The 143,271-nt window shown below is 45.6% G+C and overlaps 1 protein-coding gene and 1 long non-coding RNA gene across 7 annotated transcripts; both read left to right on the forward strand.

Annotated features, from left to right (window-relative positions):
• Positions 1-1,126: 1,126 nt before the first annotated feature.
• IGSF11 (immunoglobulin superfamily member 11) lies at positions 1,127-104,844 on the forward strand. 6 transcript variants are annotated; one of them, XM_088052024.1, is made up of 7 exons: positions 1,127-1,245; positions 97,387-97,550; positions 98,744-98,951; positions 99,745-99,900; positions 100,913-101,035; positions 101,270-101,420; positions 102,108-104,844. In XM_088052024.1, exons 1-7 carry the CDS (start codon positions 1,173-1,175, stop codon positions 102,556-102,558), a joined length of 1,326 nt encoding a protein of 441 aa, XP_087908150.1. In that variant the 5' UTR covers positions 1,127-1,172; the 3' UTR covers positions 102,559-104,844. The 6 variants fall into 6 exon arrangements, with proteins under 6 accessions (XP_087908150.1, XP_087908152.1, XP_087908154.1 ...); XM_088052025.1 differs by lacking the exon at positions 1,127-1,245 and adding an exon at positions 10,736-10,755; XM_088052027.1 differs by lacking the exon at positions 1,127-1,245 and adding an exon at positions 17,593-17,726.
• On the forward strand, positions 27,436-29,202 carry LOC148184914 (uncharacterized). The gene is made up of 3 exons (XR_015771996.1): positions 27,436-27,714; positions 27,982-28,156; positions 28,232-29,202. It is a non-coding gene; the product is annotated as an uncharacterized LOC148184914 (long non-coding RNA).
• Positions 104,845-143,271: the final 38,427 nt, after the last annotated feature.

Below are 143,271 nucleotides of genomic sequence, written 5' to 3' on the forward strand. Positions count from 1 at the left end.
AGAGGGTAGTCAGGGCAGGGGGATGCTCCCAGGGACTGTGATTGGGAAGGAGGAAGGGAGAAGCATGACAGTGTGGATTCGCTGCCTGCAGGATGCAAAGGCTTCATAGCTGTGCTTTGGTGGGGAGGAAACTTTGGGTGGGAGAATGAAGCAACTGGACATTTGACAGAATTGTTAGAGCATTTTCCTTGTCAAACTGCTTATTTTCACAATGCAAAACCACCATGATCTTGGACTTGGACAGGGAGCTGGCTGTGCATGAGGAGTCTGTCTGTGTAAGCTTTCTGCTTTGGTCCTTTCCCCAGATGATCACCCCAAATTCATAAAGGGCCCCTTTCCTCCTTTCCTACCCTCTACATACACACTTGATGTGTGCTGATTTTCAACTGACCACTTTTTCTGTGCAGCCTTAAGAGCTGCACTGACTTAAGCTTGTGACACAACTTGTTGGCGATTCCTGTGCTGCACGGTATTGCAGTTCCCCAACTCCAAGAACTGCCTCACATCCTTTAGAGCTACCTTGGTCGGTTTTATAGGAGCGCGGAATGCTCGTGTTTCCCAGGCTCCTGAATGGCGGAGTTAGGGTGGTTCATACCTTTGCAGTGTTTATACTGTGCGCTGCAGCAGTGACCAGTCCCGTGCAGACCATCCCAAATATTTTGCTGTGTGCTGCCGCTGTCGTCTTCAATGCAGCTGTAGGCAGGCTCCGGAAAGAAGAAGCCCCCACGCTGCCGCGATGATCCGGAGGAGCGGTGGGGGTGCAATCTCCAACCCTGCGCTGGACCGCACCTCCTCACCCCGGCCCGCGTAGCATCCCTACGGATGCGACGGTGCCGGCTTGGCGGGGAAGGGGAGGAGGGGGGAACCCCCAATTTGTGCGGAGAGAGGAGGAGGGTGGTGGGACGTGCCGCTGCGCGCCGGGACGGTGCCGTGCGGGGGGTGACAGCCGCAGCCCGGCGGGTTGCGGGGGCGGCTCGGGGCCGCCAGGCTGCGCTCTCGGTCCGGCCGCCGCGCCTGCCGCCCTCCCCGGGCGACCGGGGCTTGGGGCACGGCGGAGCCTCGCCGCGAGCGGGCGGTCCCGGGACGGCGGCGGCACCACCGGCGGCGGCACCTGCGGCGGCGGGGAAAGGCAGGGCTCGGCGGCCCGCTCCGCGCCCCTCGCCCGGCCCGGCATGACGCGGCGGCGCCCCGGCGACGGCGGGAGGTGGGTGCCGGCAGCCCTGGCCGCGCTCCTGGCCCTGAGAGGTGAGTGCTGCACGGGCGGAGCGGGGCGCGGCAGCCGGGCACGGGGCATCGCCCTGCGGCCGCGGGGTCGCCGCCGCCGGTGGCGCGGCGGTGCCCCGCGCGTGGGGAAGTTTTGGTCGCGGTCCCGCCGGTGATGCTCGGGAATGCGGCGGCGGGAGAGTGCTTTTGCAGGCAGGCGTGGGGAAGGAGCGCTGCTCTGCTCGGCTCCTTCCGCTGCCTCCGCTGCACCATCCTTCCTACTATTCTTATATATACGTATTTTATTTATGTTTTTTTTTTATTTATGATTTTTTTTTACGGTGCTGTAAAACTTGCTTTAAACTGGGATTCACGTTAAGCTCAGTTGTCTGGGCCTAGCCCTTTGCTAAGCTCACCTGTGTGGAAAACTCTGGTCCATCCCTCAGGCCCCGAGGCAGCAGGGAACTTTCCGCAGAGATGGTGACAGGCTGCTCGGAGCCCCCTGTGTCCCCCCCATCCTTTCCTCTGCCTCCTCCTTCCAGGCACACGGCGCACCGCTCCAGCTCTAAGATACGTGCCGGCCCCCGGGGACGTGGAGACTCCACCACCTCCCGCCCCCTATAGCCCTTCCAAAATAAGGTGTGTTCCCTGGTCTCTGTGCGGAGAGGAAACAAATTACATATGACAGATGCTACTCACATCACTTAGTGCTTCGCCGGGGAGCACCGGGCGGTGCTGCATTAAGGGCAGCAGAAGAAACTACCAAGTGCAAAATGTTCAGACTCATCTGTTGATCAGGTGGCAATGCCTCCTTCCAAGTAATGCTAAACTTTAGAGCAGCCTGCTCAGTTATGGTTTACAGAGGTCCACATGGCAATTTTCTTAAGGTCCGCCCTTTAATGCAGATACTCGCTAAGCAGTTTCACAGAGCTCTGCTCAGCAGTGAGCAGCCCACAGCTTCGAGACAGTTGGGCCACCTTCACTGCTGGGAAATTGGGAAACCTGCTGCAAGAGGTCCCTGAGACAGCAGGAGGACAGTAAGAAATGACAGGATCTCCCATGAGAAAACCAGAGATGTCTCAGCAAGGTCTAGATGAAACCTCCTCACAGTCGGCATCTGGGTGGAGTCTGCTGCTTGGCTAGCTGTGCCTAGCTGTCACTGCCCTGCGAGGCACAGCAGGCTTTCCCCTCTACCCAGGACCTGTTTAGAAACAAGTCTTGTGACGGATAAATGAACTTTTTACAAATGCCTCAGCTTCAAATGCACCCTGCGTTCCTGTCCTCAGAAAATGTTTGGGAGTCTGAGTCTCATGCATTAGCTGGAAATTGCACCTGCTGACTTCAAAGATATGAATTATGGAAAAAAGATAAAGTTTACTAGCATTAAGTTGAAAGAAACAATCTCAGCTTTCATGCTTCACACTATTGATTTGCTTTTTGTCCTTTTCCCAATTTGGAAAGCAAGTTCAATTATTTTCAGGTTCTCAGTGCTACTTTTTTTTTTTATCTGCAGACATTGCAGAGGTGTAAATGTCTATAGAGTTACTTGGTTTGCTCCAGTTCCAGGCATAAAAGTGGCAAAGTGCTTCTGTTGATGTGATATCACTGAAAAAACATACACCAATAATCAGATATGAGGTTAAAATTAAAGGGGTATTTAATTATCCTTTTAAGCAGAAAGATTGACTAAATATTTACTTTTCTTTTTTTGGTTGAGGGCACACGAGGACAATGACACTGGAGACAACTAGGTGTGGACACCTTTTCCAGGAAATATTTATCTGAAATAATGTAATGGCTTTTTTTGCACTTTCCTTTAAGACTTCACAATTACCTGAATGAAACCCCTGTGTCTCAAGCTTGACTTTTTAAATTTTGTCTTAGGAAAAGTCTTTAGAAGATGGTGGTAGATGAAAATAGCTGTGGTACACAGTTATTTCTGTGGTACACGGCATCGCCATATTTTCAGTGGTTCTTGAATTTGAAAAGAAAACACTGTAAGGGACAAGGAACAGACATACACCCAGGAAAGCTGATATTAAATCGGGAGGTTTTTTTCTAAACAACATTTGCAGAAGATTAGTAAGTGTGTTTCTGCTCTGGGCTGCCAAGTATGGTTAGGAAGGGTGATTTTTAATTTTTTTTCCCCTTTTTGAGATTTTAGACTGGCTTAGGAGATAGAAGAAAAATAAGGGATCATATGCAAAGTGATACCTAAATTAAAAGTAAGATCTGAAACTGTAAGAGTGTATAATCAGGCAAAACACTTAATGCCAAAAAAAAAGAAAGTTGGAAAAAAAAGAGGGGAAAAAAGACCTTGGAGGTCATTTCATCATTCTCACACTTTATACCTACAATAAAATGAAATTTGACTTCATAGTGACATTTAAGTCAATTATTATAGTGCCATTTTTTTATGTTGTTTTGCAATTTGTAGAATAACAATGATTCTTTGTAACTGGTGCTAGTTGTCCATTTTCTGGGCCTATTATGCCATGTTTAATGGTCTTGGGCCAAGGGCAGCATCTATGTTATCCCTCTAATACATTATAAGTGCAATAATTTCTTGTGGAAATATTTTCCCAGGAGAGATTTAGGGAAAGATAGGAGGGAATTCTCTTTAGAGCTTTGAAACCAAACCTGGGATTGCTAATCAATCCTCCTGTGTCTCCAGAAATAGCATCCTGCAAATTGTCAAATGTGGTAGAAATCACACATCGGGTACAGCCAGAGTGCAGAACTGACGTGTTTTTTAACTGCATGGCGTTTGGATCCTGTGACACAGAAATGCAACAGGTGAGATTTCAGTGTGTTACAGTCCACTGCAGATGGATCTTGCAAGACCAGGGGGTGAGTGCCTGGCTGTAGTGGATTAATGCAACAGCAGGTCTACAACTCCTCACATGACTTTTTGGATTTGCCCTCCTGTCAGTCTGAGGTTCTTACAGCTGAATCTCTTCTGGCCTTGCAGCACTCTTGTCCTACCCACCCGTGCTGCCCAGCCCTGCTCCAGGTCCTCAGCCCTAGAAAAGGAGTACTGTGTCAGTCGCTTGCCCTTCCATGCTTCTGCAGGTTTTTTTGGAACAGATTGCCATTTGTGTCAAGCTGTGTGGTTTTGTGACGTGTAGATAAATCATTTTGCTCGCGACCTGACCTTGGTCCCCAGCGGTAGGCACAGATGCATTAACTACTTCTTTCTGAAATGGGCATCATTCCCTTATTTTGGAAACCGATTCTTTATCTCTGTTTCTTCAGTATTGCCTAAACTGCAATCTTCTTTTTATAAGATTCTGTTCTCAAGGGATCTCAGAGCGCCTCAGGAGCAGCTATATTTAGTTGCTCAGTAGTAATCTGGATATACAAAGTATGGTATAAACAACTCTTTAACTTAGGAAACTTAGGAATTATTTTTCCTGCCTTCATGGGGGAGTTGTGTTTGTATTCTTGTACCAATACTACAGATGGAGAAAGCAAGACTCAGAGAAACCTTGTGACCCACTGAAGGTCAGTGGATGCTGGTAGTAGTCTTGAGTGTCTTGGAACAAACTGTAACCACAGGAGGATGCTTAAATTTATGCAGCAGGTTAAGCAATAATGTAATGGTCCTCTTTAGGGATGTTCACTACTAAATTGTGGTGAGTCATCTATATTTAGCAGGATGCTACTATCATCATGCTTTTTAAGTAAAGTGCTTTTAACACAGTTTATTTCAAGGAGAAGTGCATGCACTGAAAATCTGTTCTTTGTAGTTTCCTCCTTGAGGAGCATTAATGCTGCCTTCCCTTTTGTAAGTGTTCAGAAGAAAATTTAGCTCCTGGTTGTTTAACAGACAGTAGTGTAACAAAGACAGTTCTCTGGTTATTACTACCTCATGTTTGCACAGTTATTTTTGAACATTGCCTAATTGAGAGTCTCCAAACTTACTTTGTGCGGGTAGTCAGTTTGATTTATAGAATGGAAAACTGATGTGTGCAGAGATGAAATTATTTTCTTGCTGTCAGGTAGGACATTTGCCCAGCTTCTCCTTTAGAGCAGTCACAATTACAGGGCTTCTGGTCATATGCCTTCCTACTTTATACTCACAACTGTTTCATGTCTTGTGCACCAAGGAGAAAGCACAACATTTTTAATTGTGCGCAGTGAACTTTTAATTATTTTTTTTTTATTTGTTTTCTTACAAGTTTTCATCTCTTTGGTTTTGGAGGTCACTTGTGTCCTGGCTTCTGCCTTTTTATTTTTTTTTTTTTTTCACTGTTTGAGCTGGGCTGCTCTGTTTCATCTGGATTGAGGAATTTGGTTTCATTCTAAACGGAAGTAGAATTCAAATGCTTTGATAGTTTAGAAAGAAAATTTTTGAGAGAGATTCCATCTTAGGACACTGATATTTTGTCTCCTTGTGGAGTTATATTGTTACAATACAAGGAAGTACCCTAAGCAAAAAGACATTTTGATGTGAAAAGTCAAATTTTTTCATCCCAAAGATGCTTAAGTTGGATGTTTCTGTATTTTTGACTTTTTTCCTCCCTGTTTTTCTTTTGAAACACAGTTACAATTTTATAAAACATCCCATGTTCCCATGTTTGATAAGTTTTGGTTTAGCTTCAGTAGAACTTTAGTGGTTGCTGCTTTTCATTTCTACAGGGCATTTAAAAAGAACAATGATAAAAACCAACTTGCAGCAATTGGTGGTACCTGTGCACACTCTGCCCATTATTTTTGCCATCTTGACACATGTATGCAAACACCATGTACACACATACGTGGCACTGCCCTTGTCCTTTCCTTATTCATTGTGCTGTAGAGCACTGTGCTGAAAGACAATGTTTCTAATTAAGAAATACAGCAAATATTTGTTAATATTTATTTTCCCTCCTGGAACAGTCACTGGAGAAATCAGAACAGGACTAGCAGGTTGAGCTTAGTCCTTTATTATTCGTGCATGTGCAGAGCCACAGCTCTCCTCCTGGCAGCATAGCAGTACTTGTACATTTGCATCTCTGCATGAAGCTAATTTTAAGGGTAATTTTGGTATTAGGCTGATCAGATCGCTTACTTAGGGACAAAAATTTGTGCATTTATTTTCCCATACTCTCATGAGCCAGCCTAGCTATGAGAACATGAGCTGATGGTTCACAAGCATTGGCAGGAGAAAGGCAATGTCTGAACTCCACTCCTCTGGGCTTAGATTTTACCAGGAATGCTGAAGCCAGGAATGGTGTTTGTGGGGAGGCAACGAAAGCCTGTTTATAATCTGTTGTGCATTTCTGCATCAGCCTAACTAAGAAGTCCTGGGCCAGGTTAGCCCACTGGTCTCTGCTGCCATGGCCAAACCTGGATGCTCCAACGGCAGGTGCCAAAACCTCCTCAGTGAGAAACTGGTTCCAAACATTTAGCAAAGAGGAGTCTGTTGTCACGTCTGTGCTACTCCTAGGCTGCCCTAGGAATAGTCTGGTGTGTGTATTGCTCTGGACTTCAATGCCTACACAACCCAATTTTCTTTTAATTTTAGGGGTATGTCCACACTCCACTTCCTTGCCATAAAATTAGTTAAGTCATAGTGTTCTACCACTGCAGAGTGAATAAAGCATCTGTCTCCTCCCCTTCCTCAGGCAAGTCCCCCCACTTGCAAAGCTGCAGAAGTAAAACTTCCCCCTTGCCAGGGGCCAGGTTGAGCTGGGCTAACCGAGCCCCCTGGTGCTGTGTCCTCAGCTGGTGTCCAGCAAGGTGGGTGTGCAGTGGACACCAACACCTCAGCCTCCCGGGCGGAGAGGCTGCTGGTGGGCTGCAGGCTCAGCTCTCCCTCTGCCCGCCACATTAACAGCCAGGAGCAAGTGGGTTGGAACACCCTCTCTGCAGGCCCACTGGGGGGATTACTTCCTAATCCCCACTAATTAGAAGTTGGCTAACACCTGGAAGCATGAGGGTATAGTGATGTTATGCTATTTTTCATTCAATTTTTTGGGTTTTTTCTTTGTTCTACCTGATGAATCTGTGGATGTTCCCAGTATCCTTATAAATGCATGGGCCTCTGCAATTTCTGCTGAGCTCTTGACTTAACTATAACATGGGCTAATCATTCCTGGTAGTTAATTATTGGCTGTGTTTAGAAGCAGAAAAAGTAAAAACAGAAAAGGAAAATGGCAATATTTTCTTTACGTGTGGTAATTTCTGTTCAGTTATGCTGAACAACCTTTCTTTTTTTCTCTTGAAAAACAAACAAACACACACAAAAAGCAAACAAAATCCACAGAGAAGTACCTGTTTCACTTCTTCATTCCCATTTGATAATTTATTTCTATTTAACTCATCTCCAAGTTAAATTGTCCCAATTTTAACAGTGCTTGACCAGTAAGTGTTTTTGTCTGGTGAATATCAAAACCTTTCTTTGCCTTCTGCATTTTCAAATGTGCTGTGCAGAAGTAACCACAGCAATTCCAGCTGAGGGTGCACTTTCAGTGTTCATGGTGGCATTAGAATACTTCCAGCATCCTTCTTTTCAGCCTCTGCCTGTAGACACCCTGACAGCTTGCTTACTTCTTTGACCACCGCTGTATGTTGAACAGATGTTTTCATTGAGCCGTTCACAGCGATACCAAGATATTTTTCTCAAGCGATTACATTTGAATTAGAGCCCCATGGTACATGAGTAGTTCAGATTATTCTCTCAAGTTCTTATTACTGTCCGTTTGGTAATGTTGAATTTCATCCTGCATTATGCTGCCCACTTGCTGAGCTTTGTCAGATCCCTTGGAAGTCTCTCTCAATCTTCTTTTGTCTCAGCCAGCCCAAATCACTTTGCCAGCTTCCTGTCTCTCTTCCAGATATTAAGGAATAGATTAAACCACCCCAGAACGGGTTAGAAACCTGGGCTAATCCCTTGTAATCAGGGCCAGAGCGATGACAGGGGGAGAGGGGCTCCCATGCCTCTGAGCCTGGGCACTGAAGAGTGGGGCAGCAGCTCCGGACTCAGTCTGACCTCAGCTGGCCTGAACCCCACTGGGGGCAGGGCAAGGGGGGGAGTTCCCACTCCAGGCCAGCAGGGGACAGGTCTGGCACTGAACTGGCATCCTGCCCAGAACAGTTTAGCAGGTGCACTTTGAAGTGACAGAAAATTAATTACTTAGTCCTATCCTTTTCCTTCCAAAATTAGAGTGGATTGCAGGGCCACAAATTCCCCTGAGCAGAGATCGAGCTAGTTTGTCTCCTATTGTGTACTTTTAGGGGCTTAGGGTATTGGGCTGGTTTAACCAAGCCCTGCTGCCACTTCCAGGTTAGCCTCTCTTATGGAAAGCATGCTAACTTCAAGAACCACCTGACCTACCAAGGGCTTGCTTGTCTTTGATAGCAGTTACAGCCACTTGAGAAATTTCTTTCTTCAGCTGCTCTCATTTCTGGACTCGTCCCTTAAATGTACTGAAATGATTGGGTTTTGGCTTTCGCGGTTGGCCTTCAGTTTTGTTCTCAGTTGTAGTTACCATTTTATGAAGCAACTGTTTAGACCTAATCACTTCTTGTTCCTTTTGTTTGGCTGTACAATGTGCTCTCTTGCTTCTCAGCATTTTTTTGTTTAGGGCACCGAGTACCTTTTCAGTGATGATGCTAAGATTGCTTCAGTGCACCACAGTACACTGTAACAACTTTAGTTCCCCTGCTTTTGGAGTTAGGCTGTTTGGACCGTTTATGCTTTTAATTGTTCTTTCTCTAACATGCAAGAGGCACAATGCAAAGTTTTGTTTCCATTTTTCTCACAGGGATGTTAAATTTGAGTATGTAGCAGTCCCCATTACTTTGTATCTTTGTATCAATTGAGTTATTGTCGCTTCTAAGTGTGCTGGGACAGGTTGTTCCAAGTCCTACCTACGCTCTTTTAGACACTGCAGAATTGTAACCTGCTGTGACTTTTAGCTAATTCCTGCACATGTTGCTGAAGTCACTATTTTTTTTCTGTTTTCTTTGACTTTGTTCCTTTGCTCTCTCTCCACACTGTGCAGTAGATATTCCTTACCTGATCAGGAGGCCATAGGGAAATACAGGTTGCTTCAGTGAGATTTTTTTTTTTTTGTTAACTTTTTTCCCTCTTCAGCCTTGGCTATCTAGATGAGATTTGTGTATCACCCATCTTGCAGTTTGATGTCTCTGCCTCTTTACCCACACTGTATTTCCAGGCAGGGCATGAGTCTGTGATGAATTCTGCAGCTGTGGGCACACAGACTGCAAGGCATGTTGGACACTGTGCTGGTTGGTATGGCTGTATAAAGAGGTTGTTGCATCATGTTGTAGGGGCTGGTTCACTGCATCAAACCTGAAGTGCTTCTTGGAATTTTTTGCTCCAGCTCTACACCACCTGCTCTGACCTGTGCTCCCTTGTGGTATATCAGCATTAGCTGCACTCTGAAATGTTGAGTTTAGAGGTGATATCTCAGCAAATACAGCTCTTCTTCTTGGTTAAAAGGTCCCTGGGAGCTCCTGCAAGGAATGCATCACTCACTCTGCTGCCTCTCACTGCCTGTGCCAGTGAAAGGGGCCTGGAGCTCCCCACAAGCCTTGCTTGGGGAAGGAGACAGGCGTGGGTGGAAGATTGCTTTAGTGAACCAAAAGGTGATGGAGGGCTTCTGCAGGGCACTGCTGAGCTTGTGTGATTTCTGGGCTGCTTGCAGAACTAACTGTGTGGTTGATCTCCACTGTTTGATGGGGTTTGTTGTCTGAACATCTCCATTGGTTGTGGAGCTGCTCGTGTGCAGACCTGCTTGGCTTTCTGGCTGCGTGAGCTAGTGACTCGGAGAGGTTAGGAGGACCTTGGCTACTTGGCAGAGGGACAGAATGGCCTCAGTCTGTCTGCAGAATCGTCATGTCCTTGGCTTGTCAAGGGCAGCTCTTCCTTTTGCCCCTGAAACAGCTGGTGAGCCCTAGGCCCTTATTACGGGACTCATCCGCAATCAGCGCCTCCCTCTCCTGTGCTGGAAATGCATCGCACACGGAGGACAGGCTTGTGTTTCTCAGCTGCACGGAGTAGCAGCAAGGCTGCGCTTTGCTTGTTCTTTGGGGAATGCTCTGTGCTAGCTCTACAGTAGCTTTTTTGCATAGTTTCATCTGTTCTCGCTGCTCTCGCCCTTATTTCCAGTCGCTGTTTTGCCTTTTTTTTTTTCCTTTTGCAAGACTGCATTTCAGCTGCCACATTGGCAGCAGTTGTGTGTTTATGCACAGAATAGGTACAGCGCAGGCAGGCTTCTCCCACCCCCTTGGTCCCCATCCTCCAGCCCTCCTGCACTACGTGCCCTGTCCCCCACAGCTTCACCCTCGCTGGGAGCTCCAGCCCTGAGCCAGAGGGCTCACAGCGAGGGGACCGCTGCAGGTGAAGGGGGGAGCTGAGCCATCCCACCGCCGCCGGCTTGTGTTGCATCCTAATTGCAAATAGCCCTTCCGGCGTCAGCAGTTTGTGGCAATAATTGACAGGAGGTGCCGGCGAGGTGCTGAGTCAGAGCGAGGTGTGCTTGCCAAGTCACTGCAGCAGAAGGAGTCCGATCGCCTCGTGTGGAGGGAAGCCAATGGACGGTGGGTTTCCTAGCTGCCTTTTGGGCCTCTTGCTTTCCTTTCTCTCAGGCTGCATTTCAGCAGCAGTGATGCTATGCATGTAAGGGAAGAAGCAGGGGATCGGGGGAGCTCTGTATTTTTTTCTTTTTTCCTTTTAGGTTGTATTTTTTGGTTTGTTTTTTTCTTTTTTTGGCTGTGAGCACTGGGATTAGGGGATGCGGGCTCCATTCCCACCTGCTGCCAGCACTGGGTTTCTGTGCTGTCATTTCTGTGCTCTGAGCAAGCAGAAGGGGTAGAAAACACATGTTGGGGGGTAGTGTGGAGAGAGTGGCCCTAGTGACAGATTGATGTCTCCTGGGAGAGGAAAAGCAGCATGTGACATCCTCAGCTGGGCAAGGGGGATAGCTATGCAAGCTGAAAAAGCTGCAAAATAAAATTACTGAAAAGGTGTTCTGTCCTGTCCTTCCTGAGGGTTGTTTCTGCTGCAATGTCCTATCATTTATTTAGGGGTTTGAAATTGCTCGTTTGACATGCAGGAAGATGAGTGCTTGTCCTGTATACATCTAGCACCTGATGGACCTCCAGGTCAGGCTCATGAGAGCTTTGTCATTTATCTCTGACCTTCTTGCATATGGCTAACATCAGTGTTTATACCACAGCTGAATATGTCCCAGAGGTCTGGATTCTTTCCTTTTCCTTGCTTCAGGGTGACTTCAGTTGTCTTTGTCTTTCTCCCTCTCTGTAGCACAGGGTACCTTTTTCCTACCTTGGACAGAAGTCAGTATTTGTTTCACACAGTGATCTAAATATATGCGTCTACTGTGTGCTGCCTTTGTAGGGAGAGCGTACTATTTTTGCTTTTAGTAACCACTTTGTGGAAAGAGATGAGGAGCATGAAGACAGAGGCCCATGTATTTTTCAGAGCCCTTCATATCCATGCCGTGTTCTGCCCACACACTTTTTAATGCTAATCCTTGTATAATCTTTCTCTTCACCGACTCAGGTAACAGCCATGTTATGTAGATCACCATGCAGCTGATGGATAAAACTGAGGCCCAGAGATGGGAAGTGCCTTTGACATGGTCATGCAGGATTCCCATGGCCAGCCTGGGGTTGGAGCCTGCATCTCCTGACTGCCAGCCCATGTCTTCCCCACTGGACAATGCTGCCTGTCCACTCATTTAATCAGTGGCCTGCTGAATACTTTTCATCCTGAGTTTTCGTGCCAGTGGCTCATGGGTAGTTATAGATTCTGAGTCTTCAGAGAAAATCTGCAGTGACTAAATCAAATGTGGCTCTTCTTCCCACATCCTTGTCTTAACCACCTTTATGATGAATATTTTGCATGGGACCCCCCAGAGGGGTGGCCCTGGGGTCACTGGTGAGGGGACTGTGTGTGCAAGGTATCTGTCCTACTCACCTCCAGTTAGCTGCCTGGTCACCTGCTGGGTGCAGTCTGTGACACTGGTGGCAATCTTAAAATTGATCTGTGCCTTGAGGATGCTTTGGAGGAAATCCTTCCTGACTGGGTTCTGCTGCAACATCAGTCAGGGCTGGTTTGGGAGGCCCAGAATGGTCTGCTGCATGAGTGGCCTGCCTTCAAGTTGTGTTTCTGTGTGAGTGTTGCCCAGTGTGGTGGAGATGCGCTAGCCAGGGTGCTCCTATAGAGAAGAGTGAGTCTGGTCCTCAGGCACTGTGAAGTATTTTCTTCATTGCTTAAGGGAACCCTAGTCTCCATCTGGTCTAATGAAGCTCTTCTTCCTTATCCACTCTACACTTGTGGTGTCGCTTCACCCTGAAAATAGAAAAAAAATAAAGCATGTTCTCTTACAGTTGGGATTTTATAAGATACCTATGGGAATTAAGCACACAATTCCCTCAGGTTCTTTTTAAACATCCTAGCTGATGTGAATTTATGTTGGCAATAAGCAAGAGTGGAAGCAGTCCTGTCAGCAGAGCCACAGCTATTCTCCCTTTGATGTAGAAACTGCTGCGGTAGAGCTTATTTAACTTTGAGGTCTGTGTGTCAGGACCTGGGACTGGAGGAGCCTCCACAGACTGGATGACCTCTTCAAGAGGTCTCTGATGTGAGTGGACCCCATGCTCTTGCTTCCTCTGGGTGTCTTTTCATGAACTCAAAAGTTCTGTGGAAGTACCAGTGTGTAATAACACTGGTGTAGGGCCTCTCTGGTGTGCTAGGCTTGACAAACACACCTGACATCACTGGGCCAAGGACTGAGTCTGCTATGAGTCAGTCCAGGATGATGAAACTCTGCCAAACCAACTCTTCTTTCCTTTCCAAAGGGTAAAAATGTGCATGGATGGTGAAGAGTAGCATTTAATTGCAACTCGCTGCAATAGAATTTGCTTTGGAGATAGCTGAGAGATTCTTCTGACAACAGCAAGAATCCTTTTTTATTCTCTTTCTCCATAACCAAAGAATGACAACTTGTATCAGTTTTCCACAGATGGAGAAATTCAGTGACAATCATCATACTTATAATTAAAAGTAAACAGTTATGATATAAAATAATAAAACAACTGCTGGAGACCAAACAAGTAGTGGAATATAGCTGCCACTTAAAACAAATCAGGACACAAACAAGAATAAAAAGCTGCCTTCATCCTTGGTTATGAGTGACAACCCTTCCTGAGATTTTGTTTTCATGGCTAAAATGTATTTTAGGTTTCTTTTCAGAATTTGTTCCTCTGGCCATATAGCCAGGGCACAGCTGGCAGCTTCTCTTGAAGCTGCAGGAGGGAAAAAGCGATTCAGGTGGGGATGCTGCTGACCCTGTGATCCAGTGCAGAGCCAGTGGGTCCCAGAAGGCCACTGTTGTCTCCTGCCAGTGATCTTCCAGCTTCTCCTCACCCCTTTCACCTTTATGGAAAGGTTCACCGTGTGGCTTGATAGACACAAAGGGACATCCAACTCTCATTGTGAATTTATGTGAAATGGGCCCAAGTTGTGGAAATCTCATTAAATTAGCAAACTGTGTAAGGCTTTCATTCATTTTGGCTTTGCTCAGAGTACAGCTTGGATTATTCTCTCAGATTTGAAGAGTTATTCAGCCTTGGAGCTCAAAATCAACTTACAGGCTAAAATCAGACCAGGTCTCCTTAGCTTAGCTTTAAAAACAGAAATGTACTACACTCAAAGTCCATTAAAGCCAAAAGGCTGTCTTAATGCATGTGCATATATATAATATATAATAATGCACATTTAACTGTACAGTCAAAATAAAGCAGCACTGGGAAATGCATAAGTTAATGATGCCTTGTTATGTATCCTGTATCATTTATGGCACGAATCCTGTATCTTTTATGGCATGAATTTTATAGTCTAAGTGGTAGTAAGATTAGAGGTAGGTGAATAATTTATAACAAATAATTTATTTAATGAATTCCTCTTCCATTTCTATTTGAAAATTGTTTGTGAACATCCTGCGGTTTCTTTGCATTTTACTTATTTGAAGTTACTTACTGAATAGCTTCTACAAATAATATTTGACATGCCACATGCTCATAAGATGATTTGTTGTTTTGGTTTTTTTAAACTGTTTCCTAGGAAGGGGAGCAGCATTTCAGCTGCAGATTTGGTTGGTCAGCATTGATACAGGGAAAAATTTCATGCCATACAATTTCACTATCCTGACAGCTCAAAGTAATTGCTAGAATTAAGCAGTTTCTGAAAGGTATCAAGAATTAGCTGTTGCTTTTTAATAATTATTCAGACTGTTTGTGTGGATAGGCAAGTTCAAAACTCACTTTTGCCAGTGAGTGCTAAAATTGCTCAAAATGTGTTACTTCCTTGTACATTTACGTCACTAAATTAGAACAGCTTCAGAAATGAACAGAATGCTCTGAGGTCCACAGTCAGCAGTGTGCTGTGCATATGCCTGACTTCAGGCATATTCCTGAGTAGATGCATAAGTGGTTGAGTGGCAAATTATGAACTTCAGCATATGTTTAAGTGATTTTCTGAATTAGGGACCAAAATAGAGAACAAAGCAAATTTATCTTTCATGAAAGTGAACATACAAGAGAATTCTGTTTTCTCATTTGCAGTTACACTGCGTCTTTCAGATGGGGAGTGTGGGGGAGTGATGATATAAATGTTGAATTAAGTTGCAGTATTTCTGATTTCATCAAATACAAGGCAGTTTATCTGAAGTTTCTCATACATGTAACTCTGTGCTTTTTTCCCCCTTAAATATTGGAGGAAATAGCATGAAGAATTGAAAAACAAATAAACAAAACCTCAGCTATTAGTTTCAGGTTTTATTTATAACTTCATCTTTTAGGACTTCTCAGATTTCAGAATATTTTCCATGTACTTTTATTGGCTTATCATCCCTGTAAAGAAAAGTTAATTTGGAAATATTAAATAATGCTTGACAAAAGTAATGAAAATAATGCATCACAGAAAGAAGAATTTTCTCTGTGTCTGCAAGGAATAGGTGTGAGTTATTTTAGCACCTTAAAGAACAGTTGCAACAATGTCAGCTGCTGAAGGTGTACATTTTCATGTGCAACTTTTGTGCACATTGTGGAAAGCAGCTTCTGAAGCTGTGTGAGACACTCTTCAGCTCTGTAACACAGGTGACACTGAAGGCAGAGTTAAATAGCTCTTAAAAAAAAAATAAATGTTTTTTCGGGTCTGTGAACTAGTGAGACCTCATATTCTTCTCATTCTTGCCTTCAGGCTGATCTGTGTGGGGTCTCTTACATGAAGTAGAGGGTGGAGCATGGCACTGGGCACCTCACCTGTGCCTGTCCATCTAATGTTGTGAACCTTATGAAAAGAAACTGAACGTGTTTAAGGCCTTTGCTCTTCCTTGTGTTCCAAGGAAACAAATGCTTCTGGGCCACAGGGCCTGTGGACCCATTGAGCTGAAGTAGCTAACAGAAGACCACAGACAGTTCAGGAGAGGGTGGTCTGGGAAGCTAGGAAAAGCCATCTCTGTGTCATGGACGATGTGTGGGATGCAACTGCAGAAAAAGGCAGTCAGTTTTGGGTGAGGAAGAACGATTGTCCCTGTTGACTTGCAAGAGCTTAAATGACCTCCTTGGAGCAGAGAATCAAAGGAGTGAAGTGTTGTTCCTCATGCCAATGATCAGAAATGCACCCAAGCCATGCTGTGCACCAAAACCCCAGACCAGACATATCATGAAGACAGGCCTGCCAAATGTGGTCATCAATGTCCATCTGTGTTTGTACGCAAGGGACTTGCACCCTTGAGAGGAGGGCTGCTTCCAAAGAGAAGGTTTCTGGAGCTCTGTACACATTTATTGCCCTTTATGTGATGATCTAGATCCCAGTCTTGTACACATGGAAATGAGTGGGGGAGTTCCAGCTTCATGTGGTAGGGAAGGTGAGGGAACATTTGTCAGGCAGGAGAAAGGAGGCCTGGATCTGGACCAGGAGTGTATGCTGCAGGGAGGACTGGGCAGTGCCTGGACCATGCATTCCCCAGTCTATAGTCCTATTTATTGATCCATGCCCCTCACCCACCTCTCCTCCTCCATGTACTGTACTGTGATTCCAGCCTCAGGGCTGGAGAGGATCCTGTAGGAAAAGCTGGCAGTAGAATTCTTAATATTGCACTGACAGTCTTCTCTCCTCTTTCTAAGTGTTTCAGAACACTAATCACATGAAATATATCCAGGCTTATTGCTCATCCCTGGCACCTTTTATGACCTCAGTGATGAATATTAAAACACTGAAACATTGAAATTAAAAAGTGATAACCGGTACCAAATCAGGTAAACAGCCAGTGGCCCCAAATGTTTTCCATGTGTCTGAACACACTGCAGGGATGCCTTTAGCAATAAAAGAAGTAGCACTGCATTATGTTTACAAGGGCAGTGATGCTATACCCCACAAGGGCTGTGGCACTCATGTCTATGACAAGAACGGCATCAAGAGACTTCTTGAAGTAACTGCATCCTCATTATTTTGGGACCAGAGCCTGGTCAGTTCAGGAAGGTAGGAGATCAAAGGCCACTTCTGAATTTAGCTCACTTTCATAGAGCCTTGGGACAAAAATGGCAGCTGGGTTGGTTTGAGAAGAAATGTGGCTATGTCTCCATCCAGTGGCTAGTGCCAATGATGATGAGTTGGCATCCCACAGAAATTCAGTTTTATTTGGGGTGATCTCCCAAAAGAATGATGTGGCAGCTGGGAGGCTGCCTTCTTAAAGCTGACTTTTACAGAGGTCTAAGATGTGTCTTGTCTTGTGCCTTTCTGTCTTGTTCTGTCTTCAGTGTTATAAACATAGATTTATTAATAGTATCAATAAAATATGATATAGCAACAACAACAATAATAATAATATCAACAACAATAATGATCATTATTATTTACTATTTTACACTCCTGTGGGAAAGACCCTGGTTATGCCAAGTGGTTCTGCTGTGACTCCAATGGGATGGTGCACAGTTGCAGACCTCAATGGCTATGGCCATACATCATGCTCTCTGTGTCTCTCTCACAGCCAGCCAGGACAAGTCGAAAAAGGCAAAAGGAAAGAAAATAGACAAATTTCCGCATCCATAGCAGCTGGAGTGAACGCCAAACAGATGGGCTCTTCCACCCCGATTATCCTAACCTCCTAAATATAGAAATACAGGCTTTTTTTTTCCCCTTCTTTTCTATTTTTTTATAAATTTAAATTACCCGAGGGGGTGGTGTTAGCTCACGCTAGGGCAGTGCTAACGAGTGCAAATAGAAGTCATCTGCTGACAGAGTCAGATCGCGGCTTCTGCTCATGACTATCCCCCCACCCTGCCCACACACATTTTTTTGATTGGAAGTGTGGAGAAATGATAGGGGCTGAAGCCATCCTCTCTATGGGCTGGGGTATGAATGTGTGCATGAAGAGGCTTTTATTTCAAATTCTGTCAGTACTTATGCAAATATACAGAGTAAATAAACACCAAAGAATATGGTTAAGAACTCCACGTCCTTGCCTCCTCCTGCAGACGGTTGGGTGAGTAGATGGGGTAGCAGTACTTCAAGTCACTGGAGGAGTTCACAGCTATTTTGGTTATTTATCATTGCACAAGCACAATGATAGATATAGGGTAGAAAGGTGCAGGGTCTGCTTTTTATCATGTCCCAGTTCGTGTTTTTTTGCAGCATACAGAGACATTGGAGGGATGTCTTCTGGCAGCAGGCTGGTTGTGCCTGAACAGCCTCATCCTTTTTGTTCTGCAGTAGTTGACATCAGCAAAGCAGCAGCAGGGTTGTGCTTTGTGTGTGATTTTTTGGACTTCTTTTGCTGTACTGAGGACTTGAATAGGAAAATTCTGATTTTTTTTTTTCCAGTGGGGAAGTATACTACCTCACCAATGCTGTGTTTTGCATTCATTACTTTAAGATTACCTTTGCTCTTTCTAGCCCCGGGGGCTGCATTTTATACCTGTTATCAGTCTTGACCAGTCTTGGAGAGCAGGTGGCAGGAGGAGGTGCTGCCTGCACAACATAGCAGAGGAGTGTGGGGCTGTGTCTGATCCCTGCCCTGTTCTACACTTGCACAGTGAAGAGTGCATGCACCTGGGTCTTGCTTTCCCCACCTCTAGGAAGGGAATGAATGACAAGGGCTTGTTTCTGGATGTTTCAGAATGCTGTCAGGAAAAAACATTATGTTGGTGCTGTATCGCTGTTATCACTGTAACCACAAACTAAGATATATAATGAGGATAAAGCTTAGGAGCAAAACTGCCCTGACTTGGGGCCCAGCCAAGCAGAACTACAATGTTTTCCCCTTGTCATTATGTACAAGGGTGTGTTGTGCTCTGTGGATGTATCTGTGCTACCATCAGTGCGGATATACAAATAGACCCTGTGTAAGACTTCAGAGACTGTGAAGAGGTTCTTTATCTTATGGGCTGCTCTCCATGTAAGGCTAGCATTTAGTTTATTAAAGCTCCCAGGGCTTATTTTGCTTGTGTGCTCATGCTCTCCTGCAGAAACTCAAATAGCTGCAACCTTAACCACAGGTGCCAGAGTGCCATATATACCTTTGGGTTCTGTAGGATCTGCATCTTCCTTGGAGGTCTCCCATGTGCAGGAGAGGTCAAGAGCTTTTGGAGGAGGCTGGCTGGGGAAGGCACGGCGTTTGCACTGTTGAAGAAAGCCTCTAAGAATAAGTTCATCCAGCGGCTGGCAGGGTGACAGAACTGCAGGAGATCCTTACTTATGGCAGAGGGATGAAGCTGGTGATTTCCTGAGGTTGCAGTGCAGAGGATTGTTATTCTATGTCTTCTCAGGATAGGGTGATTCTCTTGTTTCATTGAGGTCATGCAGAGTGGCTTGTCTGGACTGTGAAGCACACAGATGCTATAGATACTGGGTAGTGAGGCAAAAGCAAATAAATACATCTGGAAGCTTCCCCTGGAAACAGTTTGTTTTTTTACATGGTGGGGGTCATTCCACTGATAATCAGCCCAGCTGGGGCTGTGCTCAGTATTTGCACTGTGTCCCCTAGAGCCTGGGTGGCTGTGCTCAGTATTTGCACTGTGTCCCCTAGAGCCTGGGTCAGGAAAGGGCTTTGCAGCTTGGATGCAGTGGCAGACCTGTGCTAGCTTCCACGCATTTGCTTAGGACTCAGGATAAGCTCTCACAGATACTGCATATAAGGGATCACAGTCAGAGGCACCTAATTGGCTTTGCAGGAGAGGAGCTTTGGCACGGTTTCTTCACTCTGATTCACTAGTGGCTGTATCAAACCTGGCTGGCACAGCGCAGGGTCACTCGAGCATCTCCGTGCTGTGCACTTGAGTACTCCTGGCCACAGCAGCTCAGGGGTGCAGGCACACCCGTGCTGGCTCTGCACACTGCCTGCTTGGCAGAGCTGCCTCGCTCAGGCTTCCAGCTGCTGCGTGCTGGGTCTGTCCCTCGCAGTGGCTGTGCCCTGTTCGTGCTGCTGGACCCAGGGCTCTTTGGGCTGTGCCACCACTGCATTTCTGCACCCAGGGCATGGCTAATCCACAGCCGGTTTGGATTGTCTCTAGGGACACAGACAGCATTTTTAGGATTTAAAAAATAATGGTACCACAATCAGAGGCTTGTGTTTAAGGTTGCCTGGTTATTTTTAGTTATGCTTTTCACCTTTTCTTGCTTCAGTTTCAGTCTTGATAAATGTTGTTAAAAGTCCCCCTGGTTACAGTTGTTGCCCCCTGATTAGATGTGATTTTTGTGATTGTTGTCCGTCTTTGCTTTGAGTCACTTTACTATCTTGCCAGGATTGAAAGAGATTGTCTGGAACTTTCCTGTCCCTGGATTCTAGCTCAGACTGACTTTGCATGGAAAATTTTACCCTCCTTTCTCCTATTTTTCAGAATAAGTTGGGGGGGTGGGAAAGGGCTCCTGCATATAGGAAAAGGGAAATGCTTTCTTTTGCACAGTGCCTTTCCACCATGTGATGCAGCAAGGCCTGGAAATGCAGCAGAAGGGTGATCTGCGTGCTTTTTGTCACCTTTGAGGCAATCTACTTGAATTAGGCTAGATAAAGAGACTCTGAAAAATCAAATATGATTATCCATGTGCTCAGCAGAGACAACACAAAATTCATTGAGGAAAAAGCCCCAGAGTTTTTACCCCTTGCAGCTTCTTTGTGTGGCTGGAACAAACCCAGAGCTCCCCTGCATATGCCATAAGCTGTCAGCGGGAGCAGGGAATGGGTCCATGTGTCCCTTACCTGCTTGGGAGACTTTCTTTGTCATACTTGGAGGGGGTGGAGAAGAAAGCCACCTTCCTCACATTCAAGGAGAGAGGGAGCTGATCAGGAAGGTGACCAGGGCAGGGAAGCCTTCAGACTAAGGAGCATGGTGAGAATGGGAATGTATTGAAGGATGGGGGGAAGAAGGGAGGAAGTGGATCCATATGGGACTGAATGGAGAAGGACTCACTGGGAGTGAGTCACATTAATGGGTTGCCCCCCAAGCCTTTTCTGCTTCAGGCTGCACCAGCTCTCCCAGCTTCTCCTGGGGGAGACAGAAAACAGTCACCCAGAGGGATTGAAATTGGGAGTGTTTATGATGGATCCTTTGGCCTGATGAGGCTCAGGAGAGAGAGTGGCAGGATGAGTCTGGGCCTGGCTGTGTCACATCCCAGAGGAACTGAAAAACTAGAAGAACTGAGCACCCTGAAAACTTCCCCAGGGGCTCAGCAATTCTGAGCTGGGAATTGAAGGTATACCACAAATATAACCTACAGTCACACATTTATTGTAAAGCCAGTAAACCAGAGGAATAATTATAGGGTCAGTTTCTGTCTATCTTGAAGGTCGAAAGAAACAGGAAGAAACAAAAGTCCGTGATTAATTTATTTGTTTGTTTTAGTACTTAATCAGCTATATTTTAGCAGTGCCAGTGGATATGGCATCTGTTGCTGTTGCTTTCCTGGCAGCATCTGGGCTGAATACCTGAGCTGTGTTGATACTTGAGTGATTAGACAGTTTGTTTATAAACTACCTTGATGAAGCCTGGTGCTTGCCCCACAGAGGTTAAACAGGAGGTGAATTAACATAATAAGAAGGTAATAATGATTAATCATTGCTGCATTAGTAACAAGAAGCAGAAATGCATTTTTAAAATTGGGATAGTTTAAATTTCTGTGAAGTAGATTGCCACTTTCATCCTTTCCCTCCAGGTATATTACATTTCTGAAATGTCTCCTGTCCCTTCTGTGTGAGACACTGATTACCTTGGCAGAGGTCAAAAGATGATTTTGGGGCAATAGTGATTTTCTATGCTTTTGTTTTTGTTCAAAAGAGTGGAAGTTGAGGGCAAAACGATGTCTTGTCTGGATGTGATGTGTATTTTGTAGCAGCTGTTTAACCCAACCTTTTGCACTGAAATGACTCACACTAACTGAACTTGGGCCCTAAAGTAACTCAGCAGACTTTTGCTCAGAATCCATAATTCACAGACAAGATAGATGGTGTATTTCAGGGATTGGGCAGAGAGCCACCTGTACAGCATGAGGGAAAGTGAAATTCCCAAAGCACCTTCCTCCTGTCTCACACTACCTGGGGCTGCAGCAGGTGGATTGGAGGTGAGAGGTGAGGCTAATCAAACACAGTTCTAATAGCAGTGTGATGGCAAGGCATTATCCCTCTCTTCCCACTCGTGCTTCTCCATTGTGGAGAAAAGGCACTAAGGCCTGTGAAACATATGCTGAGATCACCATGCTTTGTCAGCTCCAGTGAACTGGATCTTGCTGCTCAGTGGGGTCTGTAAATACTCTTTACTGTGCAAGGAAGCTGTGGTGTCTGGCTGTCCTTGTCTGCTTGCTCCTAAGTCTTCCTATAGGCAGGTTCAGTTGCATAAGTGTTTGGGAGATGTCTATTTGCTGCATGGTGTTCCTGGGAGCAAGGAGGAAAATTTTCTATTTAGCTTTTCTGGTTACTTGCTGTCAGATTGTGACAGGACTCAGCACCCTGTGGTCAAGGTTACTGACCACTTTGAGAGCTGGTGCAGGCAGACTAACTCTCTTAAATGGGAAGGGTTTTTTCCTTTAAATCATTCACCAAGTGATTGTGAATCGAGTAAATTATTTTCAAATGTATCATGAATTGAGAGTAAATAATTTTTAAATGGTGTGTTGTGAAGCAATCACAGGTAGTAAAAGGGCTAGAATGGGCAGGCATTGCCTGGAGATAACTGAACTGCTTTCTCCTACAAGAATCAATGACAGTAAGAGATCCTTCTCTCCTTTCCTGTCCTCTGACCTCCAGGTGCTTTACTTACATGTAAGTAGCTATTGAATATGTGGCTCTTAATTCCTTGGGGAATACACAGCTGGAGAGACAGTGTTCATTTCTCTGCAGAACACATTAGTCTCTCCCAGTGTGGAAGCTTAGCTTTTTAACCAAAGCAACCTTCCTCCCACCTCAGTGAGCCTTTTGTTCTGTCCATGGCACTTTTTACTTTATTTTAATGGCTTGGATAAAGACTTTCTTACCTACTGGTGGAGTTGGAGAATGGCAGACTTCTGGGAAAATGAGGCTTCCCTGTGTTTGTCCAAAGTTCTATTTCCAAGTATGTTCCTGTTGTCCATTAGATAGCTAAGAAACAGAGTGAATGAGAAACACAGTGAGCAATTACTGACTAAAGTGAATGGATAAGGTGGGCAGGACATATGTGTTTTATTTGTTTCTTCAATCCTTTCTTTTTACACTTCCATTTTGAATATCTGCCCCTTGGATGACATAGGCAGTTCCTGGCGAGCCAAATTAAAAACCAGAGTTCTGTGTATAATTTCTTTTTTCTTGTGGCCTGTGATCTTATCCTGTGATAACTGAACTTTGGAGTAAGTCCCAGTGAATTACTCTGATACTACAACACCGAAGACAAAAACCAATACCAAACCCCAACTTTTTGTTTTTGCTCATGACTAAGATAGGAATATGCCAACTAAAGGTTATTTTTAGTTTGTCTTTTTCCAGTGCCCTGGCTAAACAAACCATGCATGGGAAAGGGATGCCATCAAGACTGGAAGAGGAGATATTTCCCTTCCTGGTCAAGCCTGATTGAAGATGGAGACTGGGATGAGGAGAGAGAAGATGATCTCCTTTGCTGGGCTCTGTAGGACAGCTATTAACTCCCAGGCTCTTGTTGGAGTTGTTAACCCTGGAGAAGAAAAGGCTCTAGGGGGACTTTAGAGCACCTTCTGGTACCTGGAGGGGGCTACAAGAGAACCAGGGAAGGATTTTTACAAAGGTATATTGTGATACAGTAATGCCTATAATTCAATTGAAAGCATTTGAATGCCTTCAAACTGAAAGAGAGTAGGTTGAGATTAGATATTAGGAAGCAATTCTGTACTGTGAGGGCATGAGGCACTGACAGAGATTGCCCAGAGCTGTGGATGCCCCATCCCTGGGAATATTTGAGGCCAGGCTGGATGGGGCTTTGAGCAACCTTGTCTAGTGGAATGTGTCCCTGCCCTTGGCAGGGGGACTGGAACTAGATGGTGTTTAATATGCATTCCAAACCAAACCATTCTGTGATTCTACCTAGAATGAATTTTGACTGATAGCACCGCAGAGTAGCACAAGCACAGCTGTGAAAATAAAGCCACAGGTTGGCTCGTAGAATTTCCTGTGATTGAAGTCATAATGTCTCCTCTTAATTAATTTAATTCTGGTTTAATTTATTGAGGGTTTGCTTTGATTTACTCCATTGCTGAATTGCTCACTCAGATGGCTTTTGTGAAGAGCTGCTGCATTTCCTTGCAGACTGGAAAGTTGTGCTATAATGTAATAATCCAACACAAGTTCCTGATGATACTACCCACCTCCTCTCACCTTGTTCCACTCCTCCACCAGGGGAAAAAAAATGAAAAGGAAGGGATGGATCCACAGGTTCTAATGCTTAAAGAGAAGCAAGACATTTTTTGGAACTTGATAACCATTTTTGCATTGAGTTATCAGCACGTCTCTGCGCCAGACCTGCTACAAGATCATGGGCACAAGGCCTTATTCCTTGGAGCTGCTATTCCTCAGTGTGTAATGTGGCTCATTTGTGTTTGGGACGCGCTTTTGGGATCATGGGTGTGTTAGAGGCCCAGCCTTCCTGCATTTGCTTCCCACAAGGCAAGTTACACCGGGGGCTCCTGTGCCTTCACAGGCAAAGGGTTTTCTCCCCCTTCCAGCATCCTCTTGTGCCATGTACGTGCCGGAGAGCGTCTCCCCCCTCCTGCATCCCCGTGCCCCCGTATCCTTTTCCCGAAACAAAGTCTCCCAGCGATCTTCTAGTTGTTTGTGAGGAGCCAGCAATCCTCCTCCTCCTCCTCCCGGCTGGGTGCAAGGCCCTGATTTCCATTTGAATAGCAGGCTTTCTGCTGAGGCTTCCCCAGCGGCCCGGAGAGCGAACAAGGAGCCCACTGTTCCCGGACGGGATGTTCAGCCAGCCCTGACGTCCCCGCTGTCCTCAATGCAGCTTTTCAGCCCCTCCGCTGAAGCCCGGGGCGCCGGGCTGCTGGGGGACAGGCTCCCGGCCCTGGGCAGCATGCCACTCATTCTAAGCAGTCCCAGCCTGCTCCCACTTCTGCCTTTATGGTCTAGCAGAGGCCTGTTTGAGTTGCAGCTGGTTTTCGTGCGGCACCGAGGCAGTAAAAAAGGGAGGGATAAGTCAGACTAGAGTGGGAGCAGGGGATAGGATGAGATAGGCTCCTTTGCCAAAGGCTTGAAGGATGAGCGGGTGCGAGCCTGTATCCCGGCCAGGGCTTCTGTCTCCTTAGCTCGTGCTGACATCTCAGGTCAAAGCCGACCTGTGCCTTGCTCCTAAAGTTCCCATTTAAAAACCACATCCTGCCATGCAGCAAGCTCTCTGGATTGGCGTTTGTTTCCAGACATGCAGGTGCGCCTCCCCATCTCCAAGGTGTCAGGGTAAAGGCAAGACAGAGGAGCGACATCTGAGCTGCCCTGGGACTGCTGAGAGTGTGCAAAGCCTCCTGTCCCATCCCACCACTCGGAGACTTTGTCAGGGATCTCTCCACACTGAACTGGTTGGGCTTGAAGCACCAGAGTCCTGTTACTACAGTCAGATGTGGATGAGAGCTGACAGCCCTCTGCTAATTTTTTTTTAGTTTTTCCTCCAGATGATGGTGGTGCAGGTGTCATGACGGATTGGTCTCCACCCTCCACCAGGGGGAAGCTCCACTTCCCAGAGAGGTGTGGAATAACTTGCCTACTTCTCCTGCTGTTTTTAGCATCCAGGAGCCCTTGGTGGCATGAGAAATCCCAACTGGCAAGCCATGAAGAAGCTCCAGACACTGCTATGTCCCAGGCTGACTGTGGGTGCTGCTTTTGTGAATCAATTTTTGGTTTTTGGTTGGCTTTTTTCCTCTGTGGGCAGAGGTAAGGGATTCCAGGTTTGTTTGTTTTCTTCCCCAAACAGTGTCACACTGATGACATTTAAATTCAGTGGAGCAGCCACAGAAGGGGCAGCAACAGAGCAGGCTTCCCTCTCTGCTGTAGGAAGAGCCAGCTGGAGCGTGGGGACAGTGATGAGGCCAAGCAGACCTCTGCCAAGGCTGGCAGCAAACAAAGCCCACTAAAACTGGTTACAATGTGTTAAATCGCTAGTTCACAGTAGACATGAAGGAGAAACCTTCCTCTTCCTTGTGTATGGGTAAATTGCTCAGAAGCAAAGGTAATCATTACTTCTGGAAACAAATTTTAATGTAGCTGCACCTCTTTTTAGCTTTCTTGGTTCTTCTATTGAGTACTGTTCATTTGTTGCTTGGGTGCTGAGTTCCTGCAGTTTTGATTTCCTTTTTCTGAAGAAGATCTTAATTCAAGTGAGCTACACCCTTCTGCAGCACACAAATGAGGGAGCATATGCAGGGGTCTGGAGATCTTGCCTTCACCCCCTCAGCTTCCATCCCATCCTGGCAGCCCAATAGGACTGGTGGTGCAGGGGTGGCACTGAATTCTGTGATTCTGTGAATCCTGAAAGCAGTGTGGGGCTCATTCAGGTTGGTGGTGGAGACTTGGAGCAGATCAGAGACTGTTCCTCTGCTGCCAGCAGAAGCACTGGAAACACAGGATTCCCTGTTCCCTGGGCTCTGGGTGTTGGTGCCCAGAGTGGTGGTGTGAAGGATGGTGCCTTTATTTTGAACTTTTGGGAGGAGTTATTTGTGATATAAAAGGATGGAAATGACTGTGGAAAGTCAGTCACAACTTCTTTATCAGAAGAGCACTTCTTGCTCTTTGCCACAAAGAAGAAAAAAGGGATAGAAAACAAACTGATTAAAAAGTGTTCCTAAATTTGTGTTAGGGGCAGCACACTCTGAGGCAGCTCAGCACTTGGTGCAGTTTGAGGCTATAGGGGCTGGAGTGCTCTTATGCTCAGCACTTCAGCTGGCAGCCTCCATGGGTTTCCCTAGGGAGCACCACGGATGCTCAGAGTTCAGCAGGATCAGACCTTATATTAATATTACCAAATGATGAAGAGCAAAGTGCCCAGAGAAAAATAAGTTTGAGTCCCACTGGAATTCTTGGACTCCTATGACAATTTTCAATATGGAAACTTCAGGCAAGTTTTAACACAGCCAACAAATTGTTGAAATCTTTGTATTTCTGGGGTGTATAAATTTTGCATGAGGGGGCCTTCTTACCAGATAGCTTTTGAATGCTGCACTCCCTCTTATGTAGTTTACACTGGTGCAGCTTCTGGAACTTGTTCAGAGTGAGCAGCTCTGGTTATGTGTAAGAGGTAATATGTAACTGAGCTGATCTTTCTTCTTTTCATCTTTTTTTTTTTTTTTTTTTTTTTTACACAGTGCGGTTGGGAACTCGAGAAGAGAAGAATACAGATGCTTGTGTTACAGTAATATAAATGTCACAGATGAATAGGTTTCTAAATTGTGACATTTAGGAAATTATATCTTGTCTTTTTTGTACTTGGAGCAGACTATAATTTTAGTGTGAATATTTCTTTGTGTTTTTGTTTTTTAAATTTATTTTTAGAAGACTGTTTTTCTGGGTATTGAGCACATAAAACTCTGAGATGATGTTGCTATGAGAACCTTCAGCATTTCATTTCCAGATTTGGAGACTTTGGCTATGAGACTGTGCTGATAGTTCAGCTCAGCTTATTGCATTTTAGTTTTATGAATGAATCTACACAGGGTTATCAACTGGGTGACTTGAGTGACTCTCAATTAAGTAAAAGGAAATGCAGAAGTCACCCCCCAAGAAAACCCAAACCGAGCAGTTTCTCTAAATATAAGCCCCTCTAAATTCAGCTATAAATATGTCCTGGAAACAGCTCAGTGTTTTCTCTTGACAGCTGCATTCTGAATTCTTAGAACTTTGAATTTACACTTCCTCTACTGGGAAGGGAGCAACTCTTCACTCTCATCTCTGCGCAATTCAGCAGGACACATTCACTAAGAAAAGAAATCCTTCCCAAGATGAGCCGACTCTTCAGCTGCATGGTGATACTTGGGTACTTTGACTCAAGGTTATTTACTTTTCCTCCCTTTTAATTTTTTAAAATTATTATTTTTGTGACATTGGTATCCAGTTTGCTCCATTGCCTGGGGTTTTGGCTTTTTTTGTCTTTCACATCCATAAAGAAGCAGACCTCTGGGAGCTGTTTGTTGTCCCTCTTTTACTTTATTGCATGACTTGCAGTGACTACCATAGAGAGTAGGCGGTAAGGGGAGAAAAAACACCTTATGCCTGTTAGGGTTTCTTGATTTTGATAACAGTGTGCTGCTTCTTTTAGATCCAAGAATGTTTGAACAGCCAGGAAAGGAGAGGTGGTTCCCACTGGCACAGCAGGTGTATTTCTCCAGCACACCCAGGACCCTGGCAGCAGACACTGCAGGCTGGCTACCAGCTCACTCTGCCTGCCATGCTGGAGGGGGGACTGGGAAGCTCCACTGGACTGGCACTTCTAAGTATGCATCAGCAAAGTCGATTTTTCCAGTAGAAGCTGTTTTCTTCCCCACAGCACCTTCCTGTCTCTTTTGCAGGGAGGATGCTGTGGCAGCAGCCACTACTGCATCTCGGCAAGTCTGTGCAGACAACTCGCAGCAAGTCACAAAGAAAATGCCTCCTTTCCGCAGGGGTTTAATTAGGCTGTGAATTTCATCAGCAGAGAGGGCATTCTTACCATGCCATACGGTGGGCATCACTCAAGCTGGGTGTGAACGGGCAGGAGCTGCAGGGTGTGCAGCGAGACCGAGCTCCTTGAGACTTGCAAAGACAGAATAAAGCACAGCACTTGTAGTGGTGCACCTCGACCTGTGAGCGAGGGCACAGGCTGCACCCCCAGAACTGTGCTGGACCTCCAGAGATGTGTGTGTGCTCCGGCAGCGATTCCCCACGGAGCCGGGTGTTGTGTGGGCAGTGTGTGTGTGCTGATGCGTGTGCTTGTGTTGTGTTCCTGCTGCCCTACGAGGTCAGGCTGTGTTTTAACTGTGTGTGGGGAAATGTGGTTTGAAAGGTTGCTTTGAAGCTCTGAGTGGGCTTCTTGTTGCCCTGTGAGCCTGTGCTGGAAGACTGATAAATGTTGTGTCATCTGTCCTTGAAATTGCCTCACGAGCAAGGCAATGGGGATACTGCTGGGCAGGAAGGGGGGACATTGGCTGAGCTGTGTTTCAGGAGGTATTTTCCTGCTCTTTCCTTTGTCATTCCTCACAAAGAGTCAAAATTGGATAACAAAATAGGAAAATTTTGTTTTGGGAAAATCCCCCAAAAATGTCATCCTCAAAACCTCAGTAGCAATCAGAAGGGAGCGTGCAGAAAAGTGCCTGGTCTGGTTTATTCTGTGCCTGAAGGCTGAGCAAGCAGCTGTGAGTGAAATCATATACAAGTGCCCCCATGTGTGTGCACACTCACAAACACAGGGCTCTGCATTTGCCAGTAAAACTGCAATAACATGCACTCTGCATACAAAAGATCATGTCTGTGCTAAAGGTCCATCATCTGGGGGGGTTGTGCTGTCAGGGACTACAAAGGAGAGAATCATCGATATATACATTGCTGGAAAACCTGAAAGGTTGCAGAAGCAGAACTAACTGTGCTGTTTAGGCTTCTTTTTTACATTTTTATTTATTAAAATGCTCTAGATGCAGAGTAGCTCTTCTCATTATTTATAACTGTTGCTGCTGCCTTGAAATGAAACTGCAGGCACTTTGATAAATGTGGTGAAAGCTTGTCTGGTGTCCCTGCCACTTCTCTAAAGTGCCTCCTGTGTCCTCTGCTGAATTGCTGTTTCATCAGTTTGGACAGCAGTGTTCCTCAGCAAATTGCAGTAAAAGTCTAGTTGCATCATCCCATGCTAATGGAAATGGAGCAGGAGGGAGTGAGCAATGTGCCATGAGCATCCTGTAAGTGTAGTGCCCTGTAAGCAGGGCAGGGACAGGAGGAAGAAGACAGCCCTGCTGAACCCCACTCACCTCTCCATCCTGGTGAGTTTGGTGGGATAAAGGCTCCTATTCAGGGTTGCTGTAAGCCTTGTGCTGACAGCTAGGATGCCATTCCTGTTTAAATTGCCTGTGCCAGAGGGCAAAAATTAAGTTGTTCCAGCCTCAGCCCCTCCTTCCCATAATCTCAATGGCCATGGTATCGGGACAGTCAAGTGATGGGCTGTACTGGGGTTGTCCTGACAGCTGAGCAGGGAGTTTTTAAAAAGCTTGAAGAATGCAAATTTCCTGAGATCCGAGAAGGCTAAAATGTTGACATTGAAAAATCTAGTGACCAAAACAAAGGGAGAAAGTTTGTTTAAAACAATCAACCAACAAACAACCAATCATCAACAACAAAGAAGCCTCTGAAAACCTTGGCTTCTCCTTTCAGCAGAGGGACTTGCTCTTAGATCATCCTGCTAAGCAGAAGCTGCACTTGTGCTGAAGCAAGCCTGTCAGGATGATGAGGCAATGGAAAGCTTGTCCTACAAGGGGAGATTAGAAGAGCTTGGATTGTTTAGCCTGAGGAAAATGGTAGGGGGAGTATGAGAGTGCTCTGTAAATATGTTAGCAGGTAAACAGTGTGAAAAGGGAAGAGTTTTGAAGGCTAAAGGAAGGTGTTTGCAACAGTACAGGCTCCTATAAATCAATTGTGGTAATCTAGTCTAGGAATTGGATCACATTTTCATACTGTTAGGTAGGGGAAGTTTGGAGAGCAGCTTCCAAGCAGAACAACAGGAACAAAACTCCCAGACAGGCTTTAAGATGAGTTGTGATCTGTCTGTGAAGGGGATTGTATTAAGAGGGCCAGGCTCTGTGTGCCAGTATATTCTGTTCTATGCTGCTTCCTGTCCCACATTAACTATTCAGGTTTTTTGTATGAGATGTGCATAAATAGAAATCATAGAGTAAACTGAGTGGTTTGCAACTTCAAACTCATTTGTTGGGGTTGTGTGTTTTTTGTTTTGGTTTTTGTCATTTGGCTTCTTTTTTTTTTTTTTTTTCCTCCATGGCTCCTTTCAGGGTGTCCTTTTAACCCTAATGTGCCACAGCAGCATTTCACCCAGTGCCCAGGTTTCCCCTTCCTCATCCTCAAGCCATCTCACTTTTGTGCAAGCTGTTTCCACCAATGCGTAGCACAACTCAGCACTTTTGGGGGCTGAAAGCTATTTACCAGCTAAGAGGGCAAGAGTACAAAACTATTTTCAGCTCTGTGACCCACCTTGGCCAATTGGATTGTGTCTGGTAATCCTATTTGGTGGAGATGGGTTCACGTAACCTGAAATAGTTTCTGCTCTTTGCCTTCACCTCCGCCTCCTGTGCCTACACAGCAACCAGGCTGGGGTGTCTGTGCTGTGAGACCTGACCTCCAGAAGGGACAAGGGACAGTGTGAGTGCTTGGGCTGAAGCTCCCTTCCAGGAGCTTGTTGTCCCTTTTTCCTTACTGGTGTGCCGTGGGGTGATGCCCTCGTGCCACAGTGTGACCTGGCTCTCCACCCCTGTAGAATCAGGCATGGATGTCTTAGCTCTGACCTTCTTACTACAGCCCAGGCATCAGTCTTGGCTTGTTCATTTGGTAAGAAACAGTATTTTGGATTGCCACTGCAGCACTTTCATTTTTTGCCTGCACTCCCAGCTCCTAATGGTCATATGTGGTCTGGAATGGGCAGGAGGAATTATGTCAGATGAAGAAAAGGACACCAATATTCTGTTATACAATTCACTTCAAATGTGTAAAGTATTTCAAAGTCATGAAAAATCTATTGCCCAAATTAGGCCAAAAATAGATATCGCTATTTAGCCCAAACTTTCCAGATTTGAGGATCCCTCAAATTCGAGGCTCTGGGGTTTTTATTGATGCAGTAACTAAACAATGAACTTACAGGATCCTTTTTTACCCCAGTTTTACTTTGAGGAAAAGGTTGTGAAGTTGCACTGTCTACTTCACATTTATACCTAGCTCTGTCTGACAGGAGTCTCCAAAATACTACATTTGCCAGAAGTCATCAAATCATACAGCCAGATTAAGAAAGGAAACCCTACTGAGGGAAAGGAGGTCTATAATGTGGATTTAGACAGAGTATTAGGCATAAGAATATCCAAGCCAGAAGGCTGCAGGAATCTAAGCTTCAGTGCTGCTACTCAGGGATTCCTTGGGTATTTGAGATGGGGGTGGGTGTGTAAAGCTGAACATCTCTGAGCTTCTACAGGACTACAGAGCAGGAATGTTGCTGAGTTTTGTGGTTACCAGTTATAGCTCAGCTGAGCTGAGGCACTTTCTGGACTTTGTTACTTCAACTTTCATCCCTTTGATTGATAGGGAGTACCATGCACACTGAGCTGGGCTCACATGCCTCCTCTCTCATCAAAAAGGAACAACTGTGGGCTAATCCCCTGGGCAGCCCCAATGGCAGTGAGAAATCCTGTGCCCTCCCTTGAGGGGTAAAATGAGATGCTCCCTCTGGCACAGGTCCCACAGGTGCTGCTCAGACCATACCGTGGGCCAGTGCTGCTTCTGGCTTGTGCCTGTGCTCAGCAAAGATATCCCCCTTATTTCAAGGAATAAAACTTGGAATGGCAGAGGCACGCTCTCTGGAGGAGTGGGAGGAATAGGAAGGCAGTCTGAGGGTAAGGTGCAGTCTGCTACGTGAATCACAGAATATTCTGAGTTGGAAAGGACCCGTAAGGATCATCAAGTCCAAATCTTAAGTGAATGACCCATACAGGGATTGAATCCACAACCTTGGCATTTGTTTTTTTTTTAGAATTAAGCTCTAACCAAGAGAGCTAAACTCAGGGTCATTTTCACAGCAAAAGCATAAAATGGAGTTTGTGGTGTCACTACTCCCAGCATCAACTCAGGCGTGGGGCTTTTGTTGTCATGGGTGCTGGACCAGGCTGAGCCTGACTCCCAATGCTGTGTGTGGTGAGCTTTTGTCTGCCCTGTGATGCAGCAAAACAGTTGGCAAGTGTTGTCAGAGACCCGTGTACGCAGTGCTTTGCACTGCTCTAGACAGCGCTTTTCATCATGGGCTATTGCAGATGCTGAGTTAAGCCTGGCAGCAAACCCAGGAGGTGGGCCAAGTGTGCTACAAGCTAGGGCAGGCTGGGGGAGCATGTGGAGTCACCCTTGTGAAGTCACAGGATGGCCAGGGCAGGGGCAGACTTCTGGCAGTTTCCCTCTCTTTGCAGCACTCAGACTCAGCATTCATTGCACGATGGTTCGATCACTCCAAGCTGCAGCATCTCCCTCACCTGCCCTCCTGGCCTGTACAGCAGCAGCAGCAGCAGCATTTGCTGCATGGGAATGAAATGCTTTTCCTGCTACACAAATATCTGGCAGTTTCTCCCTTTCTCCCCCATCCCAGTATCCTTGTTCCTCTGTATTTTCAGGGATGATGTGAGTTCTCCCAGAGATATTCAGCAGTGACATGAGGTTTATTGTCGCTTCTTTTTTCTGCCTTCTCACAAAGTAAAACCTGTTTCTTGTTTCAGTGTTGGCACAGCAAGGGCATTGGATTTGGATCCAGTGTGAAGATGAGCAGCCAGCATAAAACCTGGGCGAGTTTTTGGAGTAAATAATACACCCAATTCATCTCACTGTGTCATGTGCCCTAGATGTCGTGGAAACCAGAGCCTCAGTTGGACAGGAAAGCCTGCACCAACTGGAGTTGAAAGGATCTTTCCAGCCTGAGTGCTGGCATCCCTGGAGGGATTTCCTTCTAGGCTTTCTCAGTTTACCTGGACAATAGTCATAAGCTTAGCCTTTCTTGCACATGCTTTAATCTCATGTTTCAGACTGTCTGTTAGTCATCTGTAGGGTCAGGAGGGCATTTCTCTCTCTGATCAGCATGGCAGAGCTGTTGCAATCTGGTTGGGTTTTTCGTCCTTCTCAGTACTTTCGGGCACGTTTTACTTTTTCAATTTTCTGGGCACTTTTGCCTAAAAAGTTCCTCCTGATGGTGAAGGCAGGACATTGCAGGGTCTCAGTGGAGTGCTTTATGTGCTTTCCCGTCCCTGGGCACTCTGTAGTTACAGCTTTGGGTGCTGTCAGCAGCACAGGACACCAAGAGGAGGGTAAAGCTTCTCTTTGTGGGACCTTTCCATATCAAAATGCCCATTGCCAGACTGCCAGCAATTACATGGTGTTTCCAGTCCTTCCTTCCTAGTGACCGGGATGCAATTCATCTAAGGACTGGCAGGGTGCTCGCAGTCTGTGGTGGGGATCCGGCTTCCTTAGGGGCTGCCACCAAGTTTTCCTGCATCCTGCTCCAAGTGTAGCCTGTGTTCTCAAGCTGTTCAGATCTAAGGGCTGCAGTGCTCCCCCTCTCTCCCTCTTCCCCCTCTGAATTTTGTCGTTCACCTTGTTTCGTTCGGAATTGCAGCAGTCCAGCGTATTAAAAAAAAAAAAAAACAAACCAAAAATCTATCAATAATATGTGTTTAGAAACAAGCCTCCGGGGTGTTTAATTAAACCCAGTGTGATGGGAGGCAGCCAAAAGGCATGTGTGGTGTGTGTGTGTGCGCACAGACAGCTGGCCATGGGGGAGCGGCGCGCGTGTACGTGTGGGTGAGAGAGAGAATAAAAGATCTGGTTAAATGGATCCTTCCTATCTGAGCTCCAAACAGAATGTTCTTAAATGAGTAACCCACGAGAAAACAACAGTCCCCTCATGAAATATGTGGAGAGGCTTGTGCCAGGAAAAGGTTGTCCGCCCAGCTTTGCAGGGTTAGCACAGCTCTAGGCTGGGGTGGCCGAGAGTGTTGGTGGGGAGACATCCCAGCCAACCCTCTCCTGGGCACAGGGGCTGGGTTTTCCTGCTGGAATCACACTGGAAGGCTGATGGCTCTCACCTAGTTTAAAGAGACAAAAGGCAGGCTGGGAAGGGGGGATGTGGGCTTTACCCAGGGTTTGGGTGCTGACAAGAAGTTGAAAGAGGAACAGAAACAAAGCTATGAGTTTCAACTCGTGTTTTGTCCCTGGGATCCATAAAATCTACATCTCTTTCCTTCATGTGTTAATTACCACCTGGATATCATAAGGAACTGAATTTATTTTCTTCTTCAGTTACTTTGGAAGAGACCAACAGAGAAACCTGAGTGTACTGGGGGAAGTAATTCCGACCTACTAGATCTGCCTTTTCTTTTCAAATGAGTTTCAGAGAATCATCTGCACAATTTTCCCTTTTTTTTTTTTTTCTTTCAGCTTGTGTTCTCTATTTGCCAAAAATATTTAGCTTCTTCCTTTTCACAGCCCTGCAGAATCCCTCCTCATTTACCTACCTCTGCTGCCCCAGAAAAGGGAGGAACCTTGGTGCCTGGTAGCTTTCCCTGGTGAGCAGGTGGGAGCTTTCAAGGAGAGCTGCTCTTTTCTGGGGGGCTGAGGATGTGAATGGGGCTTTTGCCTCCAGAGCTCAGTGCTGGCCACAGTGGGTCCCGCAGGGAGCAGCTCTCCTGCTGCCAGTGGCACAGGGCATGGGTGCCACAGCTGTGTGCAAAGCCAGCATCGTTCTCCTGTGCCTGATGCCCACTTAAAAACAAGGAGGAGCAGAAAAAGGGTTTTTGTTTTCCAGCTGAAATAGCTTCAACAAGTCGCGGGCGCAGTCCCTGTAAATGCAGCTGTTGTGTGCAGCCCTGAGATGACTGGCCCTGTTGTGCTTGTCCCCAGGCGGCTGTCAGGCCCACAGGGGCTCCTCTGAGCTGGGGGCTGGTGGAAGCCAGAAGATGTGATGGGGGGAAAGGATTGCCACAAGGATGGTGATTTGCCATCCATTGCAAGCACCCTTGCAGCTGAGAGGTTTGCTGAGTGTGAGGTGTAGCTGCGGCTGCTGCTGAGCTCCTCAGCCATAGGAGAGCAGTGAGCTGTCATGCTAGCTGAAATAAGAGGAATATTGCATTGAGGTGTTACCTAATGACAGTGGCTTTGTAGTCTATGAAGCCTGCAGTCCTGTGTCTTCCCTGAAATTCCGGTTGGTGAAAAGAATTAGGGTGGAAGGGTCCATCTAGTCCACCCGCAGGCAGAGCAGTGCAGCCTGTAACTTTACATTAAGGACTTTCAGCTGTACTTTTGCTGTCAGATTTGGCGACTGCACAACCTTTCTCTGGCTTCCCAGTGAGCTCTAGACTGCCTCAATGTGTGTGGAGCCATTGTATGTGTTGAATTGTGAGGGAGAGTGGTTGCTCTGTCGAGCTCTTGGTTCAGGCTGCTCCTCCACAATGCCATTTCTGTGCCACAGCAGGTAATTCAGGTTCTTATCAGCTCTAATTAATGCTCCTGGCAGTGATGACAAGTGGCCTGCAGAAGTGTGAATCTAGTTTAAGGAGACTAAGAAGCCAAAAGGAAAAAAAAAAGAAAGCAAGCCTTCTAATCTGATCCATTATGCTCAGGCCAAGAGATCAGCAAAATGATCAAGCAAGGAACAGAAACTACTTCTGGCTACAAAATTTTGCATTCCTATTCAGGCCAAATACTGGGGGTAACTATTAAGTGATTGTAACACACTGAACATCAATCTTGTAACAAGCTTGGATAATACCCTCTGGTGAATTAACAAGGACTGCTGATATCTAAGTGCTTTTCAGCTGTGTGTTGCCAGGAATAAGTCTCAATTCTGGGGGGCCTGAGTCTCTCCTCAATCTGAGTTTAATTCCCTCCCATCTGCTGTCTGCATTTCCCGACTATCCTCACCCAAGTAGGGCACAGCGTGCGTTTTGAGGGGAGTGGGGACATGCTGGGCTCTCCTTGGGCTGAAATTTCCCAGTCAGAGAATTTCTGCTGTGTGGGGATATCCAGGGTCTGCTGTGGTCTTTGTGCCCCCACATGAGCAACAGGGTGCTGCCTCAGCTGAAACGGCCTGGGAGCCTCCGCGAAGGTGGCTCTGCTGGTAGAACAAAACCATCCAAGCTTGTGCAGTCTGGAGTAGGGGACAGAGGCGGTCTCATTCCCACCACTGCTGGGAAAAATGGGGATAATTATCTCATTATTCCCACAGCCTCCACAGCTCCCAAAGAAACAGTAACTGGTGTACAACAATGCCTCTGCTGTAAATAACGCCCTCAGCACATTCCACTGAAGCAGAAGACTGAGGTATAAAGCACTGTCTGCCCTCAGACCATGCTCAGATTCAGCAATGGCACTTTGGCCCACTGAGCTTTAAGTTTTGGGTTGTTGGTTTTGTTTCATTTTGATTTTTTTGAAAGTGGGACGGGGAGCTCTGTCCGGGCTTTCTAATGTTTTATTTATTAAACCAAGGGCATGGGTGCATGTTCAGTTTGCAGCAGTTGGAGTTGTGCAAGAAGCCTGTGTCACCCTTGTCCTGGATGTGAGTGGCACCTTCACCCAGTGGGCAGGAAGGGGGGCTTGTGTCCTGGCTATGCCAGCGCAAATCCAGGGAGCGCCACTTATTCCTCCCGGATCTGTCAAAATCAATTTTCCTCTTCAGGCATCAAAAATGTCCCTGAGATGCTTCTTTGGAAGGAGGGAAGACTAGGGGGTAGGAACAGGAGAGGTTTTGCCAAGGTTCATGGAGCCTGCAGAGATCTAAGAGCAGAACTGGATGCTGTGACTCAGGTTTATTTGCTTTGCCTTGTTTAAAAGGTGTCTCATAAAAAGAAATATATGCTGCCATTAGGAGCAGAAAAGTCTCTTTTGTCAAACTTCTGCATGTTTCACTGATCCATTGCTGGTTTGTGGAGGTTACTGCAGTGCTGCTGATGCCTGTGCCATTATCTGTGGGTGCCTGAAATCTTCTGGAGTACGTTTGTTTTTTTTTCTTGTTACTCACATGAGAAATATCAGGAAGCTGTCTCCCAGGTTTTCTTGGAATGTTTCTGGAAGACTGAAAAAGTGTATCATGAAGTTTCTTCATCCTTGTCTGAAAATTGCATTGGCTTTCAGGACAAGAGCTATTTTGCATAGTGTTTGTCAGGCAACTGGTTTAATTAAGTATTAACATAAAGCAGAAGGTGAGTTTTTAATGTTTCTTTCAGTTTTCTTGCTCAAGCTTCTATTCTGTTGGTTGTGATATGACTATTTCACTAGCTCACTGGAGATGCCTTTGGCAAAAATCAAAACGCTGAGATCTAATATTTCTAATGTATCTTAAAAACAACTAAAAGCAGGTGTAAAAAAAAACAACCCCATCCATATATTAATTTTTACTTAGTCCTCAGACTGTAAACCCACAAAAACAAAAATCCAAAGAGCCAAGCATCCTTCTCCTGAAGCCCTGCTGGTGCTGGCTGGCACATGAGCTTTCTCTGTGCCATCACTGTGCCCCATCTGGGCTGAGGGCAGGGGCAGAGCGAGTGTGAGTGCTCCTGAAAGAGAGCAGAGCCAGCTGCAAGGAGCCAGGGCAGCCCCCATTGCTTTGTCCCAGGCTCTGATGTTGACTGGCTACAAAATTTGAGTGCCTCTTTTTCCAGCAGATGAAGCTGACTGTTGCTTGTAGTGAAAGGAGGCAGTGTGTGAATTGGTGGGGGTTGTGCTTGTGCCTCTGCAAAGCGCTGGATGGATGTAAAATGTCTCTATTCCCTGTCTGGTCCCAAACCAAAAGCCCTGTGAGGCTGTGCAGAGGAGGGATCCCTCTTCCTTGCAGGCCATCTGCAATCCTTCCTGCCAGCAGCCTCTGCTGCTCCCACACTGAGCCAGCAACTCAACTGGTATGTTCGGGCTGGCTGGCTCTGGGCAAGTGGCAGCTTACACAGGGGGTGGAGCTTTCTGAAATCCTGCACCTAACCTCGGCAAGTACAGGCTGTAGCCAAGCAATAAGACCTCTCCATCTTTGCCACACCATCTGTCTTCTTCAACTTTCTGTAATCTTTCAGCTGCTGGATTAGAAATTATCACTATGCAGTGCTGGGCTGAATCCAAAGCAGGGTTCCTCCTTCAAGTGATTCAGGAGAGAAGAGCCTCACTGAAGTGTGGTATTATCTTTCCTCCTTCTCAGGGCCCTATAGGGTCACACCTGCCCACCTTGGAGCATCCTGGAATGGTAGAGCTGGATTTATGCTTTGTGTTTTGGTATCTTCCCATGCCATGTGCAGGGGTAGAGGGGATAGCACTCGTGACTTAGCAGGACAAGTGTTGGGAGAGGAATACAACTGCTTATTCTGCTCTAGTCTGGCCTTTGCTAAATAACATGCTCAATGCTGGTGCACATGTGGAAGAAGTTCTGAGTCCTGCACTTGCTCATGATCAGCCTGGCTTCCTGGAATCAAAGGAGAAATTGATCTTTCCTGTGTGTTTTTACAAGCCCAAATATTTTGAGGAGTGAGACAAAATGCTTCCTTCCCACATACTGTTTCTAGCATCCATGTTATCACTGTTGCATTGTCAGATGTTTCCTTGCTGCTTAAAACATTTGGCCTCTTCTTCCAGCACCAATGGCATCCTTTCCACAGGGATGATACAGGGACACAAAATGAGTGGTAAGGCTCAGTACAGAGCAATTGGTGCATGATGCTGCTGGTGTCACCCAGACACTGGAGCAGGCTTAGTTCCTTTGTGCCACAAATGCATGCAGGGCTCTGGAACACAATAAGGCATCTTTCCTGCTCTTACCCCACTGCTGGTAACGCCAGTTTTAGCAGAGTGAGTGTGCTAGCTTTTCAGGTTTCCCACTTGTATCTGGGAGAGTATTTAGGGACCTGTGGCTTAATCACCTGTCAGTGACACTGAGGGTATGACATCTGCCTACCTATAGAAGTGCTGCCACACCAAGGGGCACAGCACACAACCAGGGTCCTCGGTCTGGAGGCTGGGATGGTGGGAAAGGAGGCAGTGAGCCATCTCAGGTGGAGGGTGCAGGGAGAACCCTGGCTCCTCATGCCAGTCATGAGCCAGCAATACTGTATAAAAGGCTGGTGCTGCTGGTTATAGGCATTATTTCAGAATGTGTTTTATTAATGTTGAAATTTGAACCAGAAGAGGAACAGCTTGCTTGGTTATGCAGTACCAGAAGGAACAGGGAGCCATTAAAATGTATCTGGGCGAGCAAAGCTGGGCGTGTGGGTGCACACAGAGGCAGCACATCTCATCAGTGAGAAGGGGTCCTTCAGTAGCACTTATTTTCCTGACAGAAGCTGCACTTTTGTTACCTCTCCATGAGGTGCAGTGCAGAAAGGATGACTGCCTGGAGGGTGCTGCTGAGAGGTGAAGCTGTGTGCATTTTCCTCAGGGAAGCAGCAGTTCCTTTTGCAAATCATCCCTCTGTGTGTGCCCGTGTTAGTAGTGCTGATTTGCCACTCAGTATCATATGTCCCTGCCTCCCAAAAGAATCTGCACTATGGAAAGGGAACAGAGATGGGGAAAAGGAAAGATGAGAAGCAGGGAATTTACAGGCTCACAGGGAGGTGATGTGGACAATGTCTACATGAGATCCTGCAGGCAGAAGTATGCTCGCTTGACCTTCTATCTGAGCCTGCAGATGAAAGCCAGCGCTGGTCTGAAAGCCATGAGATTGCTTCAGTGCAGCACTGGGTATAGGCTCATGCTCCTTGCATCTCAGCATGCCAACCACAGCTTTGCAGCTTTGTCCTGTCTGAATCCAAGGCAAGGTTCCTCCTTCAAGTGATTCTGCCTGCAATACTCCAGGTAAATGTACCTATGGCTTTGCAGGTGCCACCTTCTGCTTACAACCCTCACTTTCCCCGAAGTGCAGCCCACCTGGAGCCCACCAAGTGCATGTTTAAGGGAAGGCTACTCAAGCTGTCCTCTAAATGAGTAAAACGGCTCTAATGTGCACCAGCTGGTCCCATCACCTTCAGATGTAATTGTCTAATGTAGATGTTGTACATTAGCTTAGCAACTCGACAGTCGTGCTGTGGTTCACACAGGAGTCCCAAACATTGCAATGCAACATTGCAGCATGACCATTACTCTTGAACTGCACCTTCTGAAACTGAAAGTCCCAATTTCTGTTTCTCTGTAGGGTTGAATGTTCCCATACTGTGGACACCTTTGTTGTCCTAGCAAATGGCCTGCAGAGTGTCAGTGTTTGGGAAGTCACTTGCTACAGTGGTTAGAAGATTAAGTTCAAAAGGGGCGGGTTTATCTTGATGAATGATCCCCAAAATTGCTGATTTGGAGAATCCCTTCTACACACTGCAGTTGTTTGCACACTAACCTAACATCTATTCTTCTCCTGGGATTTGCTTTTTATATGGAGGAGAGTAAATAAAGATTCTTCTGCAATTTCAGTGGAAGCCAGGGAGCTTTTAAGCAGGCAGAGCAGCTACTGGCCTCCCTGTCTCTCTGCTGAAGAAATGGGCTGACTGCTAAGAGATGTGAGATGTCACAGTTCCTTTTCATCTGAGGGATGAAAAACACTGTACAGGCATTTAAGCTTTACAAAATCCCCCTGCGAGGTGTAGGAGGAATTTTTTTGTAGGAGATGGAGAAACTGAGACAAAATGCCTTGCTGCTGCTTGATCCATTCATTATTGAAAGAATTGAGGACAGAAGTTGGGACACCTATTCATAGCACTGACCACAAGGTCCTCCTTCCTGTCACCTTGGGAGGGACATAGCCCATGCAGCAGCGCTCCTGGGAGGGCTTTCAGTGTCTACTTTGGTCAGGAGACTTTTGCAGATGTCTCCTCCATTCTTGCAATGACATTGCACCTGACCTGTATTTCTTACAGATATTTTGTTTCACCACCCCATTTCTGGTATGTCAGCCTGCATGACCCATCCATATGCGCCTGCCATTCCCTATCCCTCCCTGTTTTCAATCTATGCTAGTGCACTGCTTACTTGAATCATAAAATCTCTTACCTTGTGTGGGCTTTTTGTTTTCCTGCCTGTGTTCTGCACTCCCCTTTCCGTATCGCCCTGCCAGCTATGGCGCAAACAAAACCTGTCTGTGGGGGAAGGGAGCAGGCTGGGAATGCCCATCCTCTCGGGGACACGTCTGATCCTGCATGTTGTGAATGAGAGATGCTACTCTGTCCTCCCTTCCTCTTCCCTGCAGTGAGCTGACCATCTGCTTACCTTAATGGACTAGAGATTAGCCCGGGGGTTAAGTTATCAGCATAATTAACCTAGATTTCTCCTCTACGGCTGAGGCAATTTTTACTTATCTGCTGCTCAGGTGATGTTGTGAAATTCAGACTGCTCTCGAGGAACAACAGAAACTGGAGCAAGTGGAGGGGAAGACTTTCAAAGTTTGAAATTACTCTGAAGCCCCCAAGGCACAGAGATGAGAGATGCTGAAGCTTTTGCAGGGTCACGTATGTTCTCAGCTATGAGAATGGTATTGAAGAGAAGTCTAATAAATTATTAATACTGCCTGTTCCTTACGTGGAGGGCTTTTCAGGTCTGTGTCGCAAACCAGGCAAGACTCACTACCTCTGTTTATGGAAATTTGTTCCTGGAACATATGCAGAAAGCTAACAAATTGAAAATACTACATCCCTGTGTTTCTGTCCAGATGACTTTTGTCGTCTAACCTGTACGACACTTCCCAGCCTGTGCTCTGTACCAGTGGTTCAGTGACAGGTTATCGTTCCATACTGTAGTCATGTATCACCAGAAACTCTTTTCATTCTGGCTTGGGATGCTGGAGCTAATGTGACTCTACAGCCTTGTGTGGGTGGCTTTTATGCTACATTTTCCTTGACAGTAAAAGATTGCAGTTGCCACTTTGGAGCATCCCTAGCTGCCTTTCTTGCCCTAGATTCAGGCTGTGTCTGTGGATAGTGCTATCGGACTTGTGCTCAGGCAGTCTTCCTTTGCAGGGCCCCAGGTTTCAAAGGGCACCAGATCCCTCCATAGACCCCCCCGGGGTTCTTCTGCCTGTGGCCACCGCGTTCAGGCCATGTGCCTTTGCACTTGGGTTCAGCTTGCCGTGGGTGGAGGTCCCTTGCAGAGGCTGTGAGTGTGGGAGCACCGTCTGACCCATCCCCACGGGCACTTCCCATGCCAGAGGACATGCCACTCAAACGATCATTGTAATTACCGTCCTGGAAGCTTTTAATCCCTTGGTTAAATAAAACCAACAAATGATAGTGGGAGTAGGAAACTGCACTGTGGAGGACAGCCCCGCCAGGAGCAATGAGATGTGCGAATGAGCAACCACCCGCATCCTGCCAGAGATACCTAATCTTCCTAATGGTGAAATTAGCATGCAGCTTTGGTCAGATCCCACCCACACCTCGATGCTCAGCTCCAGACAGCCCATTGGCACAGAGGCAGCCAAGTTAGAAGGAGTTCAAAGAATGATAACAATGGGGTGCTGGAGGGGAGCCAAGGTATGAAGAAAGATTAAAGCAGCTAAGCGCGTTTATCATGGAAAATTGGTCATTAAGGGGGGGAAACCTGTCTTCCTGTAATTTCAAGGGTGTGAACTTGAGGTAGAGGAGCTGATCAGAAGGGTAGCAGGAGGTATATAAGTAGGAATGATGTGATACAGCTCAAGGAAAGAAATGTAGGTAGAACATCAAGCAAACTCCTAATTACATTTTTTGGTCGGGTTTATGATTTTTTTTTGGGATGCATATATACAGACAGAAAAATGCTGGAGCAGAGACCCTCTAGTAGTAAATTAACCTGTACAGCAAGGGCTGGACTCCCTGAGTCCATACATGCTTTGTCCCCTTTTCCACATCTTTTTTGTTCTTTACAAATATATATAGATATGTATAGGAGGAAACAAACAGCACTAGCACTTGTGATTTTCAGTAGAGACATGTTGCAAATGTTATATTTTCCAGTAACACTTTACCCCACACTGTCACTGTAAAATCTGTCTGCTGTCAAACTGCAGTGGGGTGTCAGTCCTCATGTCTCTTTGACAAGGTCTGGGAAGGATTTGGCGGACATTAGCAGCACCCAATGCCCCCAGACTCTGCTTAGAGCAGCTGTCCTCAGTGAAATGGGGGGGAGCCCCGGTGGGGGAGCCCTGGTTGGTGCTAGGCTGAGTTGTTTGGACATAGAAAAGCCTCAGACCATGCCTGTATGGTTTTTGTATATACTGCTTTGTGTGCACAAAGCACACAAAGCACACAAATCAGTGTGCCCATCACGCTGTTGGGCTTGTGCTCTGCTTTTCACTTAAGGCCTAAAATTGGCAGACCTGTCCTTTTGGGTGGCAGAGACGAGTCACAGTGTAGGGAGCTTCTCGCTTATCATGGACATTAAGGATTTAAGTTTCCTTATGAGGGGTTTGCAAACCCTGTCTGTGCTCTTGGAAGCATTCAGAGGACCTGTGGTTGGAGCACAATGACAGGCACCTAATGTGTTAGTCCTTTGTTGTCCCATGATTGTGTCCATGCAGAAAAGGCAGGATTATTCTCCTGACAGGCAAAACATTTACTTGAGTGCTTCTAGTGATGGCTGTGTTGCAGCTTTCTTACTAGTTGAAATTATACCCCACCACCCCTCCCAGTAAGCCTTCCTATACACTGGGACATACATTATCCTAGGGATTGCTTCCTGTATATAGAATCATAGAATCACAGAGCGTGCTGAGCTGGAATGGACCCATCATGATCATTGAGTCCAACTCATGGGCCTGCAGAGGATACCCCAAGAGTCACACCATGTGCCTGAGAGCATTGTTCAAACACTTGAACTCTGTCAGGTTTGGTGCTGTAACCACTTCCCTGGGGAGCCTGTTCCAGTGCCCAATCACCCTCAGGGGGGAAAAATATTTTCCTTGATATCCAAACTAAACCTGCCCTGACTCAGCTTCATGCTGTTTCCTTGAGTCCTGTCACTGGTCACTAGAGTGAAGACATGTGTACCTTCTCCTCCACTTCCTCTCCTGAAGACCACCACGAGGTCTCCTCTTGTCCAGGCTGAACAGACCAAGTGACCTCAGCCACTTCTCATGGCTTCCCCTCCAGACGTCTCACTAGACATCCTTGTGGCCCTCCTTTGGACACTCTCTAATAGCCTAATGTCTTTCTTAGATTGCAGTGCCCAAAACTGCCCCCAGCACTTGAGGTGAGGCCACTATGGTGCAGAGCAGAGCAGGGCAATCCCCTCATCTGCCTGGCTGGTGATGCTGTGCCCGATGCCCCCCAGGGCACAATTGGCCCTCCTGGCTGCCAGGACACTGCTCATTCAGATTCAATGTTCCATCAACCAGGACCCCCAGATCCCTTTCCCCAGTGCTTCTCTCCAGCACTCGTTCCCCAGTCTGCAGACAGAACCAGGGCTGCCCCTTCCTAGGTGTAGACTCTGGCACTTGCCCTTGTTAAACTTCATAATGTTGACCCATATGCTTACACATTCACCACCTCCCCTCTCTTACCTGCCCTGCCTCTGCAGCTGCCTGCATGTTTTCCATAGAGTTTGCAGAGTTTTTGTTGGCGGGAAACGTTGCCTACAATGGGTTCCCATTGCAAGCATCTCACCTTAGTGATCTCCAAAATAATGTGTTTACCAAGTTTGCGGCTGCCCATGCTATCTGCAATGCACACAAATTCCTCACCTTGTACCTTGATCTGTTCTCCTGCTCCTGCCTGCCTTTGTCTCCAAACCTGCAGGATGTCCCCCTAACTGTGTTCCTGTTTTACACACCAGCTACCCAAAGGCTTGACACCAGGTCCTAGCATGGCAAACGCTGACGTAGTGCCCGTGCTCTACCACGGTTCTTACCTGGGGCAGCTGCTCCCCATTTTCATCATCCTAACATGGAGTGACTCGGCTTGAATGCCCCTGCAGTAACCTGCCTCGCCATAAATTGGAGACCTTTACAGCTGAAGGTTTGCCTCCAACATATTTTTTTAGCTTGCCTGGTATAATTCTCCTCTCTGTGACTGCTTGCAGACAGCGTTGCAGGTTTTATTTCCAAAGCAGGTGGCATTGTAATTAAGAGGTCCAAAAATGAACTCAGACTTTCAATAACAAAGCATAATAAAATGAGCTCCTAACAAGACTGACGGGAGAGCAGTCAAGCTGTTTCAGCATCCACATAGACGTTTTACCTGACAGAATAATAGCCAGTTTCTTTCAGCTGTAAAGTCCACCTTCTCTGTTCGGGTCTGACAGCTGCTGTCACCTCAGGAACTACCAACAAAGGGGTACATCCTTGTCTTTCCAGGGAGGTAACAGCACCAGCTAAGAGGTAGAAGCTTTCAACATTGAAAATTTCCAAATACTTCTAGAGAGGAAAATCCTGCCACTGCCAAGCACTGACCAGAGAATCAGATAATGCAACTGATGACAACTGCAGGACTGATCCTTTGCCTCCTCCCCACAGGCAGGCAACTCTGAACAGCTGTGGTATATGACAGCATGAAGAAAATCAGGGTCTGTAGCATTATGTTGACATAGACAACCAAATTTTGAGACCTGGTGTCTTGAGAAACTGAAGGCATCTTTCTCTCACGCAGACTTGTTAAGCTATTTCACAGCCAATACATACTTGCTACACAGTAAAATACTGCTGACTTGCAGCTAGGCTGCTGTGCTGGGAGGCTCCATCTCTGTGTTATGGCCCACTTCTGGTGTTGCCTGGTCCTAATTTGCTTCAGGAGATACGATTAAGCTGCTGGTCCTGGCTCCAGCAATGCTTAATGAACCTCTCAAACAACTGGTCTGGATAAAATTTGGTTTGGTCTTGTTACTGGGTCTTGTCTTCCATGTCTGACAAGGTCTAGTGAAAAGCTGCTTGACTGTCATCGTGTCATTGTCATCCTGTGTCTGTGAGAGAAGGCAGGTGATTGCCTAAAGAGCAAAGGAACCTGGAACCCTGAAAAAGCCTGAACTTCTTGCCCAGGCAAAGGTAAGGACCCTTCCCTGAAGGAATTTCAAACCCACAAGATCTTGTGGGACAGTGTGGGCACAGAACATGAGTAGTCTTTGCCCTCTGTGTCAAATCCCTTCTCAACTCAGGGAACCACTGTCTGCCTTCTTTGATGAAGCTGGTCAGGGTGGCCACACAGTGCTGGGGACATGTCTGCCAGCAGGGAGCAACCCCAGACTGACTGCACCAGAGAACAAACCTGTGCACAGAAACTGTTCTTCCTTTCACCTGCTCCCTGCCGGGAGATGAGGCAACTCCTTGCCTGGGTCCTTCTTGCAGGGAGTGGGTTGGTGGCTGGTGTTGTGCTGGAGGGAGCTGGCAGGGCTGGCAGGGATTGTGGGGCCAGGGTGGAGAGCTGTGTGTGACAGTGCACTTGTGCAAGTGGCTGTCAGTCTGCTGGCATCTCCAGAGTGCTTGACAGCTGGGAACACAATGCAGGCAAGCTTATGTGAAAGGAAGTGACAGCAAGGAAATGGAAACGTCTGGAAGCATACCAGGGAGTGAAGCCTCGTCATAATATACCCCCAGGCCAGATCAGAATTACTTTAATGCAGTGATTCATTATTTTTTTCCTCTGCTTTTCTCTCAGTGAGGAGATGCTACGCATCTTGACTGGTATTGCTGAGTATGTAAAATATCATGTTGCACACTTCAAGGAGATGCTGGCCAAATAAAATGTAAGTCCTGCACAGAAGAGTTAGTTTGAATGTGAGTTTTCAGGATAGCAGAGCCTTGGCTTTCTGAAATCAAAGTAGTTTAGAGTTCACTTTATTTTGCAAAAGAAACCCAAATACTTTGGGGCTTCAGCTGGTCAACCACAAAGTCCAGGAAGAGCTCCTGGACTAGCACCTCCTCCCATGAAAGTTTATATTTGATATTGGAGGGGTCTGTGTCTTGTATTTTCACCAGGGTCAGACTGACTTTGGTGTAACAAGAAAGGATGAAGCCCTCTTTTATTAGAGCCTGGATGCCATGGGGATGTGATGGACCATGTGGCGACCATCTCTCTTCCTTTTTACCATACTGACAGAAAAACAGAATCTGGTATTGATTTTCACTTTCTCCTGAGAGGGAAGAGATGGGAGAAATATATCACAGTGGACATGTATGCTGGTACCACAACTGTCGTTAGGAACCTTTTGAGGCCAGTGGGCATCCCTGACTGGTGTCCCTGTCATGACTGGGGACCAACATTTGCCCACAGTGGAGCTATGATGGCCAAACAGCTTATTTCTCCTCTGCAAAGTGATCTAAACATATCTTGTAGAGCAGAAGGTGGTTATGATAATTTATCATTCAATGAGCTTCAGCTTTGTTTCTGGCAGATACTAATGGAGAAAATGTTGTCATCCAAACCCAAGCAGCCTTCAGTTGGAGTTAAATTACAGCACTGCTGAAGAGCTACAGATTTGAGAGAGAAAATAATAACAGGTGGGCAGATTATTAAAATACAATGCAGACAATACCTGGAGGGTAAATATAATCAGCTTTGAGATGACAGTGAAATCTGAGGAGTGTTTTAACAGCAGAGAAGGCTGGTATACATGTGCCTTCACAGTGAGGACCCCAGGTTACACAGCTGGAGAGCTGATATCTTTATTTCAGCAACTTGTTTTCCATCATAAAGGAGGGCTACTTGTACCCGATAACTCACAGGCAGCCTGGACGCATGTACTTTGCTGGGCTTTGCAGCAGGCTTGCTGCAGCATCCTAGAAACCAGAAAAGTCTTTCTGAAAAACTGTGTGCTTTGAGAAGCATTGCAGAGGCTGGCTGAAACCAGCCCTGGGCTGCACAGCTTGCCCTGGGTTCCTGTGACCCACCCTGTATCTGTGAGCACCAGAAACACCAGTCCTGCCCACCCCTAAATCCAGAGGAACAGCGTCACAGCTTCTGCAGATATGGGCGGCTTCTCTTTCTGCTCAGGTGTGCTTTCTTCTCTGCCTCATGCATGGGCTCACCTCACCCTGGCAGCCTCTTGCCCCATGTATCATGCAAGCTTTTCACTGTCTGTCTGCATGCACTTCAGTTGTTTGCTCTGCCATACCTTCACTGGCTGTCTGGGGAAGACACATTCATGCCAATAAAACTGATAAATCGCCAAAGAGGGTGAGATACAGTTTTAGTAACTGGCATAACAGTGAATTTGCTGACCTGGCAGAGGGAGGGGAAAGGGAAAGGCTTGTGAATTAATTACAGCACTGAAGCAGCGCTGAGGAGAGCCTGGCTTTCTGCTGGAAGCGGTTCAGTTACTTGGCTGAAGATAGAGTCCAACTGCTGTACACCTGAGGAGGTAGCAAATGCATAAGGCTGACAGGGCTGCTCAAGGGTGCTGTAAGCTGTATTGAGACCATGCTGCAACAGCCTACTCCCCCATCTGGCATTTTCAGTCACACCCCAGAAGTGACTCTTCAGAGAGCTGCATGTTTGCTTGGGCTGATGTGAAGGCACTGTGACAAAGTGTGGGCAAAGCTGGGACACCAGCAAAGCGTGATCCAGTCTGCTTTGAGTCCTGTTCCATACCAAATCCTGGTTCTAGCTCTGCCACTGGCCTGGGCGAAGAGAGGTCACCTCTCAGTGCTGTGGGCAGAGAGGGACAAACTGCTGTTGTGGTCAGTATTGCTCTCTGTATCCCCAGATGCTTTCCAGTAGTCTGGAAAAATCTAGTACCTGCCTTGCTTTGCAAAGCTAAAGCTGTCTCTGGAGTGTCCCAGCCATGCTGTAGTCCCCTGTCCCACTTGCAGGGCTGGAAGCAGATGAAAATCAAGTGCTCATCTCTCAGCACTGCTGCTTTATCTTCTGCCTTTCATTCCAGGCACCAGCTTAGGGAAAACTAATAGGTAAGTGTCTGCAGGGGAGCACTGAATGAAGTGGCTCCAGTTCTTCCCAGTTTTCTGAGAAATTCCAGAGAAAGATACAGAGGGCAAGCAAACTTGCTACCCATAGGAGACTTAGAGGCTTAGAGGCTCAGCAGTGGGTGTTAGTTCAAAGACTAAGGCAACCTGTTGAACAAACCTACAGAGATTTAAAGTCTTATGAGTCTAGAAGGAAGAGTGTCTCTTTCAAAAGGTGTAATATCTCTGAAAGTAGAATATAATTATTACTGTAGTGGTGTGATAGTTACCTATCATGTTTACAAATCTCTGTTGCCTAAGGAAAAATATTTCAATAAATTTTGAATACAAGCTGTATCCTTAGGGGCTACCTTATCTCTGATATATGACTGATTACTTGGCCAGACAAAGGTTATTGCAAGGAATAGACTTGACCTTTTAAGCATACAACAGAGATTTCCAGCAGGAGTGAGCACCACTCTTTCTAAATGAATGTTTTAGTAGGCAATGAAAGCAGAGGAGTGCAGCTAATTAAAGATGTATGTCAAAGAAAATAGATGGAATAATAAAAGGTAAACAAATATTAGAGAAGAGAAACATATTGTCAAAGCAGAAGTTAAAGCCAGCCTGCACACAGAAGGAAGAGTCCTGTGTGGAACAAAAGCAGCCATTTTGAGAACTGTGCTTAGCATTAAATTGCAAAGAAATAAAATGCAATTATGACTATACAGCTGGAGGACAAAGCTCTTATGATGATGGTGCAGGACCATTGGTAACTGTATGATGAGAAAATACAAAAAAAACTTTCAGCCATCTGGTCAAGCCTAGTACTTACACAGTTCTCGTTGTTAATGGTCCTCACATCAAGTATGTGTTGTAAGGATGCATCCTTAGAAATATTTTAAGACTGGATCTATAGTAATAGCACATATGACCAGACATGCAACCAAATGCACACAAACCTCTAAATTTCTCATCAGCTTTTGGAGAGAGAATCCTGCTCAGTAAACAATTCCAATACATTTTTTGCTTATTGGCATTTGTCAAAATTTCTTTGGCTTCCAATACATCTGAGCAGAATCTTCCCTGAGCTTGTTTTCTGATTTTTCTGTGCCTCCTCTGTAAATGGAAGTAAGTTACTGAGCCAGTATGGGCTTACTATTCCTACATCCAGTCAGAGCTGTGGAGGGCCAGTGGGGTGATTAACATAGGGAGCATGTAATCACCTGAGCTGGAATTTAGCCTTGACACTGGCTCATCACTGTTAATATTATTAAAAACCAGGACCACGGGATCTTCAGTGGCTAGAAGTGATCTGGTTCTCAGCTTTACCTCTCGTCTGACATCCAAGGCCTCCTACAGCACGGCTCTTCTGTGGGAAGCCTGGGCTTGGCAGAGAGAACAACCTGCTGACAACTCATCTTGGGCAGCATTTTATTTTTTCTGATGAAGGTCTCCTTGCTTTGGTCAGGCTCAGTGAGTGTGGGAGCAGTGGGAGCCTGGCTCTGTGAAGGCTATTAAGGAAGGGTGGTTACAAGTTTCTTGTGTTTACAGGGATGATTGTTTTTGACATGTTTTTTGGTGCGTCTCTATAAGGGGAAGACTGAAGAGAGACCTGATGTCAGAGAAGAGGGGATTGAGTGTGGGTTGGAGCAAAGCAGCTCTGTGAACTTGAAGGTGGTGTCACCATTGTTGCTGTTGTTAAGAGCTCTGGGGCAGAGCAGGGGATGATTTCAGTCACAGCATCTTTGTGTATCTCGGTGAGATGCCCATTCAGAGAGACATGATTCCCTAGTGTGGTCTGATCTCTGTGGGCTCTGATGAAGGAGGTTGAGGGAGTGCAGTGGAGGGCTGCTCTAGACTGTGTAAGTGCTTTTGATTCCAAGTGATGGTTGCTCAGAGGTAGCTGGTACAAAGGGCTGCCTACTCCCCATGAAAAATGCTCACTGGCCACCACCAGCTCAGGTATTCCCAGGGCTGTTGTGGAAGGAAGTTGACTGAAGTCATGTGTTCAGTCCAGAGAGACCTACCCTTGGCCTCAGCAGGTACCCCAGGCCCCCTGGGGGCAGGGACACAGCTGAAAGGGTCACCAACTTCTACCGCTGCCACTGCTCTGCTGGCTGCGTGCTGGGGACAGAGAGGAAGAGGAGCTAACAGTTTTTGTTGACAAAGCTGTCTTAATACCTGTGTAGATCTATAGGCAGAGTTGCCTGAGGGAAGATGAAAAATTAATGGGGACATTTTCACCCTGGCTGGCTCACATGCCATTTTAATCCTGCTACCAACATGACGGGCATTTCTGCCTGAGAAGAAGCGCTGAGTGAAATCCAAATTGTTTGACATGGAGCAAAAACAGCTACTGATGGGGCCTGGGGCAACAAATTAGTTTGTAAACACCCTGCTTTGAGGAAGGTCTGTACACAGATTTTGCTCGTATGGTGGCTTGGACCAAGGTCTAAACACCACTGAAGTGTGCACGGTCTTCAACCAGAAGGCAGCCACTGCTGCAAAGGGGGAGAAACAGGCTGGTAGTGGGGAACAGGTGAAGAAATCTGTTTTATTCCAGACTTGGTCTATGTGCAAAGTAGCACCTGTGTAATGGAAGGTATGATTTATTTAAGTGTGCAAATATTTTGTGTGTTCCTCTGGTTGAAGAAACCTCAATGTTTAGCCAGTAGGTAGCAGGCACAGTGACAGCTAATGCCAGGGGAAGTGTCATAAAAGCAATGGCTGTTGGATTTCAGAAAGAAATACTGAACAATGTGCTGAGCTCAAAATGTGGGATGAAATAGAGAGTAAATTGCTTCTGGGGAGCAGGGGAAGTGGATCTGTGGGTGCAAGAAAGAACAATAATTAGTAAACAAATCAAGGTTTGCCCAGGCCCATGTAGTTCAGATTCCAACACCATCTCCCACAGATCTCTACCTGGGAGCTGTGGGGTGAGCAACCAATGAGTACACCCCAGGGGTCAGGATGAGAAGGGACATGCGTCTCTCTGTGTAGTCCTTCAGCAGTCACTGCATTATCACAACTCATTCTTTGTAAGCCAGGCAAAAGGACTTGTCCTCTTTCCAGAGAGATCAAGCCTGAAATATAAAAATAGTCCGATTTGGACTGGAGCTTAAACCTAAAGTGATTACATGACTTCTATTAAAGCAAAAAGCAAACAAGCAAACCCTGTTTTCCTCTGGTGATTACATAACTCACAAATCAGATGAATGGGCAGTCTTCAAAGCCATGGACAGAGGAAAACACCTGTACAACTTGAATCCAGTGGCTGTGTGCTGCCAGAACTGGTGCTTTGATGGAGGCTGACCCTTGGAAGCACTGTTCTTGCCTTGCACATACCTTGCAGCCTGCTGCTTCTTCTATTCAAGGGTATGTATGCCTTTTCACAGATATATTTGGTGGCATCATAACCTCTCCTTCAGTGTGACATTTCTTACTGCACTGCTGCTTCTCTGCTACAGGGTATAGAGCTGCTCTGTCAGGCACTTGGGACTTGGAGGACTGCAAGCCAGTTGGTTTTGCCATTGTCTGTCAGCAGTATGGGCAGCGGGGAAGCTGTGTGTTGTACTGAGAGAAGTAAGAACAGCAAAAGAAGTTACATTTACAGACCCTGCCAACACACAGTGCATGCTGTACACACTCCTAAAGAGCCTCACAGGCACATGATCTGAATGGCAGACCAGGATTTCTCTGCAAAGAAATTCAGTAAAAACTTGTGTAAATCAGTACCTGCTGGGGTCCTGCTGTGCAGATTTCCCATAGTACAAGGAAGTTTGCTTAAGTGAGGGTTACATACCCCAAATGGTGGTGTTTTTGAATCATCAGCAGCTGAGAGATAGTTGTGTGTTGTGACTTGTGCTCTGTGTGATTTCTCAGGTGCCTTTGTCCTCACTGCAGGTCATCAGTCAGTCTCTCAGCAGGAAGTTGCTGCTGAGCGTGCTACACGTTTTTTGTAAGCACTGAGTATGAAGGATATGGTCTTTCATCTTTTTGATACATGGCTTGAGGCTTTAAATTTTTCCTGGCCTGAAATCATTCTGGAAACCTGGCTTGTGTAAAGCCATCGGAGAGTGGCAGATTTGAGTTGCATATCTCTGAACTCAAGGCCCTCCTGGCTGGGTGTCCAGTGGGTCTCTGTCCCTCTTCACCTGGTAAAGTGGTGGCAGAGGGAGTGAATGATTTCCCATCAGCTTGCCTGCTGCTCTGGAATTGTTAATGTGGGGAACAGCACAGCAAAATATCTTCATTAAAGGTAGATGTGGGAAAGATAGGTTTTTAGGGGATAATGGATATGCTGGGAGTGTGTAGGTAAGGCAGGGAGTTGCCATGCCAGTAGAGTTATGGCAGGACCTGGAGGATGCCTTTCCCACTCTGCTGAATGTGTAGGGTTATCTGCAAGAGTGGAACCAGCACTGGGCTTTAACCTGGGCCGGTAGCAAGGACTAGGCTCACATGCCAGGTCCAAAATGTGTGTGAGAGCTGGGACAACAGCCATGGAAGAGCTAAGGATTACTCTGCAGTGGAGGTATTTGTCTGGGAGGGAGGTAAGGGGCTCTGGGCTCCCTTAAGCAGCGGGGTTACTGAGTTGGAGGCACTGAGAAATAGAAAGTTGAGCATGTTGGTGGTGGGATGAGCCCTTTGCCCTGTGCTGCTGTCTTTTTATAAGGTTTCTTTTTTGCACTTCAGCCTCTTGGATTCATATCCTCAGGCTGTCTGCTTTGCTCAAAGGTTATCAGTATTCTCCTAACTCCTAAGAAAGGGGTTGGATTGTTTCCTGTCCAGGGATAGCTCACAATCAGAACTAAGTAGAAAGAGAGGCTCCTTCATGTGAGAACATTTGGATCCTGCTCCCGCAAAATGACCACTGCTTCACAGTGGGTAGGAAGGCCCCACTGCCAGCCTCCCTTGCCTGCATGTCACAGGATTGAAACAGGAGAGAAAAGCAAACCTCAGAGACAGAGTTGGGTGTTTGAGGGTGTGGTGGGGGCTCTGAGTTTGCAGCAGGTTTTCTGCAATGAGCTGCAAAAGAAATTTGCAATGTTTGCTGTCAGAGGGGCAAGAAGACCCATTAATACAAAGAAGGGTAACCTAACCCCCAAAATGTAATTGCTGGTGGAATTAACTCCTTGATTACTATCAATAATATCCAGCAATTTGTGAATACACCAAGTCTTAACTGTCTCTAATGTATTGCTGAAGTGTGAAGAGCCTTGCTATCTCATGCTCTGCTGCTACAGCATGCTGACAGCTCCTTTGCTTCAGAGACCTCTTGCAAAGACATTACAATGGGAGGGGGGCCAAACTGAAGCACATTCTATGTAAAAGCAAGTGTTAACATGGATACCTCGACCCTGAGTGTGATTCTCATTGCATTCAATTTGCTCAAGACTTGCAATTAGGTGTCACGGCTGCTGCCCATGTCAGCCTGCTCTCATGGCCCTCAGCTGCTACAGAGTACACTGGGTCTGCCTGATCCAGTTTAGCCCCTCTGAGCTGTAATGCTGGTGATGCTTTGAAGCTGTCTGGGGAGGGAAGCTGCCTCTGGAGAGTGTCTGGTAAAATTTAGACATAATCCTGCTGTAACCCTATCTATGGAAAAGGACTGTGTTTCTCCAAAGGAAGGCAGTGCCAGCAAACCATGGTGCTCAGTCTAGGCACTGAAATTTCTTGTTCTTGAGGTATTTAAAGAATCCTGCATTATTGATCATGATATCCACTGGTACTGGATCCTCTACACAACTTGATTGCTTCAGCAATCTGCACTTATTGCCACATTAACAAAGTTGTTGGTTTTTTTTCCTGAAGAACTCTACCTAAATGTGTACCCTCTCCTACAAAATGATGCATCTCATTCTCTGTGCCTGAGATGCATTGCACTAGTGACATCTTGATTGTGCTCTTCCAGGTTATTGGCAGGCTTTCTCCTTCTCCTCTTCCCTCGTATTTCTTGACTGCTCTGTTATATATTTGAAAGTGCCTTCTGTTATGTTAGACCTGCACTGGGCACCGGGTATTGGAGCAGATCCATTGCTCTGCTGGGTCTGGTACATCACACACAAATTGTACCTAGAGTTACCTCCTTAGAGTTTTATAGCTTTTTTCCTTTTCCCTGTTCACGGTCTCATCAGGTTTTTCTGCGTCCGTGGTCGGTCCCAAGGTAATGCAGAGTAGCTGCATCAGAAAGGCTGCAACCTCAGGTGAGCTCTGTCTCTTGCAGAGCAGATGTAACGTGGGATTCTCCTCTGAACCTTGGTGGGGTGTTACACCATAGCCAGGGCTCCCCAAGAAAGGTGAGGAACCGAAACCCAGGTCAGGCTGAACACACCCAAGGCTCCTGGATGGAGGGCTCCAGACCACCAAACTGGCCCCTTCACCAGCCCTCCCCAGTGTGTTGGATGTGATTGGTATTATCACCTCTGTAAGTCCTGCTGCCTTGCACACTGTTCTACCATCCTGCCTGTGCTGTGTGCCTTGTTCAGCATGGTGCTGTGCCACACTGCAAGAGCTGCTCAGGTAGGGTAGCCCTCTGACCTGTTCCTTGTGCTCTGCTCTAGAAATGCCTCATCTGCTCAGGCAGAGGGAAGGTTTATTTTTTTTTCCTAGTACATCATTGCTCTCATAAAAGTCTTAAGTGACTCTGTTCAGTGGTGCAGAAAAATGGACTCTGCGTTTTCTGTCTGGTGCCTCTTGCTTCCTTTTAGTTTTCTCTGAGTCCCATTCTTTCCCTGTGTCCCCCTGGTCTTCCAGTTTGTCCCACTCCAAGCCATGCATAATCAGGGGCTCTTACACTTGCTTCTGCCTTTCTCCCACCACTTCCCTCCATGCATTTCCCTGCACTTACACAGAGACACGCCGTCCCCTTGGTCACCTGCCTTCACCCAGTGTCTGGAGCAGGGTGCTCAAGGACAGTGACTCCTTTTTCAGCCAAGCCTGTCAAAGGAGCCTGGCCATCTCCCAGGCTTCGTCATGTTCATCTGACAGCCAAAGGCTGCCCTCACCTGCCTTGCCCTCCAGGAGCCTTGAACAACTCTTCCCTCCCAGCAGTGCCTCCTGGGGTCCTGTGCACACACCCAGCCACCGCGTCCGTGTGGACCTGGCAGAGCTTGTGCACTGTTTCATTTTACCTGTGATGTGGCACCAGCCTTGCCCTTTGTGAGCTGTGTTCCAGGAGTGATGCTGGCTTTGCTGGCCTGGAGCCCCTGTGGCAGGCCCAGGCTGCCCACCCCACAAACACACTGTGAGTATTGCTTGTGAGCAGCACCTGCCAGTGCTGCTGAAGGGCTCCTGGCACGCTTGGCCAGGCTTGTGTGTAGCAGCTCAGTCCATATTCGCTGTGTTTTTTGAAATCTTTCAGGAAGGGCAGAATGAAATCTGTCAGGTTTGTCAGTGAGACTTCTTGTCCCTTCTGCTCAGAACAGGGGTGATGTCCATGTATTTTTATCTCCGCTTTGATGTTGAATTCCATGCCTTTATTTGGCTTGCCATCTTCTTCTCTCTGCCAGGATGCCTCTGGCTGTACCTGGTTATATCCAGCCCTTTGGCATCCATGCAGGGATTCTTGTGAGGGTGGTGGCCACCCCCTCGTTCTCCACCTGTTACAAAGATTTGGGGATAGGCTGGGAGTGAGGACTTGGGTAACAGTTGTATCTGGTGGATAGAATTAATCCCTGGAGTCTTGAGCATCTCCTGTTTTACTGGCCTGCCTGGTTTCCTGCCTCCAGCCCCTACCCTGCTGGGGTAAGGTTACTGAAGATGGAGGGGGGTGGGAGCCATGGGGGGAGTGTGTCTATTCTGAGGAGCTGGGTTTGATTACCACTCCAAACACGTGGCATGCCAGAGACGCTTGGGTATTGCTGGCAGGGAGACGTGTGGTACTGGGGTGGGGGGGCAGGAGCTGCACCATGGGAGCAGGAGAGCATGGCCAAGGACCTGCCAGGCTGCACGACCCATTTTTCTTTACCCAGATGATTGCAGAGATAAAATGTGTCGAAGTGGCACTAAAAGAGCATGCAGCAGTTCATCTATTAACCTTAAATTATTCTTCCTCCTGAACTCTCCACTACCGTGCTTCCTTGGCAGTGAGAGAGAGGATAAAGATCTGGTTTTTTGCATGGATAGCCATGGTGAAATGACTCATCTGAGGATGTGGGGGGTTTATGGCACAGGGATGACCAAAGCCTGGGTCACAGATGGCCTGGTAGATGTGTAACTTATCTGCTAGATGGTAATGTGTGTTTCAGAGATTGCTCGTAGATACACTACTTTGGTTATCTACAGATAATGATAAGGCATCATTCACATGTAAAGTGCTGTTCAACACACTTTATAAGTCCCTCAGGTACAGAAGCTCAGTTTGGAAAAAGACAGGAGACTTCATGACCTTAGGAACAAGGCACAAGGCAGGGATGTGATGAGTTAATGTACTCAGCTTGGGCTTGCTCTGATTTCTCTGTGCTTGCTGGTGACATATGGGTGAATGAGGACAGTGCTGCACCTAGATGTGTGTCTAATGTCACTGTGCAGTGTGTGGGCCTGCCTAGAAGGAGCTTTCTTGCTTCAATTTGCATCTGTACCTACCTGGTACCTGGTATTTACCCCTCTTTTATAAACCTTTAAAGAAAATGGTATTTTCACCTGCTGACACAGAAAAAAAAAAGCTCATTTGGGAAACTTGTCTGCCTGCAGGTTCTTGTCCTACATCCCACACTCCCGCAATGCTATCTTCTGCTGACATCCCCAGGATCAAGCACCACAGTACTTGCAGAGAGTGCACACATCTTCAGGCATCTCATGCCCTGCCAAAGAGTTCCACATGACCACCCCCGCCCCTGCCCAAACTTCTAACACTTCTTGCTACATCTCTTTTGACCCTTAGAAATATCCTTTACTTTCTCCTCTCCCTCCTCTTTACTTGCCCAGGTACTGGTCTGGCAAGCGCTTGGCTTTGGGATCTGTGTGCGGTGATTGACTGCCTGGCAGGAGAAATCTGTGGAGTTGTTACAACAGTTTGTCACAACACAAATTTACCCATCTCCTCAATGTCACAAATCTTACAGGAACATAAACCTTGGAGATGTCTACTGCTTTGTTAAATATTCTGACCAGCAGGTTTGAAAACTGTGTGGGTGACAAAATACTGATGTACACCCACACAAACACTTGGTGTGATCTCAAGAAATTACGTAAGTGTTGTATATATAGACAGTAATCATAGCTCTTTGTCTTAAAAGCAAGACCACATCTCTAATTTGACTACCAATCAAGTTTTGTAATTTTTCTTTCTAAATTACTTGTGCAAACTCTCTTGGTCTTTCCTCAGCTTCTCTGTGGTGGATATTTAGTGGCCAGTTGTGCTTGGTGTTCTGGTCTCACTGCTGCTGTGGTCCTCTGGCTTGGTGACCCCAGGCATCACATCTTTACCTGGCTAGGGTCCCAAGGGGCCAGCCCCCATTCCCCAGGCACATACCCTGTGTGTGGATGCTCCAAAGCCCATGGCAAAATATCTGTTCCTGTTTGTCATATTTCCCTGCCTGGTACAGCACGTGCAATTCCCATTTGAGAGGGACGTAGGAGAGCCGTATGGGAAGGCATAGCACTGTTTCATGAATAAAAGGGTATTTACAAAACAACAGGGTTTGTTGTGGCTACATGCAGACTTTACACCAGACAGTGATGCCAGTGTTCCTAAGAATCACAAGCAGAAAGACTATTCACAGGCATAGTCAGCTGATTAATTTATTCACTAACAATAATTTTTATGGGCAAGTAATCTTGAAAATAGTATTTAGGAAATAAAATCCATAGTTCTTTTTAAGAATTCCAGACCTATTGGGGAAGTTGTTCCATACTTTTCATTATCTGATGCTTGATAAAACACAGAGGAATCATACTTTCTCAGTCTGAGCATTTTTTTATCCATTGCCACAGTAACCAGAACTAGTGCTGCTGTCTTGCAGCTATTACTTATTGTGCTGTTTCAAGAGATACATTCAGCTCTTACTGCTTCCTTGTCTGCAGTCTATCAAAGTTTCATATTTTTTCCTCCAGATTTTTACCTATGAAATTATGTGGTTCCTTCATGATGTTTTTTTTCCCCTACAGGATGCTACTCTAGTAGCTAGCTAGTCTCCTCTTCTCTCAAATTTCTGTTATTGGTTTTAAAGCTCATTTTAATCCCTCATTCATGCTCTTACCTTTTTGTGTTCTTTTCCCCAAATATCCCACCAGTTGTCCATCCAAACACATTTTATTACAGCCTCAGTCATCAGTTCTGCCACTAGATATCTCCCTTTAAAGTTTTTTTCTGTTTGCAATGGGTTTCCTTCCAATCCTGATAGAGCTGCTTCCTTGCCCTTGTTTTTTTTCCAGGTCTGTGCTCTAGTGTCTTACACTAACTTATTGTACCCTGCTTTACCTTAAGACCTCTTGGAATCATATTTTATTGTTAATGTTACCAAAGACAATGGTTCCATGGGGTCTCTAAGCGCTACAGGAGTACAAATATATATTTAAAATACATCCTTGTGCTAGGGCACATTCCTGGTGTCCTAACCTAGCAATTTCCTTGCTCTTAGTGCGTGGGCTTTTCAAATGATGTGATAGAGAAGTGTATTGTAGTCACTTAGCAACCAGAACCAGCTTTTTGAAAGCAAAAATATTGGTTTTGTTTGTAATTTTGGTTTCTGGAACCTTAACAATTGCATGCTCAGGAAATCAGTGCAGTGTTTGCAGGGCTGCAGAATGAAGATGCAGTGTTGGTTTAGGGGCTTGCTTGCACGCTCGTGTGTGCATGCTAACCTGCTTGCTCTCCTTGGCTACAGATGGGACAGTGCATTTTCTTGTCTTCTTTTGTACCTGATTTGAGAAAGTGTTGCTGAACTTCACTTGCAGGCGGCCAGTGGGAACTTTGGTGCTCAAAAATCTGGAAAGATCTGTTCCTCTGCTGCAGAGGCAGGCTGCCTCCAATGCATCCCCAGCTGTGAAAAGTTCCAAGTGCCCTTTATTCAACAGCCAGCGCTTCCAGCTTCGTCCCTGGCAAACTCTGCAATGCAGCTCCGAGTGATCAATGCAAAAGATTTTGGCATAAGAAAACTAAAAGTGTAGATACAGCACAAACCAAATTGAATTGCAAAATAAAAGAGCGCAGGCAATCCTCCTGATTGTATTCTTCACCTTCACATTTATTTAATTAAACCCAGGCATTTTCTAATTAGAGCGCAGCCCCTGCAGGATTTCCCGCTTGCCGCCTGCGAGGCGGGATGGGCGGGCAGGGCTCGGGGGAGCCCGTCCCTGGGCACGGCGGTGGCCAAGTCCTGCGGCCACCGTGCCCAGGGACAGCCGGGAGACACCGTGCCCAGGGACAGCCGGGAGACACCGTGCCCAGGGACAGCCGGGAGACACCGTGCCCGAGGGGCTGCCCGTGGCCCGGCCCCGGGCTGGGACACACGCACACATCCCGCTCCCGAGGCAGCGCACTGCCCTCTAATGCTGCTCCCTGGTAGTGGATGGAGGAGGGAAGCCCTGCGGAGGGTGCCCGCTGAAGGGAGCCCCTGCCGAGGCTTCGGGAGAAAAGCGGATTTTTTCGGTCCCAAGGGAAAGCGGGAGAAGCGAGGCATAGTCTGGAGGGGCGCCCCGAGGGCAGCAGAGATGTCAGACTCTCAGTCTCCAGGCGAGCCCGGTGCTGCAGCCTTACAGAGGAGCTGCTGTGGTGCCTTCTGTACTTACTTGACGAGGGCTTTTCTTTCTGGAAGTAAACTTCCCCCAAAATTTGCTGTAAAAGAGCTCCAGGTCAGAAATGTTGCCCCAGGGTTTTATTTATAGCGGTGACCTGTCTTAGGTGAGCTTGAACTGCTGCAGAGGCAAGGCTGCCCTTTGTCAGTGCTGCCCTTTGTGCTTCAGAGAGGCATGTCCAAGCTGCACACTGCAGTTATGTCACAGACGTCCAAAATTACCGTATCTTGCAGATCCTGTGGGGGGGATTTCCATCCCTTGAGCCTATGTCTTAACAGAGGAGCAGGATTTGCTCCTTCTGCTTCCTAGAAGTGAGTGCCTGGAGGTGGGTTTGCCTTTGCTTCCTTTGCCAGGCTGGCACTGGGTAGGGGCTCTGGTGGTCCTGGAAGTGGACTCACCTTTTGGAATCATAGTTCACCACAGGGAGATCCAAGGCAGCAGGAATTAGATGCTGGCCTGTGGAATCCAGGCTGCAGCACAGCAGAGGCTCCATGGAGCCATGGTGCTGGAAAAGAAGGGCTGGCTGCAGAGGTGGGTGGCGTGGGGTGACCTCCCTGTGGCACAGGAAGGAGAGTGGTGTGGGGCAGAAAGCTTCTGCCAATAATGGAGTTCACTGTTTTCCTGACCTGAGGGCAATTGGGTACGAAGCCTGGCTGGGAATGGCTCATCATAAGACTGTCATCAGTTGGTTTAAGTCGATACCAATTACAAGGTTATTAATTAAAAAAATGTGACTGCTGTGAATAATGATTGTAACCCTTTATTTTCCAGACAGTCACACTGCATATATGTGATATGAATTAGAACTCTCTACATGCACTGACTGATAAAGGCTCTGCTCCATTTAACATATGTTTTAAATGTCACAATAACATTTTTTAAAGTATTTGGATTGGTGTTTTTTTCTTCAGGAATGTGTTTTTCCAGCCTTGTGGAATCTTCTTTGACTCAACACTCCCTATTCATATATCTTCTGCTGTCTGAGAAAACATAAAAGTTCCCTCAAACACAGCACATGAAAGGGTGAATGTTCAATCAGGCATGGAAACCCGCCTGATGTCATCTCTTGTTTCCAAGGAAGTTTTCCGGCATTCCACTAAGTGTTCCCATGCTTGGGTCTGTGGGAAAGAGATGCTAGGGTAGTCACCATCTTTTACTGGCACTGAGATAAGAGCTTGCTGCTTGTATTATTGCATGTGAGTCGTGTTCTGGGGTCAGCCTCCTGACTGTCTGGCTGCCACGTCCTGAAGGATGGAGCTTGGGGCTGACTGCTCCACAGGAGGACTGCAGTGTTTGCTCAAGCAAACCTGCACCTCTGAGAGTTTCCAGGGTGGCCTGGTGGACCCTTTTCTGTGTTCACAGAAGGGCACAGCCTCCAGGGGAAGAGAGGAGTAGAGGGAGGCAGTGAGAGAGCTACCTGCACACAGTCTCACCTTGTGAACCAGCTGGTGCTGCCTTTATTTCTGTTCTGCACCTGAGGCTCAAGAGCAAAGAGCTGCCTGGCTCTGGTTTGTGGTTCATCAGCCAAACTTAGAGACAGCTCCAAAAGGAGCATACCCCTGCCTCCAGACCTTCCCTCTACCTTCACCTCTAAGGCAAGCTCTAAGCTTACAGTGCCGTTTTCCAGCTGTGCCCGGAAAATGCTGTCCCCACCCTTGCTGACACACAACTTGATGGATTTGGGGGCATGAATCCTTCTCAGGGATGCACGTAGCCCTGGCTCCATCACCGCTGGGCAGGACAGATGTGAATCCACGTGCATCGGTGACGCAGGCAAACTGGATTTGGCCAGCTGCCGGGGCTTTGAATGTTCATTTTGAGGGAGGGAGGGAGAGAGGGAGGGAGGAAAGAAAAAGGGAAAACCTGCCCTCTGCCTGCTTCTGGTACTGAGGTGCCTGGGGAGGGAGCAGGGGCTGTGAGCAGAGGAGGAGCCAGGGCAGGCAGGGCTGCTGCTTTGCCAGGAGATCCTTTCCTTGTTTGATGGCAGAGACGTAATATTGTAGGGCCAATGCACAGGAGCTGGCTGGAGCTGTTTGTCCTTTTTCTGCATCCGATGGATTTGCGTGCATCTGTGTGTGTTGCTTTGTTTTTCCACCCTGTGTTTTTTAGTAATAATCCCCTCCAAGGTTACAGAGATATCATTTGTCAGGCAAGCCGACAGAGATCTTTCTTACTATGGGATTACATAAGAGAACACAGGCTTTATTACCATTTTAGGATGTATTAGCATTGTGGATTATTTCCATAGAGACTGAGCACAGTGGCAGCTTTCACTCAGGGTTCCCTCATCCTTCCTTCCTCCCAACATCTTACTTTTTAAAAATGATATCCATTAGTGTAAAAACAAGTAGGAAGCATCCTATGAAGCCTGGTCCATGGTCAATGTTGTATGTGGAGGCCTGACACAAGTGCCAAGAGTGCACAGCAAGATGGCACTCAGAAGGAGGGATTGCTTCTTGCAGAGCAGCAAGAAAGCAGACATGCCTTCTTCATTCCTGCCTGTCCACGTGCCTTCATGTGAGGCTAGGGAGGGTTGCTGCCCCTGCCTTGGTGGTTCTTTGTCTGTGGAATCATGGCAGGTTAAGTCAATGCTTCATGTCTCAACCGAACAGTCTGTAAAATGGGGAGGCTGACTATGCTGGGGTATCTTGTTGGCCACGGTAATACACAAGACTATGATTCATTCACAGCATCTTTTCTTTGACAAAGGCTGGTCCTGAAACAGCTGTCTCATGGTTGTGCATCTTTTGAGCAGCCAGTAGAGTAAGAAAAGAGTGTGGAGCATTGTTGTAAATAAATGAAACTGCACATTCCTCCCTTAGAAAAGCATTTTGCCATAATTTTAAGTCCTGCATTTCTGATGTGTGCTGTAACCAGGATGTGGTGGGATCTCCTCCACAGATGGACTAGCAGGGGATATTTTAGGTCTTTCCTCTTTTCCTCAAAACTTAGGGAGAACAGAGAGGTTCTTCTTGAGCAAGTCTAAGGGATCACTGAACTGTAAAATTTGGAAAGTGATTTCCTCCTCTTGGATGTGCCTCTGCTACAGCACAAAGTGTTGGCATATCAGATGGCCTGGCAGACATGGTAATGGAAAATTTTTGGCCTTCATATGTGCTGGAGGTGTCTGTTACATGAAGGGGTTCATGAACCTTAAACTGCATCATGCAAAGCTGACAGACACAAGTGCCAAGGCAAATGCCAGCTCACTTGTCAATGACCAGTCTACATGTCTGGAAAGAAGTCTTTTGTTTCACTTCTTCCTGGTCTTTTTAGGGATCATAAGTCATCTACTTAGTGTTTCTTCTCCTGATGGTGCTCATATATAACCAGTAACATGAAAGTTGTACTAGACCTGAGCAACTCCCAGCTTAGGGAACACCTGCAGTGTTTGCACTGCAGTCATATGTCACAACTGTCCCCCAGGGCCAGTCTTACAAGACAGCAATCAGAGAGCTAAATTGTGTCCAAGAAAGAGGCTGCTGCTCTGTTTCTTAGAGGCTTCTGCCCAGACCCATGCTCCCGTGTGTGCGTGTGCATGCCTCTTCCCAGCCAGTGAAATCTGTGGGATCCGGGTAGCAAATGTACTCCAGTGGCAGAACAGGCCTCGTGCAGAACAGGTGCTTTCTACAGGAGAAGCAAGAACTAAATAAAAAGTCACTGAGAATCATTCATTCTTGAATAACTTGCTGAAGAAAGGGAGTGAATTTGAGGTTGTTGGCGATGTGTGGGAAGGTATTGTTCGGTTCTGTGATGGCTGCAGTAGAAACTCACATGAGTTCCTGAACAGCCACATACTAGACAGTTATAGGAAATCAGGCTTCAGATATTCTACTCAAGAAGCTTCTCTTTGGAAGAATAAGTTTGATTAGAGCACTGAGAAAGTAGCTGTCTTGTGACCCTAGCAATTGTGTTGTTTCAGTGCTTTATCAGCACAGTATATCCTTACCTGGGACGTTACTCTGAAAAACTTGAGCTTTACCTGTAGGCTAATTACACCAGAGTTTTGGCTTTTTTTCTGTCATTTCAAAAGATCAGTTGTATTTCTTTACCATGAATAAATAGTCTCTTTGCTGCTGTAGAGAAATGTGTCCAAGAGAGGAAAAGAAATAAAGTTCTCCTTTTTGTGACCTGCTTGCACTTACCAACTTAGAACACTAAGTTCTCATGGGCCAGTCTCATGTTTTCTTCTCAACAAAAAGCCCTAAAGACCCTTTAAAGCCCTCAAGAGATACAAGTTTCTAGCTAATGACTTATGGCTGTGTGAGTAATAGGATGCTTTGCTCACACTAAGTAGAAGAGGTTTGGATCTTTAAAGATTTTTAATTGGACTCCTCATCCAGTCATAGGACATTTGTTGGCTAACAGAAATTCCCTATGATCTTTACTTTCTATAGAAGAGACCAGGTGTGATGTTTGAAGGACTGAATCTCTCAGTCCTTAAAGAAGTGCATTTACAGAAGTGCTTTGGAATTAAAGATATCCTAGCCAAAGGTGGCTAGTAAAGCAGATCCCAGTTAGATAAACTTGTTTGTGTGAAGCAGCCTAAGGAAAAGCTGTTTTGACTGAAATAAAAATCCCAGTGTATTCTACTCTGAACTGGTATGGCCTCACCTTGAACATTGTGTGCAGTTTTGGGCACAATATAAGAAGGATATTAAGCTGTTAGAAAGCATCCAAAGGAGGGCAATGAGAATGGAGAAGGACCTTGAGGGGAAGCTGTGTGAGGAGCAGCTGAGGTCACTTGGTCTGTTCAGCCTGGAGAAGAGGAGACTGAGGGGAAACCTCACTGCAGTTATAACTTCCTTGTGAGGGGAAGAGGAGGGGCAGGCACTGATCTCTCCTCTGTGGTGACCTGTGACAGGACTCAAGGGAATGGCCTGAAGTTGTGTCAGGGGAGGTTTAGGCTGGATATTAGAAGAAGGTTCTTCCCCCAGAAGGTGTTTGGGTACTAGAACAGGCTCTCCAGGGAAGTGGTCACAGCACCAAGCATGACCAAGTTCAAGAAGTGTTGGTGGCTGGAGACCTTACCCAGAGATCTGACTTTCCCTTGGCTGAAAACAAGACAAAGAGTTTTCTTAGGTGGAATTTGCTACAGTTCAGAAAAGAATTGTTCTAGGATGTTCCTATCAGCCTGTGGAAATCACTAGACACACTGCTCTACAGGGCTTAGGGCAAGCACTTTTCTTCATGGCAGCAGCCCCAGCAACCATACACTGCAACACCTTGGTGTCATTCTTGATGATTTTTGATATTTGTGGATGGACTGCAAGGGTTCCCGCCTTGGACTGATGACTGATGGAGCAAACCTGCAGGCCTATGCAAGCAGTGGGGCTGGCTGGATGTCTCATGCTAAAACGTGCTCTTCCAAGAGCCTCAGGGAAGGGCACACATCTGAACTGGGCTGTCTGTGGAAATGATTAGTATCTGTTTATCACAGCAACTGCAGAAGCAGAGTAGCAGCTAAATAAAATGGAGAAGAACCTTCTTTCTACCACAGTTCCAGGAATTCCTTCACCTAATACTTTCTCATTCATGTGGCACCAATCAATTTTCCTTGATGGTTAGCTGGATTGCATTTGCAGAATGCAAATGCAGGGAGATTAGCAGGCATTGCTTCTATCTCTCGTGGTCCTCAGATGCTCTTTGAGCAAAGTTCTGCAGGTTCTCCTGCAGGTTCTCCAGTGTCTGCATCTGCTGAAGGTGCAGGAGACATCCATCTCAAACTTCACTACCCTGTGTCTTCCCTAAGGCATCTTCTAACTTTGGTGCAGGGGGAAACCTGTGAAAATGTTTGTCAGTGATGGAGGGTGATCACTTGGGGTAGTCCCACTAACCTCCATCAGAGCCCATCCTGCCCAGGAACCCCATGTGCACAAACTACTGCCTTGGGGGCCATGGGTGTAACTTAATTCTTCCTTCTCCTTGTTTTAGTTTGATGAATCCCTCACCAAAATAAGCATGCATGAGGACTTGGGGTGTGCTAGATGGGCTGCACTGAAGGCTGTTTCCTGCGTGAAAATAGCACAGTAAAGCTGATGTGTCCTAGCTGCAAGCAGCCTTGCATGGCATGTGGACAGAATTGTTCTTTTTTATAAGTCATCACACTGTGCCTGCACAGGGCTCTAAAAAGACTGTGGTAACAACCTAATTTCTCTTTTTCTGCTCTCATGGTTTTAGGAAATTAAAAAAGAAAGAATTAATTGAGGGGCACCTGGTTATGCAACAGTCCTGTGGGTGTGTTGGTGTGATCCCTTTGTAGCTCATGATATACTCTGAAAATTTAGAGACGGTTACCCAAAATGAAAATTCTTATCTACTTACTTTGTGTAGTCCTGCCTTCAGTTTCAGAATGGGAGATCTCTCAGGGATCATAGCAACCACTGTGGAGCAGTTTTGCTTATCTGCTCCAAAGAATGGTGGTTGTGATATTAAACTCTTTGTGCCTGCATTGTATTGAACTTCCAGTGCTCTTAAAAATTGCCTTTTTTTAGCCACCTGTCCTTATTTATTGTTTTATTTGAGCATTCTATGTATGGTGCATTTGTACTTGCCACACCTCTAAGAGTTGCTTCACTGTTTCATGCTTCACTCTATGAAATAAAGATCATTATTCATCTCTAGGCATATTATTGGGTATTTAGTAGTCAGAATTTCATTCTGTATGGGCTTGCCTTTGTGTTGAGATCTTCTGAACTGGGCCTGATTTGATGCCTTGGTAAGGCAGTGTGACTGCTCTTCCAAGTGACTTCCACAGTCATGTATATTGCTTGTAGGGCAGAAAGGAGGAACCTGCAGATGAGCCTTCACTCTGATAAAAACACCCTAATTTCAGAATTATCCTCTATTTCCAGGTACACTAACACAAACATTTCAATTTGTGAAACCCAGTTAGTCTTGCAAAAAGAAGAAAAACACCCTTTGACTTATAAATTGAACACATTTAATGGGGAGCAGCAAAGGAACAGTCATTATTAATAATTATTTGCATAACAATCGCCTTTCTTCCATAGATCTCGCAAAGCTGGGCAAACATGAATTAATTCAACCTTGAACTACCCACATGGGAGGATGAAAAGTATCATTAGCCACATGAACAGTTTCTCTGCATGATTTTACTAATTATAGTATAGCACTTAGGTGTTGTTATATGTGCTGTGTAAGAAGGTAAATAACATTTTACAGAGAGAACCAAAGGCGCTTCTCACCCAGTCAGACTCTTTACAGCACTCACGCTATATTGTCTCCAGCAATGGGCAGAATTATTCTGGCAGAAGGTGAAGGAAATGGGCAGCATAAGCAGAGCTATAAATAGATGAAATACCTTGCTTACACCCTGCAGGAATGGGCCTTTCAAAAAGGTGGATCAGTAAACTCAAGTTTCCCACCCTGCACCATACCAGAACCTTCCTCTGTCACTTGGAGGGATCTCATTCCTGATCCTAGCAAGGCAGTGTAATGCATCTCTCCCAAAAAAGGCTGTGCTGTTCCATTAGCACTCCCTTAAGATGTAACCAGGTTGGTCCAATGAGGTGTGGGAGCACCCTCTACTTTATGGTGCTTTGAGCACTGGGGAAGTGCCACTGAAATACTTCCAGCTACCTGGGAGCCTGTGGGTATTCCTCCTTCCTGGCATCTGAGGCTTCCAGCAAGGCCTTTGCTGTGCTTTTTTCCTGCTAAGCTCATGGAAAATAGCTGGCTCTAGGTTTTCCTGAGGACAGCCCAGCAACTGGGCATGGCGGTGTCTGAAATAAATATAGTTTTGGAGGAGAGTTCATTTCCCCTGAATTAATGCAGCCTGACACAGAGCGCAGGAGCATGTGCCATCTGGTCAGATCTGCCTTGATTTTCTGAACAAGGGGGAGGGTAACTGATACTTTTATGAACTGTGCTTGCTGCACAGACGAAAACAGCAATCCCCTAGGTACTGAAAATGAGAGATGCTAATCTGAAATTAAAATGGGTAAATGTGCACGGGCCCAGTAAGGTCATGAAGATCAAAACCTTGTTCTCTAAGGAAATGAACATTTTTATCTTGAGAAGCCCCAGGCACAGCTATGTAGTCCACCAATTTAATAGGAGATGGTGGGGTAGCATGCTGCTCTTGTGGAGTCAAGCTTGTTTCTCGCACATATAGGGTGTAATGTAATTTTCTTCCTCATCCCATGATGTTTCTACGTTCTCTGCAGAGATTTCACTGCTCTATTACCTGTCCATGCTGCCTGCTCCACTCTGGGCCTGTTTTGCCATTGCCTTCTGATGCTGCTGCATAAATTGGGCTGGAATGTGTCCCTCTCATTCCTCCTCAGCTAGAGAGCAGACATCTAATTCTACTCTTGCCTGCAGTCCTGCCGAGCGTGTAATGAAATGGCCAGGTTCCGTGGATTCTCCCTGGGAGGGAGTCAGAAACAGTCCAGCGGTGTGTCGTAATGCAAGCTGGGATCCTGGAGGAGATCCGCATCTCTTTCCTTGTGCTGCCACAGGAGCGGGGATTGCGTGTTCGCGAGTGATGGGCGAGGATTCTGCGCAAGCTGCCCCAAAGTTCAAGGCAGCCGTGTGTGCCCTGAGGCGATGGCTACGAAGTCATGGCTGGCCGTGGCTTTGGTGCAGGATGGGCTCTTAAAGCCGGACGTGCTGGCCTTAATTTAGCAGATAATGGCTGAGTAACCCAGAGGCATGTGTAAGGCAGGAACAGAAAGTGTTTGCCTTGTTTTCCTAACAACATTGTGCCCTGGCTGCGTGCCTTTCAGACTTTCAGCCATCACCCTGCAGTACAAAAAAATGATGAGGGCTCTGAAGCTTCTCTGCAGATCAGGTGAGCTTGGCCTGCAGTGCCACCAAGAGCAAAGAGGACGGCGGGGAGGTGGCAAAAAGCTGCTTTCATATGCAGCAAAGCACTGAGGGAATCTGTCAAGGTGCAGAGAGAGATGCAGGTAATAACTTCCTTTACCTGCCTGAGGTTTGCAGTGCCTGCACTGCTCAGGGATGAAACCTGTCATCCTTTCACATATGCTTGGGATGAAACAGTCATGGGCTAGCAGAGACAAGCAATATTGGGGTGCAGAAACAGGTGTGGTCATTGCATTTTTTCTGGGGGTGTTTGAACACATTCATGGCCAAAGCCTTTGTCATCCTGGAATTCATGTCACCGAAACACAGCCCCGTGGCTCCCACCTGAGGGGGTATTTTGTCTGCTGCAATTCCCTTGGAGCTGTGGGTTCAGCCCCTCAGTGAGCAGTGGGTACAGAGCACACAGAGCCAGTGTGCACTGCTTGGTGTTGGGGCCAGCACCAGTTCATGGGGATGTGAGGGCTGCAGGAAGGACAAAAACTGGAGGCTTTAACTGGAGGTGTGGTTAGTTCAAGGACAATATCACAGCTCTTTTGGCCAGGAAAGATGTGTGGGGAGAGGACATTCTCCTGTGGTAGCTTGGTTGTCCTTTTTCCCTGATGAAGAGCAGAAGCAGTACCTTGATGTATTCCTTCCATTCTAAGATGTAGTAAAACTTGCCTGTCTTTTTAGGGGAACTGCATTGCAATGTTTGGATAAAATATGCTATAAAAGAGGGTGAAGGTTTATCTGGCCTGCAAGGTCCAGTTAAAAGGTCAAGATTGAGGTTTAATTCAAGCCAGAGAGATTCTGGCTCAGAAATTTCCACTGGTTTCAGCAGTGCTGGACTCTAATCATCCGTGCAAGGGGCATGTTTCTCCTAAGATACTGTATTTGTTTCTCTCCTATCCCCCTCCATCTTTTCTCCTGGAAAGAAGATACCTCCAAAATCAGGGAACTTAACTCTTCTCTTTCATTTTTTTTTTCTTCAACTCCCAACCTTGGTTTTGTTTCTGGACCAGAATGCCCAATACAATCATGCAAAGGTCTTTTATTTATGTTTGGCTGGGAGCTGACCAGATGCCCCAGCCTGTGAAATAATCACCATCTGTTGATTGTAATTGCAAGGCAAAAGCCAAAAGCCTGGAAGGTTTTTTCAATGATGTATTCAAAGAACTGCAGCTTGACTTTTCTGAATAAAAACAAAAGCTTCTGCTTTGGTTCAGACTTTTTTTTTAATTTTTTTTTTTTTTAATACCTCCCCACATGCTGAATGCCTATGAATAGCTCTGCTACTCATTCCCTCCTTATCAGAAGCAATTTGGCTTTGAGCTTTCTGGGGTTTTTCACTGTCTGAGAAGGTGGCATCATTGCTGTTCCCTGGTGCATTTTGTCCATCATCTGCATCTCTGCCTTTGGTGGGGATCACGCTTGTCTGAGGTCCCCCACACCGAGTTTCTTCTCTCCTTTTTTTTTGTCTCTCTGACATCCTTCCATTCTCACATCAGTCAAAGCTGTCTCTGGGGAAGAAGGACAATGCCGAATACTGCAGGTGCAGTGAGAATCAATAATTCATTTAATCATAAATTAATAAATGATGATGCTGCTTGGGGAGAAGGGAAGGAAAAGAAAGAACATTAATAAAGTGGTTTCCAGATCAATTCCACAGCTCTGAGAGACTGAAGGAAGGCTCCAGAGGGCCTGAACTTGGTAATTGTCAAGATCTGTAGGAGTCCCTCGATACCATCATTGCTGTTGCTTGGGTTTAATTCAGCAATACAGCTGCTGTCTGCCCCTTCTTCTGCAGAATTTGGAGGCTGCAGAACTTTGCAGAGAAAAATGCCTCTGGGTGGGGCAAGTGAGCTGTATAAAGTTTTGCTGCCTGCTGGATGAAAGCAATGCACTTCCTCAAATGCTTCTGCCAGGCATTGAGAGGAAGGCAGGTCTTTACTCCTAGCCCCCACAAGAGCTTGAGCTTGCTGAGCTTGCTTCTCTCGGACCACAGGGTGCAACTGAGTGTTGCTCCCACCGGGTGACCTGGGAACACTCAATGCTGTGCTGCCCAAAATACATGGTGGCGAATACATATGTGCATCCCATCTGCTTGACACTGCAGCATTAGAAGGCAGGGCAAGCCAGGATTTAGCCATCAGAAAATGAGGAATAAATTTAATACGGATGTTGAGCGTATTAGCCTCCAAAAGACACCCCTCAGACAGGCAATGCCTATTTGTTCCAGTAAGTGGGCAAAGGCTTCCCAGAGCATTCCATTCTGTAGTAGTGGGCATAGCAGGCGGCCAAATTTGTCACAAATTTGCACATTTCTCTCCAGTGTGCTCTGTCCTTCCCTGTGCTTGCAGTAGTGCAGGCCTTTCACAGCAGCTCAGTTGAAGGCCCTTGGGGCTGCTGAGCACTATTACTCTTGTTTTCTCCTTCATTGGCTCTTAAGTAACATCTGACACGGGGGTTGGATTTGGCTTTTTGAAAACACGTACGACCCCAAGGATGCTTCTCATGCATTAAGTGCTCTGTGGGTGTACCTGCAGTTTGAGCTGGCTTAAATTTCTATGAGAGATGAAAATGTTTATTTTTGTCATTGTCCAGGAGAAGGGGTCAGGTCTGTTTATACAGCATGTTACTGCTTAGAGAAATTCAGGAACTGTGCCCCTTTCCCAGCTCTTCCTGTGGTCAGCAGGCATTTGGAAACATGAACTCCCTAGGGGCAGAAGGTCTTTACTATGTATTTGTATGTCACTGTATTAGTAATGGTAATGAATGGTGGAATTAGAGCCTTAGTATCTCTTTTATGTAACCATGCATGTTGCTAATGGGCATTAGATCAGCCAGAGCTGCTCAAACACCCAGCAAGGCTGTTTTGCCTCAGCAGTGGTTTGAATTTTGCCCAGTGCTTGTGTACTGGGTAAAGTGTCTGCTTTTCCTCGAAGGAAGGAACAAATTGATGCAACGGAGGGTGCTGCTGTTGCTTGGGAGCTGGGATCCTCAGACAGTGCAAAGACTGGGAGACAAGGGAAGGATTTCCAAAATGCTCTTTCTGGATGCAGTAATATCTGTTTTCTGTGCTCCTTCTTTCCTTTTTTGTTGAGTTATTTCTGATTTAAACTGATTCAGAAGCAGAACAAAGCCAACCTATTTCCTGGTGTAAGGTCTACTTTTTTTCTTCCAGGTTCAATCTAGTAACTCGTAGTTATTACCTCCTCTCACTCTGCAGTGTTCACATGCATCAAGTGTATCTTACAGTTCACTACCTTAGGGCTGTTCCTTAATAAACTGTATGCATTTGGCCCTGCTTACTCTTCTGTGTATATTCTTCTGTGTCTGTTTATCAATCATCTCGGATTTTTTTCTAGTTTGATGTTCATCTATTGGTGATCAGGAAGGAATGATGGAATTAACCAAATTGAATCCTTGCACTGGTTATGTTGAAATGGCGTGGACACTCTCCCCTCCCTTCTTCCCTTTGCTGTGTTGAGATGCACCCTCTGTTTCTCACTCAGAATTGTGAGAGCCTGATCTGCTAATGTAGCACATCAAGATTTTTTTATTTGCTTCTTTTCTGTAACCTCAAGTTTCAGGGAATGAAATAGTTTCTGTGCTTTCTCCCCTGTGCTGCATATCCATCTTTTGGATTACTGCTCTCCAGAGACATTAACTGTTTTCTTTATTCTGTGTTGATGGTTTCAGTTTGTGGCTCTGGTAAGTCCAGATGCAATCATCCTCTGCCCCACTCATGCTACTCTCTGCTTTAACTTTCAGACCATTGTCCTCACACATTCAATTTTAAGGAGCTATGTGTTCATCGAGGCCCTCTTTCTTTGTCTTCCATTATATTTGCAATTTCTCTGTAGGGTGGCAGCTGCAAATTTCATGGGCAGTTAGTGTTGTTTTCCTGTGACACTGGTTTAATAAGGCCACCATGGATGAAAACCCCTTGGCATGTCATTTGTCATTTCCCAGTCCAACAAAGCATATTTTCTTTTGGTACCACTGGCCAGTTTTTTGATCCATGGGCTTTTGGTTCCATTGGGGCAGTGTCAAATCCTTCAAATTCCTAAAGCTTCAAATTCTCTTCACTGCCTTTCCTCTGTGTGATAATTGTTTATGTGTATTAAAAATCAAAAGATTTTAACTTGTATATTTCATGTGATTTTATTCTTTAGATTCTTAATGACCCTACATATTTGTTTAATTATTTCAGTAAGGCTAGACATTGACTTAGAATTAAATATTTCTGGCTCTATTCTTCATTGAAAATCTTTATTATATTTGCTTTTTGGCTGGTATTGTGGAACCTCCCTAGCTCAATGTAAATTGTCAGATTATTTGTCACTGGGATAATACGTTTGTCAATGCCTCACCATAACAAATTGGGCTCCTGATCCTGCATACATTTATGCAGGTGCTTATATGTATAGATTGCCTAATGTTCAGCCCTGTATTAGTTCTGTTGATGTGAAAAATGCTTTTACAAAATGTCTCTGTCTTTTCTGGATTAAGTTCTAGGATGTTTCTTGCTTTATTTCATTTATGGACATATAATTCTTCAAGTTCTTTTTGCTTCTGCTTTTTTTAAACTTGTTTTTTCCCCCCTCTTTTCTAGTCCAAAATTCCTCTCTTTATTCTTACGGCTAGAGACAGATTTAAAAAAGCTGTTCAGCCATTTCTGAACTATTCATTTCATCCTCATCCTCACTTATTAATGAACCCACCTTCTTTCTGGTGCTGTTTCTCCTCCTGATGAATTTGTAAATCCCTTCTTATTCTCTTCAATGCCTTAGGCAACATAAATTCATTTGCTTTTTTTTTTCCCCTTGCCCTTATCTCTTCCCTGCATCCTTAACTGGCACTGTATATTCTTGTTTAGTCACAACCCCCACTTCCATTTGCAGCACAGGAATTTCTGGTGATTTTCTTAATGAAAAGGCATCAAAAGGAAAACAACATGCTCTACATTACTATCAGATCTGAAATGTCTCATTTTAAAGTTGTGTGTCGTGGAGCTTTCTCAGGGTCAATTTATGTTGCAGTCACTGTGTAGCAAAGCCAGCATTTTGGTTTACACATTTCTTTACTAAAATTTAAAAGTGCTCACCATGGCTTGAGCAGGGCAAGACAGGCAGCTGAGCAAATGGGAATTCCTCTGCTTTCTGAGTGGCTTCGTGCACTGTGCTGTGTTGACTGCTCACTACAAGAGCTGCTCTCCTTCCCTGCTAGGAGATATAGAAAACAATCCCTTTTTAACAGGAGTACTTCTAACACAAAGTGGGTGGTGGAGGTCTGTGAGTGTTTCAGCCACTTGCTGCTCAGGAGAAGGCAGAGACCTAAGAGGAAACCTTGGTTGAAACGCTGAGTGGCTGTAAAAGGGGAGAAGAGGCAGGAGGTTTTTCCATCCTTCCAAGCTCCACTTCAGGACAGATTGGCAACAGTATCCTGCTTAAAAACAGGCGTGGTGATGTCTGAGCTCCATCAGCATGTTGGGCAGGCAGAAATGTCCCACAGCCTCTGTGACTGCTGCTACCAGAGATGGCAAACCTGCCTCGGGCAGCAAGGCTGGAGAATGTCTGGTGAAGGAGTTACTGCACAAGATCTGAGAACAAATAAACTTGGAGGCTAAATTTAGAGGCTCATTAGAGAAGACCTATTCAGCCAAGGCTGACACTGTGACCTGTAAAAATGCCTGTAACTCAGCTCATGAGAATGGGGCTGTACCACTGACCTGCCTTATGACCTCAGAAAAGTCTCTGCCCATGTTCAGTTTCCCAGTCTCTTGAAACAGGGATAGTGATACAGGGTTACAGGTCAACTCCTGACTCTGAAATGTTCCAAAAATCTGGGTAGAAATGGAAGTATTTCTTTCCTTTAGGGAGTCAGAGTGAAGCTTTTTGTCTGGCAGGGCAGGAAGAAGTAGATTGTATTTAGTTGTTCATCTTTTTGGGTTGTTCTGACCAACCTTTCTCGCTTCCTCCCATTGTGGATGCCATGGAGAGCAGCTATGCACAAGCAGAATATAATGAGATCATGAGTTCTCGTGTGACTCTGAGAACAGAAGCCATTCTGTCTTCATCTTCCCAAATCATGGCATCCTTCACACCCTTCCTGGAGATGGATAAGTCAGGAGTCACGCAGAGCCCCGAGGAGGTGAAGAAAAAAAAAAAAAAAAAAAGGCACAAAATATGCTTACAAGTAGACTTTACCCCATAAACCCATACTTTTCCCATAGACCTGTACTTTCCCCCTTCTTCTGTGCCCCACAGTGTTGGGCTACATGAGGGCGAGGAGCCTGCCAGAGTTCTGGTCAGTATGTTGGTTGTCTTCTCAGAGGAAATGTCTTTTTTGTTTACATGCGGGAGAGAGAAGCTTAGAGAAGAGACCTGGCACAGAGCAGTTGGGATTTGGTTAATCTGCTTAGAAATACATTAATCGGAGGATCAGATGCTGTCAACAATACTCTTTCCCCTCACTCTCTTCCCCCTTTCAGTACCTTCCTCATCACTGCTCCCACTGGATCCTATTCCTCACCCTCCTCCCTGCAACTCTCATCTCCCCTGCTGTGAATGCTAGGGAGTAATGAAGGACAAGGAGATTAAAGGAAAATTAACAAATAAAATATAAATCCTAGACCTAAATGAAAATTAAAAATGGGTATTCAGCTGTTTATTTATTTCCCTAAAAATAGCCTTGTACCCCAGCCAAAATAAATGTAGCCAGGATTTCCCAGGGAAGTTCTGGGGAAAACAGTCATTTTTCAAAAGATGAACAACTAGTGGAAATTGTGTCTGTCTGCTTTTCCCTTTGATTCCATCCATATGACATTATCATGGCATTATGACAGTGACTGGAGAAAGGAATACTCCAACACTCACTGCCTTCAGCAGAAACTGCAGGTACTCAGACACCGGCTGTCATCTCTTGTCCAAAGATGTGCATCCATAATTGTCAGCAGTCACAATTTAAGGGGTGTTGTGGTTAAAACTGGAGCCAGGCAGTTCAGTTTCTCTTTGGACAGCTGGAAAAATTATACACACAAGGACGTTACCTGTACAGGGAAAGGAGCTCTGAAAGAAGTTGTTGCTGTTAGTGGCACACTGCTCAACATCTTGTTGCTTCTTTGCCTGGCCTCTGGTGAATTGGAAAGGAGGCTCAAAAAATGGCATTCCATGACTACATGAAGCCAAGGCTGAGGCCAAATTTGTTGCTCTCTGAGCTCTTTTATTGTAGAATTACGGTTGTCAGAGGAGTTTTTGTTCTACATGCACTGTTTTCTTCTAACATTTTTGTTTTATGAATTTTTCAAGAAAAGCACAAGAACAAAAGGCATTGTGGTGAACAAACTATCAGTACCAACTGGGAGATAAAGAAAGAAGATAGAGACTGCTATCTACTCTTAGTATTTGTCTGCACGCACAGACTTCTGTATTCCTGGGTTTTGTTCTCAGATGTGCAGTACCCTATTTCATTCTCTGTACGAAGGTATAATCATAGGCAGTGCAGGATATGTGGTGTAGCTTGCTTAATTTCAAGGAAAACATTTCAATTCAAGGATCTACTGACCTCTGAGCCATTATTTTAACAGCATTACAGCTGCATTAATTTTGGAGATTTTGCAATCCCATGTTAATCCACATTCCATTGAAGCCAGTACACAGACACCCATTGTCTTAAGATGGGGTTGGTTCAGGTCATTACTCTTCAAATTGTGCTAAGAGAAAGGATGAGAATAAAGGGAAGGATGCAGTGGTTATCAGAGCTCAGCTTCTTTTTATGTTTTCATGGGTGAAGTAAAGGCTGTCTTAGAAAGAAATTGGTAGATGTTTTTACAGGAGAATTTGAGTTTTTTTGAGAGAGAAGGAGGCGTGAGGAGAACATAAGGTTGCTGCCTAAGGGTGCAGCAGTACTTGCCCCAAATAGGAACAGAATGTTTTGGCCACAGAGATCTCAGTGCATTATCTGTTCAACGGGAAGATATGTCCTTGTGCCAGTTCCCCTTCTCAGTTCCCTTATGCTAGAACACTGCACTGAAGAAAAGGTGAGAACTCACCCCTGGTTCTCTTCAGTGTGTTTTAGAGGAGGATCCAAAGGAGACAGTGCTGTTTATATAAACACACGAGGAAGTGCATTCAGCTATTTGAGGACATGTGAACCCCGTTTAGGTTGGTGCATCCCATCCCTGCTTGGCCTGCCTCCTGTATTTCCCTAGCCAATGTGACCCACCTGCCAGCTAAGTGTGGCTGCCAGGGTGGGTGGTGGTATCTGCTGGCTGTGTCCTGGAGGTCCTTTGCAGGTCCTTTTTCCCAGTGCATTTCTAGAGCTGATCTCACAACCTGTACTATAGTGTGAACCCTTGGTGGTCTGGGACAACACCTTCAAAAGATCTGGGCTTGAGCACTGGACTTACAACCAAAAAGTGTTCATAAGACTTCCCTGAAGGCCGTGTCCAAACTGGCCAGTGAGGGAGAAATACTGAATTAGCATGATCACAAATACCTGTGCCTTGACTTCCTGCCAGCAAGAGGGAGATAGGGATCCAATAAACCTGTGAGAGATGTGTACCTTGGACAGCAGCCCCACAGACGAGGAGCTCTATTGCTCCTGTTTGGGAGCTGGGGCTTTGATACCTACTGGTTGAGATTATAGTACTGAACCAGTGTATGTAGGGATTTTGTCTGTCTGGGCAAAGGAGGGTGTGATAACATTGCTGCTTCTATTTTGTTCAACATGAGTAAGAGTCAGAGGGACTGCAGTAGCACAGATCTTGCTGTGAGCTGCCATCAGGAAAGTACAAAATGTCCTTTCCAGCATGGCATTCTTGCTGGTTTCAACATGCTACTTGGACTAAACCTAGTACAGACACATGCTGTGTCTGCTGAGGACAGATACTTATGGGTTTGGAGCTGGCCTATATCTCAGAAATGTGGGGAGCTGGTACATGTTTTTCTTGGCAGGAGCTTTCTTAGCCATGCTTTTTCTCTGTCTGACAAAGCAGTGTCATCCCCTGCTCTTTCCATCCTCTTAATAGCAGTGGCTTTCCTGTGTCTTGCCTCAGGCCCCATGATTGGGCAACTGGTTGGAATTTGGGTTGCAGCATATATTCTGAGAAAGAAGCCCTTCAACAAGGAATCTTTTCGCATGTATCTTGTCCCTGGAGTGTTGTGAAGGAGGTGTGAAAGAAGAGCTGCCTCCTACCAGTCTCTTCCCCTGCCCAGGGTGTTGCCACTGACTTCCTTGTTTATAGCCAAGACCTGACTTGACAGAGTTCACAGCCTGATGTGCTCTCTCTCAGGCTCAGTGTTGTATGTTGGTGTGGATGCTGGGCTGAGAAGGGATTTTGGAAGCACTGGGTGGTTGTCCCTTCCAGCATGGTTACATACAACACATGCACTATTGCTGAACAAGCTGTAGGTCCCTGGGGAAAGTGGACTTCCTACACTTTTTTTTTTTTTCTGTGACCTCCTTCACATCTCCTGGAGACTGCCCCTACAGCTGAAGCATGAAGAAGCTTGAGATCTTGGGTCACCTTTTTAGGCCAGTGATATGTGAACTGTGGTCGGGGACACAGGTGAGCACTATGTAGATAAATTCTAATTAATAGTAGAAACTCAGTGATTTCGTTCAGACACATAAATAAGAGTGGAATGTGGGCCAGAAGTTCAGGCATCATGATTCTGGTCTGTGAGGTGCTTAGCAAACTAGCAGGCTAAGTCTCAGTCAGCCCTATGCCCTGCATTTAAAACTGCCTGAGACAGAGTTTTTGCAGCCTCCATGGAGCAGTTTGTTACAGAGCTTTGCTGTTGTCACAGCTAGATAGCTAGTCAGAGATCTCGCTGCAAATTTTGTTGCTAATAAAGATGATTGGTGGGGAAAAGAGAACTATTTTTATCATGCAAATTAAAAGCATACTACATTTATCTTTTAGCGTTTCTCTATCTATTTTTCTTCTGTTTCTTTTCTGTCCCTTTGATGTATCTCCCTATCTCTATCTCATTTCCTACCTTCCTTCTTCCACGATTATCACTTTCTCCTTTCACAGGGAGCAGAAAGAAGCTTCTGCTGTGCTTTTTGAGTTCCTACTTAATCCTGCCTGATCTCTCATTATTAGAAGACTCCTTTCCTACTGGTACCTTTGTGCTTGGTACAGATGAATATGGCAGAGCCCTGCAGAGGATCCTGTGCTTTTGGGATGCTTCCCAGGCAGTGCCTCCAGCCCCATCTCCTTTATCACTCAATCCAAACAGCTCGTGCTCAGATGCTAATGTTATCACTCATTTCTTCCAGCGTGGTGATGCCTGGAGCTTTCAAATATGTTCATTAATTAGGCCTCCTGGGGTGTATTCCCAGCTGACCACTCTGTGTGCGTATGCGGAGCTGGCGGACGGGAGGAGAGGGCATGCCTGGCTCTGGAGCATATGCTGTGCATCCTGCCAGTCTGCAGGCTTGCTTTAACAGTTGGTCATTCCTTAAAGCCTCATCCCCCTGCAGAAGTGGAGAGAGCCTGGGATGCCTTGGAGGGGCAAAGAGACGCAATCGAGTTTGACAGGATTTGCACCACAAATTAAGTGCTGAACGTTCACGTTTGACACTCCAGTTCCATGGAGCTTTTGGGTAGCCCTTCACAGAGAAATCTGTCAGAAACCCAAGCATCCAGAAAGCAGGGGGGAAACCACTCTGCCACCTCCTGTTTTTCACTTCTCAGAGGATGCAAAACACCACATTGGTGCTGCATGGCCTTGTCAGCTCTAGTGCACTGGGGAGGAAGGTAGTGTCATGGCAGGGAGCTTGCACACTGCCTTCCCTCCACCCCCCATCCCACACCTCCATTCTTGGTGTTTCATTTTAGATGCAATGGGGATGTGGCAGCAGCACCACCATTCTTCTTGATTGATTAGAAGAAAAAGTATGAACCAAACTCATTTAATTATGTTGAGCCAGGGATGTTCTTGCCAAAAGACTAACAGAAGCTTGGTTTCATTTCATATATTTCCGATTTCCAAAGGCAGCTATATCTTCTTCATTTGTCCTCTGTGGTTATGGATTATTGTTGTATGTGCTATCTGGAGCAATGCTGTCTTCCAGCCTAGCAGAAGTGTTGTATTGCTTCCTAGAGCCTGGAGAAGATTTCACCTTTTTGTAAGTTGGGTACAGAAATACGTATCAGTAGGTTGTGCTATAATGACAGCTGGGAAAGCAGTTCTAAAAAGCTGTTCCTTTGATGGAAGTCATCCCTAGATGTGCAACAGCCTTGTGCCAGTCTCAGCACAACACAACCTCCCACAATAGCATTTTGTCATTAGAGCTGAATTCCTTCTCTGTGGCCTGTGTTTCAACAAACATTCCTGTGGCAGCATCAAAAGACAACTTCTTCTGAGCTTCTGTGGTTCTAGGATTTACTCAACGTCTTTCTCAAACTCTTGGTTCCTCCTGCTCAGAGACTACTGTTATCCTGCTGTATTGTTTTTTAGCCATTCCACTCCTGCTTAGAGATAAGCAAATTATCTGTGGAGATATGGGGCCCTTGCAGGAGCCTCTGGTGGGCAGCCTTTCCATGTGTCTCTGTGGGGTGTGTGTCTTAAGCCATGCTGATTTACCTCCATAAGTAGCCGTCAACTGTACACTGTTGCATTTATTCCTCTCTGCCCTTCAACAAATGTTTTCCCCAGGGTCATATTCTAGCTTGCAACCTATTGCTTTGAGTATTTATTGCTTTCAACCTGCATCCAGGCCTCGAGGTATGGTTTCTGCTTCTTCCATTGGTCTCTCTGTTTTTTCTCCTGCTTTCCCTCAATACCCCATGCCCAAGCAGCACAAAGCACTTGTGGGATGAGGGGACACTGCCCCAATTCACAGCCAGACAAAAGGAGTCAGGCAGTCAGATGTACTGCTGGGACAGCTGCTGAGGTGGATGGAGAGGTCAGAGGCTGTCCCTGCTCCCCTTCCCCTGACAGAGGTTACCCTCAGCTCAGGTTGTCAGTGTGGCTGTCTGCATTCTGTTCTTTAGCCTGGTCCTCTCAGTGTGACCTATGATAGAAAAGAAATTGCTCTTACCCATTAACCAGGATCTTTTTGCCAGAACTGTGTGGGAGAGAGAGCTATTACACCAGCAGTTCCACTGGCAGGTCTGAGTGGGAGGCAGAGGGATGAGGAGTGAGAGGGATACTTACCTGCACCTCTGGGAGCAACCAGCCACAGGAGCAGGTATGGCCTCAGCATGAGTGACTACCCCTCTTCTCCCAGCAGGTGTAAACTGCAGAGCCAAAGATTCAAACCCACATACACATCTTTCACTGGCAGACTGGACTTTGATGAAGTAAGTTTTAGCTTTCTGACTTTAGGCTGATTTTTACTTCGCTGTTTTTTATGGAATCTGAGAAGCAGCCTGCAGCCCTTGAAAGGCCTGTGCACCAGAGGTTGGAAACCCCTCGTCCACCAGGAAAAATCATCTTTGTGTTTATGTGAGGGTGTGCAGCAGCTTCTCCATTGTCATTGTCATTTTTGAACCGGAGAAAGCTGGTGTGAGCACTTGCAGAAGGCAAGGAAAGCAGGTCGGATGAATACTGTCGAAGCAAATTCAGGCTTATTATTCAAACAGATGTTCATGAATATATTTTGCCATACTTGCAGAGTTTTAATTGTAATCTGACTTGATGGGCACATGAGTATAAAAGTAGAATACTGAATTTATGGGAGGAGAGATGATTTGGAAGATGAACTACCAAGCCAGAGAATGAAGGTTCATGTCTGGCTCTGCACAAGCATAGGCACCTCACCTGGGCTTATTTTTCCTTGCCTCCCCTGGGTCCCGAGGGTGCTCAGATCCTCCTGGGAGAACACGTCGGCATCCTGAGCAGGACTGTTTGTATGCTGAATTGCCTGTTCATTCATAATTGTTGTTTTCTTTGCTTTCCACTGTTGGCAAATATAGCAGAGAATTGCCACTATTTTATCTTCCTGCCTATCACTCCTCTGTCCCCAAGTCAGGGGCTCTCCTCCTTTACTCTTCTGCTTTCTCAGCTTCCATGAGAAGCTGTCAAAACCTTCCTTGGTGGCACTTCTCCTGTGAAACCAGGTCTCTGTGAACTTTTGGCAATACAATGGCTTCACTGCCTGGTGAACAAGGAGAGAATCTGGGAAAGAAGCCAAAACATGATTCTATTACGTGATTATTATTATTTCCATTAGCAACTATGGCAGGAAAAGTTATGATAAACAAGGGAGAGATAAGTGCGATTTGTAGGTGCTTAAACCATTCTGTGCATTTTTTTAAAAATTTTATTTATTCTTCTCCCTGAATACAAGCACTGATTTAAAGCTAGCAACAGATTGCTTCATTTTCACCCAGAGCCCGGTGATATTGGGGGTGCCCACATGTGGGGCAGCGCAGCCTATTCATTCTCACACGGTACCTATCACACAGCAGGTAGCAGTCCTGACTGCAGATGCGATGTCCTCTCCTCTGACAGCATCTGGAGGGTCAGAGAGGCATCAGCACCTCCCTGAGGGGGACAGTCCCCTCCAAGAGTTGTGCTGGCTGCCCGTGGAGCTTCCTCGCCCAGGAGGTGCGTGGGCAGCGCTCACCTCGGCTGGCAGCGTGGTTCATCTGGCACAGACCCAGCTGGCTGCAGGTGAAGGCAGCCTCCTGAGGATGGTCTCAGGTGGAGGATTTGGACAGAAACGAGCCTGAGAGTGCAGAAAAGAGCGTAGGAGAGAGGCTGTTTTGTGATGGTAATTGCTAGCGTAGCTGTGCTGAGGCAGCTGTTAAAAACAGTGATGCTTAAATAGAAAGTTTTACCCCTTATGGTAAACGACGTGGTAGCACAGACTCTAGAGATGGAAACCTCCTGCTCAGCCTCCTGCAGAGCTCTAAGGCAGCAGCTGGTAAGAGAGCTGTGCCTCCAAAAATACTTGTGGAAACTGCAACACCTCTGCACACGCTGCCTGGTCCCTTGGTTCCCCCTCTGGGCAAACAAAAAGGAGCACAAAAAAGTAAGTAGATTTGAGGGCTCAGCCTTTCCCAGCTCTTGGGAACCACAAGTAGGTTTCCCTGAGTTTTAAGGATACCTGGGGAGAGCAGTGAGTACCTGCTCTTTTCTAAGAGAAAAGAAAGAGTTTGGGGAGACTTCTTTATGCAGAGTAGCACTGATCTGAGCTTTTAATAATGCAGTGGACTTGTAAATGTTCCAAACTGTGAGATTTTTGAATTAATTTTTAATCCATGGTTTAACATTAAAGATTAACGTGTGTTTCAAATTTCAGAAAGGGAATTTACCCCTAAAAGGCTACGACTTTCTTCAGTGGCTTCTTATGTTTTTGTTCTATTTTACCTTTCTTTTTTTTTCTTTTTCTCCCTGCTGGGTGCATTAAAAAACAAAACAAAAACAAAAAGCAAACTAAAAACCAGAAAAAAACAAAAACAAAGGAAGGGGAAAACCCAACACACAGGCTGTGCTTGGGGAATTTTCAACTTGTTGTTAAACCAGTGTCCAATCGGGCTCTTTCATATTAATGCTGCTCTGGGTGCTCTTGGACCTGGCAGGAGAAACAACATCTGTGTGAAAAACTGAGCCAGCTGTGCAGAAAAAAATGTTAGTTCAGAGCAGTTGTGTACCTTGCTGCTTGGGCATAAGCAGCTTCTTGCATCTGCTACAGAGGGAAAATTTGCAAAATATTTTCCTGAGACTTTTTCTCTAAAAGACAAGGGATGCTTGTAGCAGTTTTATGTTTGCAGAAGTTAGCAGCAGTTGTAAAAGGGAATTCAGGACATCATGGGAAGGGAAAAAGAGAGGGCAAGCATAAAATCAGATGGCACTGTGAGGCTTGGTCATCTGGGGTTAACTCTCAGATCTTGGCATCAGAAAATAGGTGTTAAGGGGGAAGGTGCATTGTCAGGTACAGTAACAGGAGCATCTGCATTCACAAAGTCTCCTTCTGCATTTCAAGCTTGTTATGATTGTACTCTGTGCTTTTTGAAAAGCTGCTCAAGAGGCTTGGAGCATTTTATAAGCATTTGGTAGTTCCTTGAGAGTGCCTGCTTTGTGCCTCCCAGCCTGGAATGCTTTGGGCCAAGGCTGCTTGCAGAAAATGTTTGCTCTAAGAATCATGTCGGCCTCCAATGGAGCTGAACATAGTGAACCTCCTTGGTTATTCTTTTTTTTCCTTGATAAGATATATGTGTGTGTTAATTTGAAATCAATACTAATGCTTGGTACAGTGGTGGAGAGAGTGATTAATAGGCAGAGCAAGGCCCATGAATCTGGTTCTAAAGTCCTGTTCCTGTCTTGCCATTGACCTGCTGCATGGTGTTTGCGTGAGTTATATCCTTGCTCCATCTTGGCTTTCCTCACTGCAAAATGGAGACTCTGCATTCCTTCCTGGCATGTTTTGGAGCTACCAGTGCAACTTTTGATGCTGTATATGCAGCTAGAGTGCTGGGGGGCTGGCATTGGCTGGAGGGGAAGTGCATAGCATTTGGGAAAAGTCAGGCTCAGTGATCTTGGCTTGGATGCTGCGAGCTGCAGATGCTTCAGCTCCGGGTACATGATGAGCAGGGAGAGCCTCTCAGCTCTGGGATGTGTTTCTCTTTGCACCCTGTGCTGGCACATGCCAAAAGGACACATAACAGATGGATAACAGATTTATATTAATCTGGCTGTGTACATTTCATCTGTTGGTCCTGCATTCCAACATACAGCATGGGAATGATTAGCCTGAATGGCTGGAGTGTAGGGAACTGATTTATAGTCAGCAACACTTGCACCAGAGCTTTGGGTTTCGGTGTCGGCAGATTGGAAAGATTGCACTTCCAGAGGACAGGGAGCATGGAGTGACTCTCCTTCTGGGAAAGGACTGCAAAGTGCTTAAAAAGAGGTGTTGCTGTGGCTTTTGTGTGGAAGTCTCTGTGCCTGACACTCTCCCCTTGAGCCACATGGGGACCAAACTTCACATGGAAACATCTACAGCTCCAGCACTCTGTTTGCTCCCGTGAGAAGATTGTGATGGAGTTTGTAGCTAAAGCAGGTAACAAACTGGATGTTTATTCCAGGAAAGTCCTAATGTACCCTCTCTGTTTCATTTCACATCATAGTGAGAAATCAGGTCTTGTAATGGAAGGACCAAAAATCAGGGTAAATTTCCACTGGGAAAAGAGACTATTGACATGTTGTTGAAAGGCCACAGCATTTTAAGTATGCCTGTGTGTATTCACTGCACTGGTACTGCATAAAATTATGCAAAGTCAGAATTTATGTAATACCTAAATATATGGCAAAAGTTTAAATGGATTGAAATAAAGTGTTCTTACCTTATTGAACTGAAGTGTACCAATATTACTATAATTAAATGGAGAAGTCAAAGCAATTCACTTTGTCTTCACTCACTGAAAATGTCATCAAAGTTGATATTCTAACAGCTGACTTTGATTTTAATGAAAACTCTTCTTTTCCCAGTGGAAAATTGTCCTTTTACAACCTTTTCTAGACAGCTCAACTCATAATCTGAAACATTCAATTACTGGCCTGGCATTTGCCAGAGAAAAAGACAAATTTGGGTTTTCTTTTCTTTACAATTTAAATGAAAAAAAGCCTCCCTTTTTTGTTTCCTTTCTGTTTGCTTGATCTTAATAATTTTAATAATTTTAAATCCAAAATAGTTTGGGATTAATGAAGTTTAAGATATGGAAGTCTAATATCTTTGAATATGCCCATGTAAACTAGTTTCAGTCCAACTGCTTTGAGAGACTGCTTTAATCAGTCTTATTTGCAGACAGGGAAGTTTCACGGTGATTTTCCACATTCTTAAGCCTTAAAGGCTCTCTCTCTTGTGAACAAGCTACAAAAGCGTTTTATAAACCCCAGTTTGGCAAGATACTTAAACATTTTTAAACATATATTTTTAAATATATTTCCACTGACTTGTATGTGGCTGAGCAGCCCTGGCTGCAGGTGGGCTCCTGATAGCCGTGCAAGTGGCAACTTTGGTGAAGCAGGACTCAGGTCACAGAGCACGAAAATTTTTAAGGGAGCTCAAATGTGTGGTGAACAACAAACATTGGCCAAGTATCCTTCCACTTGCAAAGTGTGTGCACGCCACAGGATGGGAGCATTTCATGCATGAGACACAAAGTGGCTGTGGAAAGCAGATAGCCAACTTGGTGGCATTGCCTTAGCCAAAACTTATGGCTTGCTGGACCGGATCCTTTAAAAATCTGATACTTGTCCTGGTGACAGTCCCTCCCATCCTCAGGGAAAATAGGATCAGTCTATTAATGAAAACTTTTCTTCTCAGAAGGAGCTTGGGAGGTTGAGTCCTTGGGGGTTGCTTTTATTTTAATATATTTAAATATTTTAAATTATATTATTTAAATATTTTAAAATATTTAATTTTGTTATTTTGTGTATTAGATACCCCTTTGTTAAGGCATGAGACCACCATAATCCTCCACAGGCCAACATAAGCAACCATGGGGTGATGATGGTGCTGGAATATCCCAGTAACAGGGAAAGACAGATGAGATGGCCTCAAGAAGCATTTGGAGGAGCTCCCCTGCATTTGGCTTGGAGAAGTGAAGCCATTTCTTGGAATTTATTTCCTGTCCCCAAACCCCACTGCCCACAGTCCCCTGAACTTCCTAAACCCCAACCCCAGCTCTCATTCTACTACTGCAGCCTTACAGTCCTCTCCCTAAAGCTCTCCTTCCTGAAGCTGTCCTCTCCAACCTGAACTATGTCTGGCTTAGCTTAACCCTCACCTTGCAGGGAACTTCCTTGAGGACTCCCAGATGATGTCAGTGGTGTCTATAGTGGGTGAGACAAGATCCAGCAAGCTCCTGGATCTTCACCCAGCCTGTGTTTAATAGGGCGAGCCCTGTGCCTTTTTTGTTTATCACCCTCTGCTCTCCCTCTTTTTGGAGGAAGATGGACATAGCTCTTGATGCTTTGGGTAAAAGCTCTTGGTTGAACCACAGGTTGGGATGTTTGCACTGGAGTTTGACCCAAGGATGTTGTCTGGCAGCTGCACTCCTCACTGCTGCCTTTCCCCATCACACAAGTTGTATATTCCAGCCTGCTCACCCAGTCATCCTGCCTTTCCCTGTGCCAGCTCCCCTCACAGGACTTTAATCTTATTCCTTATGGGTTCTGTCCTTCCCACTCAATATACCATTGAATATATTTAAACCTTGAGTTGTTTTCCCTTATTAAGCAGTTTATCACTGTTGCAATCTTTTTGTATTTTTTTTTTTTTAGCCAGGAGAGAAGGAAGAAATTTATTCTTTCTACCATAAATCATTTACAAAGCTGCTGGGCTGTTAATGTATTTTTTATGTCTCGGCAAACAGAAAATAGAAGTGAGTGTCTTAGTAAAGCTTTGCCGACATGTTTTAATTTCAGCTTCCTAACCCTGACTCTCTGTTCCCCAGTCTTGGGAGCAGGTACCTTTCTCTTGTAGAGGCACCAGTGGATACCTTCTCCCCAAGGAGACAACTTCGCTGTGTCAGCAGTGTCACGTGCTGTTGCCAGCACTTGGCACTGATCCGCAGCGTGACACATCTCTGCTGACTGGGCTGTGCTGGGAGAATACTAGCAAAGGAATGGGACCAGGGAGGGTGGGAACTCAAGCCTATTTTTGCTTTCAGATCCTGGGAAGAGCTCTAATTAGATGCCCACTCTGGGGTAAGCATGTCACATGCAGCTCTCAATTCATTCTGTGCAGACTCAACCTGTGCTTTTCATGCATGGGCTCAGGTGTGATTAAGATACCCACAGGGATGCTTGGGGATGCTTTCAGAGACAGGGGCTGGCCATGGTGGAGCTTCCCAAATGTTTAGAGCTGGCTTCAGTGAGGTTTTGCAACCTGCTTCAGGAAAATTAAGCCAATGTGTACCTTCACTGCTCTCAGTCAGCTCCATGCCTTTTCCCTCCTTCAAGAAACATAGATATCAATCTTTGTGTAAAAGGTGAATTTTCATTTCTGGTGTGACAAACAGTTAGATAATTAAGAGGAGGGATGTGGGAGGTTTATGTTGGCATCCTAGCTAGATGAATGGGTAAGTCTGCAGCTCAGAGCTGTTGCTGCAGGCTTTTTGCAGACTCAAGCTGAGCTTCTTACCTTAAATGTACTTATATGAACGTTTGATAAGCTTTCATCCCCAATTCACTTTATCTAAAGTAACTGGCTGTGGTCACTTAAAATGTTCCCATCCCTAGACATCCATTACTGTAGGATGATGGCTCTACTGTAGCAGTGAGCAGAACAAGACAGTATGTCTGCAATGCAGCTTTCCCCTCTCACAGCAAAGGAAGTTAGAATGTCCCCACACCTTCCTCAGCAGGTTATGCTGCTTAATGCCTAGCTGTGAAGTTCTTTTCTGCTTTCACTGACTTTGGGATAATAACCTTGTGTTGAGCAACAAGGCAACCATCAGAGGATAACAACATCTTAAGTTACTGCAGCAGGATTCCCCAGAGCTGATCTATCACAGGAGTAGGGAGGTGAAGGAAAAGGAACTGTGTATGCCAATCTTTGTTTTGTAAAAGCCAAAGAATAGGGAGATAACTTTCTGTGCCCAGCTAAACTTTTGCTTTCCTCCTTATACAGATAAGTAGGACATGCCTGCTATTTGGAAAATAGTGTTTCAGGCATCTCTGAAGGACCTGAGGAGAGAAGGAAATGGCTGGCACCCTGTTGCAAGGACACACCACTCTGTTTGTACCTTGGGTATCCTGCCTTGTGTGGCCTTCAGCCATCTTCTGTAGACAGATTGCCTGTTCCTGATTTGCCCTCCTGAGTCCCAGGGTATGAGTCATTGATGACTCTGATTCTAAGCACAGCCAGGGATGGACAAAACTGACACCAAACGGTCCCACGGAGTGGGCTGAATTAGCCTTATCCACCCCTCCATTCTCAATTTAGGGGAGAAATGAGTGAGCTCTTCAGTTCCTGTTCCCCCCCGAGTCCCCTCTGGCCTTGCTCATCTGCTACAGCAAAAAAAACCCAACCTCCAAAGTGCAGCTGCTCCTTGAGTCCTCTGCAAATGCTGTGAATTCAAGGACTGCCAGCTCAGATCGCAGCAGTTTCTGTTTCCAGCCAGTGCCGCATGCAACGGAGGGAAGTGTTAAACTTCCCATAATGTACTTAATCGTGCAACACTATACCATGGAAAGGGGATTAATGCATGCCCAGAGCACTGCCATTGATTAGTTTTATCCTAGCTAATGTCATTGTAGACGCTATTTTTGTTCCTATCAATGTTCCTTTGTATTTTTATAATGCTATAATACAATGCAGTTGTTTCTCTGCCTCTAACTTGCACACATATTGCATTCAAGGCAGCAGAGGTAGATGCAAGGCATCCATCCCAGCTTACTGGAGCAGCAAAGGTGGCAGCTCTCGTGGCAGCTTCAGCAAAGCTTGATAAAAGCACGTAAGAGAAGCCTGTAATGGGATCACAGCAGGAGTCCAGAACTGGGAAGGACCATTTGGGTCACCGGCCCCATGACGCTGCATCTGTAAACCAGATTTGGGTTCTTGTTCCCATTTGGCACATGCCAAGAAGCTGCTCTAACAGCATATTCTTCTCACTGTTCAGAAACTTCTTTTGCATTTCAAGTCTGTGACTAATTAAACAGAAGCATTAAGGTCTGTTGGAAAAGCACAGTTCAGGTGCTCAGGGAGCTTAACATTTCATGAACTCTGCCACCTGGAGGGCACAGCCCCTCTCAATTTCCCTAGCAGGTCTGAGTGCTCAGTAGTTCAGCAAATCACACTCTTGAGGTCTAAATCTGAGCACATGAGGATCTCACACTAATGGGGACCCTCTGAAGATACCTGAAGCTGTCTGGCTTGCTCAGCAGAATCCAGTGAGTCTGTGGCAGAAATGGAGAAGGACTCAAATTCCTCAGTATGTCATGACAGCCTCTTTCCTAGCCCTGCAAGAGCTAATCCAGCTCCTCTGATAAGGATATGGAAGGGAACTCACACCATTCTGGAAGTATGTGCAGCTGAAAGCTTTCCTGCCATTTTTTTTTTTTTTTGTCATAAAGTCCATTTTTCATCCTGTCTGTGGCTGCAGGTTGAGGAGGTCAGCACAGGGAGATACGCTTTGTCATCCCAATCAGTCACTTGTTTGAAATCCTCCTCCCAACTGGCCTGCAGAGAAGGACATATTTCCAAAAGAGAAGATGGCAGGGGTGGTAATGACTTCTGCTCACCGGTCAGCAGCTGAGGCCAGAGTGGAGTTGGTCAGCAGGAATTTTCCCCTGTTGGTTTTCTGTCTAGTTCAGATGACGTTATAAATGGTAAGGAAGAAGGGTCAGTGTGATCAGCACAGTTTCAGAGGTAGCCAGTGTCCCTCACAGCTAGTCTAGTTCTTGGCAAGGAACACTGCAGGACTCAATTTCAAGACCCTGACACTGTGTTTTCTCCCTGGATTAGTGCTAGCCTGCATATCCCACAGGTTGGGCAGCAATCCCAAGATTACTCTTACTAGAGTAAAATGGATCTTTTCCCTTGGGAGGCTCTATGCTGGGGGGATGATTTGATACCAGCAGCTGTGTCTGATGGTTTCTCCAGGGATAAAGGTGCCTATTGACCTGTATTTAACAGGAATTCTAACACTAGAAACACCTCAGAGGAAAAGTCAGTGTCAGTATAGTTTTAATACCTGTGTCACAGAGACCTTGCTCTAAACTATGCTAGATGGGATTGTTTTCCTGCTGCTTGTTCCAGTCTGTCCTGCAGAGCCAGCCAAGGTAGGAAGGAAAGATTTGGAAATTATTTTGACTTATACACTGTTCCATTGTCCCCCACAGGTTACTATCCCATTGCTAGACCTGTCAGCCACTTGTATAACATGCGCCCTCAGACTGGGACACAGAACCAATCCCCCTACCAATGTCTGAAGCAAACTTTGCCTTCTTGCTGTGAGCTGGCAGGCAAGCTATTGTTTGCTGGAGCCCTTCCTTCCTCACTCCATTGCTCCCACTATTATTGTTCCAAGGAGGTTTCTACCAAGCATCCTTCCCAGGAAAATGTGTGCTAGGGCACCTTGGAGCCAGGATGCAGTCTACTATGACAGTGTGAATCCGTCCCAAATGTCTGCCCGGCAGAATGACTTTGGAGCCTGGAAGTTTTTCCATGGTAGAATTCCCTTAGTGTACTGGAAATTGTATAGCTGGGCATAAATTCAGATCTGTGCTCCATTGCAGTCTTGGTGATGTTGGTTCCCCAGGCAGGGTGGAGTTCACTGCAAGCTGCCTCCAGGCACTAGGCTGGGTAAATACTGTGTTTGTCTAGATGGACTCTGAACTAGCATTTGTACCACATCCAGAATGAAGCAGGATAAATAGTCACTGGTGAGAATGGGCAAGGCCAGTATTCAAGCATCTTGTTGAGCAGTTTGGGTGCTGTCATATCACGCTGGATAGCTTCAATGTTTTCTGTGTTTGCAACTGTAAGCCAGGCTCCTTCAGGGGTTTTTGAGTATTTGCTGCAGATGCAGGTCCTATGGCAGATGTACTGCCTGCATCTGTTCCCGTCTCCTCCTGCTGTGAGCCACTCCTTCCTGGGTTGTAGGTTTTGCTGCTGCTCAGTGTGTTGGGTTGACAGTGTACCTCAGCTCAGGGTGGGAGACATTTCTCTTCTTTAGCACAGGAGGTAGCTTTGGTCCCAGACTCAGAGATGTGAGGCAGGCAAAAGGCACAGCAACTTGTTTTTTCCTTTCATCTCAGGAAAAAGACTGCTCTGCAGTTTCTCCCTCCACTGCCTGCGGTTGCCAGATGGAACACTGTGTTTCTACTCTGTTCTTGAAACTTCTGTGTGACCTCATCTTTGCCTCTCTAACAAGGGACCCAAAATGTCATACTGCCAAAGGTATCTTCCCCAGCATGTGGCAACAGGATTGCTAATTGCGCTGGGACAGGCGGGAGCCATTCCAGACATTCCCTGGGTTTCAGATGCAAGCTGAATCAGCTTGAAGCTTTATTCTAATTTTCCCCACAGTGGCACACATTCCTACACATCTTCCCTTGAGGTCTGGAGATGCAGAATGCACACAGCTGAGGGTTTCTTTCATCCCTTTCACACCTTCTTCCCTCCTTCCTCCCCTGGCCATTTGCTTCCCTGGGTTGCTAGAACTGCAGAGTGAGCCTGAACTCTGGTCTCTTGCCTTTGGGTATCAGGAGTTTGCTGCTAGAAAGTGCCAAAAGCTGCTGATTCTGCTGGTGATCTCTGGCAGAAAGGCGTGGCAGTGAGTAGGAGCTGGGAACGTTTTTTTACCAACTTAGAATGAGTCAAAGTGCTAAGATTTGCCTATGTCTTTCAGCTTCACTGTATCTGATATGTTCTAAAGGCTCTGTGAAGCTTGCAACCCCTCTAGGGCAGCTAGAAAATGTGACTTCTCCTTACACCCACCAGGGAGGGCAATGTGTGTTGTGGGACTGTGTCCTATGTGCTTGTGTTATGATGTATAAACTACCTGCATAGACTCCTTCATGGATACCAGGGAAGGAGCTGAGGTGCCACTTGGAAAAGCAGCAGCAGCAATGAGCAATCAAAAATGAAATCAGTTGCCAGAATAATTACTTGATCCTGAAAATGTGAAGAAATTCTGAAAGAGCCTCTGCAGCCAAAACATTCTTCTGCTGACTTGTTCACTGATAGGGGACAGAAAAATGGAGCATCCCTTCTAATTAGTGATGGGAGCTTGCTGCTTCAGGATCAAAGGAGAACACTGTTTGCTGAATCAAGCTAAGATCAAAGTGTCCTACGTACAGGAAAGGCCCGTTCCTCTTTCTGCTGACAGTGGCGTACCCTGCTCATCCTCTGGGCATGCTGCTTACAGGCTTGCTTAATTACTAAGTAAGGAGGAGACTGCAGTCACAAGAGAGGGTGTAATGGCCATTGTAATCCAATTCTGAGATGACTTGGTGGTGATCGATTCTTTGTCTCTCTGAAGTCATTAAACTTCTGAATGCTTAGAAAATACCTGGATTGTATAACTTTGCAGGAGACTTTTTACAACATCCTTTGCTTGATTTTTCTGACCTCTTATGTGTAATTTGACTTAGTAGGCTGTATGTGTGTGCATATATCTATATTTGCATTTATATCTACTCAGGGGAATTTGAGTCCTCATTCCTTAGGCTGCATTGAAAAATCCTTATCCCAGTAGATATGCTAAATTTTAAATCTCTTTTTCCCCTCTCTCCTCTGCCTCCCTCCTCTTGCATTAATACAAACCCACATTTTTGCAATGCCTAGTTTTGAAATGTTTAAACACAAATAATTTGGTTGAGTTTTCCTAGCAGTTGTCTTTCTGGGCATACAGGTTTTTAAATGCATGTGACTTCACGTGCATCCATCTGTGTTTTGGGCAACAGGTGTTGTTGTGGAAGAATGCAGTCACAAAAATACTTGCATAGATGGACAAGTGCATGTGTAAACGTGTTACATTTTCTGGTAATCTTGAGATGGTGCAGCTTCTGAGGAGGGTTTGGTTTTTGCTCTTTTGTCTCACTGGGAAAGGATTCATGTTATAAAATCATGTTATAGAACTGCCCACCCAGTGCTGTGCTATCACACCACCCTACCTCCCTGCTCATGCTGCTGGAAGAGGACTTTCCCTACATTTCCTCTTGCCTTGTTTGTGTCTCCTTGACAGAAGTGGCTGTGTGTGTTTTCCCCCTCTGTAGCCCCGCACGTGCTACTCAGCTTAACAAAACGAGTCTTTAAGTGCCACCTGCCTTGTACCCCAAAAGAGCCAAAGAAGGGCCAAAGAGCAGCTGGCATGCCCTGGGCTGCGTGTGGTAAAGGCAAGCCTGAGGAGCTGCCTTGCCTGGTGGTTTAACAAGGCAGAGATGGGACAGTGTGGGGGAGTGCTCATCTTGCAGGCCAGGCTCAAAGCAGCTCCCCTTGACAAGAGAAACAAACAGAGACCTCAGCTCCTCCTCAGTGCTTCCCTGCTTCATGGCATTCAAATTAAAAGGGATGCTGTGGTGCTTTGAAAGGAAAAGGAGATAATGTGGGCTGTGGGGTGTTGCAGCATAAGAGTAGGGTGCTGGCTGGGAAAAGGGAATATGTGTTTTCTTCCATTTTTAAAATTGCTCATGGGTAAATTGGGAAGTTCTCAAATGTAGCAAAAAATTATTTTTACAGTGAATAAATTATGTATGTTCTATTTTAGTGTTTTTATTATTCTGCAGGATGTTTACAATCAACTAATAATAAATATTAGGAGTAGGAAGAGGGTGATTAGACATGAAAATCTCATCATCTTGATGACTGAGTGATTGATGTAACTAATCCTGCAAAGCAAACTGCAAAGTCTAACTTTTCCAGTAAATTGGAACACTCACACTTAAGTATTACTTTTTCTGAATGACAAGAATTTGAATGTGTAGGTTTTTCATGGAACAGAAAGTGGAAGGGATAAGGAATGAGGCTGAAAAACACATAGTGCTGTTCCAAATTGGATGAGTAGTTTCTCTTCCTCTCATGGAGAGGATCTCATTAAATCTATGCTGAACATAACAGAACAAAAGAACACCATGTTGGAGAGAGAGGTCAATCCAATAGATGTTCAAATCATTGTGACTCCCTGCACACCGGTTAGCACATGGATGATGCTAGACTGGATGTGTAGTCATGGCAAGACAGCCTTCAAATTTCAGCCTGAAGAAAAGACAATTCCTTGTCAGAGTCACGTTCAGCAAGAGAGATCTCCAAAATTGACATGGATCACTTCTGGCCTTTGGGCTACTGCCACTGCCTGGCCAGCCATAAGGAAATGAAGAGTCTAAATCCATTCTAAGCCTGTTGCCCACAGACACAGCTGGAAGGCAGATGCCTTGTGATAAAGGTGATGCATGCTTATTACCGGCTCTTCAAGTTATTTACTTCTGCTTGCTACTGACAGACTTGCATAGGAGATTGATGGATTAAGCTTTCACCAGCTGTTTCTCATCCAGCCACCTAACTCTCTGAGATGTTAGCATTGGAGATTAACTGTTCCCCTAGGAGTTTCCAAAACAGTCCATATTTTTAAATATGTCCCAAGACAACGAGGAAAGTCAGACTCAGGGTGCTTTTTTTCCCACAAAGTAAGAAACTTGTGAATTTCACTTGAAGAGATTAAAGTGAAATTTTGTCTGACTCTGTTCTGAACCGTTTTGGAGCCTCCCTGAACTACTTGGGGCTTTAGAGGTAGGAGATGTGGAGGAAGGAATGGAAGTTTGGAGGAGGTGGCTGAGTATTTGCAAAGCTCTGGAGTACTGCAACTCTGGAGCAGTCAGTTCAAACACCAGAACACATGGAAGGCTGTTCAGGAGTCTAGAATCTTCAGATTTGCAGCATCTGAAGCTCAGCACTTCCAGGCTCTGGTGACACATTTTTACATTTCTACACTAGGCAGCCTGGGAAGGATCTCAGCAGACAAAGCATGTAGGAGACACTCACCTTTTCCTCAGACATTGGCCTGTTTGGTTTCTTGGCAGTTCAGATAGAAAACTATTCCCATGAAGCATTTCACCTTCAGCAAAACACTGCCTCTTGGCAGAAGATAGAAACTTTGCAGGCAGCCCTTCCTGGATTCAGCAAGAGAATAGGGTGGTCTGCAGACAGCACCTGGATGTTAGCAATACTCTGCTGTTGCCTTAGAGCTTGAAAAACCCTTGCTTTCTTCTCCAGTACCCTCCCACATGCTTTGAACAAGAAGATGGTGAGCTGTCATACAGAGACATAGCATTTTGTACCAATATTTTGATTTTGTGGAGAAAAATGGTTTAAAGCATTTTAGTGCTACTCAAAGTGGTGATGGAGACCCCTTGGTTAGTTTCATTCAACAGGATTTTCATGGTAGGAACAGAGATAGTTCCCTGTGTGACTTGCAGACTTAAAATGGCAGCCTTGAGCTGCTGTACTGGGAAGCTGGGGCTCATCAGGCTTTCATCTTTGTCCAGTCTATGTGGAATCCAAATGAAATTTTGGAAAATAAATGAGATTTTATGAGATCCTCCATTAGCAATAGTAATTTTTCATCAGCTAAATAGAAATGCCTGGACTGGAAAATATTTTGACTTTTAACCCTTTAAATCAAAAATATAGCTAAAATACTTTGGGTCTTGCTGGACTTTATGAGGCATAGAAGTGGGAGGAGAACTGTGTTTCTTGGTTAGTATTGCAGTTTCTTTTTCTCTTTCCCTGATGTTGGGTATCATTAAGATTGATGGGTTTGAAAACATAGCTCTTTCTCTTAGGCACAGCTTGGTTGTTCTTAAGGCTCTTTGCCTGTTGCCAAAAAAATCCCAGCTGTTTTCAGAGGCTCTGAAACAAGAGTGCCCTCACTTAAAAGGGCCACATATGTGCATCTGTCTATAAAAAAGGTCTGCATGAGAGCAGACTGATCTGTGAGCGAGGAATAGGATTCCTTTCAGCCTGCTGTAGTAGGGTACAGCTGTGTAGGAATGGGATACTGTGTTGTGACCTGCAAGTGTATGGAGCCACCTGCAATGCCTGTATGCCCTCCTCCTGAATTGCTTGAACTGTGTGTCCTTCTCTTTCCAGGTCTGGTGTGTCCTCTGGAGGTGTCAGTCAGTTCAGGGAGTATCCAGGTTGCCCGAGGCCAGACAGCAGTGCTGCCCTGCACCTTCACCACTAACGCTGCTCTCACTAACCTTAATGTCATCTGGATGGTCATTCCTCTTTCTAACGCCAACCAGCCTCAACAGGTAGGTCTTTTCTTACTGGAGCATGTATTTCCCTGGGGCTTTCCTGTTCCCCACCCTGTTCTGTATGTAGGTCCTCTACAATGCTGAGTCTACGGTTGTCCCAGAACTTCATTGTCCCTTCACTGCTGAACATGCCCTCCGGATATTACAAGAATCTGTTTCCTTCGATGTTTTGTTAACAGATGCACATTGTGTCCTTGGCTGGATGTGCAGCTGCGGCAAGTGTATGTGATGCTGTGTTGCTGCCCTGGGCCTCTAGTGGTTTGTGTGTTCAGAAGAGCACAGGAGATACAATCCAGGTTTTGCTGCACTGGATATGGAATTTAGAGGGCCTGGGAGTAGCTGCAGCTTTAAACCTGTAAAATCTATGTAAAATGTCCTCTAACACATAATCTCTCATAGACTCATCGCCCCTTTTACTTCCCTTCTTATTTTTTCACTGTCTGTAGCTTTTGCAAGTCCGTTCTTATGAATATTAGCAAATGAGGGTATATAGTGGTGGGCACAGGAATCATAACCTGAGATATGCTGGCCTGTTTTTTTGCCCACATACTCTGACAACAGAAGAAAGCTATTTCTCTGAAATACATCTGTCCTGGGTCACACTGCCCTCATCACATTTTGTATTCAGTCTGAGAACCTGCACTGAAGAATACTTGCTCCTCAGGGACTTGGTCCGAGTACAGTGTGACTGGCGGAGGCTGTGCAGGTTCAAAGGTTGCGCTGCCTGTCATTCAGCTCATCCCAAAGATCTTCAGTAAGCAGTGTCAAATCATGGCAGGATCTTACTGACAGAGACTCAAAATGATACTCTCCACTGGGCAGATGCTTCTCATCAAAGTATTCACTGACCTGCAGAGAGCCTCTGCTTCTGTACATTGATCCTGTCCAGACAGGTAATGACTATCATAGGAAGGAGGCTGGTGTTGCCAACCCAGCTACACCAGAAGATCTGGGTATCTTTCTGGCCTGTTACCTTTATGAACATTTTTATTGATGTAATATGGGCTACAGAGTGTGCTCCTCTTTTGGAAAAAACACCTGTGCTAGGATGTATATTGAGGTTTGGTTGTTCAGAGATCCTTTAGTAACTGGTCCTTCCAGCTTTGGAAAACAAGCCATGTTTTGCTTGCTGTTCTTCCTCTTTGCTCAGCTCCTGCATAGTGTTGTTTGAGCCTTCCTTTCTTTTCCAGGTCATTCTCTACCAAGGGGGTCAGATCTTTGGTGGTGCACCCCAGTTCTATGGGCGAGTGGGGTTTGCTGTGACAATGCCAACCACCAGTGCCTCCATCTTCATCAACAACACTCAGCTATCGGATACTGGCACATACCAGTGTTTGGTCAACAATCTTCCCGACAGAGGCGTCAGGAACATTGGAGTCATTGGACTTACTGTCTTGGGTGTGTTTATTGGTATTATGGGGGAGAGGGGGGGATCAGGGACAAGGGGACCTCTGTGCATGATAGCGCATCATCAGCAATATGGTACCGTGTGCCTTTGAACCCACAGACATCCTGTGGTGAGGAATGGGTTGCCTTGTGGGTGCTGTGGGAGTTTGTAGGGCACACAGACTTCATATGCAGGCAGTCTGTATTGAAGTTTTAAAATATGGTGAAGAAAAAGTTTTTGTGGTGGTATTGTGATACAGAGTTGCAAAGAAGCAGGAGTAAAGTATGAGGGCATCCTGGAGGGCTGAATGGAGTGTAAGGGGTTTGGTGCATAGCAACAGGAGAAGAAAATGACTTTATATCTTTGCTTCCTTTCCATGAAAACAATAAGCTCTGGATGTTCCCATTGATACTAAATACTCCAAAGTGCATGCCATTATAGAGATATGAAAGCAAAACCAAATCACTCTAAATTTTTCCTGCACCTCTGTTAACTTTCACCATCCTTGCTATCTCAAAGACAGAAATAGTCACCTTTTTCTCAAGGGAGGGATCTAAGAGGACTGGGTCCTATGAAAGTCAGCAGTAGTCTGTAACCTTGATGTGCTGGTGGGTCAGGAATCTTTGTGTGAATTGTCACCCCCCAAACCATAATGAGTTCCTGTCTGCTGCCTCATTCTTGTCTCCTTGACAGCTCATGCCACTGTCCTTGCTTTCCCCAGCAGCACATGTCCAGAGTGAGCCTGCATTCCACTGTTTGGTCACATTTCCTGATTTGCTATCACCTTCCCCTCTTCTCTCGCAGTTCCTCCTTCTGCCCCGCTTTGCAGAATCCAGGGGTCCCTGGACGTGGGCAGCGATATCACACTGACCTGCAGCTCGGAAGAAGGCATTCCCCGGCCAACATACCTCTGGGAGAAACTGGACAATGTCCCCAAGTTGCCCCCAACTGCCACACAAGGTGCTCATTCTGTTGATTATCCTCTTATTTCCCAGGTGGCAGCCTGGGCTGTCCCTCGTCTGAGCTGCCAGAGGTGGCATGGCTCATTGAGCGTCTGCTGTCATTTGCATGCTCCCTTTATTGGAACGAAGATTCCGAAAGCCCACGGTGGACTGGGTACTCTCCAGAGGCCACTTAAATTTTCATGGGATTTTTTTGGTCCAGCATGTTCCCCATTGGAAAACAAGGATTGGGTTGAATGGAAGAGAGAGAGAGAGAAAGCAGTTGCTAGACATTGGCATGTGGCTGGAAATTTCAGCTGCCAACTCACCTGCATTTTAAACCAAATGAAAGGCTTATGTAATGGAAACTGGGAAAAGAGTGGCAGAATCATCCCAGGGAAATATGGCCAGCTTCTCACATGGATGCCACAGTCCTCCAATAAATTCCTGCCAGAGCTGCTTTTCAGATGTATGGAGAAGCAGGGTTCTGATCAAACTGGTGTTTTCCAGTCTCGAGTCCCATCCATAAATTTTCTTAGACTGGTGTCCTGATCAAATACTGATAGTTGTACTTTTCCCCTTTATCTTGCTGTATTTTAAGAATATGCCAGCTTTCAGTTTCATATAATTCAGGAATGTGGAATATTGGCAGAGCAGGAGATGGATGGGGAGCCCAGGGATGGGAGAGCAGGGGTTCTGCAGAGCAAGAATGAATTCAACAAGTAGATCTGGGTATAGGTAATTTTGCATCTCTTTCTTCCCTGTTCTCACACAACACTGAGAGTCCCAAGCTTTCATCTGCAGAAATTCCTCTATAAGAAGAGAAAGAAACATCTAGTGTAAGCTCCTTAAGGCCTAATCTTGTCTCTGTGTGTGTATGTGCACGCACAATGCTTCCATCTCAAGGTTATTTCCTAATTTATTTCTCTCTTAATAGTCTCACACCAAAATTATCTATTTGCTGGCTTTGCCTTTTCATGGGTTTCCTCAAGCGGGGGAGGGATTTAAATCCTTCTTTTCTCTCTAACTAGACCAAGTCCAGGGCACTGTCACTCTCCGAAATATCAGCACTGTGTCCTCAGGTCTTTACCAATGTGTGGCTTCAAATGCCATTGGAACCAGCACTTGCCTTCTGGACCTGCAAGTCATTGCACGTAAGTATTTTGCCAGGGAAGGCTTGGCCACCTGCTTCTGTCTTGTGACAGTAAGGTGTACAGTAACCATGTTTGCTGTGAGCCACCACGTGCCTCTCTATCAGAAGATAACCATGCCCTGGAATGGGAACGTTGCCTTTCTCCCCTCCCAAGCCACGGCAGCCTCATGTGATTACAAATGGCCACAGCCCATCCCTGATTTCTTCTCCATGCTCTGTTCAATCATCTCCACAGCCCACCCACGGAGTATCGGCCTGATTGCAGGAGCGGTGGCCACAGGTGCTGTTGTGCTCGTTGTTTGCATTGTGTTGGTGGCTGTAGCACTGTTCTACTGGAAAAATAAACACAAAGAAGAAGAAGAGGAGGAAATTCCCAATGAGATAAGGTAAGGGTCAGGGAAAGCTGGTGGTAGGGGACCTCCAAGCAAAAGCTGTGGCTGACAGGAGTGGAATTGGAAATCTCACTTTTGTTAATCCTGGGTGTGTTCCCCGGGGTCAGGGGAAGATGTCCATATATGTCCAGAAAATGGAGAGAGAAAAAGAAGAATGATAACAACAGATTTTGTTTTCAGTATCACCTTTAACAAGAGCTTTGGCTTCATAGAATCACAGAATGGTTTGGGTTGGAAGGGACTTCAAAGGCCATCGAATTCCAACTCTTCCCCCAGCAAGAGGGATGGGACTTCATGTTGTTAGCTCTGTAGGAGAGTGATGTGGTGGGAATTCTGACCTATAATGAGACAGGGATAGCTGTAAATCTCTGGAGATACAGTTGTGATATTCTCTGGTCACAGAGGTTACAGTCATCACAACTATCAGTGTCTGGCACTGCCTGACTTTGTAGACACATGAACATGGGTCATTTGCCTCGGTGGCAAATTTGGCACATGGAGCACACAGGTAGGTCCTGCAGACAGGAATGAGCAAACAGGCCAAGGAGCAATGCTGATTGACACCGGTGCTGTCCCTCTCCTTGAATCGACGGTGTTGACCCCAGCATGGTGGTTGGGGGTAGGAGTGTTGGACAAGTGGGCCAGTGTCCTCCATATGTCCTCACATCTTCTCCTTCTCAGGGAGGATGACCTACCACCCAAATGCTCCTCTGCCGCAAAGACGTTCCACGCCGATGCGTCCTCATCAGAGAACGACACCCTCACCTCCTCCAATACCTACAACAGCCGCTACTGGAACGACCCCAAAGCCAACCACGCCACAGACTCCTTCACCCGCTTCAGCAACAGCAACGATGCTCACCAGCCTCCCTTCTCCCGCTCAGGGAGCACGAGTGCCCGCCCCGTCTATGCCAACGGCGGCCACCCATCCCCAGCTCCCCCTAAGACACTGGTGGTGACGGCCAGCACGGCGCCGTCGCCTCAGGAGGTGATCCGGAGCAATGGTTCTGTCAGCAGGAAGCCACGGCTGCCGCACACCCGTTCCTATGCAGTCAGCCAGGCCACGCTGGAGCGGATCGGGGCTGTCCCCGTCATGGTGCCCGCCCAGAGCCGGGCTGGCTCCCTGGTGTAGGACCGTGTTGGTGGCTGAGAGCTGAGCGAGGGGCCTCTCATCCCCAGCAGGGTGAAGAGACCCTACTCCTTCCTGAAAGGCAGCGGGGCGGTGGGGGTCACACACTTACCTCTCCACCCGCCCTCCCCTCTCGAGGCTGCTGCCAGCTGTTGGGACAGCCCTGTCCGAGCCGCTTTCCCCCCAGGGGCTGGAGCTCCCCGTGCCAATGGACGCCACAGATGTGCCAAGGCCAGAGGAGCAGGGAGGTCGGGATGTGCTCCTGGGCTGCTGGGCCCCAGCTGGGACATGCACTCGGGCCTGACCCTGGGGGGAACTTTTGCTTTTATTTCCTGTTGGTTTTGCTGGGGACTGATTCCATCCATTTGGGTCTTTCAGGGAGGTTTGGGAGATATATATATATATTATTTTTTTTCCATTGTTGTTGCTGTTCTGTTTCCAAGAGGATGATGACCTGCATTGGGTCAGGGAAGGCTGAGCAGCCCCAGCTTCCCATGGCCTTGGCTCCTCTGTTGGATTAGGGAGTACTGTGCACTGGGGCTGGGTGTGGGGAAGCATGAGACAGGCTGGAGGGGCGAGATGAAGGCACAGCCACCAGCCCAGGCAAGGGGATGGTTGGGTGAGGGTGCAGACTGGGAAGCATTTGTCTTTATTTTTTGCAGTTCTTCCCCCCACCTCAGCACACACAGGCACACACAGACACATGCAGATCCTCAGACTGGGTGTTTCTCCTGCACTAGATTGGAGTACCACCAGAGCCCTATTTATAGCTGTGGAGCATCTTTCCCTGAGACACTCGGTGCAGGGCAAGGCTGCACCGCTGCTGCTGCTGTTGCTGCTGTTGCTGCTGCTCTAGGGCTTGGATCTTTTTTTCTTTTTCTTGGGGTGTTGCTGGGGTTATTCAGGAGGCAGAGAGGAGCAGGGTGGTGTGGTGGGGCACCAAGCAGCTGCATCCATGAGGCATCTCTTGCCCCTGGGCTGCTCTGGTTTAGGGCAAGTGACTTCAACCCCCTTCAAACCTTGATGTTTGCATGGTGGATTTTATTCATCAGGCTATGCAGGGCTGGGCAGCATGGCAGAGCACACATTGTGCTTGGAGCCTTCACAGAGAGGCATCAGAGTTTTCATTCCCGCTCTTCCACGTGCACAGACATCTTGGCAGGATTTGTCTCCTGCTTTAGAAAGCAGAGGCTTAATGGAAGCCCACACACTATCTCTCTGCCTCCCCCACTTCCCTCAGCATCCTGGGACTGGGTACTGGTGGCATCTGCCAGTGGCCCTGCCATCTCCTTGCAGCCTGGCAGGTGGTTGTGGCTGGCACCTCTACTTTTTTCTATTGCAACTAAATAGCCTTAATCAAAGCCAAGAGTTGAAACCTCTGAAGGAACCTGATGCCATTTGGAGGGCTGGACTGAGGGCTGGGATTTCCCCGCCTAGAGAGCGCTGGTTCAGAGAGGCCACACCTGGATAGGTGTTTTGGCCCTCCTGTGTAACACCAAGCCTTGCGCAGGCAAAGGCAGTGAATCACCTCAAAAAGCACCAGAGCCCTCCCAGGTCTGCTCTTGGAAAAACAATGTGGGGAGTCACAGGTGACTTTCCATAGTTCTCACATTGGAAAAAGGGTCTGTTTAAGCCAACAGACTCTTCCTCATCCCCACTTTCCTTGTCCTGGCACGGCTTTACTTTCCCTGGCAGTGCACAAACCTTGGGCAGGGCCTTCTACCTGAGCAGTACAAATGCAAGCACAGACTCTGAGGAAGAGGAGGGAGAGGTGAGGGCTGGGTTCCCACATGGACACACTGGCTTTTTGGGAGACTGGGAGTTCCCAAGCAGCACTAGGTTTGAAGCTTGGCTGAGATTTTGTGCCTTCTTTTCTTAAAAAGAAAAAAAAAAAAAAAAAAAAAAGGAAAAGAAAAGAAAAAGAAGATAAAAAAAATCCAACTTCCCGTCTGTCCCCCTCCACAGCACTGCATCCAGAATGGGTGCAAACCCCCCTGGTGGTGCAGGCAGGCGCTGCTCTGTGTGTGCACCCATTCCACTGGAGCAGTCCTCCTTCCTGCCTGTCTGCTCATTTTGCTGCTGGGTGGTAGGATTGATGGGGGAAAAAGAGTGGCTTTAGAAACCCTAATGTGGGAAGCAAAAAAACCCCAAAACAATCAAAGAAAAGCTCAGACACATTCTCTCTGCTTTTGTAACAACCCCTGTGTGACATTTACAGGAACACTGCCCTCAGCAGGTGCCCTCCTCTACTGGGAAAGCTCTTCTGGTTCCTACCCTCCATAAGACTGTTTGCTCCTCTTTCTTTGTTCTTTCTAATTGTATAAAATTCAATAAAATTTTATTCATATAAAAAAAAGGACTTCTGCCTGCCTGCTGCTGCTTTTTTCTTCCTCCTACCTAATTCTGTAACTACAATGACTTTGGCCATTAATACTTATCCTTGATGTGACTGGCAGTAGGCAATGACCACGCAACCAAGAGCTGAATGTTATTAGGCCAGCCTATTTTGTAGTGAGCTCTGGTACTACAGCCTTGTTTTTCTCATTCATAATAGCCTGACACATTGCCCTTGAATGTACAATTTCCCAGGCTTGCAAGGTCTCTGCTTCTCTAGACAAAGGTGAGTTTTATTTTCTGTCTTTTGACAGGGGAGACCCTATGCTGCTTTGAGTGATGTGGGAAAATGTTTTTCATAATTGCCGAATTTTGCTCATGTATCGGTTTTCCAATCAAAAACATGGTGTGTTTATCCCAAATTCAAAATCTAAGGCAGTTGCTGACTTTCTTGGGTGTTTGAATAAATTTGATGGGGGAAACTGTTAGGAATTTAACAGAAGTGCTGATCCCCATAGACAGAGCATGTGAAGTTTCAATGTCTGAGCATTCACACTCTCAGGGCATAAGGGGATTGCAAAGCATACACTTCTTAGTCTGTATCAACAGCTGCTACCAAAAGGTTATTATTAGTTAGGGCAACCTGATGTTTTGCCAGGGATTTTGCATTTTTCTCCCCATGTTTCATTTTCCCTGTTTCTTTTCTAAAGTCTAACAGATATTCTGAGAGTGATTATTAAAACCAGAAAACTAGAGATCCAACAGTGGTGGTAATTCAGCTCTCTTATGCATCATGTTCTCATTCCTGGGTATTTTTCAAAACCAACTTCCAAATGCTCTTGTAAATGTGTTTTCAGCTATAGACCTTACTGTAAATAAGACAGCTGCATTGCGATTTTCAGGAAGTTGTCATAGGAATCTTAATGTTTCCATTTATCACCTTTTGATTGTGCAATCTTGATGTGACATTAATAGCATCTTTACATTTTATTCCCATGATAGCCCTGTCAGTATTCTGCTATACTATCCATCCCTTGCCACTGGTTTGCTTCTTATGTCATCCTTCTGGCATGTCTTGTTGATCCAGAGCAGAATTTCCTAGGATGCAGGATGGTTTACCAGGCTTGTGCAGCACCTGGAATGCTGGAGTTTTAACCTGTAAATTGTGCCTAGTGAGGCACTGCTGCAATACAAGTAATGAAAAAAAAATAGTAATACCAGTTAGATATCTTGGTAGTGCTCCAGAGTTTAAATTTATCACTAAAAATCAAACAGAGTTTCAAGCTATTGCAGCAGTAAGTGAAAGCCACCATTGAAATGATTGCGTTTGCTGACAGCCTTCAGCCCCAGATGTGCCATAGGGATTGTCCACCACATGCCATGGATGTTATTTTAAATGTTGGTACCTAGGGCTATGTCACCTTCTACCACAGAATATAGAGGGGAACTTGTTCTAAAACAAGGATTAACTGTACTTTTGAGTGCTGCAACAGAAATAACCATGAGAGGATGCTTCACACTTTAGAAGTGGATATCTTTTTAGAGGTTGGTGTAGATGAGAGCTCAGTTAAAAATATTTGGGAAAACTGGTCTGCAGACTGCCAGAAGTTTGCTTTTTTTAACTTACACAGCTTTTGGACTCATATCTGCTGATTCATCTGAACTAAAAAAAAATTAAAATTACTCAGATGCATGCACTTCAACACAGTCTTGCCGGAACACAGATGAGTTTTCAGCGGAAACCAGTCTAACAGATGGTATCCTGTACAAAACTGCCTGGTTTCCCCATGAGGATGGGGGATACTCAGGACAGCAGTCTTCCTTACATCATGGTTTAGGGCCCTCATTAAAAGGACATCAAATCAGGGTAGTCTCAGATGACACCCAGGGGGTAACTGGATGATCAGTGGTACTGGGCAGAGGAAATCAAACAAATATTTTTTATATTGGAGGGATGTTCATGATAATCATGGTTTCCTCAAGTACATTGGTAAACTTTTGTAGGTTACTGGATTTTTCTTGAAAGTAACATTTGACATCCCAGCCTCATTTACTTACAGTGTCTCTGTGTCTGCACTCTAACCCAGATCTTCCCAGCCATGGCACCACTGCTTTGTGAGCTGGTGGATGAGTCTGTGCATGTGTCTGCCAGCACCAGGTGAACCCAAAATGGTTCATCAGATTCTCTTATGATGGTCTTGAACATTTCTAGCACGTGGAAAACTGAGGAAGTACATGCCTTTCCCAAATTCAGTCTGGGTAAACTCAAGCTCACATTTACTCATGGCCTGGAGCAGAGCTGTTGTCAGGTTTCTCCATGACTGAGTTGCCTTTCTTTCTGTGCCTTTTCCAAGTGCTGCTGGCTATCCTGCCTGCAGCTTGTTTTTCTGATGCCAGCAAAGCAGTGTTCACCCACTGTGGCCTTGTTACAGGTCTGCTCTTGCCATGAGAAAGGCAAGATGTGCTGGTGAGGATCAGGAATATGGGCGTTGTGAGAGGGAATGCAGAGTCACTGAGCTCACTGAGCCATGCATCTTCTTGGCTGGGGAGTAGATGCACACCAGGGACAAAGCAAGCCTTGAAAGCAGTGAGAGTGAAAGGCTGTGGCTCTTTTTCTTCACATTGCTTTCTTCCATGTCTGCCTCTGTGCATTGCACATGCCTGGACGATGTTACCAAGAATTATCAGGTCTGTGACCTCCTAAGCAAGGGAGGGCTCATGCGAGGCATTTCCTGAGCCTTGGCACTAGCTCAGAGCTCTTGTTGGCTGGTGGACTGCACAGACAAGGATTTTCTTAGGTCACCTACACAGCCATGAAGGGGCAGTGGAAGATAATATGTGGCAAGAGCTTTTGACATGTGAATGCTGTTTTTTAGGGAGGAGAAACTTGGTAGTCTTGGGACTTCTCTACTCTAGAGCTCTGGCATATTTTCTTTGATGTGTTTCCATGGACAACGACAGCTAAAAAAGCACTTTTCCTTTCCCTGTAGTACAGAGCACTGCGGATGTGCAGGAATGGGGCAGTGCGCATGGCTAAGGATCAGACTCCTCTCTAAGCCTTCTAATGCCATTTTCTGCTTGTTGTTTGTTCTTGATTTCCTCCTTCCTCCCATTTCCTCTGTAACATGTTTGAATGAGAAAGTGGGTTGGCAGGAAATTTAATCTACCCATGTAAAAACAAGCAAAAAAATCCCAACCCCATGAAATAAATAGCAGTAAAGGAGAGAGATTAAAACGCAGCTTGCATGGTTGGCTGGCAAGTGATTCTTTAGCAGTGGATGTAGCCTGGGTCAGGTCCTGGATTTGGACTTATTAAATCATACTTGGGAAGGGATGATGACTTGCTTCCAGTCCATATGCTTTGATGGGAAAACAGATGTGTGCATGCTCAAAGAGAAACATTGGCTAAGGAACTGGATACAGTAAAGCCCAGAGGTTCTGTAGGTTCTTGCTTATATTTAAACCCACTGTCTTGGGTAGAGTCTGCCTTCCTGGATACTATCAATACCTACAGAATTTCTCTCAGGTAGCTAATTTTTCTTGAATGATCACAAGACCTTTTGGCAAACAATCACCAGGTTGTTGTCCATGTGGACATTTCAGACAGGAAAAGGTGTGTGATCTGGGTTGCAGCAGCACTCTAAGTTGTTAAGTAGTTTCTAAGGTTGCACAGTAGCCTAGAGATGTTTTTTAGTACTTGATATCACCGGTACAGCCTTTCCATCTGGGATCCTCTACCCTCTTCTTATATTGATGCTTGTGGCACATTTGCTCCTGTGCTCCACATGAAGGACCAAAGGCAGCAGGGGCTAGAACCAGCTCCTTAGAAAATACTGTGTGACTTTAGACTCTCCGAATTAAGATTACTGGGGACAGAAGCTATTACAGAAATGTGCCACGGACAGAAAGTGGTTCCTTCTTTTGGTCGTGGCTGTCTGCTGGGACTGAAATGTACAAACTTTTGGTGGCACAAACAACAGCAATAGGTGCACAAGCACATGGATCTCCCCCCAGCTCTCTCCAGGGGGCACTTGCTCAGCGGCTGCAGACTGCAGTGGGTTCCTGCTGTCTGCGAACACAACCTCCATTGTTTTGCTCATCTTCCTTGTGTGTGAACGCATTCTCCACTTGCTCATCCCCGCTCGGGGGCACCGGAGGAGGCTGAGAGCACGAGAGCCGAGGGTGAGAGCGCCCCGTGCTTCTGCTCAGCCCAGAGCACCCGTCTGTTTTCAGGGATAACCTGTTGCGTAGCCCCCACACCGCGGTGCCTTTCGCCGCCCCTCCCGTCCCCCCAGCAGCTGCACAGCCAGGGAAAGTTGGTTACTTGTGGGAAAGCAGGCGGGCAGCTCCGGGGCTATGTCCGCAGAGCTCGCTGTCGTTTCCTCACAGCCGCCGGATTTGGGTCACGGAGATCGCCTTTTTTGGTGGCTCTACGCTGACATCCTCTGGAGGGATGAAGAACTTCAGCCACTGTCGGGCACTGCTCGGTTTGCCTGCACGTGGCTCCAGCTCCTTGCGAGCTCCTGGGCTGGCTGTTCCCCTTTGTGATCCCGCAAAGAATAAAGTGCTCTGCCCTTTGAGTACGAACACCCTTTTTGTCTGCCACGACTGTCACGCAGGATACGCTCTCAGTACTATGGTATCTGCTGTGCTCTGGTGAAGAGGCTTGAGTACTTTGTGTCCCAGGAGCAAATGGTCCTCACCACAGCCTGCCTTCAGTTCCCAGCTCCTGCCCTTGCTATGATGATCGGTGGTTCAAAGGCACGGGGAATGGGCTGGTACATGGGCAGTGCCTGGGAACAGATGGGACACAGTGTAAAGAGCTGCTCCCCCCATATTTAACTGTATACACCAGTGCAGCTGGCTTCTTACGGGCTCACAGCTGACTTAAATTTGTCCTGCTGCCCTACTGAGGCTGAGAGGAGCTGCCTGGCTGACTTTTCGAGCTCCTCCACGCTTCAGGGCTTAGGAGAGCACCCCGTGGAAGAACCACTGCAAACTAACTTTTATGTGCCTGCCAGCCAGCTCTGGGGATTCAAGGATTTACTGACCTTGTGAAACCAGCAACCATAGCCATGCTCATTAATGGGCCCAGATTAGTTGCAACAGCAAGGACATACAGAGTTTGGGGTCAGATATGTGAGCAAAGTACTTGCTCATGCAAGTCCAGTGAGGCTTTGGTTCAGGAGGCAAGGTGATTACATGCAAACCTCCCAAGTTTGATTTTCTTTTCAGCTACGTGTTGATGGAAAGAAGGGAAAATGACCCTAATAGATTTTGGATGTGACCAAGGCTCCAAAGCTTTTTGCTTTTCAAAGAGCCACCTCCAGCCCCAGGCAGTGGGCTTCCAGAATGTTAGAAATCAGAACTTGGTTCCAGATCTGTGTTTACTATAGATGGTGTATGAAATAGTCCAAACCACAACTGAAAGTTCATCTACTCAACAAATACTGTTTTCCTTGAAACACGGCTCATAATCAGGATTTCCATGTCATGCCCTCATTTCTATTCTTGTCAGTCAAACCAAGAACATTCAGCCCTTGGGGCTTTTCTGGGGCTTTTCTGGTAGCCTTTCAGCTGAGTTTAAATATAAACATTGTGCCCCCATCTGTCCCCAGCACACACCAGACCCACAGGATGTCTAATCTTTCCTCCAAGTGGCATGAAGTTCCTTGTCCACTGGCTGGGAAGGAGCTGCAGCTCCTGACAGCTCTGTCATATTTCTAAGCAAGGAGTTCAAGGTCTGCATTAAAATTGATTGAATCAGTCTCTTCCTGTTTTAAATTGGTTATTTTTGGCTACAAAAGATCCTTTGGACTGTAGATTTGTGTTTTCTTCTCTTTTCCAAAGGTTTTTGGAAGTTATGGGTGCCTGTCTGTCTTGTAGATGTAATGGCCATGCGTCTTTGCATCGTATTTCAGTTCTCATAAACTGAAGTCTCAGCATTAGTCTTGTGTTATTCAGATCAAATCCATTGCTTGTTAGAGTGAAGCACAGATGAAAGGGAATAGGCAACATGAATTCCACTGCTACACAAGGTATTAGTGGGAGAGAGCAGTTGCTAAGTTGTTTAAAACCTGATCATTATGATTCTTCCCAACATATTAATTTCTTTCATGTCCTTTTCATTGTTCATTCAAAGCTTTTGGTGGTGTTTCTGCTGCTAAACCATTCTTAATAAGCAGGAAGAGTATTTATTTTCATACTAACAGCTTACCTTTAACACTCGCTACTGTCAATGCTATTGAAGTCAATGCTGTTCCATTGGGAATAGCTCCACTCCTACATTTCCCCCTGCCTTTATCAACAGTAAGATCAGGGACAAAATGAAATTGTGGTGTGACTTAGAGAAGTACAGAGAAACCTCTGTTACCTTGTCTCCACCTGAGAGTGGCACACAGTGAAGTGGAGATGTTAAACTGGGGGCAAAGCCCGACATATGTGAGCGTGGATTTGGGGCTGAGAGCAGGGTCGGTCACTTAAGGGGAAATGAATGAAGGCAACATTAAGTTAACTTGCAGCAAGGGTATTCACCCCCATAGCACCCCAGTGTATGGAACACTGGTTTGCAGGCTGGATCGTGTTGAAGCCATAAAACACCTTCATATAGTTAAGCCAAGTTTTATTCACCAGCCAGTCACATCTCAGCCACTAGGGAGTTAAACTCCTTTTTTAAACTTAAATATAACTGTTCTTTAAATAATTCTTTACTTTGTAGGTATATGATTTATATCCTTTAAGGGAAGGAAATTACTCAAGAGGATAGAAAAAATAGTACATTAAATGAAGACAAATACATCGGGTGCTCGTGATCCAGCAAGCGTGCTGCTGGGGTTCTAGTCAGATCTGGGTTTCACTCTCAGCTTGTCTTTGACTTGCTGCATTACCTGAGGTAAGAAGGAATGCAGGCACCCATCCTGGGGGGCCACAGCTGGATGCCTGGGGTGCATGTCAGAGACAGACCTGGCGGTTAATCTGAACGTTAGGAGCCTGAGAGTGAAAATATTAGCACTAGCCTCACTGAGACATTTTTTCCCCACCTGGAAAATGGATATAATCATGAAGAGCAGGCTTGAGAATGACTCATAAAACCCCCATATAATCCACACACACATGCACGTGTGCATGTGCACACACCACACCCCAGGGTCTGACCTAAGAGGTCCAACTGTATTTAATCCCCTGCCGAAAGATGGTTAGTTTGCTCTTGAAGATCTCTGCTCAGAGAGTCCACAGTCTTACACGGCGCAAGGATAAAGGAGAATGCTTCCAACACTGGTTTTGACTGACGGCCTCGTAAGAGTTTTATATTTGAATGATAATCTACACATTTCTTTATATGCACATTGCCAGCTCCGAGTGTTAACTTCGCCAGATGCTGCAGAGCCGATATGCCAGGAATACACAGAATGCTGTAATTCTCATTGATTTGTACTCAGACTAGGATTTTCCTTAATCCTATATTTTCAAGGAACTGCCTAGTTCATTCATGTCCTCTGTTGGCATTGCAGCTCTTCAAGGCAGGCAACCAGCCACACTCAAATTTGCTCTTAGGAGATGCAAGAAAGGATTTAATTCAGTCGTAGTCACCTTTGTGAATCTGGTGGTTTCATCCAGTGGATGGGAAAGCCATGGGGGGCTGGTTTTAGTTAGCACCAAGCAAACTCAGTCCCAAGGGTGTTCCCTAAGCACAGGAGAGCTGTGTATTATTTCCACAGGCAGGGCTGGGGTTAGAGTACACCTGGCCAGCTGTCTTATCACTCCCAGCTATGCCTGGGAGCTCTGGGCTCCCAGCTAACCCCAGAGCCCTCCTCCAGCCTGACTGGAAGGACAAACCTGCTTTGCTAACTGGAGAAAAAGAGGATGTTACAGGTTCCATGTTTCTGGTGCTCCCTGTAGAAAATAGAGAGCTTTGGCTGCCGTGTTGCATGAACTTGAAAGAATGACCATCCAATGGTTTTGGGAAGCGATGGGTTTTAAGACTTGCCCTGCTAACAGAAGGAGCACTGCTGTGCTTTGGAGTGGCACAAACACCAATCTTCCCTGTAAACTGGTGTTAGGACTTTATCAGTGCTGCACTGGTGGTTCAACTTTCTTTCAGGACAACAGGTAGAAGCATCAGCTCTGTTGCTTGGGCTTCTCCTGATGGTGGCTGCAGCACTAAGAGCTCCTCACCATGTTGGTTACTTGCAGTCATTGGAGTGTACTCAGGGTGAGCTGGTGAAAACAGCTGCTGAGAGCCTTCACAGTGAACACAGTTCCTTTGCACAGTGACAACCACAGCACAGACAGGGGCAGCTGCGTCTTTCTCAGTGCTGTCCCTCCTCGTATGCTGCATTCCCAAGACAGCTTTCTTTTCAAGCCATTTCCCAAAGGCACAGCATCCTACTCCCTCAGCCTCCTGCTCCCAGACCTAGGCCTCTCTGGTTTTCTCCATTTCTTCACCTCTTCAATCCCTGTATCCTCTCTTGGTGTTTGCCTCAGAGAGGACTTCTGTTCCCCACCTCAGTTTTGCCTCTCCTACCACTGAAAAGTGTGTTCCCTGTCTGTGGAGTCTCTTCCAATCCTTCTCTCTTTTACCTATTCCCTACCACCTTTAGTCCTGTCCTCTCTAGTCCATGTGGCTGAAGCCTCTTGTTCAGTTTCCTTTTCCTCACTCTGGCTTTCAACTGTGGGTTTTTACTTCACCCATCCTTCCTCTGTTCATCCATCTTCTGTCTCCTACCAATTACCTCCATCTCCCCCAATTTTCCCAGTTGTGTGGTGAGGTCCAGTTAGCCCCTGTGTGAATCTCTGTAGGAGCTCAGGTGGTGGCTGGCAAGTTGTAAAGATGGTGAGTTCAGTGATTTCACCACCACCCAAAGACTTTGTTTCATCATCTCTTCAGAGGACAACTTAGTCTTGTCCATGCCTCTGTAATTCAATGGTGGTGGCAGCACACCTCGCAGTGAAAGTGGTGCCGGTGTAATAAGCTTATCTCCTGGGCTTTGCCCTGCCTCCAAAATGCAGGGCTTCTGTGTGAATCACTGCACCACAGAAGGATTTGGGTTGAAAGGGACCCTAAAGATCATCTTGTTCCAACTTCCCTGCCTGTGGCAGGGACACCTGCCACTAAACCAGGTTGCTCAAAACCCTATCCAGCCTGGCCTTGAACACTTCCAAGGGCATCCACAGCTTCTCTGGGCAACCTGTTTTTGTGTCTCAGCCTGCTCACAGTGAAAAATTTCTTCCTGATATACAATCTAATTCTACCCTCTTTCAGTTTAAAGCCATTCCCCCTTGTCCTATCATGCCATTGTTAAGAAGACCCTATCCATCTTACTTGTAGACCCCCTTTAGGTACTGGATGGTTGCTACAAGATCTCGCTGGAGCTTTCTCTTCTCCAGGCTGAACAGCCCCATTTTTTTCAGTCTGCCTTCATAGGAGAGGTGTTCCATCCCTCTGATCCTTTTTGTGACCTTTCCCTGGACTTGCTCCTATGTGGAGGGCCTCAGAGTTTGGCACAGCATTCCAGGTGGGTTTTGCAGCAGCAGAGTAGAGGGGTAAAATCCCATCCCTTGACCAAATGCTGATAACAGCCCCTGAAATCCCAAATTATGAGATCTACATCCAAATCTACCCCTCCTCTAGAGGGATGCACATGAGATATAAATAGCCTTCATGTTACCCGTAGTTCACTGAGGACAGTAAATAAAAGGAGTAACGAAAATAGCCAACCCTGTTCCTGACCTCCTCCAAGGCTTATCAGGGAGGCCAGATAGGATGTGGAGACCAGTTGGCCTTGTGAGATGGTACAGAGTGTTTGTGCAGGATAAAGAGTGAGCTGAGTGGGCAGGAGCCAGTGTTTGGAAGAAGCTAGCCATGATACTATATAGACAGGCTATATTATGTGGTTACCTTGTGGACAGAGAGCTTTGGTCTTCAGGGCTGCCAAAGTAGCAGCTTCAACTATCAACCAATATCCTTTTTGCAAGGTATCAAAACCAGAGTTTGATGGTCAGCTGCCAGATGGATTTTTTTTGGGGGGTGGAGGCGGGAGGGGTGGAAAAAATAAAATATCCTTGGACAGAAAATAAATCTCAGTGACAGGAAATAAATGGAGGGCACCGAGTTGTCACTTTTAATAGACCGTGAAACGACGATTTCTCTTGGGGTCACCTCTGCAGCCCCAGGGTTCCCTTGGGGAACCCTGTCACCCTCGGAGCTGAGGGGATTTCGAAGAACAGAGGAGCCGCAGCCCGCTCCGAGCCCCGGGTCCCTCAGCCCGCTCCGATGTCCCGGGTCCCTCAGCCCGGTGTAGCCCCGGGTCCCCCAGCCCTCTCCGAGCCCCGGGTCCCCCAGCCCGGTGTAGCCCCGGGTCCCCCAGCCCGGTGTAGCCCCGGGTCCCCCAGCCCGGTGTAGCCCCGGGTCCCCCAGCCCCCTCCCCGCCCCCCTCGGCGGTGGCCGCGGTCGGGCTGGCACCGTCGGGGGGCAGCAGCAGCCAGCTCTTGGCAGCCCCCGGGAGCCGCCGGCTCCCTCCCACTGACCCAGGTGCGCTGTGCCTGAGCCCCAGGGCCCGGCTGCCTTCCGAATCCCCACCGCATCGGGCGGCGCTTTGACATGCAGCGTACGCATCTCGTTTCCCTATTCTCCGGGCTATTTGTGAACCTAATTTAAGCGAAGTCTCTCCCTGCTCTCATCGTTTCGCGTCGCTCCAAAGGAAAGAGTGGGAGGGGGGAAATGAAATCAAATAAGAGAGGTGTCAGCAATTGTCAGCAATACACTTTCCCCCCTTCCCCTTCTAGTACAATAGCTTTGTAATCATGCATCTGCTGCATAGGAAGGACTTGGCACCCTTGGGTGCAACCTTCATGTCTTTTAAGGCCGATGTCAGAGGAAAAATCCTCTAGGTTTCCTGGAAAGGGGTGAAGGAGACTGAGTAGCAGGTGCACTTCCAGCTGGGATCCATCGCCATCCTCCTTTGGTTTGGAGAAGGGCCTGCCCGAGTGAAGGGCTGTGCTGAGCTGCTCCAGGGCTGGGGTAGCAGCAGGCAGTACACAGAGAGAAGCAGTGGGATTTTGAAGACGTGCACAAATTCTTCCAAGTTATTAAAAAATGTCTTGTATTTTGTTTGCAGATTAGTTCAGTTTGTTTGTTTTTGACAGCACTCACGGCTATTTTCAGGGAGTAGGGGGAGCAGCCTATGGTGTCCCAGCAAGTAAAAACCATGAAATTTGATTAAATTTTACAGTTAGAAAGGTAAAATATCTTACCTCCATAAATTCCTGCCAAAGTAGTTTTAACCAGCTACAGGTTTTTCCCTGTCATTCTTCCCTGCTGAGATGCAGCTTTGCTGTTCAATGTTTAACAGCTGCTGCTGCAATACAAAGGGGGGTTTAATTTTCATCCTAGGTGAAGTACTGTGCATTTTATTTTATTTTATTTTATTTTATTTTATTTTATTTTATTTTATTTTATTTTATTTTGTTTTGTTTTATTTTATTTTATTTTTATTTAAATTTTTTTTTAAAAAAAATTAATTTTTTTTCTTTGCTTGTTTGTTTCTTATCATGATAAAAGTGGTAGGAACTTTTGAAGATAGAAAAAGGCCATGGCAGTTTTTGCAAGGAGTTTAGAGCCTGCTCTTCTGAAGGATGCCAGAAGACTGACAGTAAGAAGAATGAGAGGGCACATTTCATGTGTGCCTTTGTAGTTTTCTATTCAGTAACATCAGTGTGTTTGGAGAAGCAGAGAAATGCTTGCAGGTGTCTGAGAGAAGACCTTGGAAAGGCAAACCTCATCAAAGGAGAGACTTGTAGAATGGCAAAAACAGCTTTGCAGAAGGGATCAGGAAATCCTCTTTGGTCACAGGAGCCTTTTGGAAGAGGCAAGAGAATGACTACTCTAGAGGCTTCAGCAAAGCTGCTCCTAGAAAGCAAGTGGGTGCAAGATGAGTTGTCAAGGTAAGGGCAAAATGTGTCAAATGGACTGAAGAGAGGAAAGAGAAAGGGTGAAGAATTGTTTTAGAGGTGTTTTGACTGTAAGGATGAGAGGATAATAGCAGCAGCATCTTGGATACACTGATGCTTAATGTGTTTCTTGGTCAAAGCTCAAGGTAAAAGAGGTCTTGTATATGTTCTGAGGGGTCTGCATCAGGGCTTTTTTTGGTATCCAGTGGCAGTTTGGAGATGTGTATAGTTATTATTCAGCCTGTAGTAGACCTCCTTTGAAACTGTCTAGCAAAAAAGAAAGATGGTAAAAAAATTTGTATGAAATTTTCATGCAATATTTTCACAGCAAATGTATGCTTTTCATGGGAAGGAGCACAAATATTTTTCATCATAAAAAGAAAAAAAATCAAATTTTGCCTTTGTTTACTGGGTTGGGCTATTTTTTTATTTTCCCTCTTTCTCCCCTTCAGCTTGTTTTATTTCTTCTGGCTTTGAGTTTTTCAACCTAAAGTCAACATTTTCTCCATCTGGGGACATTTACTACTCTCTCCTAGCTGTCAATGTATTTATCTGAAATCTCAACTGAGGAGGCCTCTGGATTTGCTTCTCCACTATGAAGATAGCTACATGGAGCAATCCAAACCTTAGAAATGAGAAATGAAGCCTTACAATTAGCACTGATGTACCAGCCTGTGAAATCTCTTCCTATGTACCATCTCTTCAGATGTCCTGAGAGACACACATAGCCCCTGTTGTTATCTGCCTGAGGTTTTCAGGGTCTTGCTGCCCTGAGGAGCAGGGCCAGCAGCTGGGTGGCTGTTTGGAGCCCCTGTGTGAGGAGCAGCTGGATTTGGCAGCACTGGCAGCAGCACTCTGCAACACGGTGATTTGATGAGAACATCATCTGCTGACGACAGGTAACAGGACAAGAGAAGCCTGCAAACTTGCTGAATGGTAACTCAAACTTCAAGCTAGTGTTTGCAACAGTGTGTTCTACCTTGTCTGCTTTCTTCTCCAGAGAGGTGAAGGATGCTTGCAGACACCCTGGAGACATTCTGTACTGATTAACCCATGGGAAAGTGATTTGGCTAGAGGAATCTAGGTCTGGCTGCAGCTCAGAACTCACCCATGTTACTTCATTATGAGAATGTTAGGTATGAAGTGATTATCCATCTTTCTTGGGTAACAGTAGAACACAGGGAGATGCTGCACTGTAGCCACTTTTCTAGTTGTGTCTGGTGGTCACCCTTCAGGGAGGAGTGAGGACATCACTTCTGAGCCTTCACAAATGTCCAGTGGAGTATTCCCAACCTGCCTCTGTACAGAACAATATCAATTGGATATCCCTTGGTTCCCTCCCCAGTCCACTGTGCTGCTCTGAACAGTTTAACCCACCCAGTTAGATTAACTAGGCTGATTCCTCCAAGGGCTGAGGGAACAGAGGGAGAAATTCACTGTGAATATTGGTTCATATTTGAAAGTGAATTTTCATTCAGAGCAGAGCCACGTCCACATGACTGCTGCAGCTAAACCAGCCAAGCATTGAATTGAGGCTATTCATAACAAACTGTCCATGAATGGCCTGCAGGGTAAAAACTATCTGCAGGAGAAATTCATGGGCAATTTTGACTAATGAATGAATTTGGGAATTTGACTTGCAGTTTGCAGACAATTCACAATCAGAAAATAAAAAAAAGAACCATATGAAACTTATTGAATAAATGATTTACAGTGAAATATTTGTTCAGCTCTAATCTCTGTAACGTGTATAGTTTACGGTGTTAGAAAGCATTTTAGGATTAGCTGTGGGAGCTATATGTCAATGAATCGTCTGTGAAAAAACCCCCATTCCTTTCAGAACAAATATGTGAGAAACTGCTTATGTCACCTGCAGCAAAGGGAGCCTGGTAAAGAGCTCATGCTTGGGAAAGGACAGTTGGATGCCAGCAGTGTCCCTGGGCTCCTCAGAGGAGAAGTTAAGGCTTGAAACCAGTTGCTCTTGCTGATTGCAGTAACTGAGAACAAAAATGGGGCAATGGCCTATGTGTGGCAGCTGTTGGAGAGTCATTTTGCTTTTGCAATGATATTCACTGAGAGACTGAGCTGTGATCAATTTTCACCAAGGTTGTAAGAAACATAGCTCAAACTTTGTTATTTTAAAAGGTTGTTTATATATTAGAGATATTAAATGTTCATCTGCCTGGAAGTTCTTTGCAGCTAGGTAGAACATGACTTTGTGCCTTTAATCCATAGCATTTTAATGGTGCTAATACTAACAAGTCCTGCTGGGAGAACACTAGCTACACCTTGAATGAATTTTGAATGTTGCTTTCAGGTTCATTTTGAATGAATGTTGCTTTTAGGTTCATGTGGAAATATTCCTAACTATTCCTCTTTGGTGGTCCTCTAGGTTCTGTTCCACACTGCATTGCCCCATTTTAAGACCAGCCTTCTCCTTCTGTGCATGGCCTCTCCTGCTGCAGGGTCCCTTTGGCTGGGCCCTATCCATATATCCAAAAGCTTGCCAGCAGCCCTGAGTCCCTGTTTTCCCTGGCTAGTGGTATGGAGTGGGACCAGATAAATGCTTCTGCATGTCACAAACAACAGGAACTGCTCCATACCACTCCACTGCAGCAGCAGGAACTGGCTTCACTATGGTAAAGCTGGAAGTGGAGCTGACTTCTAAACTCATCTGACAGTGGAAATAAGGTAACTCGGAAAGTGCCCATCCAGGACAAAACTGAAAATGTTTCCATTTTGCCTTGGAAATCCTGGACAGCACTTCTGGAAAGCCCTTTCAAGTAGTGTGATGTCCAGCTGTTTGTTAAGTCCATGCTGCTTTTTTTAACTCCAAGTGCACTGAAAGCTTCTAAACCGAGTCTGGCTGGGAGGAGACACATGATGCACAAAGCCATGAAGGCTTCCCATGGAGAGAAGCTGTAGAAGCAGCTTTCATGGGATTTCATTGGAGGTTAATAATGAGTTTGGTGCGGCATTTCACAACAAGTGTATTCAGGGAATGAACCTCATCATATGGATACGAGTTTGTGCTGCTCCTCTGTTTCTCACAATATTATCAAAGGTGGATCTCACTCTTCCTTCTCTTACAATCACTGGCCGTAGTTGCTCCACATCTCACTTCTGTTACTGTTCCCTGTTTGTTCTTCCATCCTTTCATCCTCCCACTGTGGCTCAGTTGCCGTATCTGCTCCCTGGCCTGCTCCATACTGGCTTCAGGCAGGGGTTAACTAATCCAGAATGTTCCATAGCAGAGGCGTTTACGGTAGCAGTAGGAATAGAAACACAGACAGTGAGAGCAAATGAACATTGGCTCATAATCTTGTTCTTCTTTGCTTTTAGTAATGTTGATGTTTCGGGAAGTAAATGGTCCAGATTTGACTGTGAAGACATTTCCAAATGCATGGGAGGTTTTACAGCATTTGACTTTAGAACAATTACTGTTAAAGTCTATTAATTTTGTGGTATGATTCAGACGTCAAAAAAAGAGAACTTGCAGCAGTGATAGTACTCTATTTTGGTACAAACAATGCATAACAAAGTGACTTTCCTGGAAGTGTATGTCTTGAAAACACTTTCTTCCAAATTCTGATTCATCAAGAGGAATAGGAACTGGAGGAAACTGTCCTGAAGTCATAATGGAGAATTCTTAAGTTAAGAATGATCTCAGTAACATTGTTCTCCCTTTTTACAGCTCACTTTCATTATTGCAAATCAATGTTTTTAAGTGAATGTCTTCTGTTATCCTTAAATCTTACCTGGTGATAAAGCAAATTTCTGAATAATAGGACATGCATTCAGACACTTCAGTCTTTTTGGGCTGCTTTGTCTTTATTTAAGCTCGGGCTGGCAAACCCTTGTTTCATCTGCTGTCCTGTGTGTGGCACTGTAAAGTCATGAGGAAGTCCACCTCTTTACAGCAAAGAGCAGGGCCACGGCAAGCCCTCACAGTACAGGCTCCTGTGTTGTGAACAGACAAGAATTACCATGAACCTCTTTGGGAAGGAACAAAGGAGCAGTAGAAGAGAAATCAAGAGGAAGAAATGAAGTGAAAACGTGGTGCTGACAGGCTCTGTAGAAATGCAGTGCACCCAAAGACCCATTCACAGAAGTGTGGGCAGGGCTTCTTTGAGTTTTGTTTTTCCCTAACACTGCCCTTAAAAAAAGCAGAACCCTGGACAGAGAGTCCAGAGGGCAGTATTTTAATCAGTTCTTACAAATATGAACTATGGAAAAATGTTGAGTGAATTTGGGTTAATTGGTGTACAGAGAAGAAGGCTGAAGGGGGAAGCTGATAACAGTCTATAAAAGGCTGCTACAAGGAAAAAAGGCAATAAACTGTTATTCTCATCCGTTGTGGATAGGACAAGGAATAATGGGCTTAAATTGCAGCAAGGAAGATTCAGGCTAGAAATAAAATGTCCATGGCAGTGAAAACCCAAAATGTATTGCCTGGGGAGAGTATGAAGATTCCATTGATGAAAAACCTTTTAGGAGCAGATTAGGCGGTCATTTGCCATACATGGTTTAGTTCTAGTTCATCTTACCTTGTGGCAAGAGATAAGATAGGTTCCTCCATGCCTTTTTTACTGTGCGGTTTCAGATGTGCCTGGAGTTCCATCAGCTCTGTACACAGGTTGGAGAACTGGTGTCAAAGGCAAGAAGAAAAAATCCTCTCACAATAAGAACACTGATACTGTGGTGCCTTGTGCTGTGCTATGTTCTCAAATGGCTATTGAAAACACACTCAGGTGGGTTCCCTTCCAGTGGAGGTAGGAGATAGGAGGGCTGGAATCATGGACTGTTGAAACAATATGTGTCCTCTGCAATAAAAGATGTCCTGTCATGTTTATTTTCATGAATAGGTAGGGTTGGTTCAAGGTAGTTGGTCAAACTAAGCTGTGAAAATCATGCTCATGCTTCAAATGTTTTTCAGATTTTTTTCTCTAAACCTTCTTTGTCCTGATCCCTATTACAGTTTTAGTAATTCCTTGAAGTCCTTTTCCCCATGCTGGTTTATGCTGTTCCTGATCTTTCTCCTTTTAATCCCAGGGGAATTAACCAACCAGTCCATCTGAAAGCCACACAGCTCCTCCTCCTCTTTCACCCTCCCTCTGTCCTTTCAGCCTGCCCCAGAGACCCCACTATCCTCAGCGCTGTCAAATCCTGACAAAACCAAACAGAATAAATACTCTTTGGTTGCTGTGCGTTTATGCCCCTGTTGCTGCCTTTCCCCTCAGAAGAGGAAGGGCTGGGCATCTCTGACTGTTTCTTTGACCATATGGTGACACCATCTCTGTCTTTGTCAATTCATGATGTTCAGAAAACGTTCACTTTCTGCTCCTTCCCAGCCCCCAAGGTCTCTCCTGTGCTGTCCCAGATGTTATGCAAAATACAGCAGGCATTTATCACACCAGGCATGTTTAGATGATTTATAAGGCAGCACCACCTGCCCTTCAGTCTCCCAGAAACATGTGCTGCTGACATTCTACAAGGAAATGCTTGTTCCTCCAGTCTAAAGGGCTGGTGACAGGCTCTGGAAACCAGGTGGGCTGGCTTTCTTGTACTCGAAGGAGGAATCATAAAAGAGGGAAGGAAGCAAGCAAGTAGTTTACTGAAGCTTGCTACAGCAGACCAGCCCCTGTGCACAATGGTCCCGAAATCATCAGCCTTGATTTCCTGCTCTCCTCACACTGAGGCACAATCACACATGCCTTCCAGGCTGCTGCTGTCCCAGCTTTCTGGCATGGCCCCCTGCCTGGGGTAAGTTTCTTTTGATACCTGTGTGCTGAGGTTGTCAGGACCTGACACCTTGTTTTTGCCACCTGAACTAGGTTAGCAATGACCTGTTCTTAAGGCTAAGACAGCTCCTTCAGCCTGAAATGGGGATGGGATTGCTTTCAGGAGCATCTTGGGCAGCAGATCTGGCCAAGCAATAATGTCTTCTTGGCTGCAGCTGGAAGAGGACATGACATCCAGCCCTGATATTTGTGACTGTGGAAGTGTCACCAAACACAGGCAAAAAGAGCTATGAGCTTGATATTATTTTAAGTAAGTCCAATAATGTTTTTGCCTGATGTGTGAAGGACACCAAATTAGGATGGAAAATCATTAGCCTGTCTCTACACAGTCTGTAAACATCTTCTGTGCAAAGCTATCAGCAGCCTAGCTGAGATATGTGGTGATTCCTCCCACAGGGAGGGCTCTGAAGGGAAATTTCCACTGGCCTCCTGAAGAGACAGAGCTGGTCATTCATACCCTGTAGGGCCATCTTACTGCTTTAGTCATGATTATTTCAGCTGAAAAGCAGTGTTCTGCCAAGAAAATATCCCAGTTAGTGTCTAGCCAAAGTAAATAAACAGAAAGTCACACTTCTCAATCATACTGCTGTGATATTAAAAGCCCAAGGAAAACCTAACTTCAAAACTTCTCAGATCATGGTTTCTCATGCTTACATGCCCTCATACCCCTATTTTGTGTCTTCTGATGGCATTACCCATTTGTGTGGCCTCTGTTTTATTGGACAGTATTTTAAAAGCAGGGCTGAAAACATTCACAGTGTCGTAGGAGATGAAAACTGGAACTTTATCAGTTCAATCTCTGCTCTGCCCCGTATTTTTTGTATCTCTGACGTGAAACTCCGTATGTATTATACCAGAGGGTATAGAACAGAGCAGAGCAGAATTCCCTTAAAATGCTTGAAGTTTGGTGAGTGTGAACATGGAGCCCTGCACATGGCGTGAAGTCAGCTCGACGAGCAGTGAGCATGCACTTTGTGTCAGGAAACTATATGTAAAGCAAACGAAAGGCAGAGATGGCCTTTGAGTGGATTTCCTCTGAGTATGAGAACAAGCCCAAAAGGAGAAGAAAGTAGGTGTAGAAAGCAGGCAGCTCTCTCTTTCCTTGTGTTCCTTTGTCTTGGAACTAAGCAGAGGAGTCTGAGGGTTAGGTAAGGGTGGAAAAGTAACATCTCCCAGTCAGAGACAGGGAGCACTTGAGGGGAGACAGCAGGTTATAATAACAGCCCTTGCCAATATTTGCAGAATGTGCTCTGGGTTTGGGCCACTGGAGTGGGCTGACACCTATCTGTGCTCACCAGCTTTGGGTAGTGAAGATTTTATGCTGCAGTGCCCTCTTCTCACAGCAGCTGTGTTTTTTCCTGCTTTCATTATTGTGAGCTCTGCCATCGTGACATTTTACAGCAAACACCCATCTGCAATATTTCCTTAATGACAAGAAATGCTAGATTTCAGTCCCTCTGTTTCCTGACAAGAGTAACAATGCCTCTTCCTCTAGAGCAGAGGGCTGTAGGCACTCTACATTATTACTGCAGCTTTGTGTTTCTGGAGGCGGTTGTTTGGTTAGACTCTCCAGTGATACAGATTTGCCAGGAATCCCTTAGCTGTTATCAGAATTTATGAAACAAAACCCTGCCTCACCCCCAGTGACAGGCTGTTGGGATGGGGAAACTCTGTTAGTCCACAGAAACCAGGTAAACAGAGCTGGGAAAACCTCTAGAGTCCACTGCTGTACCAGAGAATGATTGTCTCCCAGACTCCTCAGCATGAGCGAAGCAACAGGCATTCCTCAGGGAGACAGGTCATCATCTCCATTATCGAGTGTGCCCATCAGAGGCTAAATCTCCACCCTTTTAATTTCACCCTATTCTTCATAGCTGTAAGACCTTTATTCCTCCCAGGACAATTATTCTTCCATCAAATACTTGCAGCAGGTTAAGTATGCTCCTCTGGGTATAGCTAGGCAGCTATACATATTTAGCTCTCTTTTCCTCCCCAGGAATCAATTTCCCCAGCCCTTTAGTCATGTTTACTGATCTTCTCTGAATCTGTGCAGTTGCTGGTATTTTGCATTGGTTCCCATTCATCTCTGGGCTTTTGATGAGCTGTAAGGCTTCATCTTTGCCCTTTTTTTCTGCCCACAGAGAGGCAATCTAGTGAAGCAGGTGATGCTGAGGTAATGGCATTTTGTGACTATGTGACTGTGCCTTCTTAAACTTCTGGCTGATCTCAGAGATCAGTTGTTTGTTGCAGCCTTTTTCACTGGGTGAACCGAGACAATCACAGTTCCCTTTCTTGTGAAGTTCTTGGAGATCTATGTGTGCAAACATGATAGAAATATGAAACTCTACAGCTGTTATTGCTGCCTAGAGGAGTGGCTGGCATGGGGAGACGGGTTCTCAGGCAGAGCCCTGCCCACACCCACATGCACCAGCAGAGATGTATCTGTGTTCCCCAGAGTTCCTCTCTGCTGTGCAGCCCACGTCTCTCTGAGCTGTGAAAGTCTCAAAGGAAAGACGCAGCTTAAGCTCAGGTTGGGGGCAATTATGTTGCTTAACAATTTCACCTGCTTCTGATTCTTTCTTGTCAGTGAGGGACCAGAACATTAACTCTCAAGAAATAATGTTGTGTTTTAGTCTCTCTGTAATATTTCACCATTGAGTTTCCTGAAAGAACCAGGACACTTATTGGCAGCTTTTTCTCCTTACTTGCCCTGGTATTTGACCCCTACAAGAGTAGCTTGGTTTCTCCCAGAATCCTGGACACCAGTAAAGAGCTCTGCTCAGCTTCCTTACCTGCCATCTGCCATCCTGGCATTCCTTGGCCTCAGAAAAGCAGATCAGATTTCACCTTAATCAAATTGCAAAGCGCTGAGGTAGGAGCTGCTGTCTCCAGGCAGTGTTACTTGGACTGGAGTGGGACACCACAGTGGGCACAAGGTAGCAGGTTCCTGCTGTGAGCTTCCTGGTGCCAGTGCATAGAGCATAGATCCCTCCTGGACAGGACCTGAAGGAAAAGACAGAGCAGCTGAGAGCTCTGCTTTGCCAGAAGTGTTGGCACACACTGCTGGCTGTCCAGCTGTTAGGAACTGACTCCAAGCCTCCTTACTACAGGCATCCTATCAAGGCTGATATGTGTCTGCCTGGCTGGAGAGGCATCATCAGCCAGTGGCAGGGACAGGGCAAATATGTGCCAATGGATGTGAGGCTGGAAAATGTGTCAGGCTGAATCCTACAAGCATCTTTTTGTGTTGGGGGAGACAAATTGTAGGGAAGGAGCTTAGCTTATTTTAGAGTCAGGAGGGAGTTTTCTCCAGTGAGCTGTTCAGAGATATGTTATGGTCCACATTGTCTGATGCCCAGAACAGGATGAAGGTGAAATTCTGGTCTTTCATTTAGGATGAAGTCACTTTCCCATGTATTCACAGCTACTGTACAGCTCTTGCAGCTGCTAATACCCACACCTTACTCAATTTTTGTTTATCCTGAAGCTACCCAGATGTCTATAAGCACCCTGGGCTGCAGGCAAATACCCACAGTCTGAGGGCTTGGACAAAGAGCTGTGTACCACCTGTCTGAACACTGATGAATAGTAGGGGCATGTCTACCTCTTCCCCTCTGTAAGTGCTCACAGAGCACTGGAGGTAAGAGCCAGGCTGGAGAGAACACTTAGTTAAGGGTAGCATCAAGGAAATAAGTCAGGGAAGTAGGAAAGTTTGGAGAAGAGCTGTGGAGTAGGAAGGTCACTGAGGAGCAGTTTGGCCATGACACTCAGCAATAACATTCATGTACTGATATGGCTTTTAGTCAAACAGAAAAAAGACCAGAGGCCTTAAGATCTAGTCCTAGCCCCAGCCACGTACCAACCCTTGGGCCAGGCCTCAGCTTCATGTAGGTTTTGGCTGGAACTGTGGTTAAGTAGCAGTTCAGGAGATTTGATGTTTAGATGTACAGTGTCATTGTATATCCAGACTAGTGGAGATGCTCAAATGCCACAGAGATATATGAAAAGAGAAGTTGTGGAACAGATACGCTTGTTCTGCCTTTTAGTATATATAGATTATGGGCTGTGTCAGGATTGTTTTGTTTCAGTGATGATCTTCTGTCCTGCAAGGTTGCAACATGCAATGTTCACTTTTTCTCTTTGCTCAGTGTGATGCCTGTTTTGGAAGCCATTTTAGATGCCTCTCACTTGAAATATATCCAAAATTACTGACTGGAAATATGATGCCTTTCTATGTTTATAGGTGAAATCTAGGAACAAGAGAGAGAGACAAGGTGCATGTTAGCAAGGATTGCAACCCAAAAATACCAGACAATCTATCCAATCTCGTCTGGGAGAAGGGAGACAGGCAGGGGAGACAGATGTTTGACAACAGGATTTATCTGAAGTGGTGAGGTGATGGTTGCTTTTTAAAAAGAGGGCTCCTAATATTTTCTTCTGTTCAGAGCAGGCCAGACCCCTTTGTCGGGGAATGCAGATGCTGGAGATGCTGCTCTTAGCTAGAGAGATGAGTGACTTGGGGAAAAATCATCACTTGTTTTCCTGTTTAAACAAAGATGCTTTCTCGTCAAAGCAGGAGTCAGCATCTCTTGGCAAACAAAGTGACATTAAAAGCATTTGCTGGAAATGCTTTCCACTTTGTTCCTGAAAAATGTCCAGAGGATATTGATAGAGTAGAAGAGGACTCAGTTCTGCAGCAGGGGTCCAGCTACTGTAATTTGAAGTTTAGGAGGGGAAGGACCAGAAGGGTGGTGAAGAACCTATAGTGAGATCTAGGAGTTTCTTCCTCTGGGAAGCTTCGTATATTAAACCCACTAATCACTGGATGCCATCTGGCAAAATCGAAAGACAGAAAATACACTCCTTCAAAATATGTTTAGAAGGTATTGGGATACGTCATCTCTGTTGGGGGGATGATTCACCAGCATGGGATAAGGAAACCACTGGGGAAATCATCCCTAGCATACAGATGAATCCAGGAATAGAGCCCAGCAATGTTGCTTTGAACACATGGCCGCTCTGTTCCCATGAGATGAAGGCAGCAGCAAGGACTGACAGAAGATTTGACTGTTCGTCAAAGAGAGCAAGTTGTGCAAAGAAGCACAAATACTTTGCATCCTGCCTGGCTTTGGGCTCTGCAGTCCTTCACAGTCAGCCCATGGGGTTGCTGGCAGCAAGGTATCCTGTGTAGTATTTGGGGGCTCCTGTGGTCCTACACAGGATGGGAACCAGGGTTCCACTGAGGCTACACAGCTTGCACTGTGGAAAGTGGGCACAGCAGCTCTAAAGGCTGTCCTCTGAGGCTGAAGGTGCAGACAGTGCTGGGATGCACACTGCTAGGCCTAAGGTTCTATCAGAAACAAGCAGACACTTTTCAGGAGCTAGTCTGAGATAAACTGAACTCCTACCAGAACTAAGGTTTGTCTGTCAGCTCACTGACATCTCCCGAAAGAGCAAGAGCTCCTCAGCACAAAAAGAAGTGCAGTAGAATACAAGGCCCAAACCTTGTTGAAATAGGAGATTAAAAGGATAAACCAGAAGCAAATCCTGGTACTTTATATATCCTTGGAAAACTGTCAACTCTGATGATAATTAGAGCAACTAAAAAAAACTGTTTAGGAGTCAAGGCAACTATTTTGCCCACTGTCTCAGTGTCACCCCAACTTCCTTGGATCCTTTGAGCCTTACAACAATTTCTGAAATCAGAAAAGATTCCTTGGCCTGCGGATATCTTACAGAGCCTCAGTGCAATGAGGGAAAGCCTTGACTTCTGCCACAGAGGCCTACATGCAGATGGGACTCTGCTGATCAATTGTGTATTGAGACCTTGAGTGTACTGCTGTGGCTTAAAAACTCTGACAGCCTCAGCTGGATGCTCCACTCAGGCACCCTCCACCATGGGTCAGGGCTTTTAGCCTCCAACCAGTCCTGGTTTGGGGCTGTGCCTCTGATTTGAGAAGAGACTGTGGGTATCTTCAGCTTTTAGCTCATCTTCACTTGTGGAGTAGTTGTGTCTTTGTTGCCTCTTGATTTTAGGTGAGTAAGCTCAGCCTCAAGGAAAAAGGGTAGGAAAAGTAGAGTGCTTTACTGACTTCCTTAACAGCTGCTGACCACCTCTCCCCAGCCCCCTCAAAGAAAAAAAAAAGTTATCTATGCATTATTGCTTCTGTTATGGAAATGAAGGGATTCAGAGAAAGTGATCACTAAAAGGAAATGACAGACAGATTTCCAATTTTTCCCGTGTGGAAAAGAAATGTCAGGCTTTCTTCTTTATTCACTTGTTTCTAATGTTTCTAGTGCCAATATCTTGAACAAGTCTGCGTTACAAATCAGGAGCAAGCATCTGACCTCTCAAAGAAAGAAGCAGAAATGAAGCATACATGTGGGTATTAAAATGTGCAGGAAATCTGCATTGCCTAATCTGCATTTGCTCCTGAGAATGAGAAGCAGGCACATATTGGTAGTGCCACTAACCCGTGGAACTCACTGCCATGTGGTTGCTTTGGGCTTGGAAGCTCAGCAGAATTCACGAGGTGAAGGGGTGTTAAACCAGCCAGGGAGAGTATACATACTTACATTAGACAGGTGGGAAGTGCAGGAGGGGTGCAAACCTCACGCTTGAGGGTGTCTGCTCCCTGTACTGACTGTTTCATGGAAGAAATTCCCCTGTTGATGGCTGTTAATTGGCAGGATGGCACACGGTCTTCTGCAGCTTCTTGTGCACATCACAGAGGGAGTCAGGCCCCTGAATTGCACGACCTTCACATGGGATCCAGTCTAGCACTTGTTTTCCTTGTTTCCTAGTTTTGTGAAACACCAGAAGCTAATGGTGGGGTTGCATTGAGAATGTAGTGAGTCAGCAGCAGGTTTAGAAGGAGGTGAAATTATTTGTGCAGTGATGTGTTGACAGATGTGTGAATTGTATGCAAACACAATACATGAAGTTGTGTAAAAAAGAAACGAGTGACTTGTGCTTCTAAACAGGATCTTCCTTGCTGTGGAATTCTCACTCCTGCTGCTCATTCCGCCCTCCAGGATGAACAATAAAATTTGGCAATCTGCAAAGTGCTGTGAAACCTGTCTCCAGTTTCTGCTGCAAACCTGCTCTTCTGCTGGCTCCTCAGGGTTGCTGTGGATGCTGGGTGGTTCTGTAGAAGGGGATTGGGGGCCCACAAAGCTAAATACTGCTCACAGCTGTGTGGGGAAGGTGCTGTACGAGACTAAGGATGGTAAACAGAAGTGAGAACTCAAGGAACAAGTATGCAGTGTTCAGTCACTGTCAGAGCCAGGACAAAGAACTGAGTTCATGATCCCCTTGCATGTGCTCCAGCCATTTGTCAAGGCTGCTGGACTTGTATGACTGTGCTAGAGACTAGAGGAGTGTAAATGAAGAGAGGAGAAGGATTACCTCTGTGGAGACGAAGAAACACATCTTTCCTCTTTAGATTAGAAGAATGGTAGAGGAAAATACGCTTAAGGACTTTCTAGAATTTTCCTTAAGACAGTAGCAAGTCCTAAGGAGAAATATTACAGTAACATTCCTACTTGTGTCTTCTGTTGCAGCAGCAAGCTGTCCCCATAGTGCTCCATCTTTGTATTGTGCTCACTCTGCCAGCCATGTCTGAAATGGGATACAAAGAAGAATAGTAGAACTTGCCCTGAAAGTGTCACCCCTAATTAATATCCTCCAAGGCAGCTCGCTAATCACTATGCAGGTCTGTTTTTGGTGCAGCTCGTTAATGGGCTCACTCCTCAGAGGACATAACGAGGTATGGCACTGGCGCTGTGGTGCCACAGGGAGTGCCACCAGGCTACATCCACTGCACAGCTCGGTGGCAGCCACCACACCAGGACAACAGGTCCTGACTGGGCAAACCCATTTGTGGCTGGGAGCGGAGTGAAACAGAAAGGGTTGATCTGATATCTGTCTGATATAAGACAGAAACCCAAAGTGTGACCAAAGATCTGGTTGGCAAACTGTGTGGACAAAGGAACCTCACAAGCTTTTGTCCTATGTTCTCCACACCTGTGTCTACTCATGACCACCACTTATGTACTAAAGCCATTTCTTCCTCACAAAGCTGTTCTGAAGTTGCTCTGCCCAGCTCTAAAAAGCATACAAGTTCTGTACTCTAGTACTTCTATCATCTCCTGTTTCTTGTCTTTTCATGATCAAAAAGTTTATGAGATTATTTGTTAGTTTTTGTGACAGAAAGGGTCAGACTCATTCTGCACAGGCAAAATCTAATTTTTATGGAAACATTCCTTGCAAAACCTTTGTTGTTTCTCACTGACCTCTTCTGTTTTGACATAATTCAACATGTTAGAAATATTAAGAGGGAGAAAAATCCAGAAAAAATCCTCCAAGGCCTACCATGGTGCTAGCAGGGACGACAAACTGAAAAAAGCACTACTTTATCAAGGAGGTCAGACCAAAATGCTGGGTTTCAACATGCTGAGACATCAAGTGTGTGAAATCTGGAATCTCCTTGATTCAGTGGTTCAGCATGGATGAGTTGTTTGTGTGTGCAGCTCCTGTGTTGGTGGCACCAAGCAGACTGCCAGGCTTGCCCCTTGCAGCAGTCTATCATGACATGACCTCAGTTGTGCAGCTTTATATCCTCCATGAGTTCTGTGTGAGAATTACTAACTCTGAGTGTACAAACACCCCTGCCTTCACTATGTACCTTTAAACCCCTCTTTTCTCTGCTGCACAGAGGATGAAAGAGTTCATGAAGCAGAAGGTTCCCTCTCCATCTTGTAGCCAGTGCCTAGGGCCAGCAGCTTTGGCCCAGAGGAATCCTTGGTCCCATCTGTCTCTCTGCACCCACAGACAGGTTTTTCAGTCTGGGAGATGCAGTTTTTGTGTGATGTTCTATCCCTGTGCATGAGGTGATGATGATTAGCCACAGCAGCTGATTGACAAAATATTATCAAAGGAACACAAAGCAGGGAGCGAGCCAGTGTGTAGTATGGAGGTCATAGACCACTGCCAGATAAAGTCCAGGATGTTTTTCCCCTGTACCATTTCTACATAATCATGAGCTGAATGTGTGGTTTTTTTCCCCCATATTAGTCAAGTTTTAAGCAGCAAATGAGAGGAGTTTCTGGAAGCTGATGGTCTTCTAGGTAGAAATAATCCATCTTACAAACCTAAGGCTTAGAGATTTTTAGCAGATCTTTAGAAAATGGTCAATGAAAGGTCTGAGACCAGAAAAGTTAGGAATTTAAAAGAAGCTGCATTAAGAAGTGAGCTTTACAAAGCATATATTCCCTTTAAAGCTGAGGGAAATCAAGGCTAAGCAACATAGAGTAAAGTAGGTGAGCATTTTGTACCACTGGGCTTATTCAGGATTTCTTAGCAATTAAAGTTGCTTCTTTAATTAAGGGTGTCCACAAAAGACATTTGGACATATGGATTTCTTTTGTCTCCTGAATGACACAGAGTAGAACTTTAATATTTTTTTTCCTACTCTTTGAGTTTTGCTACCAAAAAATATCAAGGTTATTGAGTCTGATCTTTCCTAAACTCGCTGAAGAATTCACTTTTGAACTAATGAAAAGATCCCTTTCCACAGTGAAGTCTTAGCAAAGCTTTCCTACCCTTCTTACCAAACCAGGCATTAGAGTAAGATAAGTTTCTGAAATGCTTGGATGTTAAACTTGGCTACAGTCAATGAGATAGGTTTGTGTTCAAGTCCTAAACAACTGGCTTAATTTTACCATCCCAAGCTGATCCAAGCCATCCTTGGTGCTCTGTGAAGCATTGAGCACAGCCAAAGTAGCAGCTCTGCATCATCTGAATCCTATTCTTGTCAATATGCCTTGGAGTGAATGAATGCAGAGCAGTGAAGAATCCAATCCCTCCCTGGCATCTCAGAAACAAAAAACATGAAACTATTTGTTTGGTCTAAGTGCCCAGAATTTCTTTTTCTCTGAGGAGTGGATAGTGACCACAGCAAACTGGGCTCCTTATAGCCATGAGGACTCCTGATCTTGCTTAGCCTGGAGAGGACGGGATCAGGTAGCTCTGTGTCCCTTTCTTATCCTCTAACTATGTCCTTGAACTGTGTCAACCATGGAACCTTTTCTCACGTCTCTTGTACAGATAGTTGGAATAATTTGAAATGCTAACCTGCCCTCTGTCCCCTCAACACATTGTCCCAAGACAATTTGGTGGAAGAGACATTTCAGTTGCCCTCGGATATTTCATAACTTTAAATATTTTATAACAAATTAAATGTTAATTGTGTGCTGTCCAGGGGAGAAAATCATTGTAGTATTCAATTAACATTTAATATATTAGCCATCAAATATTTAAATAGCTCTATCCAATAGACGTATTTCTTCTGCATTATCTGACTTAGATTCCCACAGAACTTTTCACCAGGATGCGACAGCAGAATAACTTTAAAAGGATACGGGGAAAAAGAGACATATCTACCTATGTTTTCTTGCTTTTGAAGTTTTCCAGCATATATAGAGCTTCTATAATATAGGAGCTCTAGTGTGGAGGAAAATCAGAAAGCTGGTAGCCTCTGCAATGTTCCTTTGCTGTTCTGCTACCTCATCCTGACTACAAGTCATGACATCTTTGAGACCTGGGGATCTCTTAACTGTGCCATTGCCTCCTGAAGTCATTTCAGGGCCTCTTCATTGTGCTGTGCATCAAAATCAGCTTCTGTTCTCAGGGCCCTACATCTCATGGCTCCTGCTTACATTCCCAGTTTGGGTGGTTTCTACATTTCCTCCCCTTGATCTGTCCTCAGTGATCACTTCTGTCAACTTCTTCCTTCACTGACAGGTTTGCGTTCTTCCCTGTCATCCTCATGTTCTTTCAGTACCTTGCTATAAGGTCTGTTCATCAAGCTGCTCTTTTTTTCCAAAAGTAGCAGACCTTCTCCCCATCCTCCAAAAAGAAATGCAAAAGTTTACTAGCTTCAATAACAAAACATATGCCTCTGTGGGGAAGAGATGATAAAATCATTACTCGTAAAGCTTACACATGACAGATGTTGCCTGGTAACTAAGGGCGGGATGAGGCTGGTTCTAGGGAGAAGTGTGTTAGCAAGATGTGCTGCCTGACTTCACTGGGTTAATACACAAATAGAGACTGTGGGACAGGCACTGGCTGCGAGAGCTCTTGTGCCAGACTGATTCAGTAAATTACTTTGGGGGTCTGTGTTGAATTCGAGAATTTAGGATATTGTTCAGGGACTTCACAGTAGAATCACAGAATCGAGAGGTTGCAAGAGACCTTCAAGAGTGAGCCCAACCCAGCCCTAACACCTCAATTAAACCATGGCACTGAATGCCACATCCAGTCTCTTTTTAAACACACATCCAGGGATGGTGACTCCATCACCTCCTGGGCAGACCATTCCAGTACTTTATCACCCTTTCTGTAAAAAAAAAATTCCCAAGAATCCTAGGAATCAGGTAGAAGATTTTCCCAGTGTCTTTTGTCTTGAGAGGTGTTTTGTCTCCATGGGTGGATAGCCATGTTTGCAAAAGTTGGCCTTGGCACTCTCAGTACAGTGGTCCCCTTGTAAAGTGATGCTGCTGAATGTAGGGAGCTGGGTCATATTAGGAGAGCTCTTGTACAACCTTCAAATGGAAAATCTGTCTGGACCGTGACTAGAAGCCAGTCATGTGGTCCTCTCCGAGATCCCAGATATATTTCCCACATTCTTTGGATAAATCTATTTCTTATCTGGTTTTCAGTCTCTCACTCTGTTTCAAGGTGTGATGCTTGCATATGTTTCCTGGCTGGTTTGTCAGAGCTGAACGTGGTATATTGTGCCTTGATGCAGAGACCTCAGCAAAATGGACTAAGGAGGTGGATATTGGTGTACTTATTCTGGGTCTTTTATCAGTGTTGGGGTCCACAGATCAAAAGCTGAAAATGGTGGAGTCAGCTACAAGAAAGGTTCGGGGCTGAGAATATTCTCATCTGCAGAAAAGGCATCTTTATCTATTTAGCTTATCAAAGCAAAGGATCTTGATTGTGGAATAAAGCCAACAGGGAAAGAATTTGTCTGATCTAAGACAGCTCTTTAGTGCTCAAACATATGAAGGGAACTGAGAACAGGAGGTGGAAGCTAGACAAACTGGGAATGGAAATAATGCACAGCAGAGTAATGAGCTATTTGGAAGAGATCTGTCAGAAACAGGGAATTTCATCAGCACTCAAGTCTTCAGTCCAATCCTGTCAGCCCTCTACATGGGCTGCATGGTGTGAAGTGAAGTTGTGAGTCTGATGCAGGAACTATAGGTGGAGATTATGACCTGTGCTCTGCAGGAGGTCAGAGTAGCCCTGGTTATTTCTATAGCCTGTATTTGGATAAAAAAGGATGATAGCTGTAGTTGTGAGGCGTGCCTCTTCTGTTCCTGTCATGATATGGGAGCATAAGGACATAGAGATTTCTGAGGCCATGGACCTTGGTGTGTTGCAATACCACAGTACGCTGAATATTTACTATGAGAATTTGCCAGCTTTCTTGATGGTCAGGTGTGCCAAATTAGGTACCAAATGGAGTCTAATTTAGGCCATATCCAGTTGGTCATGTCCTTAGCCCTTCAGTCATCCATCCCCAGAGACCTGTGCCCAGATGGTGGCAGCCATGCTATGGGGCAGAGTTTTTTCTGTGTTTATCTCACCCATGTCATGGCTGTGAAGTTGACACTCCTGACTTTATACTGCTGTGCCTGCCTTTCCCTTCCAGGGACAAACAGGGTGCTGAAGAGGCAGGAGAGAACGGTGTGGGCTCTGGTCTCATTCCAGGAGCCACAGTGTAAAACACTCTTGTGTAAACACAGCTAATCTGAGGTTAACTCCCCTTGCCTCTCCTTCTCTTACCTCTAGAATAAATTGCCCACATATCTTCCTGATGGCCTCTTTAAAGCAGAACAGATCAATTATATGGAAATATATATGTAGTACTCTGAAATAACAAGCCCTTGGAAACACCACACTGAGTCTGCAATGCTGTTTGCAGAACATGGAGCTAATTGGTGTGAAACTGCTATTTACAAACAGTTTATCTCCTTGCCTGTAGGTTTCTGGGAGCGAAAGAATAGGGATGTCTGAAAGGAGGGGGTTGCTCTTTTGCAAAAAGTGCTGTTTCTGTGAGAAATCGAATAGCAGCAGCTATTCTGGCTTTCATATAGTCAGGGATGTTTCTGCTCTGGACTCAAGTCCTAATTCTTTTACTCACCTGTGCAGTACTGTATGTGTTATTCCATTTTCTTGAGATCTAGTACTTTGGTATCTGTATGTATGAAGAAAGCTTAAAGTGGCTTTTAGAAGCTCAATAACTTCTTAAAGGCTTGAATAAATATACCTTTAGTGTTTCGTGTCTCTCTCGCTCCTCTGATGGGACATGCTTGGCACTGTCTCTGTCTCATCCCTTGTAGGGTGAAGCAGGGGGATGGAAGATTATGGTTTATGCTCAGTACTCTTTCCCACTGGGAACGGGGAGATCCAGATTTGAGATTTAGTTGATAAGCAGAGAACTGAGGAGCCTGAAGCATTATTGGGAAGCTTGCTTGTTTGGAAAAGGCATGTGTGGGGATGGGTACTTAGAGCAGTGCTGCACTGCAAGCTGGATCTCTTTACTAAAGCTGAAGAAAACATTTGACACTGTTTTGGGGCAAGACTGGGTGGCCCAAGGAGCAGCCATATGAAGTACTCCAACAAGCAAAATTGTTTCTTTTATTTATATTTTGTGTTCATTTTATTGTATGTTACTTCTGTAAGTCTCTGTGTTGGAAACAATGCAGGCCATTTCCTGGTGACAGATAAAATCTTTGATACTTTCAGGAGCCCTTGCCAGAATTTGACCTCATTGAGAGGAAGTGCAGTTGGTCCCTGGCTTTCCCTTCATTTACCCCTTATTCCTCAGACTGTGGAAAGCGGGTTGGGAGAGCCTCTAGCCTGTTCTCAGTAGGGAAATTTCCAGTTTCCTTTATTGTTTTGTGGTTAAAGAGCTAGAAACCATTTTTTTTTTTTTTTTTTTAGTGTTCATCACCTTGTAAGAAGAGTTTTGTTGAAAAATTTCATCTGCTTTTTTGAGATTTGAGGAATGAGAAGGGTAGACCATAGATCTATGGGGATCAGTGTGAGAAAAATGATGTCCAGTCCTCCAAAGTGTGCTACAGCTATAGTTAGAAGACAGATTAAATAGCAGGTTCATATCTCTTGTATGGATGTTAACAAGACAGGTAAAACTGCAGCCAAGGTGCAGGGCAGGCCAGTAAAGCTGCTATCCCCACTGTTGGCAGCTTTGGGGCTGCATCTGTTTCCCCAGTCTCTTCTGTGATTGATTCTCTGAGTCTGCTCTTGTATTTGCTTCTTTCCATATTAGTTTTCAGGCTGTCTCCTCCATCACACCTTCACTGTCTCTTGGTTTGGTGTTGGTGGTTCCAACCTTTTATGTCAATGGCTTCAGTCCTGAGGGCGGGATCTAAGGTACTTCCCTCGTGTGTGCCAGCACTCCCTTTGCTGGAGTGGTGCTCATCAAAGACAGGCACTGGTCTGGCTGCAATGGCCTGCAACACTTTTTTGTTTCAATCCTGTCCTACGTCCTGAATGCAGCCTTTCAGCCTATACCACCCCTTTTCCTCCAACATTATTAGCACAACCTTTCCATCCAGCAATGTTGGGGAAACACACTCTTTTTTTATTTATTTTTTCACCCAGCTGTAGAAGGGACCTGCCTGGTTTTATCCCTCAGCCTAGTTTCACATGTTCTAAGCCTAACCATATGCTCTGAGCTGTGAGGACACATTGTCCCATCTTTGTTTTGTCTTTTAGACTGCATGGTCCACGGCAGAACTGTGCCTTTCCACTCTGTGCAGCATCTGGCAAACTGAAGGCACCTGGCATACTGTCAGTACTTAAGAGAAATTAAATAGTAGTAACACAAAGATACCTAGAGAGATTAGAGACTTGGTATGAAAACAAGTGAAGAGTCAACTTGGCAAAAATGAAAGTTAATGCACCTGGCAGTGATGGGAATGTGGGAAAATGGAACCCTCTATGAATATTTAAAGTGTGTAAACACCAAGTGGAGAAGGAATTAGTTAATGTGTGTTGGGCAGAGCTAGCAGTGATGGGAAGAAATACAAATGAGGAGACCCTTATGGTGAACTCATTGAGCTATTAAATAGTTTCCAAATGGGAAGGCTAGGAGTTGCTCTGCCTGGGATGCAGTAAAAATACTATAGCACTGACTGAAATTCTGGGACCACTCATGTCAGTGAGGAAATTTGTTCTGACACAACCAAAGCCAAGATTCCCTCCCCAGATAAACGTGAAAACGAATTGGCAGAAAAATTGACCTGTGATTGAGTGTTTGCTGTTTCCAGAGCTGTTTTGACAGTTTCCCACAAATGCAATATATGATGGCTGCTTATGAGAACAAATAAACATAAAATACCAAGTATGGCATTGTATATAAATAAGATCAGTGTTTTACAGTTCAAAGCATTGTTATTCTACATGATCACAGCATGCAAACATCTGCAGAGTAAGCAAGTAATATATGAAAGTATTTAGTATGAGCTCCATATAGATTCTTGGGGAGTTGATAGGCAACAGTGGTTTTCAATCTCTTTTAGTTTGCAAATCCCTACAAAATTTCCCAAGATTGAGGACCCCTGAATGGTGAATTAACATAACAGTGTCTCTTCTTTATTTTTATGGAAACTGTAAATATATCTTGTGGACCTCTAAGGGACCAAAATCGGAATGTGAAAACTCTGGCAGGAAGATATCTGGGTTGTATTGAGGTGTGATAGATGTTTGTAAGGCAATTTTACTTAGTTATTTTTTGATGTAATTACTATTTTGTTGGTTTTCAAGTGCAACTCTTCCAGTGTTGGGAAGTCTTGCTTGGTATAAAGAACTCAATCAATGCATATTGAGAACAACCTGAATTTGCCTGCATTTTTTTACAGATTCTAGACTGAGTGTCAGCCTAGACTTCAACAGCAGAGTTAGATCAAAGCAGCAGCCAGTCTTGGCAGAAGGTCAGTGATACCTCAGCTGCTCATCACCAGAAGATCCCCCTTTCCTGGCACAGCTACCCTTGGCAAACCTGATAGCTGGGGTGTGATTATTCGTGTCTGTGTCAGGACTTCAGGGATGACAATTGCAGCAACAAATGAGTTGTTGGTCTTAGTAACTTTTCACTCCCTGGCTGCAGCCCACGTTAGGATGTGTGGGTTGAACCATCCAGCTGAACACAGTTTTGTTATTTTGTGGGTTTTTTTGGTTTCTTTTCTTCCTCTGCCTGCTAAATAAGTCTTGGACGTGTAGTGGTCTTGAGTGAGTTCTCCATTCCCATGTGAAAGTGGAAACAGCAGGTAGGAAGTAGCAATTGAAAACTCCTGGCCTGGAGAGATCAGAGTGTGGTCTGCAGCTTTTGAGGGACATCATGACAGATGGCAACAGAAATGGAAATTTTATCCTGAAGACTGTTTTGACATTTCAAAATTTTATGTTGTCAAACTGGGATGAAAGCCCCAGTTGGGTTACTGGCTTAATTTGTGAAATGCACAATCAGTATTTTTAGTTTAATTGCAACATAAATATTTTAAAAGTATCTGAAATAGTTTGTGAGATATGTATTTACAATAAAAGGTGTTTTGATAACACGGAGTGACTCTTTATACAGCCAGTATATTCATGCAGACACTGCACAGCTCAGTTCTGTCAGATCACCTTTTCTGATAGAAGACCATGCTGTTTTTAAGATTTCAGCTAAGGAATATAAAGCTCCTGCTCCCTTGAGAAAAGGAATAGTAATCATGTTACAAAAGGAAAGGATTTAGCATTCCAATATCATACTTACCAGCTCAAAATGAGGGTATTTTAAGTTTTTCTTTAATATGACACCTATTCTTACTTTTTAATGTCATTCTAGTGTCTCAAAATGTGACAAACTCTAATTTAAGGGACAAACTCCTAAGAAATGCTAAAAGCTGCATATTGAAATGTGAGAACAATTACACTGGAAATGAGGCAGCTTTTTACAGTGGCAGTGCATTGGCCATGGAAGTTTACCAAGGAGATTAGTTTAATTCAGCTTCCTCTGGGATCATTCTCTTGAGTTTGGGTGTCTTTCCAACAGATATTTTCTAGCATACCCTCATGTCTTGAACTTGATTGTATTTGCTTGCATGTGGTGGTAGAGGAAGGTAAAGGGCCCTCTCCACTGATACTGTCTGAAATGGAAATGTCTGTGTAAGGAAGGGAGCCCATACTAACATTTAATGGCCCAGTGTCCCACTGACAGCATAATGCTGATGAGCAGATTAAAACTGCTCTAAGCTATCATTGTGGAGACATGGAGTAGAGGTGAGGCTACCAGCAGGGCTTTTATGGCAAAAATGTCTTAGTGCTGCAGTATTAATCTTAAGATTGAAGCTGTGATAAGGCTATTTCCTGTGCAGAACACAAAATAAGGTAGGGAATGGCAAGGGTTTTCCTGGACTGGCTTGGAGACCTGCATGGAGGTCTTCTCTTGCAGTGGGGATCATTACAGCTTGGCTAGTTGAACTCTTTGATTTGTTAGTCATTACAGCTGAAGATCACATAAGTATTTGAATTTTGCCAAGGCAACAGAATATATTCTCCCACTCCCAGACAAGGTCAGATAGCTACTTGGCCTTTTCTCCTTGGGGTGACCTCCAAGAAGATTAAACTGCATTACGTATTTCCACTTTTCAGTTGTTGAAAAGATACATCTTTTCAACAATTCAAAATTACGTTACTCTCACAAATTAACTGAGTCCCTGCCCCTGTCCTTGCCCCTGGCTCCTGATGGATTTTATCATTTAATGAAGCCCTATTCATTTTTTTCCCAAGTTTTATCATTTATTATTAATTTTAAACCTTTTTTTTTTGGGTTCAGAGAGATTGTGAGGTTGCACAGTAAGACCATGCTATATTTATAAACCCACTAAAAATTTACAAACAGAACATAATGTGCATATCACTACATTATGGAATTGGGAAACACGACTAAATAATTAGATTGAGTATTATGAAGACACAATATTAACTTTTCAGCTGGGAATGGAAAGAAAGCTCCCCTTGTACTAATTATTACTGTTATTTGCATTGCAGTTGAGCCCAAAATATAAGCTGGACTCAGAGCCGCATTAGGTGAAGTGTTGGGCAAATTTTGCAGAGAGAGAGAGAGAAGACTGCTGATATGCTTTACTCTGAGGAAGTGCTGATGAATTGCAATCATGGAGACTAATTAAAGCATCTGGATGGATAGATAAAATGGACATAAACCAGATTTAATTGATGGAGAGCAGAGGAGGGTTTGACAGTTAATTAATGTTTTTAATCAGTTGTGGATTTACAGGAGGAAAGGGAAAGGAGGAGGCTGATGGGGTCTTAGCCCTTGCTGATAGCAATACCTTGTGCATGGGAGTGCCTGGTGTCACATGGAGAGAGTGTTCAGATGCCCAACTTTCCCTCTCCACTCATCCTCATCATGGATGCACTTGACCTCAAGGATTTTTACATGCATATTATTCCCACCTCTTAATTTGCTGATCCCTTATAGTTTTGAAAGATGTCCAGTCACCTTTAGGAAATTCCCATGTCTAGATCCTTACAATGAATATCATATACAGAAAGAGAACAGGACCCTATGGGTTTGCAGACCACAGTTTGAAAACCACTAGTCTGAAAAATGTATAAAAATGAAGTATTAGACATATTCTGTATATAGCTCTTAATGTTGTTCTGCCATTTGTGTGTTGTAAGTCCTGAAGATTTGTCCCTAGACTGAGGTCTGTTATGGTGAAGGATATAGTGAGTAGGAATGTACATGGTCTCCAGGCTTTCAGTGAAAAAGTTATTAATGCTTTGCACCACCGTGAACGGGGAGATCTGTATTTTTAATGGGCTTTTCACAAATTACAATCTGCCCAATCTCCAATAGGAGAGATGCAGCAGATATTAAAGCAAGAGGGTTTAGTCTTATCCTTTCAGAACATAAACTGAAATGTGTCTTACATATGCTAACATACTGCTGCCAGTGCCAAGATGGGTTTTTGGAGATATGCATGCACACTTGAGAGCTTTTTCCCTTGTTTGTCATATTCAGGAGAATGCTAATTTTCAGTGGAAAAAACCCAGTATTGATTCCAAAGGATACATATAATCAATATCAATTGCAATATGGCAATTACATGCATGATTCCAAGTCTGGTTGGTACTGACATGGCCCAAACGTGCTTCATGAGGTTCTACAGTACTGCCTTGCTATGGGGAACAGCAAAGGGGTAAAAATGGGAAATGACTTGCCCCAAATCACTCTTACATACAGGTTGTGAGGGGGGACAAGACCCAGCAAACAACTGGAGTGCACCATGCATTGTAGAAAATCCTTGCCATTCAAACCTGGTATGGCCTGATCCTTCAGGGCTCCTCTGTGATGTGCAGAAGAGCATTGCAGAGATGCTTGACTGGCTACTAACCAAGTTCTCCCTGGACTGGAACACAGTACATCCCATTGATACAGGCTTTGTTGTTCTGGGGCCCTGTTGTAACAACTGCACAAGACTGTACCAAGCTGAGGTACCATATCAGCTGGAGATAGCTTGGGCGAGCCTAAAATGTCCTTGCAGGGAATAAGGGTAAGAGATACCATTAAGCGTCTAGAGTCTTTCTTATGACAATCAGCATTTGTCACTAAGGGAGGGCTGTATGTGGGTGGCACTTTACCCAGCAATTGTGCTTTCAATTTCTGCAGCTTTGTATAAAGACTTAATCTTGTGCCTGCTCTCACTGCAGAAGTTGCTTTGATTGTGTGTTTGGGACTGAACCAATGATTCCAGCAGCTTGCTCTGTTATTGGACAGTGCTCAGAGGTGATATAAATGATGCTCTGTTACCTGGCAGCAACTTGGTGTAACTTAGAGGAACGTACAGTCAGGGAATAAATGATGCAGGAGCAAAGGCAGCTCAGTGAAAGGTGTAAGACAAAGTGAGAGTGGGAGGTTCTTTATCTTAATTCTACTTGGTAGTTGCTTTTCTATCTACCCAGTTCTATTGGCCTGTAAATTACAACTACTTATCAACCAGAGGTAAAATGCAATATCATTTCAGTCACTTTGAGTTTGACCCAAAGTGTTTCTATCCATGAAAAAAAAATGAATGATTGCCACTTATTTATTTTTACAAAAAATGATAGGCCATTGTGCAGGAGAAATCAGCCTCAGCTGACATTCACAGCTGTTCTTTTATGTGGGAGGCAAGCAAAGGGAAAATAGTATGCCACTCATGTTTCTGTTGGACAGTATTTTGGAATATACAGTTAATCTGCTCAAGGGGGAAAAAACATGGGGAGAATGCACTGCTTAGCAATAAAATACATCAATACACCCAACATCACCACATCAATATACAGTGATTAAATTTATAGCTGTAGCCTCACAGTTGTTCTGCCTGAAAAGCCCCAGGGTGGCCTCAAAGTCCTCTGCTTCTCATCCAGAGTGGTGATGCCATGGTGCTTCTGTCATTCAAACCACCCCCCAGCTTGCTTCATGTATCAACAGATTTCTCACATATCCCAATTACACACAGGGACATCAGAATTCTTCCCAGG

The sequence above is a fragment of the Pseudopodoces humilis genome, chromosome 2 (genome assembly GCF_049639895.1).
Source record: "Pseudopodoces humilis isolate 2021_Gansu_Grassland_sample_001 chromosome 2, ASM4963989v1, whole genome shotgun sequence".
NCBI classification, from domain to species: Eukaryota; Metazoa; Chordata; class Aves; order Passeriformes; family Paridae; genus Pseudopodoces; species Pseudopodoces humilis.

Excerpts from the sequence above, each read along its gene's own strand:
- IGSF11 (XM_088052024.1), top strand. The coding sequence starts at position 1,173 with ATGACGCGGCGGCGCCCCGGCGACGGCGGGAGGTGGGTGCCGGCAGCC. Across the intron at positions 98,952-99,744 it reads CATTGGACTTACTGTCTTGG|TTCCTCCTTCTGCCCCGCTT; the intron begins GTGTGTTTATTG and ends CTTCTCTCGCAG. Across the intron at positions 101,421-102,107 it reads GAAATTCCCAATGAGATAAG|GGAGGATGACCTACCACCCA; the intron begins GTAAGGGTCAGG and ends TCTCCTTCTCAG.